Here is a 144,179-nt window from a genome sequence, read left to right as displayed (position 1 = left end):
TAACCACCAGTCGTTTGTAAATAGGTTTAATAACCTTATCTTAACTTGTGTTTTTTTATTTTCAGCAGACATTCCATTTCACCATCATCCGTATCTGAGGTTCATCTGATAACCAAAAATGAGCATCACAAAGTAAGTTTAGTTGTTCACTGCACACAATAATACATGTGATATCACAAAAAGCAAAACAAATATTTTTGTTCTTGTTGTTGTTAGGTTACAATATGATTTAAATATAATTTATTAGTTGTTTTTTTTACATTTAATATATTTTAATATTGTTTATAATTTAATGACCTGTTGTCATAACAATAATAGTCAATCATTCTTAATTTTATATCATTATATATATTTTTTTTAAATCAGCTTAAATTTAGACTATATTTTCTGACTCTTGGAAATTATTGCATGTATTCCAAATTGTCTAATTGTATTTTTTCTCTGTGTTTTACAGGCAGTATGTTTTAAGTAGCAACCCTTTCCCTGAGCATGTGATGCCAGTTGATCTGTCCATGAATGCACAGATCACCTCTTTCGCTTCCAGGTCCTCTACAGACCGGCACAGATTTTCACCATCTTCACCTACATCTTCACTGTCCTCATCCAGCTCTGGCGGCTCCCTGTCCTCCTACTCTTCGGGTACAAGCACACTACGCAAGAAAAAGCAAGTTGTATTTGCTGATTCAAAAGGTCTCAATCTTGTATCCATCCGCATCTTTATCGCTGACCCTTCAGAGATGGAAACAGAAGAGGCAGCACAGTCCGAGGAGCTTGTGAAGCCTAGAACGCCAGTGCAGAACCTGAGATTTAAAGTGAAGCTTGGTTTTTCACAGCCTGTCCCAGACATTGCAAGCTTGATGAAAAACTTTGTGCAGTTGGAGAGCTGTAGAGTGAAAGGAAGGTTATTGAGTGGAACTGTACGGGTCTTCAACCTCATGCTTGACAAGACTGTTTTTGTCCGCATTACTTATGACTCATGGCGGAGCCACAGAGACATCCCATGCATTAATGTAAGAGAGCCACATTTATCTTTTCAGACTGCTTTGTTTGAATTTATGGAATATCTACCATCTGATCTGGACCCAAAGGAGCTGCTAGAGTTTTTTGTGGTTTTCTGTCCTGGTAATGTCAAAAAGCAATATGTGGACGACAACGAAGGTAAACAATACCAGTTACATGTGGAAAATGTGGCTGCAGAATCACGTCTGGGGTCATCGGAATCTCGCCTGGCACCATTAGAACACCGTCTGGTGTCATCAGAATCTCGCCTGTCACCATCAAAACATCGTTTGGTGACAACAGAGCATCGTCGAGCACAATCAGAAGCTCATCGATTGGCAATAGAGTCTCGCACAGTTACGCTAAGGCGGCGTTCCTTCATTACACCAAGTCCCCAGTGCTATTCTGCATGGCCAGCAGAAAGAGTTCTTGACCAACAAAGGATGACAAACATGACATGCAGAGCCTCACCAGACCATCGGGTATCCAAGAATTTCAGATCGACAAGTGTTACTCAAGTAATATGTTAAGAACGCTCTAATCCAAGTTAGATTCAGTTGCAGATTCGGCCAAGTATGAATACAGTGACTTTCTGCACCTCATGAATTATTGAATGGACTTCTGTTGCACAGTACTTGCGGGTTTGCACATGCTGCTGAAGCAGTTTAATGTTAATGTTTACCATGCACATGTAAATATGTTTTAATTTGCACTTTACGTATTTACACTAGCTTATACAGGGTTAAAAGATAACTGGTTCACTTTCCCTATCACCCATTTTTTCAGTCTTGAAAAGGTGAAAGTGAAGTGTCCTATGTCACATTTAAAATCCTATGTGTGTGTGTGTGTGTGTGTGTATATATATATATATATATATATATATATATATATATATATATATATATATATATATACAGTTTGTACAGTATATATAATAATTATGTATTTATTTTTCAACTTTTTTATTAAAAAAAATTAAATGCTTTCAATGAACCTGTGCATAATTTCTCATTTCACCTTACACAGCAGGAAATGGAATTGTGCCATTCAGTCAATGGTTTTTGAGGCCAAAAACAAATGTTGAGCAGAAGCTGGTACATGCCGGGGGCGTTGTCATGCCTAAACTGGTCTCATGACTTAATCCTGTCAAGACACTCCTTATGTCTATTATTTGACTGAAACCGCACCTAGCAACCACAAAACAATTAGTTTTCAAGAATGTTCCAGCTGTTCTCATGGACATAGAACATTTCATACCTAAAGTTCCAAAGGTATTTCACAACACTGCATGGAGCTTTATTGTCACAACAATGTAAAATAATAAATGTAAACTAAATAAATAATATAAAATAATTAGATCTTAAAAACAACATATTTTTAATGAAGCCATCATAGAATTAATAAATGCATAGCATTTATTAGTGTTAAAAGATGTCAAACATGATCCCAACACAAAGCACAACCTGGTCAGTAGGTGTGTGATTATATACAGTATACATGAACATTATCATAGCACATTCACTACAGTTTAAAAAATGGTAATAAAATATGACAAAAAAAAAATCTTCACAATCTTCATAATGTCATGTTAGTCTGACAATATGCACGTAAATCAATATTTTGTTGTTTCACCATTAGCCTCAATGTCAGCCTGTAGTCTCTGCTGTCAACCAGCTTTATGCAAACCTGAACTTCAGTATTTTTGCAGACTCACTGCATCAGATTCTACTGCGCCTGTTGACTTTTAGTCCACTGTATGGAGAATTCCAGGATACAATTTGTCACTCATTCAAACAAGATGACCTCAGTTCAGTCAATTAGCTATGTAGGAAACATGAGAAGATATTGTTAGGTACACATCTTTGTTGTTTTTGGCACAACATGTTAATATATTCATTGCTGTAGGGTTGAGGTCAGAGATTTACACTCACTAAAAGAATGTCTTTAGGGTTAAGAAAAAATCATGTCAAACTTATAGTAAACAACTGGCAGCTGTAGTTGCCATAAAAGAAATCAAGATAACTTTTCTGTGGTGGGATGTTAGAGTTTTTACTGCATGTAGTTATAACCACATAACTAATACAAAAGCCTGGATGAGACCAGATTTAGGGAGACAGTGATCTGCCCAAAAGAGTGAATGAATTGCTGCAGTTTGATAAACATCTCGATGTTATTCAAATGTGTATATCTATATTAATCACTGCAAAAAAAGTCTTTCAAATTTTCTTAATTTTCTATTGTTTATGGTTTTTATTGCACGTGAATCAATGTGGCATCACATTTTTTTTTTGTAATAAAATTAATTAGATCTAAAAATAGCACAAGGCAGTGCCATTATCTCACTAATAGCAAACCTTATTCATAAAGGGAATAAATTGTGCAAGTTAATCCACTGGAAAAAAAAACAGCTTGCTTTGGTAATCTTCCATCAAAGTCTGACCAGTTGCTTTCATATGGTGACGGTCATACCTGGCAACATTCAGATCCTAAAAAAATCTGGGAGATTCTATCAGGGGTTGGATGCGCAAAATGAAGAGCGGGGGGTGGGTGGTGGTGGTGGGGGGGGTTGTTTTGTTGCGCGCGAACTGAAGAACTGGGGGGTTCCGGGAGTTATACGGCAGATGGCCGTACGGGAAAGTTCTGGGAAAAACTTGAGCGTTGGCTGGTATGGTGACGGTCCTTCTGTTGACGTCAACTTGATGGCTCTCATAGCAATTGTTTACTACAATTGCCGCGGACCAGTACCAGACAAAAAAAAAATCATTAATTATTCCCGTTTTATTTATTATTGGAGTCTGAACAATCTTTTATTTTGAAAAGTCTTTTATTTTGAAAAACGACCGTATTCTCTCGATCTTACATCTCGAGATTAAATCTGTCTTTTGAAAGTTTTTTACTTAGGGGAAACAGCCCAGTGATGGACCCGCGAACTGCCAAGGAATGAATCCGCAAACTATTTGTCAACAAAACAGGTAAATCCACCTGTCCAAATGCACCGTCTGTGCAAGAAGAGGAGTTACTGCTGGAGATCCCAAATGATGGTGGCCTTATAGGGGCCGTTCGTATATCGCATCTTTTCTAGAGTTCATACAAGTTTGTTGTTTCCAATGGAGGTGTGTGGCTTACACGCACAAGTGGCATGACGCACTCGTGCCTTCCAGACCAGACGCATTCAGTTAAATGAATCCCGCCAGAGCACTGCAAGACACATGACAAGAACTGACTGATCAGCTTCAGCTTATATGAAATATACATATTTTGGTAGACTAATTATCTCAGACAAACACAGAACACCTATTCACTGTAGTGCTTTGTAATTTGTTCCATAAATAAAACTTGTATTAGAGTGACAGCAATATTTGGTCAGTTTGTCTTCCGCTGAGACAAAGGTTGACGGTTGCCTAGCCTTGATCATATAGACCATTTCAATGTGATCATATCATTGGCTCATGAACATTTCCTACTTGTTATCAACTAGGAAATGTTCCTTTTCTGCATTGACAAACTTTTTTCTTTTCTGCATTGACAAATGTCCCTATTATACTGTGATAATACTGTGTATGTGTAAGAACATGTATTTCATCATTTAAACATTTTAAAAATGCTCATATTATATGATCTATGATGGGTTAATCTCACGACTCCATTTCAACAGAGATTAGAGCTGGATTTCAACGTTAATTCATCGACTTCTTCCTCAATGCATGAAAGCCAGTGGCTGCTTAACTGAGCGAATATTACAATAAACATTCTAGTGACCTAAACAGTGTGTATCTAAATTGAATAAAGCACATATTATGGGTAAAATGATTGTAATAGCTGTCTCTATAGATTATATATATATATATATATATATATATATATATATATATATATATATATATATATATATATATATATATATAGCTTATATTTATTAACCATAAATGTTGTGTGCTTGCTAGTACTTACATTTTGTGTATTTAAATGTCTGAAACCAAAAATTATTTAAATTTAACAGCTTTCATACTGAACATTCAAATCATTGGTGTGATCAGGTACCAGAAAATGCTGATCACATCAGTGTGGTTGTACACATCTAAGGTTTAAATTATATTTTTCCATAGAAGTTTTCAAACCCAGGAATCACTTTAAAGACTTTTTGGCCTGAATGGCCTTCCATATTGGGCTGCACAGAGTTGTCTTAAGCAATTTGTGTCCTGAGAATACCTCTGCCATGAGTCTGCCCTCAGTCACATTCTTTCCTATCCAGCATGTTCTGTTCTGAGGTAATACTAAGAGATAAAATACCACAAGCACAGGAATTAGAGGTTTCATGAACTGTGCTCAACACCTCTCTCTGTTCTCCACCTCGACCTCAGCCCCAGCCTTGATATCGTGATCTTGTGTGATTTATCCAGCTCAGAGGGAGTGAAACGAACGCACACACCGGAATGCTGGAGGTGTGATGAGAGTCATGCAAACCTGTCACTAGTTTATTGTATCTCTTTTATAAAAACCAGTTCACACACTTTAAATTATGTAAGAAGTAAACCAGTGCTATCTGCAATTATTATCCGCCACCTCATTTCACCTCTGAGCACATCAATGCATACTGTACAATAGCATTAGACTTCAAAATCTATCATACACTCAGCACAATAAGGCGCAAGATGTGTTTGGTGTATTTTGTTGCTGTTTTTAGACCTTTCATTCATTCATTTTCTTTTCAGCTTAGTCCCTTTATTAATGTGTTGTCGCCACAGCGGAATAAACCACCAACTTATCCAGCACGTTTTTACGCAGCGCATGCCCTTACTGCTGCAAACCATCATTGGGAAACACCCATACAATCTCATTCACACACATACACTACGGACAATTTTAGCTCACCCAATTCACCTGTACTGCATCCCTTTGGACTTGTGGGAACCACCTGGAGAAAGCAGGGTAGAACTTGCAAACTCCACACAGAAATGCCAACTGGCTCTTGCTGTGAGGTGACAGTGCTCATACTTTACTTGTCAAAAAGTATTATAACAAATTAAATGGATTCCTTGTTAAATGACAATCTATTCAACTGGTGTGGTAAAGAGATTTATTTTAGCTAGGAGTGACTGAGTTATCTTTATGCTACAGAGTACTAGTTTGCTCCTGAGTTGAGTCAGTCCCGACACTCTTGGAAATAAAGGTACATGAGCTGTCACTATTTTTACACAAGGTACAAATTTATACCTTAAAACAGCGGCTCCCAACAGAGGGATCCTGGCCCACAACGGGGCCTCAGCGAGCTTTGTGTGGGGTGGCGTCATATTTTAAATTTCTTAGCATTCTTATGTTGCCTAAGTTTATTTTATCCCCTAGCTCATTGGTCCTCAACCTTCAGTCGATGTATCAATTGGTACCAGGCTGAACAAGAAATCATTCATTATTTCGGTTTTATTATTATTTGAGTCTTAACGAAAATAATAAAATTTTATTTTAAAAAGTCTTTTTTTTTTTTTTTGAAAAATTACCGTATTCTCTCGCTTACATCTCGGTCCCTTTAGCACCCAAATTTAACCCAAAAGCAGCAAAATGAGTAAGAAACAGACATATTTGGAAAGTTTCTTTGCCAAGGAGAAAAGGCCAAGTGAAGGACTGCTATGAAATGGATCTGCAACCCATTTGTCAACAAATCAGGTGAATCCAGCATGTCTGTGCAGGAAGATCAAATGATGGAGATGACGGTTGCCTTTTAGGAGCCGTTCCCATATCGTGTATTTCTAGAGTTTGCACAAGTTTGTTGTTTCCAATGGAAGTGCGCGGTTTGTGCACACAAGCGGCGTGATACGCTCGCACCAATGAACCCCAGGCCGCGAATGCACCGCAAGTCACGTGACAAGAATAGACAGATCAGCTTCAGCTTGTATGGAGTATTTACATTTCGGTAAGATTAGTTTTCTCAGACAAACACAGAACACACCAACACTGCAGTGCTCTGTACTTTTCTCCATAAATAAAACTTGTATCAGAGGGACAGCAATGTTTTTTCAGCTTGTCATCCTCTGAGAAAACAGTTAAAGGTCGCCTAGCAACCAACGAAACCCCAAAACTTGTAATCCGTCCTCCACAAAAAAGATTCACTGATTCGCCTGACAGCAGTCCTCACATTATTTGATAGAGCATAACAAATAACATGCAAATAATAAATTGTAATAGCCTATATTGTTTTTTCCCTTATACACCAGTGTGAATACTGCTGTTTTTGTTATTGCATTTCAAATAGGGCCAATTTAAAGGCCAAAGGCTTATGTTTTTTAGTTACAAAAGGCCTACTGATGTGTTGCTGTATATTTTACATTAGGCTATTATTTGTGCATAAACATATCTAGATATAGTAATAAACACACTGTTTGTTTGAAAACAAAATTTTTTGTAATCATTACTTCAAACGTTTATGAGTGATAATTTCATGAAATGGCCTCGCAATATTTTCCGGGGGAAAAGAGGGTCTCAGACAAAAAAAGGTGGGTAACCACTGCCTTAAAGGACCATAGTAATACCTCAAGGGTAAATATTAGTACCTAAAATTTACTAAAGTCTTCCTCTTAAAATTTTTAGGTACTAATGTATACTTTAAAGGTACCAGTATGGACCCTTTACATACGTACAAATGTGTACCTTTTAAAAAGGTACCACCCAAGTGACAGCTCGGGTACCTTTGTTTCTAAGAATGCACTAATCAGATTTTGAGACATTTGACCTGTTTCATTCAAAACTCAGAAATCAGACATTGAAACACCAAATCTGTTTTGCACGTTCATTGACATCTAAAAATGCAGTCCTTACTAATCAGACATTGGGACTCTGAACCTGTTTTAAACATGCTTGATAAGTTTAGGCTGGTGCAGCCTGATCTCACGAGGACTTGTAAGTATTTTTCGTTTTGTCAGTTTAGTGGCTAATTTATACGAATTTGTACGAGTTCAGTCGAACGAAAATGTATGATTTTAAAAAGGAGGTGTGGCACCTAATCCCACCCCTAACCCCAACTGTCATTGGGCGATGAGCAAATCGTACTAAATTGTATAAAAATTAGATTGTACAAATTAATATGAATTAGCCACTATATTAAAAAGTTATGAATTACCGTGAAATTGCGTTGTCTGGTGAAATTCATCTACATCTTAAATATTGGTCACATATTTTTAGTTACTTCTAAACAATAAACGTGTAGCACATTATTTATTTTTTACCAATGCAAATATTTTAAGAACAATGCATTGTATTTTGAATGCCAGCTTGAATCCAATACACTTGTTTTTTAAAGTGTGCATAATATCGTTAACATTTTTTCTACAGATGCACAGAGTGAAGCAGGGAATCTCCATGCTATTTCTAACTAATAAGAGGTTGAGATAGCAAAACTGTTTTGCACACCCACTAACATTCAAATTGTCCATTCACGTCCAAATGCTGTCCACTGATATCCACTGACATCTGAAAGGGGTCCACTCACATCCATTGATCCAAAAGTGGTCCCTATTAATCAGACAACAAACCTGTTTTGCATATCCATTGATGCCAGAAATTGGTCCCTAATCAGATGGCAATACATTAAACCTGCTTTGAACATACAGTAACAGTACACTGTAAAAATATCTAATGTTTTTGTAATTTAAAGTCTGCTATTTTACAGTTCATTTGTTATTTAACGGTTGTTATTTTAAGTTTTCTTCCAGCACCCCAGCTAAATAACGGATATTTTTTACAGTGTATTTTTTTTTTAAAAATGGGCGAGATGTTACAATAGTATCTGGATGCAGCAGAGGCTGCATATCTCAGTGATGCAATGTCAGACACAATGCACTTAATGGAGCTAGGGGCATCACAGAAAAGGGTAGGGTTAGGGGTGGGGTTAGGTGAGGGCATTAAAAACAACTGGATTCTACTCAGATTGCACTTCACCAGGTCTGCATCCAGGTCTGACCTCTCCGATATTATACAGACATGATCTGAATGTCTCCCTGTCTAACATCACATTTGTCAGCCTGATCTCACGAGGAAACGTAAGTAATTCAGTTTAGTGGCTAATTTGTATAAATTCAGTCGTACGAAAATGTACGATTTTAAAAAGGAGGCGTGGAACCCAACCCCACCCCTAACCCCAACCGTCATTGGGTGATGAGCAAATTGTACTAAATAATTTGAATTAGATCATAAGAATTCATTCAAATTAGTGACTAAATCAAAAAGTTACAAATTGCTGTGAGAATACAATGCATTTGTTGGCTCGTTATCCAGATTTCATTTTATGGCACACTCAGTTGTGTTTGCACATAGTAAGTTAACATTTTTAAAACAACATACAAAATGTGATTCCAGTGTAATTATTATAAAGAGTCAACCATAATTATCATCCAGGCACCTTTTTTTTCACTATGATACACTATTGTTAATGCAAGACAGCATGACAAAATAAAGTGAACTGCGACATATTAAATACAGCAATTTAACATACAGTGAACTAAAAGTCAATGAGGCTGAAGAAGCTTCTGCAGTGAGTCTGAATATATTGCAAGTTCAGGGTTTTATATAGTTGGTTGACAGCAGAGACAACAGGCTGATGTTTATGCGAAGAGTGAAACACAAAAGTACTGCTATTGTCATACTTACATTTGTTTTAATTAATTTTGCTTGATTGTAATCCACTATACCTTTATCTGACACAATCAAGATGAATTCGTTCTGGCCATGTTATACAGTAATGTCCTTTACTTTTCACAATGAGTAGGTCACAGTAAATCTTTCTCTTAAGTGGGATGTGAGTCATTCCAAGCTAAATTATAATCTCTGCTCAGCCAGTCTTCATGAATGGCAGCAAAAGCAGCATTCCTGCCTGCAAACAGTCACCTAATAATGTGAAAGTGAGTTCTTAGAAAGAATATAAACATCCAGCTACACGTGACTTATTGGGAGAGTCTTTTAGAAATCGAGAAAATGAATCTTGGTCACCATAGTCACCCATTTATTATGATGTCGGACGTGTAAAAACTAAATAAAATACAAATATATTTAAACACATTTTTGAAAGCATGCATTTATTTATTTTCCTTTGACTTAGTCCATTATTTATCAGGGATCGCCACAGTGGAATGAACCACCAACTATATCAGCACATGTTTTACGCAGTTGACGCCCTTCCAGTCACAACCCAGTACTGGGAAACACCCATACACACACTCACATTCACTTACTCTACGTCCAATTTAATTCATCCAATTTACTTAACATGTGTTTGGACTGTGGGGGAACCTGGATCACCCAGACTAAACCCACGTCAACACAGGGAGAACATGCAAACTCCACACAGAAATGCCAACTGGTCCAGCCAGTACTCGAAGCAGTGACTTACTTGCTGTGAGGCGACAGTGCTAACCACTGAGCAATTGTGCCGCCCTACTCGAAAGCATAAAAAATATTAATAAAAACTAAATTAATGTTAACTAATATATATATATATATATATATATATATATATATATATATATATATATATATATATATATATATATATATATAGGATGGGCCATTTATATAGATACGCCATATTAAAATAGGAATGGTTGGTGGCATTAACGTCCTGTAAATGTGAGGGGGCCTGTAAACAACCTGTAGGGGGCCTGTAAACAACTCATGAAAGAATAAAGTTACTGTAAAACCAAGCACACCATTGTTTTTTCTTGTAATATATATATATATATATATATATATATATATATATATATATATATATATATATATATATATATATATATATATAAATTATTGTCAAATATTAATATGGTCACCAATGTCATAAATACCACTTTATTATTATTATTGTTGTTACTAATACAACGATGATGACGACAGTGACCTTAAGAGGTAGATTTATCTCTATCATAATACATGTTTGTCATTAAAAATATCAGAAAAATAGCCAAAAGCTGAGAGCTACTTCTCTTCAATTCACACATGTAAATAAATGGCTATCCATACTAATGATGTTGACCATGTAATAGCCTTTCGGCCTTGGTGAATAAAAAAAAAATTAACCCTAAAAAAATGTCTTTTACATGAGTCTCTCCGGTTTCCTCTCCTGCTATGCATGAGACTTGGCATGAGAGGGCTAACCCACTCGACTCAATAGCAATATTGCGTAAACAGATACTCCAGGCGTTTGGTGTCTGGTTCGTGTGAATGGAGCTCCAGCGGGTAAACGGCAGGGAAAGCCTCTATCTGTTGTCCAACACCCACAGATCAGCCTTGATTTCAAGCTGAGTTCTTGTGATTCATTCGGCCCGGCGGACTGAGGCCATCAGGCTGGAATGTGCTTGTCTCTGTGGGAGTTTGTCATTCATATGTCTCCCTTGTCATTGTGGTGATTGATGTATTTCAGAGGTGTCTTCCCTACAGCGGGTTGTGAGCAATGATGAACCAACTTGTTTGGCTAACGCAACACCCTTTATCCACAACTACATCCATCTGAACTGTCACACTCACATGCTTTGCTTGGGTGTCTACCGATATATGTAAACATATACGCCCTAAATATTCTGGGTTGTTTTAACCCAACATTATTATATTTGACCCAGAAATACACTGTAAACATGCTTGGTTCCACACAAAACTTTCATGTTGTCCCAACACAAATTGACTAAATTAAGTTGTTTTTACAAATGTAAGTAGATTAAATATAAAACAATTAAGTTTTGAGTGTAGGTTAAACCACACTCCTAACAGTTAGGTTTGTCAATGTATGACCCAACATTGAGTTGCAACATCCCAGCATTTTAAAAGTATAAGACCGTTTTCACCCAACGTTCACACACACAAAAAAAAAAAATGCTGGGCTGTTGGGTTAAAACTGATTTTATTTTGTTTTACTTTATTTTATTAGGGTGAAGAAATGTTCTTCAAAAAATCATTTAGATTTTTTTTTCCTTGTGAAATTTTTTTTTTATGATATTAAAATGATGTTACAATAAAAAATATGTACTTAACTGTTTACTTTATAGTATGATTGTACAATCTAAAAAATTGCTGGGTGTTTATAGCTCATTTTTGACACAAAATTCTAGAGTGAATATTGGGTAAAATCTGGACAAACCCAGTGATTCACTCCACACTCTTAAAAAAATCCTAGGCTGTTTTAACCCAATTTTTTGGTCAAATATGAACAAAACCAAAAAGAAAATTTAGTTAAAACAACCCAGCATTTTATTTAGAGTTTTAGTGTCAGTCATTCGTTCATTTTCTTTTTGGTTTAGTCCCTCTCTTTTTTCCACTACAGCAGAATGAACCACCAACTTATCCAGCATATCTTTTACACAGTGGATGCCCTTTCAGCTGCAATCAATTACTGGGAAACATCCATATGCACTCATTCATACTCACATACTATATCACATACTAATTAGCATAGTCAATTCACTTACATCGCATGTCTTCGGACTGTGGGGGAAAACGGAGAACACGGAGGAAACCCATGCGAACACAGGGAGAACATACAAACTCCAAACAGAAATGCCAACTGACCCAGCCGAGGCTTGAACCAGCGACCTGGTACCTACTGTGCCACCGTGCCGCCCAGTTTTAGTGTTAAGTATTGGCAAACTCAGTCACTTGACTTAAAACTATTAAAATATGGACAAACAAAAAAGTTAAAACAGCCCAGGCTTTTTAAGAGTATATATTTTAACAGAATGTGTCTAAATATTTTGATCCACAGACTTGTTTCATGTTTCGGAGACATTAATTAATGCTTTCAGATTGTATTACAGAAGTAATCTGAGCTTGTTCTCTGCTCTGATAACTTTTCTTGTTGTGTAACTTTTTTATAGTTTATAGTTATAGCTTTATCGTAGGCCTCCGTCGGTCAGTGTTGACCATGGATGACGTATCCTAGCTCTTATATTGAGGCATGACTGATTGTCTAAGACAGCGTCGTTGGTGGCTGAAGAGACCAATACGGGAGAGGCATTTTTTACCACAGCAGTCGCATTGATAGGTGGCTCCCTGGCTGACGCTCTGCACCTTTCGGTGAACTCGCTTGTCCTCTGACGCACGCATCATGTTCTTCTCACCTGACTTGAGCTGTTTGGTCAGGGTGCACCTCCATTTCAGGCGGTCTGCTGCGAGGTCTTCCCAGGACTTGGTGTTTATGTCAAGGGCCTTCATGTCCCTCTTCACAACATCTTTAAATCTCAGAAATGGGCGTCCTGTTGTTCTCTTCCCAGATGAGAGTTCTCCGTAAAGGATATCCTTTGGGATTCTCCCATCCTCCATACGGCACACATGGCCAAGCCAGCGCAGGCGACGTTGTCGGAGCATGGTATACATGCTGGGAAGGCCGGCTCGAGTAAAGACTTTGACGTTGGAGACTTTGTCCTGCCAGGTAATGCCCAGAATGCGACGCAGACCTCTTAGGTGGAAGGTGTTCAGTCTCCTCTCCTGTCTTGCATAGGTGGTCCATGTCTCACTCCCATACAGCAGAGTGCTGATGACGCAAGCATTGTACACTGCCATCTTTGTTGCAGTTGTCAGCCTATGGTTTGTCCACACTCGGGTTGTCAGGCGGGCTAGAGTAGAGGCTGCCTTCCCGATCCTCCTGTCAAGTTCAGCATCCAGGGAGAGGTTATCGGTGATGGTGGAGCCCAAGTACGTGAACTGGTGGACGACATCGAGCTGGTAATCATCTACTGTGATGGTTGGTGGAGTGGCAGTGTCCTGGCTCAAGACATTTGTTTTTTTCAAACTGATGGTCAGCCCAAAGTCTTTGCAGGCCATGGAAAAATGGGTCATCAGCGACTGTAGTTCTTCCTGGGTGTGTGTGGTGACTGCAGCGTCGTCAGCAAAAAGCATGTCTCTAATCAGTGTCTCGCGTACCTTTGTCTTGGCTTTCAGGCGAGAAAGATTAAATAGCTTGCCATCTGACCTGGTGCGGAGGTAGATTCCTTCCGTTGCTGAACCAAAGGCATGCCTTAGGAGCAGGGCAATGAAAATTCCGAACAGTGTGGGGGCAAGAACGCAGCCTTGCTTGATGCCACTGCTTATACTGAAAGGCTCAGAGCAACTGCCGTTGAACTGGATTGTTCCCTTCATATCTGTGTGGAAAGATTCAATCTAACTCTGCAGTTTTAGTGGGCAGCCAATCTTGGGGAGGATTTTAAAAAGTCCGTCTCTACTGACCAGGTCAAAGGCTTTGGTGAGGTCAATAAAGGAGATGTATAGGGGCATCTGCTGTTCTCTACACTTCTCCTGCAGTTGTCTGAGGGAGAAAATCATGTCTACCGTTGACCGTTCGGAGCGAAAACCACACTGTGACTCCGGGTAAACATGTTCAGCCAGCTTCTGCAGTCGGGCCAAGATGACCTTAGCAAATACTTTTCCAACGATGCTAAGAAGGGAGATGCCTCTGTAGTTGTTGCAATCACTTCTCTCACCCTTATTTTTGTAGAGGGTGATGATCTTAGCATCCCTCATATCCTGCGGTACGGCCCCTTCTTTCCAACACTGACAGAGGGCTTTGTGAAGAGGGTGCAGTAGGGAATCCTTGCACTGTTTCAGCAAGTCTGGAGGAATCCCGTCGCTGCCAGGGGCTTTGCCTGAGGCCAGTTTATCGATAGCCTTTCTGAGCTCTTCTGCTGTTGGCTCCTCGTCAAGTTCTTCCATGGTTGGCAGGCATTTAATGACGTCTAGTGCTGCGGAGGACACCGTGTTCTGTCTAGAGTAGAGGTCGGAGTAGTGTTCCACCCATCTCTCCATCTGTTGTTGCTTGTCGGAGATTATTTCCCCAGTAGATGACTTAAGGGGTGCCGTTTTGCACTGGGTGGGGCCTAGTGCTTTCTTAATGCCGTCGTACATGCCTCTTATGTTCCCCGCTATGGCTGCTTTCTGGATGTCGTTGCTGAGCTCTTGCCAATACTCGTTTGCGCAATATCTGGCAATGTGTTAAGCCTTGCTCCTAGTTGATCTGAGAATTTGAAGGTTCTTCTGAGTTGGTGACCGCTTGTATTCTGTCAGGGCCGCACGCTTGGCTTCTATGCATGGGATCATCGTAGAGGCCTTTGCTTCAAACCAGTCATGCGTCTTTGTGGTCCTCTTTCCAAAAGTTGCCAGGGCAGTGCGTTGCATTGTGTTTCGTAGTGATTCCCACATTTCCAGGGCAGAATCACCTGTCTGTGCGGTGTCAAGTTCTTTCACAAGGGTTTCTGCAAATTTCTGCGTCAGATCAGGCTGCGACATCCTGCTGACGTTGATGCGAGGATTCCCTTGTTTCCTTAAACGGTGAAACCTTTTTGGGTTTAACCTGATCTTGCAGCACACTAAGGAGTGGTCTGTGTCGCAATCAGCACTGTGATAAGAGCGTACGTGCAGGACGCAGTTGATAGCTGAGCGGCGAACTAAGATGAGGTCCAGCTGGTGCCAGTGTTTTGACCGCGGATGCCGCCAGGAGACTTTATGCTGGGGCTTGGTCTGGAAGTATGAGTTGGCGATGCACAGGTTGTGAAGAGCGCAAAGCTCGAGCAGGCGTTGGCCGTTCTTGTTCATTTTTCCAATGCCAAATTTGCCTAGGCACGAGGGCCATGATTCGTGGTTTGCACCCACTCTGGCATTGAAATCGCCCAGAAGTACGAGTTGTTCCTTATCAGGGATGTTGTTAATGACAGATGTTAGGTTCCCATAAAACTTATCTTTAGTTTCCAGTGTTGCGTTCAGAGTTGGAGCGTACACGCTGACAAGAGTGAGAGGGCCTGTGGTGGTGTTGAGGCGGAGGGTAAGAAGTCGTTCTGTACCATTTCTGCCTGGTTCTACCTGGTTCTACTCAGTAAGTTGTTCTTCACAGCAAAAGCCACGCCATGCTGTCTGGGCTCGTCTGGGGCCCTTCCCTGCCAGTAGAAGGTGTAGTCTTTTTCTTTTAGAGTTCCTGAGTCTGCTAGTCGTGTTTCCTGTAGAGCAGTGATGTCTACGTTTAGCCTCAGTAGTTCGTTGTTAATGACAGCTGTTTTTCGTGAGTCATCAATGCCCCGTAAGTCCTCGGAGAGGCCCGTAAGCATTGTACGGACATTCCAGCATCCCAGTTTTAGAGCTGGTCTCTTTCTCTGTGTTATTTTATTGTCTGGTGCGATGGTTGCAGTCTGCTGTTCGAAATGCTCCTATTCCCCATGCACCCAATGAGGAAAGCAGACTGTGGCGGGGCAGTACCTAATTGACTGGGGGCTGCCCAGCTTGAGGCGGGCGGTGACTGTCCAGTGGGACCCGAAGATCCCTCCCACCGTCGGGAGCAGTCCCTGGCGCCTTGCTCTACGCCAACCGAGCTGTGGCTTATAACCGGTAAACTACTGCTCCCCGTGTTGTATCCACGCCAGAGTGCTAGCGAGGCTGGAGTGTCCTCTCCAGGGTGTGCGAGATCGGATACTAGCCAGGGCAATGTATTATAGAGGACAGGCTGTTGCCCATGTAGCGGGTCCCCCCTCTCCACGTTGTCGACAAATCCAAAGGAACAGCAGGGCTGCTACAGTTTGGTATCGGCGCCGTCACAGGAGTTGCCAGAGTGAGGCTGCAAACAGCGTTAAACTGCCTTAGGGACTCCGACTCCGGATTTTTCCTCGAGGTTTACTCCTGAAGCCTTTTCCATGAATGGATATAGCCGCAAGGCAGCGGAGGTTTGAAAACAGGGTTGCCTTCCCCTAGATGATCTGCCTTCCCAGGCTAACGAATATCATCTCCCCGAAGCAACTGGTTGTAAGGCGCCAGTGACCCGCCTGCGCCCCTTCTCCTGTCAGTGAAAACAGTTCCGCCGGGTTTGGTAGCTAAACCACACTTGAAGGCCAGGAGCTGGACTTGGTTGTCAGAGGATATTTGAGACGCACGCCGTATAGGGGTACTTTATAGATAGTGGGAGCTTATCCCCATTACCGCCCCCGGCTATGACAACCTTGGAACCATATAACTATAAACCATAGCTTTATAGTTTACTGTTATCTATTGTTTGGTTTGGTACAAATAAAATGGGTAATAGGCTGCCAATATTTTTATAATTAATGATTTTTTTACTATGGCAAGGATGTATTAAATTGATCAAAAGTGACAGAAGCTAAACAAAGTCTATTTCAAATTTATTTATTTATTTATTTTTTTTTTTACAAAATATCTTGAAAAAGTGTATCATGGTTCACATCTTAAATAGAAGAACATTAATATTGTCATAAAATGTGTTGGCCTGTTGACGTTTAGTTCAATTTCATTGAATAACCTTTCATTGAAAACATAAAAAAGAAAATACAGCCTTCAAAATTCCCATATTTAGACTAATTTTGTCCAGAAGCACAAACCCAAGTCACTTTTGTCTCATTGTTTTCTCTTCTTGTCACATAGCATCAGAGAGTTTGATCTGATTCACATGCTAATCACCATGACATGACATGATCCAAGAACATTCCTGCACACGAACACCTCGTCTACTCTCGTCATTGTGTAATTTCATTTCTCGATGGAGATCAGCCAACATCAGGCCTCATGATGAAATATATTAGTTCGTCATTTCATTACTCAACTGCGACTACCATGTTGAAATGATATGTGTGAATGAACTAACGAATTAGAATGCAAACTATGTGGGTTCTGTTTTTTATGATCAGAAACTTTCATAATGCCCAAACAGATGGTAATTAAATCCACAATGTGTGAAATGTGTGGAGAAACAAGAAAAAAAACATCCTGGTGAATGATCACTGATATGTGTGAGGATTTAGTAGAGAAGCAAGAGTTGTCAATCTGAACAATCAGTCTAATCTAGAGTCTCTGCTGCTGTAAAACATAGAGATAAACATAGCATAGAGAGAGCTAAAACCTACTGGATGAACCACATGCAAATAGAAAAACAAAAAATAAAAAAACACTAACAAATTGAGAAAACACCATCAGATTGACAACATATGGACATGAAAATTGTTGCACTTGAAAACACATGCAAATATACTGTAGAAACGCACAGTAAATTACACAGAATGAAATGGGGACCCTAAAAAGTGACAAGCCGGGCTGCTTCCTGTTTAGTGCTGTTGTTAGAGATCTGAGATGTGAATATTTTGTCTGTTTTAATATCCTGCTCATACAATTTCTTGATGTTTGTACATTTTTAGAACTAAGGGGTTTAGACCTATGCTATCCTAACCATGCCTATGCGCGTTTCCCGGTCCGTTTAAGAAGTGTGAGTGCTCTGAATTGGGTTCAGGCACGGTTCAGTTGGCTGGCTCTGGGCTGGTTGGAAGAGGTGTGCCAGAGCACGGTTCAGTTTGGCTTTGGTGCGGTACACTTGTATTATGAGTGCAAAGTGAGCCTGAGCCAGAAACTGAAGACGAGACGTCACTTTTAAGGGCTTGTTTCATATCAATTTTTTAATTCTTCTTAGTTTTGGATTAACAAATTCATGTAGCACATTTCACAATTGGCATTAATTTCAGTTTTATTTATTTTTTCCAGATCTTTAAAAAAAATATTACTCAGATCAGGGGTAAATACAGTAATTATATGAATCATTAAATCACAACTTATATAAATTTATAAGAGCTATATCAATGTATGATTACAATTATAAAAGTTAACATTTAACATTGTTCCTATTACTTATTATAATTATTTTTATTGTTCCTTTTTCATTGAATGCCTTATTTTTTCATTCAACTATTATACTTTCAATAGCTTTGGAATCGTTCTTTTTAACTCTGGGAAAAGCTCTCATTCACCACATTTCTCTCTCACTGTCATTCCTCCACCACCTCATGCTCTGATTTCACCACAGGTTTAGCAATTTATTCAGTTCAGTGAATGAAGTAAGTGAACCGGAATTTGGTGAGTTTGTCATTCCTTTCCTCATCTGGATTGATTTATATCATTCAGATGTGTCTCCCTCCCAAACCAGTTCACTTTTTAATGTTCAGTCTCTGTGTGGACTGAATTAAACAACTCATCAAATATGATATGACTCATAATATGATGAGTCTGAGCAACAGCTGCACTGTGCAGATTCTCAGTCAGAAACATCTTGTCTAGTCTTTTTATGTGTAATGCGTCTCTTAGACTGAGTTTCATTCAATATTGCGTGATGTCTTCTGCACTCCAAAAAAAATTATTGGTATAACTGAACATAATTATAACACAGTTCTGCACATTCAGATGTCATTTCAACTTAATATAGGCAAGTGGAACTCAATAGCAAAAACAATTGAATCAGTGCGATCAAATCAGTTTTGTTTGAATTATCTGTGAATTTGACTTGAGCACAGTTTACTATTGAGACAAGTAAACTTATTTACTTGATTTGGACAACTTATTTAAGTTCATTTAATAAATATACTTTCATAAAGTTTATTGTTTTTATATATACCATCTGATTTATACAAGAATGGAGAGGACATTTCAAGCATTTTCCTTGAACTGGAATGATATGCAACGAATGCTTACAGTAAACCGCAAACATTATTAATGTAAAATGTGAAGGCAATCATGGACATAGCCTACAGTTGGATTTATACCCAAATGTTGGATAAATGTGCCTGCTAAAATGTAAAAACATTTTTTTAAATGCTTACATGTGATGGGGAACATTTGATTCCTAATTGTTGCTTAACATGTTGTTATTTATACTAACACAGTTGACATTTTCTACCATTTTGTGAGCCCAAAATGCAAACCTCAAACCAAGACCATGTGGCATGCTTAAAACTGAAATTAATGTATTTTTGTCATATTATTATAGCATTTTTAAATTAATTCACTGAAATATCTCAATAGTAGAGTTAACTATTATTATTATTGTATCCTAAAAGCTTTTGTACAAATGAATGAGAGAAGAATAATGCCTACCAGAGTCTCCTGCCAAAGGAAGTGACATCACTTGACAGTCACATGTTTTTTTATTTATTTTATTTTTTTAATCAGTGCTGTAAACATTGTTATGCCTTTTTGTAAAATATGTAATTGACCAGAATTGACCAGAATGTATTGACCTTATTTTTCAATGCGGAAGTTCGCTCATTTTTGCAATTGTTTCAGAACTTCCGATTCAGTCGCCTATGGGAGAAATGACTATAGGAATAATAAACGGCAGAAATGGTCAAACTACTTGCTCTACAATCAAGTGTGTGCACGACTATACAGAGGAAGTAGAATAATATAATAAAAAAAATATCAGTTTGTAACATTAAGCTACATAACGAGCTGTTTAATGTCTAAAAATGCATGGAGGTGAATGAGACCGGAAGTCTGAAACCAAAATGATTCTAATGGCTGTGCCCACTCATTTGCAAAGAATAAGGTGAATAGGGTCCGACACAAAATGATTTCTGAAATTACAAATAAAACAGAAAATGTACTGAAATGTATAAAACACTCCAAAAAAAATTTATTGGACTTAACAATTTTATGATAAGTAAAGTAGAATCAGGAGGCAGAGACAATCAAACAGTTATAGTCAGCGTTGGGGGTAATGCATTACAAGTAAAGCAAATTATGTAATAATATTACTTTTCTAAGTAACGAGTAAAGTAACGCATTACTTAAGAAATTAAGCAATAATAATTTCATAACCTTTTTAAAAAATATATGAAACATGAGTTACTTTTCAGCTTATTTAATTACCTTAAAAAAAATAAACTGAACATAGTTACGGTGAATCACACACTGTGAGTGGGAACAGACAGAAACCAAGATGGGAGAGGCTCACATTTCTGCAATTGTAGTAGTCTTATCATTTTGAACACATCAAAGGAAAGGGAAAAAGGATTGTCTCAATGCAGTGTAATTTTATTTAACTAATAAGTCGAAAAGTACAAATGTAGCAAAAACCTTGTTTTAAACTTTCATTAATCTGTACAGCATGAATAGCTCAGGGGCCAGGAAGTTCTCAGAGAATAACATTATCCAAAATATCATTTTTAAGTGATGTTTATTTATAAACTAATTTCAAAAGGATCACCTGCTTATGATTGCTAGCAGCTGGATCTGCATTATCCAGTTCCCAATGCAATCAGACGACTCCTAAGCTACGACAAATACCCTGGGTTACGTACCACCAATATCTTCCTTTTTTAAGAAACCCCCCTTCCACCCCTACTCCTTCTTCTCCTAAATTGGTGATACAGTGGCCCAGTGCTTAGCACTGTTGCCTCACAGCAAGAACAACTGTGGTTACAGGCTTTACCAAACCAGCAAACGATTCTGTGCGGAGTTTGCACTTTCTCCCCGTGCTCACCTGGGTTTCCCCCGATTTCCTCCCACCATCCAAACACATGTAACTTAAGTTAATTGACTAATCCAAATCGCTACCATAGACATGCTCCTAGTAAGTAGTTATCTCTTAAGAGCAATCACTATCTGTTAGAGCAATCACTATCTGCAATCAGTAGTTACTACAGCAGGGGAGTTCTTGAGATCTACCTGAGCTCAAACTCCCCTCTCACCTTGCAACGGGAGGGAGTCCCGGGCTCGAGGCTCTTATGAGCTCTGGGCTCTCTCCCGGGACAGCTAGCCAAAGTAGCTTCTAATTAATCATTAGCTAAGTGTAAACTCTTGAAATGTTTTTAAAATAGAAAATGGAGGTATAGTTAATACTGTGTGTTGTTAATTGCAGAGCTTCTTTATAAGTTAAAAAAAAAAAAAAGTTCTGAAAGAAATCAATCCTCAGCCAGGTAAGAAAAAGTAATGCAAAAGTAACTCAAGAGTAATGTAACTCTTGAGCAATGCAATTAGAGTGTAAGTCTAGAGTAATGCGTTACTGCAAAAAGTAACTTTGCCCAAAACTAGTTAATATTTTCATGAACAAATGGCCCAAATACACATGCAATCATTATTTTAAGAGATAACTTGACTTTCCAAAAGAAGCTTATGGACTGGGGAGGTAAGACATAACTGACTTTACCATAGGTAGTGCGACTGAACGCTGTTCTTCAACATATGGTTACTTTAAAACTTTTTCTGAAACTCTTCAAAATCTCCAAACTAACTAACTGACAAACTAAATGAAGATTAAGCTTAAATTAAATTAAAGATTAAGCTTAAACTAATTTTCATTCCCTCTTAATGCAATTCCACAGTAAGCATGCTGGAAGCTATCCATTTGTTACTCAGATAGTTACCGTATGTGAACAAAAGGATTCATGTAGTTCCAACACAAAATAGTGACTTTTTAAGTGAGCTGAGCGTTTAAGTGAGCTGATTGTTCAATTATTTTCCTTCGGCTTAGTCTCTATTTCAGAGGTCATACATCAGAATGAAGCAACAACTATTCCAGCATATGCAGAGGATGCCCCTTTAACCACAATTCAGTAATGGGAAAGTGAGCTGAACATAATACTGTACAAATAAATTGTAAAAACTTTTGTTACTTCAGTTCATTTTAAACAAGTAATCTGAAAAAAAGTATTTTCTTAATATTAATGTGTATATTAGTGTTTAGAAAGTGAAAAATCTACTCTATTTAATATTCCTCAATTTCTGATGTAATAGAGCTTCATTTTGACAAAATGATATATTATGTCTTCTGGAGAGGAGGAAATATTGCTGATGATTCTCGGGTGTTTTCAGAAGGTCACGCTGGGATTTTGATGTACTCTGGGTTTCATTCAATTCCCCCAAGACTTCTGGCCCAGAGCCGAAGCTTCTTTCTTCATCTTGGCAAACGTGATTCCCTGAATGAGGCGTCTCTGTGCTTTAGGAATTTCAGTGAAAAGAAGAGGCTCTCTTACATGTTCAGAATCAGTAACCTGATCACACGTGGGAATGCAGGGCTTTGTTTTCATAGATGCAAACAAGAAAAAGAGGGGCACGGAGGGGAAACTGTCTTTGTTGGTTTGTACACGTGCTCTGAGAGAGAAATGTACTAGATGACCCTGTTACTATAACACCGAATCACGTTGTAAGATTATTATTATTATTTTTTTTTTAATGAGTTTAATATTTTTTTACAAGAATTCACAGAGCGTTTTATTTCTATGCTTGTTAGCAATTTTAATTCTCCAAAAGTCCAGGCATATAAAAAGAATATGAAAAGAGTTTCTAAAGAATCTAACAGGTCAGTCTATCTGCAAAAATAATATGAATAGTTCCCAAATCTTGTTAAAAATGGACCATTTGTCATTTAGTGTGAATCTCAGTTCTTCTAAGTGTAACATATCTCCAAGTTCTCTAGTCCACATTTCAAAGGTGGGAATATTTGCATGTGTATTGCAAAAAAAAAGTCATTTTGAAACAACTCAAAACAACTCAAATCAATAGAATTGCTCGTGTTTGGTTTCTACTGCAAGAACCGTCCTTTGCCTCTAAGGGCCTACTCACCAATGACTGTAAAAAATATGGACGACGCGACAGCCCTTTTTCCCATTGAACGCCTTGAGGGCAAAACGCCTGCTTGACGGGCACAAACTGTCGCAAAAGACTGCTGAAATTGGAGCCAGACATGCGCAGAAGGATTGTCTGATGGAGCCAGAGGAGGAGCCGCGAAAATGAGCAGAGTCGAGCTTCCAATCAAACGCTTTATGTAAAATAAACTACGCCCCCCGAACTTCTCAGCATGCGTTTGCTGTCATATCAACACAAATGGATGTAATAACGTTAACAAATATGAGGGTTTTATATATTCAATCGCGCCAGCTCCAGGCCGCAGCGCATAACTTACTCGCGGCGTCGCGGGCTGATTCCGGCTCGCATGCGGCAGCGCCTGCTCGCTCGGCCGCCGCATCTGGCTCGATTGACTCGGACTGGAATCGGGCAGTGAGTCCAGGCATCCGGAGTAGGTCCAGCAGAGGTAACATCAGGGGCGTTGCTAGGGTCGAAAGGGATAAGGGGCTTAGCCCCAAAGAAATTGCCCCCCTCCCCCCACCCAAAATAAAAAAATTATATAAAAAAAGAAGTTTTAATTTACCAAACTAATATACCTTCTCTAATCTTATTAACAGGATTAAAAATGGTTAATAATAAATAAAAGGTTTTTAAGACTTGTAAAATCCAAATAGGAAAAAAAACATTGATAAATTAACCCACTTCTCATTTAATAGTCTGCTATGAGCCATATCAATCCTCTTGAGCCTCCTATCTCCTCCTGATTTGAACTTTCTGTTTGTTTTTTGAAAATGTAATTTTCTGCATGTCTTCAAATCTGAAAATATGATTTATTTTATAGTGTGAGTTGTTATCCAATGTGATACAAAGCTATAAACATGTTCATTTGGACAGAGTGATTAACTGAGGTGTAGTGTTGTCAAGATAATGGAATTTCTAAATTCAATACCTTGCAAAATATTGATATTCAATAGGCTACTATTTTTTTATATAATAACAATTCTATCAAAAGTAGTAGACTACAAAAAATAAAAATAAAGATCTATATGCTAGAAATATGTTTACTTTAAATTTCTTCAGGGAATTTTTTTTCAGTTTTCCTCAAAATAGGGTGATGTGGGTTTTGTAGCACTTTAAATGCATGTAATGCCTGTTTTAATCATACTTGAGCAGAAATTCCATATATGCCTCACAAAAGTAGAACATTCTAGGAAATCCCTAATATGGATGAAGGCAACCAGCTGTTGCTGTAGTAGAATGAAAATAAGATCTGACCAAAAATAAAAAGGCTTTAACTGATCATTTACACGACTGCAACAATAAATGTTTTATACAGTTGAATTATTAGCCCTCCTTTGAATTTTATTTTCTTTTTTAAATATTTCCCAAATTATGTTTAACAGAGCAAGGAAATTTTCACTGTAGCCTATGTCTGATAATATTTTCCTTTTGAAGAAAGTCTTATTTGATTTATTTCAGCTAGAATAAAAGCAGTTTTACATAAAAAAAAAACATTTTAGGGTCAAAATTATTAGCCCTTTTAAGCTATATTTTTTTCGATAGTCTACAGAACAAACCATCGTTATACAATAACTTGCCTAATTACCCTAACCTGCCTTTAAAGCCTTTAAATGTCACTTTAAGCTGTATAGAAGTGTTTTTAAAAATGTCTTGTCAAATATGACTGTCATCATGGCAAAGATAAAATAAATCAGTTATTAGAGTTGAGTTATTAAAACTATTATGATTAGAAATGTGCTGAAAACAAATTTCTCTCCGTTAAACAGAATTTTGGGAAAAAAATAAACGGGGGCTAATAATTCAGACTTCAACTGTATGTGCTCTTCCAACCATTTTATGTATTTTCATAAGAAAGTTGATTTATAATTTGATGCAAATTGACATAGCATGTTACACTAGAATATAGCTATATAACAATAAGCTAGATGAATAAACTCACTGTGATTTAACTATTACAGAAACAGATGTGACTTGCTATCTCATATATATATTATATCTAGAAAGCTAGAACAATTTACGGTTTTTTTTTTGTACTTACTCGCATGTATTTACATTGATATGATGCCCATTTTACTAATTATAGTTATTTTAAAATCACCAGAACTACACACATTTTATACTGGGGAAACAAGTTTCATCAGTAGTTAAAACTATTCAGTTTCGCGAAAGAGTTGTATTATTACCTCATTAGCTTCAGCTCCTCAAAATAATGAATGAATGAAGTGCAGTGGCGGGATTTTTTTAACACCATGTGACAACAGAGCCACTCCCACCTGCCGGTAGAAACAGGTACTGCTGAACAGCTGAAGATTTAATTACCTAACACAAACGCTGCGTTAAGTGGAATGTTCGTGATGTATGTGGTCATTTTCAGTACTTAGATAACAAAATAAATGTTACACAACATATTTTTATTTAAGTGCAATATATTCCAAGAGATCAGGGGCTTTTGACAATACATCAGGGGCTTAAGCCCCCAAAGCCCCCCCCTCGCAACGCCCCTGGGTAACATTAGTCAGTCTGAGCTCTAAGAGATAAGTCTCCGGCAGGCGAGAATCTAGCCGGAACTGTGTTTTGCTATCTGGGTGGCTAGGCGTGCATCAGCAAACTAATAAAGCCCGAAAAAAGCCCTGAACTTAGCGAATAAACAGTGTTCCACCAGGATCATGTATGTCAGAAACTATAGTTTACTGCTGAACTCATTTTGTCATGGTAAAATAACACAGAAATCGAATAATAACATTTCAGTCTACTTCAGTCTCCTGCCGAAGCTCAGACGCCGCGCTTTGAGAAACTGTCAATCACAGCTGTCAATCACGATGACACGCCCAGCATTAAATTACTGCTAAAAACAAACTGTTTACAAAAATGAAGATCTGCACCTATTTCAGCACAATAACCAGTGCCTTAATCGACCAGAACTATCTTTCGGGACATTTTATTGCAAGTGTAATATTTTTTTTTATTTGGGCTCAAGTCTCCTTCATTAACACGGAGGAGGCGGGCTTTATGACTTGTACTGCAGCCAGCCCCCAGGGGGCGATCTAACAGCCGAAACCTTCACTCAAACGTAGGCTTGCGGCACACTTGCTACTCACACTATGCTATCCGAACCATGCCCAGGCCCGTTTCCCGGATCGTTTGAGAAGTGTGAGTGCTCTGAATCGGGCTCAGGCATGGTTTACTTGGCCGGCCCTGGCTCGGTTGGAAGAGGTGTGCCGGAGCACGGTTCACTTGGGCTTTGGTGCGGTACGCTTGTGTGTGAATGCAAAATGTGCCTGAGCCCGAAACTAAAAGTGAGACGTGACTTTTAAGGGACTGTTGTTATGTGTTTATTAATCATTCTTAATGTTCAATGAACGCAAACTGTCGTAGTTTAATAAAGATGCAAACTGCGTTTTACTGCAGCCCAAACGATATAACTAAAGAAATCTCCACTGTGCTGAGCGAAACCGCTTACTGAATAGCACATCATCGATGACGTAAGCGTGCTCAGGTCCAAATGTAAAGTGTGTGCGGGTCGTCAGGGTAGACGGGAGGGGGGACAAGCGTGCTTTGGCTGGGTGAAGGCAAGTGTAAATAGTGTGAGTACGCCCTAAAAGTCCAATAGGGTCAGGTTCCAGATTCATTGAATACACTTCAGAAAGTTAATATATTTTACCAGAATGATTGTGTGAATGACCACAAAAAATGAAACAAAGTTCCTGTTGACACGTTGCACTTATTACAACTTGAAGAGATTTATTCATTCATTCATTTTCTTGTCGGCTTAGTCCCTTTATTAATCCGCGGTCGCCACAGCGGAATGAACCGCCAACTTATCCAGCAAGTTTTTACGAAGCGAATGCCTTTCCAGTCGCAACCCATCTCTGGGAAATATCCATACACACATTCACACACACACACTCTTACACTACGGACATTTTAGCCTACCCAATTCACATGTTGAACTGTAGGGGAAACTGGAGCACCCGGAGGAAACCCACGCGAACGCAGGGAGAACATGCAAACTCCACACAGAAACACCAACTGAGCCGAGGCTCTAACCAGCGACCCTCTTGCTATGAGGCGACAGCACTACCTACTGCGCAACTGCTTCGCCCACCATGAAGAAATTGTTGGCAATATTTTATGTAGTTTTGATTTAAAATAGTGGAGCCTATGAATTTTTTATTTATTTGTTGCCCAGAGATGGGTTGTGGCTGGAAGGGCATCCACTGCGTAAAAACATGCTGGATAAGTTAGTGGTTCATTCCGCTGTGGCAACCCCGAATTAATAAAGGGTCCAAGCCGACAAGAAAATGAATGAATTTATTTATTTGACATGGACATCACAGTTACTCTCGACATCCAAATGCATTTGTTTAAGTGTTTTAGCAGACTTGCTATTTCTCAACACCTGTCCACAGGAGGCTTGACAAAATAAAATAAAATAATTACATATACACAACATTAGGATTCTTTACATACAATGACTGACGGCAAAACAAAGGATCAAAACATGATCAAACAAAGTAATAGTAGACTATTTGTGCTATTTTGTGTTTTAAATCAATTTTTAAGAACAATACTAAAATATTTAAATTACTTTCTAATTTTAATAACAGGTAAACCATTCCACAATTTGGCTCCCTTAACAGAGAAAACAGACCAAATAAGGTCTTACACTTTGTCACCATTAGCAGTTGCTTGTGTGGCTCTGTGAGAGGTTTGATGCCTGCTGATTAGATCAGAGAACACCATTGGAACATGATTGTTTAAACATGTAAAAACCAATTTAAGTTAATTAAATTTAATAAAACTATCAAAACTAAAAAGGTTATGTTTACATAGAACCTCACAATGATGCCATCGCATACACTTATGTTGGATCAGATGATATCTTGCGTTCTCAGAAATTTAGACCTCTTTTAAACGACAAGGAACGTGGCATGATTATTTGCAGTTTTAGACAACACAATAGCTTTGCTGTATCTTCAAAAAACAAAATAAAGGTACTTGCATTTTTCTCAAATTACCCTGACTTTCAAACCATCTGATATTTTAAAGATTTTTTTCCCCACTTTTCTGTTTATATTCAGCTATTTCGAAAAGAAATTTCATAAAAGTGTTCATTTTAGAGAAAAAGGCTAATTTTAGATGAAAATTACATATCTGAACTCTTCAGACTCTCAGACACACTCAATCAACACACTCAAAAACCATTAACCCTATATTATATTATCTCGTTAATTTTCCTTAGATGATTTTGTTAGTTTTAGGTAAGAAATAAATGATAAGGATAAAGAAAGAAAAAAATATTCCAGACAATATGCTTTAAATTGGGGCTGCCTGATGGCACAGTGAGGAGCACATTTGCCTCACAGCAAGAAGGTTGCAAGTTCAAGCCTCAGCTGGGTCGGTTGGCGTTTCTGTATGAAGTTTTCATGTTTTCCCCATGTTTTCCCCACAAATCCAAAGACGTGGTATAGGTGAATTGGGTAGGCTAAATTGTCCGTAGTGTATGTGTGTGAATGAGTGTGTATGGATGCTTCCCTGTGATGGGTTGCAGCTGGAAGGGCATCTGCAGCATAAAACATATGCTGGATAAATTGGCGTTTCATTCCACTGAGGGGACCCTAGATTAATAAGTGACTAAGTCAAAAAGAAAGAGAATGAATGCTTTGAATATGTATTTAAGGCATGTATTTCTGTCACAATCGCCCCTGGCCAGAATGAAGCAGTCATGAATCAGACGCTGTTGCTAAGGAACATATTTGTCTGATTTATTTTCTACCTCACCTTCTCCTTTTGTTATGGGACAATAATAATTTTGCTTTGAGTCTGTTTCCGCCGGATGGCCTCTTCTCCACCTTTTATATTAGAAACTCAAAAATTCACCCTCAGGAATGTCACTGACGCAGTTAGAAAGGTTATTCATAAATTGAATTTAATTTTTTAAGGTCAGGACATTTCCATCTGAGCAACATGCAACGTGACTTGACCTGACTAAATACAATGTAATAGCTAATGCTGAAGTATGCAAACTTTAACAAATCAAACTAAGTTAATTGATTATTAATATAGTTTGGTTAATTTCGCCCTTAAACCATCCAAGATGAAGATTACTTTTTTTTAGTAGAACATTAAAGAGATTTTAGTCAAAATGAGGATAAATAAAGTTCAGTTACTGCTTGCAGACAGGTCTTTTTCGAGCAGCCACTTTTTTCATGTTGCCTCATACTTCAGTATCTCATCAAATCTTGACCAATCAAATGCTCTCTAATATCTGGCATGCTCCGCCCTGCCCTTTCAAGATGCTTGATATCAACCATTCTCACTGAGCTGTGATAAAAACAAACTGATATTGGCTGTTTTTTAAAAGGGCAGGAGCTACTCCATGTCCCACCCTCTCTTAATTTTTTATTTGATACTATATGTAGAACATTGAATACAAATTGCACATTTCAAAGCATTTTACTGGACTAACTCTGCCCCTAACCCTACCCATCAGTGACGTCACTAGCTTCATTGAGTGCATTGTGTCTGAGATTGCATGTCTGAACATGTGTCTCTGTGTCTCAGCTTGCATATGCAAATCTGCAGTCAGATTGGGCTCTGAAAATGCTGGTAGAACCAGTTAATGCAATATTAAGTAATATTAAGTTATATTAACTAATGAAACAGAAGTATAAAATCTAATATATATATATATATATATATATATATATATATATATATATATATATATATATATATATATATATATATATATATATATATATAATAATAATTATTATTATTATTATTATTATTAGGGGCCAAGCATCGGAGGTGCATAGGCACGTATTGTATCTGTTCCGGTTATTATTATTCTTCTTTAGGCTTCTTCTTCTGCTGCTACTGCTCTGGGTGTCTATGGCATCACTATAACCGTTCGCAGCATGTGTGCAAACTTTGGCTTTGGCACACTGTTGGAAGATCTTCAACCACAACATATTTGGACTCTCTAACTCAAACTCTCTAGCGCCACTACTTGTCCAAAGTTATGCTTGTGTTTATTGTTATAACTTTTGAACCCAATGGGCTACAATTACAATTTCTGATTCCTTGTCAATTAAAACACACTCTATGCTGTCTTTTCCGTCATGAAAATTTTTCCACCCTTTGTCCAAAAAAATCATAAAAAATGTCTCTTTAAATCCAGCGCAGCATGTCGAACGATATCTGATTTTCCCAGGTCAGCCATTTTGGTCGTCAGCCATTTTGAATTATGTCAAAAATTGCTGTATTTTACAGACACATTAACGAATTGTTATGACAGTCGGTATGGGTCTTCAAGACTGTGCTCTGAAGGTGCTCAAAAAGTTGTTGCAGTGCCACATTTTGGTTAAACGTTATAACAATATTTCTAAAAATGCTAATAACTTTTGACAAATTTTGCCTATTGTTATACTTTTCTTCATATATTTATTAGGTTGTTCTGAGAATATCGATACCAATTATGCCTTAATTAACTGAACTTCCTGTCCGCCATCTAGCCTTAGGTCAAAAACATACGTTTTCAAACTCCTCCTACATCGGTTTGTCTGATTTGCACCAGATTTGTCTCAGATCCTCTTCAGACTGTGCTGACAAAAAGTTGTGGAATTTGTGTCGATAGGTGTAACGGTTTTTGTTTACTGCACAGACAAATGTGATGGCATGATGACAAACTACATCTGATTCTGTATCTCTGCGATTGTAAAAGATAATGACACCAAATTGTAAATCTGTTATTGTTGCCTCACGCTGACCACACCTTAAAAAATGGGTGACAGCGCCATCTATGGGTCAAGAGTTATGAGACATCCATTAGCCATTATTAATGAAATGTACATTGTTGGTAATAACATTTGACTGCACATGCTTATTTCGGTAAAATTGGTCTCAAATTATTCCTTGGGTCATGCCGACAACACAGATACCAAATATGCCATAATCTGCCAAACATCCTGTCCGCCATTTTGATTTTGTCCAAACCATTAATTTTTTAACTCCTCTTAGACCGTTGGTGCAATCTTCACCAAATTTGACTCTGATCATCTTCAGACTATGTAGACCAAAAGTTATGGCATTCATGTTGATTGACAAAACTGTTGCCATTTAGCTAGTATATGCGTAAACTTGATGTAACGCTACCAGATGACATTATAGACTGAATCACTGCAATGGTTTGAAGTATTGAAACCAAACTTAATGTGTATGATCTATACCTGAAATTGATCAAATTGACAAACAAATGAATTTTATCAATAGAAATCATGCAAAAAATTTTAAATGACTTTTCAATAGTTTTGTCTATTGTCATGAGACTGGTCTTGCAGATTCCTTGTATCACTGATATGTGAACATTGATATAATTTATTCCCTAATTTAGACAACTTCCTTTCCACCATCCTGAATTAATTTGAAAATCTGTTTTGAACTCTCCATAGATTGTTTGTCCAATTTCCACTAAATTTGACTCAGAACATGCTGCCAAAAGGATACAGAATTTTGCAGTTGCTCTGTAGCTTGTTGCCGAGCTTGTTTAATGTGGCCGTTGGGCTGTTTACCCCTTTATAATTGCTGCTAGCAGCTATATTTATTATTATTATTATTATTATTATTATTATTAAAAGAAAAACTTCTATAATGTGTATGTGTTTTGCTTGCATTATCAACATATTTAAATCAATAAGTGGTTATAATTAGCACTTAAAAATATTTGAAAAACAAAAGCCACCACCGTTTAAGGCAAAAGTATTCCTGCTATTTCTTTCCAAGCCCATGTCTTTTGGGCAAATACCTTAAGACAAAGCTAAAAAGTGCATGACATTTAACCTGATGTGTGAACTCCTGCATTACTGTAGCTCTTTTCAACATCTCAAGAATGTTGGTGACTCGGTAACAGAAAGTGTTTTTTAAAAACAGTCCAACATTATCAAATGTCAGACTGGTTAACTAATTTTTTTCTTCACAACGATCACTTCTTGGAATTTCTTCTTCTTTTTTTTATTTTTGGTCAAAGTGTTAATAATAATGTCAGAATAATGTATGCATCGACTTATGCAGTGATTTATTTTATCATAATTTTATTTTGAGTAACTTACTGAATAGCTGTGTGAATACTGTAGGTCAGTGTTTCTCAACCACATTCCTGGAGGCCCACCAGACCTGGATGTTTTGGATGTCTCCTTTGTCTGTTACACCCATTACAGGTCTTTCAGTTTCTGATAATGAGATGATCTAAATCAAGTGTGTTCAGGAGACACAGAAATTTTGTGCAGGGCTGGTAGTCCTCTAAGAATGTGGTTAAGAAACACAGCTGTAGGTAAATATGTTATTTTATCCAATCTATTAGGCCATGAGTATCAAACTCAGTTCATTGAGGGCCCTAATTAAACACACCTGATAAAACTAGTTGAGTCCTTCAGGCTTGTTTGAAACTTACAGGTAAAGCTGTGGTCACACTGCACTTTTCTCCCCATAGACTTCCATTCATACGCACGCGAATGCGTCAGATCAGAAAAACAATCTTGTGTGATAAGTTTTTGCAGTTCGCTGCATTGGACAGTTTAAGCTTGATGAACTCTGAAATCGCATCACATGACTGCGTGAGACCAATCGAAGATCAAAACATGACCTCTCTGGACAGAAATTGTAAACATGCTCGCTTTTTTAATGTCTAATCATCTTATTTAATCGCACCCCTTTTCGCAGCGCTGTACAACAGAATTCCGCACGCACAAACTCTAGTGTGACCACAGCATAAGTGTGTTGAAGCAGGGTTGAAAATAAACTTTGCAGGGCTGCGGCCCTCCAGGAACTGAGATTGAGACCCCCTTTTTTCTTTTTTCTTTATGGGTTTCAAAAACAGTTAACAATAGATTGCAGAAACTTAGAACATTAGAAAAAATAGAGATGTTGTTACAATCTGCATAATACATTTTAAAGAAAAGAGAAAGAAGAAAAAATAAAACATAAATTAAATAAAGTGAAAATTAAATAAAGGGAAATTATATAAGGTTATCCATTGAAATACATTTTTGACTTTTAAAAGACTTTTAAAAGACTGTATTTTTTGCCTTTTAAAGACAAAATATATGACTTATAGTCAATTTTAAAAATAGCCAGAATTGTAATTTATTTTAAAAAATATACACTTGTAAATAAAATAAAAAAACTTACCTATTATAATAAAATATTAACAATGCAGTGAATGCAAAATTTAGAGTTGTAATAAAAAGAAATTTGTGTCAAAAGTATTTGAACAAATATCAGCCTTTGTCTTTGCTGAGAGATACATAAATAGTTCACAAAAAGATGGACGATGGTTTCTTCCAAGTCACAAAATGTACATTTGTTTTTAATATCTAGCATAGGTAACATTTTATTTTGATGGTCCATTTGAGTATTAGTAAACTGTCTGCTTAATACAGTCTGTTGTTACTCCTCCTTCAAAAGACATTTAACTGACTAAGAAACTTTGCAAGTACGTCAACTTACACAATCCCAACCCTGACACCAACCTAAAAATCTACTTATAATCTAATCAGAGTTAGTAGGCGTGTAGATGCAGTGTAACCTAAATTCAACAAACAGGCCATCAAAATAAAGTGGGATAGCATATATTTATTAAGTAAACTATTACAAGGATAGCATAATCAATATTTTATGTCATTTATTTTACTTTGTTAATTAGCAAATATTTATGTGGAAGAATCCAAGTAACGTCTCAATTTATGTTATGTGGTCAGCAAACTTTATAGTTAAAGTTTGACACCTCTGCATTATGCCTAAATATTGCTCGTCTGTGAACCCGCCTTTATAAGGATAAAGTTGATAGTGGCGTCTCCTAGTGGTGACATTTGAAACAAAAAAAAAACATCAGAGAATCTGAGAATAAACTTTTAAAAAATTGTCAACTGTGGGTGTACAATGATATATAATGAACTTCAAATCAAAATTGGATTAACCCTTTGATTGCCCCTCTACCAAACAGTTGACCATGTTTTTACTGTTTTAAATAATGACTGTTAAAGTAATTTTCCAAGAATGAGTGTTTTAAATAATGGTTAACACACACAGCATTGTTTGTTTACAAAAAGAAATCAAATACTCATAATCATGTTGCACTACTACACTAGATTTTGGGTTAATTATGAAAAACCAAGAAAACATGCTAAATGAGAATATTTTATGACATATCCCAAAAAAAATACAAATGATTTAGTATTCAATGTTATTATTTTTTTATTTATTTGTGTTTTTTTTTTACGTTTTAAAATAAATTGGTCTTACACTTCATATTTTCATATTTTTTATAGTATATGTATTAAGTACGGTACTTATATCATAAACCGACATATCAACCATTTGGTAAAGTATCATATTTTAGAAATTATGGGATGTGTTAAAAAAATGCATTGAGTGACATTAGGAAAGAAAGTTTAAAAAAGCAATGCATTTTTTTTCTTGGTGGGGTAGTGAAAGGGTTAAAAAAAAGAAAAATGTTAATATTTTAAGTTAAATATTTAACTTGAGAAAAATACTCTTGATATACTCTTAAATCTTCTTAAAATAGTTCTCCAAAATAAAATTAATTATGTCATCATTTACTCACCCTCCACTTCTTCCAAACATGTACGAGTTTCTTTGAACACAAAAGATGATTTAAAAAAAAAAAAAAAAAGTTATAGAAGAAGATGTATTTTATGTATTTTATTTTTTCTTCTATGGATGTAAATGGCTACCTGTTTAAAAAATGTAAAACTCGTCTCTGTTTAACATAAAAAAACAAAGGTTTAGAGACACTTGGTGGCGATTAAATAGTGAGCATATTTTTGAGTAAACAGTCTCTTTAAATACAGCCATGACTGTAATATATTACATGATCTATACAGTATCTAATATAAAATATTACATGTATCTATTAATGATGTTTAATTAAATCAATAATTAATATTAATGCATTTATTGATTGAATGTGTAAAGTAAACGTGCATAACATACAAAAGAACAAATGGTCTGATTAAGCACATTTATTAATAGGTCTACACTACACTGATGAAGAAAGTACCTTGATTAATATGGATGTAGGCAAATGTGGTATGACTGCTGCAGAAAACTAAACAACACTGTACTGTTTGCAGGACAACTTTAAAAGAACAGATTAAACACCTATAAAAAAAGTCTACACAAAAAATTAATTAAAATTAGCGCAGGACAGATTTTACAGTCAGATTTACAAATACAAGTGATAGACTCGTTTGCATGAAACTCATATCTGCTTGAAATCTCTTAAAAGAGGAAACAAAACAAGAACTAAAAGCAAATTGCAACTAATGTATTTTTCCTTTGCCAATGAATAGAATTTGACACACATATTCAGTTCCTCTATCAACCTATTAACCTGATTATAACATTAAAAATAAAAAGATTTCCCAAGTTAGATCCCAAACTTTTACTCTCACCATTTACAGCAAGCACATTGAGTCCTTGGCACAAACTTGGACTTCTGCAAAACTGACGCATGAGATGTTTAAACAATTAAAAAACAAAAGCTTTTAATGCTCAGGAATCCAAACGTACCTGCTGATCTTGACTTTGTAAGTTTCATTTCTATTATAAAACATTTTAAGACGTCAATCGCATGTCACTGAGCTTTATAAGGTGTTAATTAGGTAATTAGGCCTACAATCCTGCAGCGACAGCTTTCTCTGTGTCTTTACTTCACTGAAAACAGAGGACAAGTAAGTCTATAATCAGGTCAAGGTCTGTCCTGCAGAGTGTGTGTTGGTGACAGGAAGACTGTTCGCACGCTGGAACCCACAATATTGTGCCTGAATCCTGTAATGTGAGGAACACACTGACATTGTTTTTAAGTAAAGATTGAAAGTCCCTAAAAAACTCAATTTATCATTTAATAATGCATTTATTTTTCTTTTATGTGTACCATGGGAACAAAATATTGATCGCTTAACAGCAAGAAAGGTTTTAAGAAGAAGAATTTCTTACATTTTTATGGTGCTTTTCTGGATACTCAAAGTGCTTTACACATTTTTTTTTTTTTTGGGGGGGGGGGGGGTGGGGGGGGGGGGGTTGGGGGGGGAATCTCCTCATCCAGCATCAGTGTGCAGCATCCACTTGGATGATGCGACAGCAACCATGTTGCGCCTTACTGCACACCACACACCAGCTGATTGGTAGAGAGGAGACAGGGTGATGAAGCCAAATATGATATGGGGATGGTTAGGAGGCCATGATGGACAGATGCCAGTGGGCAAATTTGGCCAGCATGCTGTGGTTAAACCCCTACTCTTTTTCGAGAGACATCCAGAGATTTTTAATGACCACAGAGAGCAGGAACGGGCTTAGTGATTTGGGGGCCCTAAGCAACTTCATGTATGGGTCCCTATAGCATTGAAACTCAAAACACTCTCTTTCTCTATAGATATTTTTTTTTTCTGTAGATTTATTTTATTTGTTTGTTTGTTTGTTTGTTTTATTTTGTAAATGAACTGCATGTTAAAATGTATGTATTTCAAGTGGAACCTTTATCTTCTTAATGTAAAATTAAATTAAATTAATTTCCATCATCAAAGGACCCCCTCATCAAGACACTATAAAAATCCACCCCATTCTTCCACTCATCAGCTGGTATTGAAATCGGATGGTTGTCCTTGCTCCTTCGTCTTCTCTTCTTCTGAATGTTCTTGATGCTACTGATCAAGGACCCTTTACTGATCAAGGGAAGTGATTAAGATGTTTACTTGAAGATACTGCATGTACCTGATGAACTGTGTGTCTGTATACTCACCTGCCAATGTTCCCAAGAACGAACTGTATGTGAGATTGCTAACATCAGATGCACAAACTCACTTTTTACTGACTCAAATCTTTACATTTCGTTAAAGAATGTATTTAATGCTAATAGCGACTTTCCTCGACCTATTCATTACAATTTAGAATAACCAACCTTAAGGTTTTACATCCATAGAAAAAACTATATAGCCTAACGAAATCAGCAAAGAGCTTGTCGTATTAAGGATTCGTTAAAAATGCATGCACACTACTATAATTTAATCTGTAGACCTGCAGTGCCGTCATCCCCAATGTTTAAAAACGTCCAATCATGTCACAACATGATAAAAACTGATTAATATATTAATAATTTCTCCAGTAATGGCAGCAGTAATGTGATAGCTGGGCTAAGTTACCAGCTGTGCTAACTGAACGCCCAGATGTTACACTTGAATAACAACTTTGAACGCACAATTTCTAACACACGACTCCACGTAACGTGATGAAGAAACACAAAATTTATTAAAAATGCAGTTAACGCCGTGATCTCATCACAAAAAGAGGGGAAAAGCCCTTACTTACTTGATTCAAGGTCGACGCTCATCAGGTGAACTGGCATTGAACCGAGTCTCATTGATGACGTCATCGTCGTTACAGTTGGTGCGTGGTATATGGACGCATCTGTTCTCCAAAGAAATGAATGGGAAGGATTGGCGTATCATATGCACGCAAAAACGGATTTTGGCGTATGTATTGCACGCAAAGGGCAGGTGGAAAGTCGTGTTATTTGTACACAAAGTTATGAGATCGGGTCGGTTTACCTTATGAGCTGTTGCAGAAGATTGCTTTGAATCCACTCTCCTGCTTCCTCACTTTGATTCAGTGACTTGTTTTGAATAAAACCGATAAGAGAAACTTCCTTGTCTACCAGCATGACACATAGGGCCCCAGGTTTTTAAAAGAAGTAATAACATTAAATCTTAATGGTTATAGATGTATTCACAACATGTGATAGTAAATTTATTTAAAAAAAAAAAAAAGCTATATGGTTTAATAGGCTTTTTGGCTTTGGTCGTGGCCCTCTACTTCTCCGGGGCCCTAAGTGGCTGCTTACCTCGCTTATTGGTTAAGTCTGCCCCTGACAGAGAGTCAGGACCTCGGTTTAACGTCTTATCTGAATGATGACACTCACTAATATTATATAGTATGGAGTCCTCATCAATATACTGAGATATTAGGACTCACACAGACTGCAGGTTGAGCTTTCCCTGCTGGTCTCTCTAACCCACTTTCATTATCATTATTTTTCCTTTTTTAAATATTTCCCAAATGATGTTTAACAGAACAAGGATATTTTCACAGTACGTCTGATATTTTTTCTTCAGGAGAAAGTCTTATTTGATTTATTTTGGCAAGAATAAAATCAGTTTTTAATTTTTTTTTAATTATAGTCTACAAAACAAACCATAATTATACAATGACTTGCCTAATTACCCCTGCCTAGTTAACTTAATTAATCTAGTTAGTTATCCTTTAAATGTCACTTTAAGCTGTTTAGAAGTGTCTTTAAAAATTTCTAGTAAAATATTATGTACTGTCATCATGGCAAAGATAAAATAAATCAGTTATTAGAATGAGTTATTAAAACTATTATGTTTAGAAATGTATTGAGAAAATCTCTCCATTAAATAGAAATTGAGGAATAAAAGAAATGAGGGGCTGATAATCCAGGGGGGCTAATAATTCTGACTTCAACATGTATATAATCTAGAGTATATGCCTATATCATTCTTTTTTTTACAATTATTTACAAAAAACACCCACTAAAATGTAATAGTGTAACAATAGTTTATATACCAAAAACAAAAAATTCTTAACATAAGAAAAGCCATTAGATTCAATATGAATAAACTCCCAGTCCAATAAAATCACATACTCTTTAATTTAATAAGTATAAGACTGAATGGAGTATTATTATTGCTAAATGTTTGTATTATTTTGCTTCATATGTATACTTTATATATACATAATTTCTGCTTAATATGTATAATTTCATTAATTATTTTATTACATTTTGGGCCTCATCGTTTTACAATAGTTAATGTCTCAAATAACAATAATCAGTACATTAGTTACAGTTATAAAGCTGTGCTAATATTAATTTAAATTTTTTTTTACATTTTCAACTTTTAATTGAATAAGTTTGGTGTATTTAATTAATTTATTGATATTAAGATTAATAAATGCTATGAAAGTATTTTTCATTGTTAATTCACGTAATTCATCTAATGTAAGTAACTAATGTTAACATGAGGAACCTTATCATAAATTGTACATTTTGTATTATTCATTCATTCTTTTTTTTGGCGTCCTTCCAGTTGCAACCCAACACTGGGAAACACCCATACACTATTGCGCACACACTCACATACTATGGCCAATTCAGTTTATTCAATTCACCTGTACCGCATGTCTTTTGACAAGGGGAAACTAGAGCACCCTGAAGAAACCCGCAAACACAGGGAGAACATGCATTTTGTATTGGTTTTTATTTATTTTTGCCTTGCACAAGAGATGCTTGTCTCTTATGTTTATATTTACTGACAAAATGTTCACAAATCTTGTGTCTATCAAAGTCCTTTGCTAAATAAATCACAGATTAAACACAATTAATTCCAATTAACAATGCAACGTTCACATAGTTTAAAGTTTTGCTTCATGATTATTGATCCCAAATCTTCTTTTTAAAACTGTAATTGTTATTTCTGACCTACACCTACATTGCAGACAGACTTGTCTTCACTGCACAACTTGCGTCACGAGTGACCTAAAAATGAGCAGTTTATGTCCATCATCCATACTAATATCCTAGAACCCATTATCACTGTAATTTACTTAAGCCTTTATATGACTGATCAATTGAACAGGTAATCACTGAGTAATGACAGAGATGTTTCACGTTTTCTTTAAACTAATAATGTGATAAGTAGAGTAAGACACGTTGGTACTTGCTGCAGGTGACCTGAAGACACGTTCGTTGTGTGTGTGGTCCAATGTTTATGAAAAAAATAATAATAAAAATAATAAAATAAATTTGATGTGATTTGAGAAGGAAATTGTTGAAATGTGATCATTAACCAGCAGGATTAACAGTTTAATACTTTAATGTCTAGTTGAGCCTGAGAGATATGAGAATAATCCTCAACATTATTATGAAGAAAGGCCCAATTGGATAAGAAGGGATAGTTTACCCCCCAAAACATTAACGACTTCATTTTTTACTCTCCCTCATGTGGTTATAAATCTTTATGACTTACTTCTGCTTAAAACAAAAAAAGCTGATATCCTAAAAATACAACAAACAACTTTAAATAAATACTATGGAAGTCAACGGTGTCCATGTATTTTTCAAAATATCTTCTTTTGTTTTCAATAGAAGAAAGAGCTCAAATATGCTTTGAAAAAGTGAAGGGTGAAAAAATGATTTTCGATGATGTTTTCCTTTTGGATGAACTATATAAAAGAAACACCATTTCAAAATAGGCTCATTATACAACTCGCATGTCAAACAGTTGAGTTTTACACATTTTTAATCCGTTCAGACAATGTTCTGGCACAGGAAAATTATTTTCTAGGCCGATACGTCTATAGGAACTATACTCTCATTCCAGCTAATAATCTGCTGCAGCCATGGTACAGCAACAAAGGTCCTTGATTATTACTCCAGAAAGTGAGTATACAGTATTTCCTATCCATATCAGCCTAGAAAATGGTAACTTTTCATTTTCCACTGGTCTATACATGTAACTCACAGGAAAGCAAAGCATTAAATAGGAAAATTATCAAAACTCTTTGGTCATTTTTGTGAAATATGCTAATGGTCTAATCTGGCTCATGGTCTATGCTAAGCTACGCTAAAAGTTCCACCATCAAACATGAATATCAATGGATAAAAAAATGCTAAAACAACTATTTAACTCTAGAGGACTTGTAATATGAACAAAGACGTAGAGTCTCCAGTTAAGTATTATTAAGACAGTTAAGTCAGTTAATAGATTTCAGCACATATATAAATATGGCATCTGCAAACAAATTATGCTTTACAAAATCTATGCATTGATGAATTTCAAATATCTAGTCTCAAACTAGATATTTACTGAATTTACTTCAGTAAATTGCCAAATATTTTCAAGTAATTTGATTCTCTTACCCTGTGGTCATCCAAGTAAGTGTTTTTTTATTTTTCAGTGGAATATTAGAAATTTTTTTTAGCTGAAACTGTGGCCCTAGTACAGTCGCAAAAATGCAATCTGTCACTACTGGAACAATGAGTGTAAAACTAAAACATACTAAATTCTAAAGCAAACTAAATACTTATGGCTCCTGATGATATCCTGGTGATAAATTGAGGTCTTATATATTTTATTAAGTAAAACCGTTTAACTAAAAGATTTTACTACATCTCCATTTAGATTTATATACAGTATGGGCATCATCAAATCCACATGACCTCAGCTGACAAATAAGGCCTTATGTCCAAATACTTCTACCTGCATAATACAGTGCTCAGCTTTATTGAGTACAGCCCTTTTTGAAAATGAATATTTTTATCCATTTCTCAGTGAATATGGCAATGTATTTTAGAGCATTTAAACAAAACAGATTTATTAAACAGATATATTTATTAAAATAATATTTTAGTCACCAAACATATTTAGAAATTAATAGATAATACAATTTAATTTAAGCTAAATATTGCAACAATAAAAACAACCTACAAATTTTCAACTACGTTCTTTATTTTATCTTATTATTTTTGCTTCACTTGATTTTCCCTCTTTTTTTAAAATTTGTATTTAATATTTTTTTATAACATAAATTTGCGGGTACTAGTTTTTTGGACCGTTATGATAAGTTATTTTATTAGACAAGCTTCAAATTTTGCTTCAGTACTAACTATTCTAATGTATATGCACAAATAAAATATCATATAGCTTCCAATTAAAATGAATTTAAAAGAGAGATTTGTGAGGGGTGTACTTATTTATGCTGAGCACTGTATGTGTTTAAGTTTTAAAAACTAAATGTAATATAGTACCTACTATTTAGTATGTTATACTCTGTAACGTGCACACTAGGAAATTAAGCTTTCGTTTCTAATATTAAAGCTTGAAACCAAGCATGAAAGGCATTTATGGTTTAAAAAGCATGAGATCTTCATCTTAAAAAATAATACACATTTATAATTGGGTGAATAATTTATTCAAAGTGACATTTCATATCAGAGCGCGTGACAGATTAAAAGTCAACATGTTTGCAATATGTATTTGGTTCGTATTGAATAATAATGCAAAACACCCAAATATTAAATTTAAAAATTATACTATTTTTAAGTTACTGAAAAAAAAACAGAATTAGTTTCTCAAATGAACAAGCTTTCTTAAACTCTACATTTTTTACTATGTTTGGCCCCCAAATATATCTGCTGATAACAAAATTGTTTTCTGTTAAATAACAAGGACAAATGTAATGTAATACTTAATAAAATAATATATTAATATCTATCTACACAAGCTTAAAATTCAACACAAAATAAAACAAAAATAATTACTATGATCTATTTACTATTTTTTTACATTTAAAAACCACCTCCGCTGTTTCAGAATCACTAAATTTGTCCCAATCCCACTGAGCAATGTGTATCAAAAAATGTTCGAGAAACTAAAACTAAATAAAAACAGATATGTCCTGTTCTTCTACAGCAGGGGTCACCAAGGGTCGTCCGGTGCCCTCCAGGGTTTAGCTCCAACTTGCCTCAACACACCTGCCTGGTTGTTTCAAGTAAGACCTTGATTAGCTTGTTCAGGTGTGTTTGATTAGGGTTGAAGCTAAAATCTGCAGGACACCGGCCCTCCAGGAACAAGTTTGGTGATCCCTGCTCTACACTATTTCTATTATTCGGCTCTGATTTTTATTTCTCTAAAGTGCATCTCTGTACAACCCTATTTACATTCATACCTACTATATTAACAGAGTCAAACTAGACAGAAGTGCTGTGTTTCTCAGATTGGCTTGTAAAGCAGGGTTGTGACATATTTCTTCTTATAGCGATGGGTGGCGCTGAGAACCATGACGCCATCCTGTCAGAGAGCCAGAGATACAGGAAGTCATCAGAACAGGTTTTGGATCAACATGACTTCATCTGAGAGAGCTCTATAAGATGCTTCCTTACCTTAATGGACAGAGCGTACAGGTGATTGAGCATGACGTGATTAGGCTCTGGGAGCAAAGCTGGATCACACTGGTGGAAAACAAGAACGGCTGTGAATTAGCCTGAAATTAATTTGACTGACAAGTTTTTTTTTTTTACCTTAAATTAAAGTTATGGAAATGAACTGCTTAAGTTGTGTTCTTAATGTAGGAAGAAATTAAAGTTACTTAATCTACTACTCTTTTTTTTTTTTTTAAATATGAGTTATAATCTGGTTGTATGGGCTATTTTATTATAAAATGGGTCTAAAAAAATTTTGACATGGTCTGTGACTTTTTCACTTAATGTAAAGAAAGCAAAACACGAGCAAGAAAACCTATTTAAAAAGTGACTGAAACCAATGGCACTTGTCTGTGCTTTATGTACAAAATGTAATACAATTTTGACCCAGATAAACGTAGAATATATTTTAGAGCAATGTTCATAATATTTTGGATCCTTAAGGTTTAGATAGAGATACACTGAAATAAAAATTCTGGAATGAAACTGAACATTCTGAATGCACTTGGCTGAATCCAAAATCAAAAAATGCTTTGGAGTATTTACTGACTATTTTGTATATAAAGTAATTTTGTGAGACTCATTTTTACTCGAAAACTTTAATTATACTGGATTTGTAAAGAACATTCCAATAAAATAAACACATTTTGTTGACATTAAATATGGAGCTGCAGAACATACATTTCATAGCGCAGTGCTTTCCGCATCAGGTGTAAAAGCCAGCAGGAGGAAGAGTTTTTCTCTTTAAGATGGAAAATAGCATGATTTTCAGCCAATCTTTTTCAGCAGACAAAAATCCACTGCTTAGTTATAGACAGAGCTCTTGAATGCATCTGACTACAGTATTCATCAACATGATTATTAATTAGTTTACAAATAAAATAGTAATTTATTCCATTCACAAATACTTAAAATTAAACCAATGACATCCAACATTTTGCCGTAAATTTAATTTTAATGAATGAATCCTACAATTCCATCTGTATTTTCTATACTGAAGGTAACAGGTCAAATAAAATCAAAATATTAGAGAATTATAATAATAATGGTCACACTGACAACACTAATGCACAGCGTTTTTGTAGATACTCACAGAGATGCCTGTGTCCTTATTGAGGATGACCTGAAGGAGGTGAGGTGGCAGAATGGGTGGAGATTTGAACTTCTCCTCCTGTTTGGGTGTGTAAGCGTCCTGATGGTATGGGCCTGGAGGCGAGCTGGACAGATCTGAAATTATTTAAGACAACTCTTGATTGATCATGTTCAAAACCATTCCTGCATATCGATATGTTATAAAGCAAAATTGAGTTGATATTAGACTCATACCCGACATATCAGAGCATTTCTGGGAATCCACCATGAGTGCATCAAACACTTCAAAGTCTGTCTTCTTCACCTGGATGATGTTGTTGACCGTACCCAGCTGGTTGGTCACCACAGGCTGAGGAGAAGAAATGTTCAATGTTATGATGGTTTACTATGAGTATTGTTGGTAATGATGATGATTGAGGTCTCTGTCACCTCTGTTGGGTCGTGTGTCCACAGTCCATCCACGTAGAACTTATACTGGTGCTCACCCTCAGGTAAATCCACAATCGCCACAAAATTATTTTGACTATTAAAGAAAACAGAAGAAAATACGTGAGTCTAAGAAACTGGATTTGAGGTGTATCTTATGGCATGTATTGTACACACTGCACCTGTGCGTTGCTTAATTTTGTACAAACTAAAACTATAACAAAAAATATTGTCTTGTTTTCAGAAATAAGTAAAAAAAATAAGTGAGTTTTTTCCTAAAACAAGCAAAATAATCTCCCAATGGGGTAAGCAAAATTATCTAGTTCTTGCTTTGAAATTAGATTATTTTGCTTTGCCCATTGTTTTGAGGAAATTTTTTTTACAAAGTTTTGCTTGTCTAGAAAATGCTTCTTGATTTAAGAATAGAGATGTAACGATTCAGCATGAGCCGGTTACAAATCGATTCAAATATGTGACGATTCACATCCGTAGAAATTTTGAAGGAATCGCAATACATGTTTTGAATAGAGAGGGTGCTGTGTTTGGAGGCACAATCTCGGTTTACCTGCACATGAGTGGCGAGCAAAAGGTGGGGCGGCAGAGTAAAATGACGGTGGTGAAGTGCGCCTGACAAAATACAAACCTTGTGCAAATACTGCAAAAAGACATTTACTTACACTAACAGAACAAAGAATATGATGCACGGAAACCATCAGCACAGTGAAAAACTACTGTCACAGATATCTATATGCAAAAAACTATTAATAAGCCAAACCAAGCAGACTGTAGGATTTGCAGCTTACGCTTGCTCCGACGAGTGCTACAGAGATTACATAGTGCATCAGTGTTTTCATAGTATGAAAGTGTGAAGATGTTTTTCAGACTGAAAGAGTTGTTCTGTTACAGAAGCAGGTATTAGATTATTTTCCCCTTTCCTTTTCAAATTAGTTTATGCATAGTTTAATAATTTGCTTATTTGTATTAAATATTTAAAGATGTGCAAGATTATCTCTTAAGTGTATCACACTGATACTTATACTAATTTATTATGAGTTAGATTAGTTATTCACCTTTATAATCATGGTCAACTGCTGTCTCTATCCTATCATATAATTAGTCATTTTATAATCAGCTTTTTATGCCAGTGGCCTGTCTCCTGGATCAGAGGGGGATCTATTGACCATCTCTGTACACACTGCTCTCTGGTTTAGGAAAGGCTTTCCTCTCCACACCATCCATCTCAGTCCCAGATGAAAGAATCTTCTTATCAGCATTGTTAATGTGACCAGTATTGTAAAAAAAGACCTCACCTTGTGTCAAAAAACATAGATTCTTTTTAACATTCTTTTTAAAAATGTAAAACCCCAGCACAATTTTACTTTATTTATATTAATGAGTCTTTTTTATTTTGTATTATTCATTTTTGGAAAGGAGAATTTATTTATGTTAAAAATAGCAATTTAGTTATGGCAGCAAATGTATTATTTTGCAAAAAATATGCAGAATTTAAGAAAAGAATGAAAGGGCTCTTTACCTTAAATTCTTTTAAACAGTTTTGTTTAAAAATCGTGACTAAATCGTGAATCATGAGATTAGTATTGTGAATCACATCATATCGTGAGTCAGCTGAATTGTTACATCCCTATTTAAGAATCTTGAGATATCTGGACTAGAAACAAGACAAAGAATGAAAACCATTTTTGCAGTGTACTGGATAAAATGCGTTGATTGATGTTGCCAGATCTTATTAGAAAAAAATTAAACAGTAAAAATAACAAAGCTTTAAGTGCTTTTTCTTAGAAATAGGCCAACACAAACTATCACAACCATAAACATACCAATAAAATATGATTACAGTTATGCATTTACATAAAACACAAGTTTGTTTTGTTTGCAAACTACTCATGATTTTTCTTGTCAATTTAAAATAAAATGTCCGTAGAGGATAAAATGACAATTGGTCAAAATAACAAAACAAAAAAAATACACCAAAATACATTGCCTATTTGTTTCATTTCAGGTAGTAATATTAGTGTATTGACTTCCTTTAGGCAGCATTTTAAATTTTTTTATCATAATTTTTCATTCATTTATTTTCTTGTCGGCTTAGTCCCTTTATTAATCCGGGGTCGCCACAGCGTAACCCAACTTATCCAACAAGTTTTTACGAAGCGGATGCCCTTCCAGACGCAACCCATCTCTGGGAAACATCCACACACAGGTACGAACCAGCGACCCAGCGACCTTCTTGCTGTGAGGCGACAGCACTACCTACTTGCCACTGCCTCGCCCTATCATAATTTTATTTTACCTAAATATTTACATAATTAATATATACATTTTTACTTTATTTATAGTACATTGTGAAGTGTAGAGCGTTTCATACACATCTACAGTTGAAATCAGAATTATTAGCCCCCCTGAATTATTTGTTTTAATAACTCATTTCTAATACCTGATTTTTTTTTATCTGTGCCATTATGACAGTACATAATATTTGACTAGATATTTTTCAAGATGCTTCTATACAGCTTAAAGTGACATTTAAAGGCTTAACTAGGTTAATTAGTTTAACTAAGAAGGTTAGGGTAATTAGGCAAGTTATTGTATAATGATGAAAAAAAAATTAAAGATAAAAAAAAAATTAAATCAAAGGATTTTATCAAAATAATTCTGACTTCAACTGTACATCAAGTTGTGAGTGGACACAACTAAGATCTGTGGAAATTTATGACATAAACACTAAGGAATTAAACACTAACTATAAAATTGTCATAAATTTAAATAGACAATTATGAAAAAATCAGATTTTTCATTTAACATTAATATTTTCTTCATTTCAATTAGCAGAATTATAAACCATTAACATTCACGTACCTTCTAATCAGAGGAATCTTATTGGTCCAATTATTGAAAGACCCAGAAATATACACTTCCTTTCCAGCTCCTGTCCAGCGAAACACAGTGGGTCGATCTAAAGTGTCAGTCTTTTCGCTGCCTTCCAGGTCGGGTCTCCATTCAATGAATTCCTCCTTTTCCAACGGTGCCTAATAGAAACAAAACACATGATCACCACATCAAAACCACAATTAAATCTCTTTACAAGCAAACCAATAAATCACATCCATCAGACACCTTCAAGTCCTCCCCATGAAAAATATCAGCATCTTCGGGACTGTCCATTAGGATTTTTGGACGATCTCCTTCTTTAGTTCCTCGACTGTCCCTTCGGTTGGCCTTTTCCTGGCCCATGCCTGTCCTCTCACTGCTTGTGTTCCCCATAGTGATCTAAACAAGAGGTCACACAGGGCGAGCGGCCCACTGGATGGGCTTCAAATGATCTGTAACCAAAAATCAGACATCACAATAGTGTAAAAGACATGACTGTCTTCATTTATTCTTTCTTCACGGTTCTAGACTCTTCACGGTTGCCCGGTATAGATGGTTCTGATTGTTTAGTCACATTAATGTGTTATTCCAAGACAACATCTGCAAAAAGTAATGACAAAAGCTCATCTTGAACACACTGTAAAACCCAATAAGTTAAGGTAACTCAAACCATTTGAGGAAACCGTTTGCAACAAACCATTTAAGTTCAAAAACTAATCCTAATGAGTACTGTGAACTCAATCCATTTGAGTACATGCAGCAATTTTAGCACAGTAAAATCCAATAAATGAAGAGAACTCAAACCAACTGAGCACTTTAAAACTCAACTTTAAAAGTAAGTTAAGTAAGCTCAAACCGTTTGAGGAAACCAATTGCTACAACTATTTGAGTTCAAAAACGAATCTATATACTGTAAACTTACTCCATTTAAGTTGAAGTAGAGTTAGTCAAGTGATTAAGTAAGTGTTAATTGAGCATTAATGATGCCTGCTGCTAGCAAGTAGAATTACTGAAGAGAAACACAAAACTACAGTTGACTTCAGTCACAGCCTTTAAAGAAATAAAACACATTCAATCTCACAACATTTTAGCAGAAAATCATTAAAAAACTCCACAAACAGTGTTTTTTTTACGGTTTTACAGTGCATGAGTGAATAAGTTCACATCCATATGTATAGGCTTGTCTGTCACATCAATGTTTTGGCTGTTTGGCACCATCATTTGAATGAATAAAATATACTTTTTTTAAAACAGATTTGTTTGTAAGCTTTTCGTTCAAAAATTAATCAACTATTACATTGTAATAACACAACAATGTGTCTGAATTTGACCTTTTTGTGTCAAGTATAGTCTGGCCTTAATCTGTGATTAAAAGCATGCTATTGTATTTCCAACAGGTGTTGAGTCTCTGCAGTTGTGAAAGCTGATTATAGTTTTGAACTATGGATGCCAGTTATTAATTGACAATTAATTATTTGTTGGTAAGCCTTCTAATTGACACACCTTAAAGACGGAGTACAATAGTTTTTAACAAAGATTTAGAAAAGCTTTCTGATAACATTCAAGATATTTATGTCTTCAAAACTGAAATGGACAAAGCTACGCACTAGCTCTGGGGACTTCAAGCATAACTTAATGTCATAAAGTAATGGACACGCATCGCAGAGCTAGTGCAAGATTAGAATCTGCGTTTAAAAAATATGTCTGTTTTATTTTATTTTACAAATGACCACTTGTTTCACTAGACCTGACCCTTATTCATGCACTTGTTTGAAGCCCTTCTAAGCTGCACTGAAAATACAATTTGGACTTTCAACTCTTCATCTGTTTGCAAACATGGATGCACACACCGTCTATTAGTCATTGCATTTAATCATTAAAGAGTTCTATTAAATGATCAATTATGTATTGTTTTTCTTAATCCAACCAGCCTTACAATTAACAGGCAACAGTGCTTGAGTTTTGATCGACAATAACAATGTGAAGTAATCACATCTAGCATTACTAAGGTTAACGAATAATCAGTTAATGGACCTAAACGGCAATCGATCATAGTATTTTGTAGTAATGGGCATCCTATATTTTTAAACTCACACTGCTTTCAACACTACTTATTTTGCAGTTTATGCATTTTAAATGATTATATTAGCTAAAATTAACATTGTAACATTGTTTACTCATCTTTGTACTTTTTTTCATCTTTAGAACATGAAACAAGACTTCCAAACCTGAGATTTCTCTGCTCACGTAAAAAGTTTTGAGTTTCTAATTGGTGAAAAAACAATTTAAGAGTAATCGATGTGGTTTAATTCTGATTTTATCCTGTGAAGCATTGTGTATGTTTAAAGAAAGAAAAAAGAGAAAAGTAAAAAGTAAACTGGTATATATAAACAGAAAACATATATATATATATATATATATATATATATATATATATATATATATATATATATATATATATATATATATATATCCTGTAAAAATAAACATGTATATATCAATCAACCAAAATAAATGCAGAAAAATGTAAGAGAAGCAAAAGGCTAAAAACTATTGCATGCTACAAAGAGATTAATTCCACCCTTTTAAAGATTATAAAGGAGAGATTTTGCTCTGGATTAGAATAACTTCATGGACCAACATGTGTAGTCTGCTTAGGTCAGGGGTGCCCAAACTTTTTCATATGAAGGGCCAAAAACCAAATATCATTGAGAGCCATGGGCCGAGGGTAAATATACAAAACTATATTACATTAAAGTTGTCATAAGTAATTTCATAATTTATTGAATATTATTTCTAAATAAATAGAAAAAAATAATTTATATTGTATTAACTAATGCAGCATAACTTTTTAGAAGCCAACTTTGCAATAAAAACATAAACAATCACATTTATAACACAGTGGAGTTTAATGCTAAACACACACTAGTCAAGCAGAATCTGCCTTTGACTTAATTTCCTCACAAATGTTTCTGCATTGGCGGTTAACAGTGTGCACATTTAAACAAAATCTTATTTACACCATTTCATTGAAACATTTCATTTCAGTTCGCCTTTAAACAATAAAACAAACAAAGAGTTATCTTAAATTTTAATTGACAATCTAAAAAGGATTCCCATCATTCTCCCTCTCTTCTCAGATGGCATGGCTTACCATAAAATGGCATATCATTAAGGGTTACCATAGGCCAACTTTGTCCCACGGCCTAGTTTGGGCATTTCTAGTTTAGGTTTTAACCTCCCATTTCTCCAAACATTTTTATTACTACATATGTATATGTATTCTACTATTCAACCTGAATGGTAAATATAATAACTGGCCATCCCATAAGGAAAACAAATGGGTTTATTATAGTAATAGTTCATTGATCCTACTAGAAAACCCATGCTTAATTTCTGATTACTTGGGCTTTAAACATTTTTATAGTTGTAAAACTATTGATAACTGTGAGGTTCAGGGTTCTATACTATTTCAATATATTTTCTCATTCAATCATCTGACATTCATCTGTTATTTATGAAAATAATTGTCCATACTATCATTTCTCTTGCAAACACTGATATTTCTTCCAAAATATGTTAATCTACTTCATAAAGCATTTTGAAAGCGTTGACACTCCATTAATTTAACTGCGTATTTCATTGCTGAAGCTTAAGACCTAACCTCGAGGCACAGTTTCTATTGCTCTATATTTCAGTGTGCTTTTAGAAAACACTGCAAAGTCACAGGATCTCAAAGGAAGTCTGGCAAAAAAAGATAAAGAAAAGCCTTAGCTTCAAACGTCTGAGATCTGTCGTCCTGATATTACATGCAAACCATGTTTTTTTCTTCTTCTTTTTTTGTGGCAGTAAGCCTTCATGAATCATGTCAATGTTTATTGTGATGTTCAATATCCGCGACCATTTCGACGATGCAACTATGCAAACACTGTAAATGTGGTTCTGACTGAAACGAATACAGCCATTTGCTATTGAGCGCCAGGGTGCAACGACACACTGTAATAGAATAAGCCATCTCGAGCATTCTTACAGTTATCGACTACAAGATATTCACAAATATTTAATTCATTTTATAATGTCGTTTCAGTCGTGCAGTTTTGATGCGACAAGACTTACAGGCCCTTTTGCGCAGTACCGTACGAACTGGCGACCGCTAGTTGTCCTCGATCACAGTTATTTCGTCATTTTTTTTCTCATTCTCGTTGCTTATCGTCACAAACTCAACATCCTCGCATCCACTCCGCCCACCACTGACTACAGCTGCAATGCGCACGCGTATCATCAACTGCACCCACCAGAGGGAGACAAACCTATGGGTTTCTTTCCACGTGTTTGTTCTTTGTTTGTTTATATTTAACTACAGTAAATACACGCTAGAGGGAGGCACATAAAAAGGAATTTCCTTTGTTCGAGATGTTTTCTAGTCTTTCAGATGCCATGGACCCCATGAATCATCATCATGAAACGCACATTCTAAAATGAAAGTGTATTTATATAGTTTATTGTGTAGAGAACAAAATCTTTGTATTTAAACTTGCACTGTATAATTTTATATTTATTTATGTATTTATTTGTTTGTTTGTTGCCTATTGTTTACATGTTAATTTTTCATCAATATAATATTAGTATTGCTTATTATCATCATAATCATTATTTTCTCCCCAGAATAGATTGTTTTTATTGATTGATTCATGTTTATTAATTTTATAATAGGCCTACTTATAAGTTATGTACATGAGGATATGTATTTGAGAATTGTTTTATTGGATAATGAACATGTATATATTATAAATTATAAACATAACGTTTTAGTCTTGTTTTATCAATCAATTTAATTATTTATTCATTTTTAGAACATATATATGGAGGATGAAACCTGCAAAAACAATAAATAAAAAATACTCAAATAAATAAATCCACAAATCCTTAATTAATAAATAAATAAATACACAAATAATTAAATATATATACAAAAAATATGTGCATAAATAATTACATAAACAAATAATAGTGCGAGCAGATTAATAATTACCTAAACTACAAGGATGTTGGGGGAATAGTATTTATTTATGCTGCAATTAGTGTTTTATATATATTTGCATATTTATTTATTAATTGTTTTATTTATGCAAAAATTTGTAGATTTATCTAATTGTTTATTTATTTATGCATTTATTTATTAATTTTTAAGCAATAAATAAATAAATACACAAATATATTAATGAATAAGTAAATAAATTATATTAATAAATAAGTTTGCTCCAGGTGCTCCAGTTTCCCCCAAAGTCCAAAGACATACAGTACAGGTGCATTGGGAAAGGCTAAATTGTCCGTAGAGTATGTGTGTGAATGAGAGTGTAAGGATGTTTACCAGAGATGGATTGCAGCTGGAAGGGCATCCGCTGCGTAAAACATATGCTGGATTAGTTGGCGGTTCATTCCACTGTGGCGACCGCAGATTAATTAAGGGACTAAGCTGAAAAGAAAATGAATGAAAGAATGAATTCTCGTTGTAAACAAACCAAAGAAGACTTTTAGCTAAATAAACTACAAACTTGAAGTATACATGGGCAATGTGCATTTACCGCCAGGGGATGGAGATGTTTAGCTTTCATTGCACCATCACTGTTCCAAAAAAAAAATGATAATGATCTCTGAATAAAAAAAAATGTAAATAATTTTGCTGTCAATTGACTTGAGATCCCAAAAGATCTCATCGTTTTATGTATAACAATCTCGAAAGTAGAGCATGCGTGTAGTTTACATATAATAGTTTTCGCTTTTAGAGCTTTTCCTCAGTCACAGTGTGTCATCAAATTCATTGTGTGTGTCATGCGAAGTCGAATTACTCCCCCACTGGTTTTCCCTCTGTCACACACACTCACACACACTAATCTTTCTCTCGTTTCTCACCCTCCCACTTAAACATTCAGCGATAAAAATTCTGTTCCTAGTGCATTAAAAAATAACATGTAAAAAAAAACAAAGAATGTTGCCTACTGTATAGCTTAACATCTTTCACTTTTACACTTCAGAGGTTGCCTTATAATCTGACAAGATATTTTAGGTTTTCAATATTTAAAAATCTGAATTTTCAATAATGATCCTCTTCAAGTTCATCCTATTATACGCCACAAAGTTCATCCTATCTTCATAGATGCACTAGAGACACTAGAGAAAGATTACAGGAAAGAGTGCTGGATGTGTGTGATCAAACCATCACAGCTACATGTTTAACACTTCGAAAATTTGCATGTTTGAGCTCCACTGCATAATAATTCCATGCAGATAATTCCCAGAAGTACAGCCAATGTTATTTTAATACTTCACCTTTTACTAAAACGAAAATTGGCTGCTGTTTTACTCGCCCTCAGGCCACCGAAGGTGATTATTTTCATTAGAGGAACAAGAACCGTTTTAGCTCAAACTGTGGTCCTTGGTGATTCATCGAAAGTAAGGAAAAGGGATAGTTCAACCTTAAATTAAAAATTGCCCTTCTGAAAAAAAAAAAAAAAAAAACAGATTAAACCAGCCTAGACTGGTGGGCTGGTTTTAGTTGGTTGACCAGCCTGGTTTAAGAGGGGTTTTTGAACATTTCCAGGCTGGTTTCCAGTCATTTCCAGTCTAATCTAAGCTGTTTAGGCTGGGAGATGATCAAGCCAAGCCAGGGTGGTAGCCCAGCCAAAACCAGCTATGTCCAGCTAAACCAGGTTGGTCATTTTCCAGCCTGACCAGCTAAGACCAGGATGGAAATGGCTAAAACCCGCCTGGAAATGGCCAAAACCCCTCTGAAATCAGGCTGGTCGACAAGCTGAAACAAGCCAAGCAGCTTTAAGCTAGTTTAAGCTGTTTTTTCAGCAGGGTGTTATCTTCTTAAGAAAAGCAATTTATCAAATTCATTTTAAGACTGTTGGAAACCTGTAATAACTGACATCCAGGAAAAGCAAATACTAAGGAGGCCAATGGTTACTGATTTTTGAATTTCTTCTAAATTTCTTCATTTGTGTTTAACAAAAAAAAAAAAAAAAAAAACCAAGACTAGTATGAGTAAATGATGACAGATTTTTAATTTTTGGATGCACTATCGCTTTAATGGCTAATGGCACAGGTAAAATTTCAATATAGGCTCATTCTGAAAACTTAGCCCTATATACATTTCTGGAGATCGGAAATTATGTAGTCAGAAGTACGTATGGCAGCATTTCGGCTTTAAAATGAATGCTACTGGTGGTATGGCCCCTTCCTTTGTGCGCTTACCATCTAACCGCTTACCTCTGTATGGATGACTTTCCTGCTGGTCAGTTAGTCAGTCAGTCGACAGGGGCTTCTGGTGGATTTACGTGAGAACAGCAGATCTGAATGGCACTAGCAAGAGAAATTTGAGATCTCAAAAAGCAAAAGTGGCCTCTGGCGGATTCGTGAAAACAAAAACTAGAATGTATTTGGCACTCTCCAGAAATATATTGGAGTATGTAATCAGATAAGCCTGGGTTGGAAAGTTTTTACAAATGCACATAAAATCCTATTAATTAATCAAACGGCATTAGTTCATGTGGGATTTTGCAAGTGACTGTCATGTTTACCAAGGTTGCTCATTAAAGGTTATAATATGTTTTGTTGTGTTTTTTGGTTGTTTGTATGTTTGTTTGTTTCAGACCAATTGTTTCACATTATATCTCAATGTATCATAAACATGTAATATTTTGGCTGTATATTTCTTGACTTTTAAAACTCCTATAGATGTTGACTTACAGTTTATAATAACCACAGTTTTAGCTGAGAATCATTTAATTCTCTACTGAAAAACAGTCACCTACATCTCGGATTGCTCGAGGGTCAGCAAATGAAGAGCACATTTTCAATTTTGGTGAACTAATAGCCAAAAAAAAGACTGTGTTATTTTTATAGACATCCACTACAGGAGAGTAGACTGTTTGCATTATTGATGGTGATAATCTATCTTACAATTCTGTTTACACCATTGCATCTCTAATGGTAAAACTGTTATGAAAGAGGTGTCGGATGATTCTGCATAAGGAAGGAAATTATTGACAGAACCCTGCGGCACTGAATTCATGATCAGCATGTGAAGGTGGAGAGCTTTTTTTTCCGGTTACTGCATCATATACGCTAAAGGGGGTCAGGAGAGTGCATTACAGCTGAAAACGCTGAAAAAATTGGTTGAATATTTCATGAAATGTGCTTTTAAAAATAGAGACAAAGATGTGAGGCCAGACCACTAAGACTCCATCAGCAGTCTCTCTGCTCTGTCGGATTAGTGTATGTGAAACTAAATGTAGTCCTAAAAGATAAACTAGTCCTACAAACAACTTTATTTAAAGAGCATCTATGATGAAAATCATCTTTTGTAAGCTGTTTGGACTGGACTGTGTGAAGGTATAATGTGTCCACAGTCATATTGGAGTGATAGAAACACAAAAAGTCTTTATTTTAAAATTTACTGACGTTTAAATAGGATCCAAATCCCTTCCATTTTGAGGTCCATCGCCACATGATGTAGAAGTGTGGTTTTCCCCGCCCACTGAATTGATTGACATGTACCATGACTCCATAATAACATGTATATGTCCACAGAACTTTTCTTTTTTTTTTTTTTTGCAACATAAGCTGGGAATAAAACATGTTAAAAAACCTTTATGATCAGCTGCACCTCAATAATTTATTGTATAAGTTTAAAATGTGTGTACTGCAAACAGCATTTGTGTGTGACTCTTAGTTTCATAAAGGCTTGAAAAAACTTCACCACAAATACATCAAATAAACTTACTTGGTATTTTTGATTAGTGACCTTATTTCAGCTTCATCCGTGTCTGTCTCTATTACTGACGGCTGTTTACATGTCGGAGCGGTGGGTGGGGAGAAGCAGCTCATTTAGATTTAAAGACACAGGTTTCAAAAACAACTACACTGAACTCAGACATCAAAATGAGCAGTTTTTGGAGGCTATAATAAATTAACCGATGGTTATTTTGAGCTGAAACCTTAGATACACATTCCGGAGACACCAAAGACTTATCTTACATCTTGTAAAAAAAAAAAAAAAAGAAAAAGTCAAATATGTGCCCTTTAAAATTAATATGTTCAATTCAGAAGCAATTCAGAATTGAATGACAAATAAAAAGGTGAAAGTGCTGAACTAGTTTAATGTATTTAATATTTTGTATAAACTGCTTTCTTGATAATGACAGCAATTCAAGAATCCTCTTGTATAGAGAATTGAGACACATGTGTGATTTATAGAGTCTTAAAATCTTGATTATTCTGGTGATCTCATCTATCAACTTTTTTCTTTATTGCTTATTTTCTATTGGATTTAGGTCAAGTGATTTTTTGGGCCATTCTAGCAGCTTTATCTTCTATATTTTAAGAGTTTTCTTGGCTTTGTTTGGGATCATTATCTTGCTGAAATGTACACCCTGGTTTCATCTTCATCACTTCTGTAATTCAGGTTTTGGGAATGAAGCAGCATTGCATGTTAATTGTACCCTTAGTTTCAAGATCTTAGCTGACAGGAGTGGCTCTTCTGCTGCTGTAGCTCATCTGTTTCAAGGTTTAATGTATTATGCGTTCAGAGAGGCTTTTCTGACCTTGATTGTACAAAGAGCATTGACATTGTCTACTGGCGTTAACAAAGAATTGTCACCCACAGAACATCAAACTATTTTCACTTTTTGAGCCATTCTCTGTAGATATGGTCAACATAAGTTCATTCTGAAAATGTAGCACTATATGCATTTCTGGAAATTATGAATTAGGTAGCCAGAAGTAAATATGGCTGCATTTTGTTTTTAAAACAAATGCTACAGAGCAGTATAATGACATTCCTTTTCATGCATACCAGCTGACTGCTTACCTCCGTATCGTTTGTCCAGTAGTTTACCGTGTACATCAGTGGACTTGCGATGCAGAGAGGGGTTGACAACGATGACGGGTTTCAAAACCAGCAAAGAATGGTTCCAGAAAGCAGGTAAGACAAAAACAGAGATCAAAAAATAAAATAAACATGTAAATAACAGGGTGAGAATGTAGTAAAACTGAAAATGTGGAAAAAATCAGGCAAGGGCTTTCCTTTTCCTGGATTGCTTTTTAAGTGGGTGGGTTAATCTGTGCTTTTGAAAACACTATTGGTTGGATTTAAAAAATAAAATGGTTGTGCCCAACTGAGTCTGGTTCTCTCAAGGTTTTTTTTCTTCACTCCTATCAGGTGAAGTTTTTTTCCCTCTCCGCTGTCGCCACTGGCTTGCATGTTTCACAACTGGTAGAGCTACGCATCGATGAATTTGCTCTTCAGTGTTTAAACTCTCAGTAATGATTTTAAACCACACTGAACTGAGCTAAACTGAACTGAACTTAAACACTAAAAACTGAATTACACTATTCCAGTTACTATGACCATTTATGTGAAACTGCTTTGACACAATCTACATTGTAAAAGCGCTATACAAATAAAGCTGAACTGAACTGAATTGAAATGGATTTGGGGAAGGAGGTGCTTCAGGCGATTGGTCAGTCAGTTAGTCAGTCAGTCGACAGCAGCCTCTGATGGATTGAGAACCTCTCCTAGGTTTGGATATGGTTGTGTGTGAAAATCATGGTGAATCAGCAGATTTGAGAATACTTCAGAGCAGTCCATCTAGCATCAACAACCCTGCCATGTTTCAAATGACCTTTCTTCGCCTTTCTTATGCTAAACTTGAATTTTAGCAGATTGTCTGGACTACGTTTGCAGTATGTGCTAAAATGCATTGAGCTAGCTGTTGATTTTTTACACATTTTTGTTTTAAATGAACCCTGTTGGTTTGAACGCTGTTATGTTGAAACTTCAGCCACTGATGTGCCAAGATGGACTATAAGTGCATCAGATGAGGGGTGAAGAGAAACTGATGTCCAGCCTCACATAATGATGTGGGTCGGCAGTCTGCCAGACGCTCTTCCTCCTCACTGTCAGAACAGCTGATGAGTGATGGCATCTACAGTGATACGTCTTTACCTCAATGGATCACCGCTCATGACACGACCTCTTCTGGGAATCAAAGGAAGGGGCTGTCAGGAACTGCCAGAATCCAGACTGACATCACCAGGAGTACGAGTTTGCAATATTTAATGTGAAAAACTCTGGACACAACTGTGGTTTGGTCGACTTGACCTTGCATCCTGGCTAAATTGAAGGACTAATTTCTAGTCCAGAGCTGCTTACACCATGGCTTAGTATTGGGTGATGAAAATAAAGGACAACTTAATACACCCTAAGCTAAAATGTGTTTACTTGGAGTGCTTCAACATATTGTTCCAAATGGCAGTCTGATATTTTCTAGAGAATGTCAGATGTGGGACAGGCCCCATGGGACAGCAGAGGCAGTGGCACTGCATTCACAGATGTGTAAAAAGCTCCCTGCCAGGGGCCATGTCTGTCACACCTGCTACTGCAACTTCCCTTAGTGTTCTGAGGTAAACCTTTATTAGCTTTATTAGGGCCATCACCATCCCCAGCTGTTCAATTCTGGCAAATACTCTATAGATCATCAGCCACGACAATCACACATTACAATTTATAATGACATGTCACGTGATCAGAAATGTGAACATGTTTTCAATTCCCTGTAGGAAAGAGCTTGCAAAAAGCACCACTCATGCCAGCAGCTTTGCTTCATTCCCACAGGTCTCGTCCCTGAACTTTCCAACCTCTCCAGTCATGGAGCAGACGGCACCTAGGTTAAAGGACATCTGAGGTGAGAGAAAAGAGGATGAATTGATGTAGAGAGACATATTTGGGATGCCAAGCGGCCCTACTGGACATCCCTTGGTGGACAAGTCCAGACTCATCCACCCCCACGTTGGTCAGTAACGGCTTCTCTGTTTATGGGTGCCAAGAAGTGAATCACTCTATTCTCTTAGGGCCCTGCTATACTTCAAATACAGTTCTTTTTTCTTTGTTTAAGGTCAAAAAGAAGTTAGAAGTGGTTGGGTGACATAAACTGTTTATAAAATTTCCAACACCCCCACACTGCAGTAGGTGGAGTTGTAAATGTGCCACGCCACTCAAGTAGACTTCTAAACACAACAGTAATAGCAGATTTAAGACAATAGCAGTTTCACTTATGGCAAAAAAGCCTTATCCAGAGAGAAGTACCACCACGGCATGCCAAATTACTTCTGATTTGTTGTGGACAGACACTGAATGGAGCAATGTTTACAACGTTATCACCCATGGCAGATGTGCTTATCTTCCAGTGTGTGACTCAAGAGTCATTTAAATGTCTCAGTGAACGGTAGTACAGGTGTGAATACAACCCAGCAGACAATTTTGTGCTTAATAGACATCTAAATGTAGACAACTTGGCTAAAACAAGACTAAACTTCTAATAGACATCTGAATAGCCCAGAACTAGACTAGCTGTCAAATAGACAGACTTTATATGTGCAGTCATTCATTTCTGTTTATTTGATGACTAGTCTGGTTTTGGTCTATTCTTAAACATCTACTAGTTTTTCACTGAAAGCCCAAATTTAGCCTCGTTTTAGCCAAGATGACTATGTTTAGAGATCTATTAGACATCTTTTAAAAACAAAAAAATGCTTGCTGAAAACTGTACCAGCTCTGCTAATCGACCCTCAAGTTCATTCATGTTGTTTACTTGGTGTTGTTGTGCTGGATGCTTCTGTCCTGACTCTAAACTTTGTGGATATGAAGCACACTAAAAAAGACAGAGTTTGCAGGACACCCTCTGATTGCATCATCACCATGGACCAATAGCTCAAAGGTGTTTACAAACTTTAGGAGATGTTAAAACAAACTTAAACATAAAGTTTGCTCTGTTGAACTCTTTCGAACTTCATTTTGACTGGATTTTGTTTTAAATTATAAAATTTCAGTTTTTTCTATCATATTTAAAGGTATGCCCAGCAGGCACACAACATCATACAGTTCAGACTGCATGATTTTAGCCCCGATATTGACTCGCTGACAGATTTTGAGAAATCTCAGACAAATGAATGAAATCACTCGAGTAACGATCACACATTGTGAACTATCAAAGACGCGATCTGGGAGAATTGCCAATCAGTTGCCGATGCATGTGAGATATTTGGCATGCTGAATATCTGGAGCTGTCGGCGATTCAAATCATGCTGTGTGAAATGAGTTTTGACTAAAAATAATATAAGTGATCACACACAGCCAATGAGAGAGCAGCATTCACCAGACTAGTGTGTGTGTACCTGCAGGCCAGCGGGAGGTTGGGGAAGAAGTTAAAAGCGTTTCTTTTGAGTTTATTTGGACGCAAGAAATGAAGGAAAATCTAGAGGAAATTTGGCAAGAGCAGCCGTGTCTGTTTGACGTGTCACGTGTGCAATATCACAACCAGGTCAAAAAAAGAAAGTTGAGGAGAAATTGCTAATTCCCTTCAAACCTAGGTGAGGAAATTTGTACATTTTCTACCCCATTAAAGGCTTCTTTCTCATTATGTAGTTAATAACAAAAGATATTATTCACTATGTGTTTTTGGTTGTGAGATAGTTTGGATGAAGTTGTCGGCGACTCTTCCTACTGTAAAGTCATTCAATGTGAAAGCCCCTGTTGCCGATCCATCTTGCAGTGAAAACCAAGCAGCGACAAAACAATAGCCCAGATAGTCATGCAGTGTGAAAACATCTGTAACACGACTACTTTGAATATCATGCGGTCTGAACTTGACATAAGACGTTAATATTAGGTTAGATTTAGATCATGACGTTAGGTGACTAAAATTCAATGTCTAGCCAAGATTTAAGGACAACGTTATTTTGATGTCCAATAACGACGTCAAATTAAGTTGATGTTTGGTTGATTTCAGGTTGGACATTGAACACTGACATCGGCCTGATGTTGGATTCTGATGTCTACCCGATTTTCATTTCCAAACTAAATCCGGTTGGTGTACAACTTCAATATGATGTCATGTTTACGTCCTGTGCCTGCAGCGTATCTGGGCCTTTAATCTGCTCCTCCTGACAACAGCAAGCAACAGCAGGCCTTAGCATCAGCTGAATAGCAGAAACCTCTCCATTCATTTTTTAATAACAGCCTCCCCTTCATAACCTGGTGGCGACAATGAGTGAATCTCTCCTTCCTGGCATGTCGCTCCAGCATCTCCACTAGCATGTCCTCCCAACCCTCACTATTCCTCTCAGCAGTGATGGTTCTTTGACAGTATGTTCCTTCTTTCTCCTAGGTTTGGCACCAATGTAACACAGTTGAACACAGTTGAACACTGAGGAAAGAAGGCATGAACTATGAAAATAGGGATAAATGGACACTAAGATTGTCTTCATCAATTTCCACACAACTGATCTCGATCTAAGAAAAAAAATGTGCGGGAGTTTGTACGACAGCAGACATTCCATCATGTTCGACTAGCTTAAAGTGTTTCCATTTATAAGCAATAAGGTCACTGTTTCAAGTCCCGGCTGGGTCAGTTGGCATTTCTGTGTGAAGTTTGGATGTTCTCGCTGTGTTCGACTGGGTTTTTTTCTGGGTGCTTCGGTTTTCCCTACAATCCAAAGACATGTGGTAGGAGAACTGGGTAAACTAAATTGGCCATAGTGTATGAGTGTGTGTGTGAATGTGAGAGTGTATGGGTGTTTCCCAGTGTTGGGTTTCAACTAGAAGGGTATCAGCCACATAAAACATATCAGACACATTTTTTTTATAGATGAATGCATTTTATTAGACTTCTTTTGGACTGCTGAGAACAACCAATGCCCGTGTAGACCAAGAAAAAAAAAAACAGTCATTTTTTTTAAATAACTTGAATTTGAATCAACTGATAGAAGGTCATATATCTATATATATAGAATGCCTTGAGGAGGATTCAATCATGGTAGAATTTCCAAGTTCTGAGCATCTAACCCTTTAATGATCCAGGCCAGGTCCTTTTTAGTCCATCACTGTCATTGACCCTCCATGTATCCTGCAGAAGCTCCTCTGTGGGACCCAAGACAAGAGTAGTATACAGGTAACACTTGTGCCCCCAGCCTTGCTCCAACAGCTCTCAGTCCCACAAAACATATATACATACATACATACATACATACGTACAGACAGACATACATACATACATACAGACAGACAGACAGACAGACAGACAGACAGACTCAGCTGTGATTGTGTTCTTTATACTGTAAATGACTCACAAAACCTGGCTGTAGTTTTTGGAGTTAACATCATGCGTTTATTTCCAGCACTATCAGCAAAACTCAGAGTATTGCACAGTCCCTTGAAATAACTGCCTTGAGCAATCCAATACAAACTTTCTAAAAGCAAATACAGTGGATATGACCATATAAACCAGTGGATTTGTATATACCCCTCATACAGTTTGATATAATACGTGTAAAACCAGATGCCATATTACAGGAGTGTGCATTGATTTATGCTTAAGTATTTAAAAAAAGGTTTTAGATATTAGAAAGTCGTTTAATCCACACCAGATTTAGGAACAATTTCAACATAAATACACTAAAAAACTAGGGGGGAAGCAAGTGAGTTTGTTTAGGCAGTACAATTTAAACCTGTTTATAAACATTTTGAGGGCTCTTGCTTTCAAATCAGCATTTCAGTCTTTTGGAAGATTGCATGTTTACATCAGCTATTTTAGGTAAACACTGAGCAATGTCACCCCTACAAGTGTTACAATTTTCACAGACAAAGTGTAAAAACTCAGAAACTAGTCAGTTAAAGAAACATAAAATCAAAAACAAAATAACAAGTCATGACACAAGGTAATAAAGGAAGGATTATGGTCCTGCAAAGCCCCATCTGGTCGCATTAATGAGGAAAGAACAAAACATATTTCTCATCATATCTAATTAGAACTTTATGTTCCACTAAAGCCACTTAAAATCACATTTTACATCAACCTAGTGAGCTGCTTTGTTTTATATTTCCAACATAGCTGCTTTAAGACCTGAAACCCTTAAAAGTAAACAATTGGATTAGCTTTTTTCATAGCAACTGTGATGATGCTGTGATGCTAAATCACACAATATAGGTATAAGGTATTCTCGAATACATACACTCTCAGAAATAAAGGTAGAGGAGCTGTCACTGGGGTGGTACCTTTTCAAAAGATACATTTTTGTACCCAAAGAGTCCACAGTGGCACCTCAAAGGTGCATATTAGTGCACAAGTGTACCTAAAAAGTACCTAAGAGGTATCATTATGGACCCTTCAGGTACAAGTATGTACCTTTTGAAAAGGTACCACTGCAGTGAGAACTCCTGTACATTTCTGAGAATATATAATAATATATAACAAAAAGTACCTTTAATTGCAAATTCCTTTTCTGCAGTTTTAGATTAGATCAGATCAGATCAGATCAGATTAGATTAGATTAGATTAGATTAGATTAGATTAGATTAAATGTTACTGTCATTACACATGTACAAGTACAAGGCAACGAAATGCAGTACAGGTCTAGCAAGGAGTCTTACCAATGCAGTTCATACTTTTAGTACTGAAAAATATAACACTTAGCATAAAAATGTTTGGAAATAAATGTTGTTAAGCAAACAAAGAAAATTATAATAAAATAAAAACAATATTGGGTAAAATAGTACATTTTAATTGCAGAATTTATTGCATAATCTGGGGAAAACTCAACAGGCTATACAGTATGTCAACATAATTAGGCTAGCTTTTAGAATAAGCATGTTGCTAACGTTTGAAGCAATATTCCAATGACCACAAATATACACTAAAAAGAGTAATACAATTGGGTAAATACATTTAGATTTGAATCATAAGCATTTTAAGTCAAAACAAGATTTCTTAGAATGTATCTTTTCATAAGACCATTTATTTCAATTTGCTAGCATTTGGCTTTAGCATGTTGCTGAGCTAACAATGCAGTATACCAAAGCTGCAATAAACCATTTATTAATTTTCCTTTGACTTTCCATTTGTTTATCAGGGGTCGCCAGAGCAGAATAAACCGCCAACTTATCCAGCATATGTTTTATGCAGCAGTACCCTTCCAGCTGCAACCCAGTTCTGGGAATCATCCAAACACACTCATACACTATGGCCAATTTAGTTTTTTCAATTCACCCATAGCACATGTCTTTGGACTGCGGGGGAAACCAGAGCACCCACGCAAACACAGGGAGAACATGCAAACTCCTCACAGAAATGCCAATTGACCCAGCAAGGACTTTAACCTGCAATCTTCTTGCATTATACCCAATCAGAAATATTTTCAATTAATTGCAATATTTTTTAACCTTTTTGGCCTTTTAAAACACAGCTAAAGTTGGCAGCTCACTAGGTTTTCAAAATAAAGATTATATTCACAATTCATTCCTCATACAGTACATAAAAATAAAAAAAAATAAAAACATTCTGATGAAATAACCTGTTTCACTCAAAAATTCAACAACGAAGTAAAAAACTAAGAAATACAACCTCTATTATGTCTTTCTTGTCAGTGTAAGAAAAGTCAAATTATTGTATTATAGACTGTATCGTCATTTCAAATCCCATCTGTCAGTAAAGTGTTAGATTGAGGCAGTCTGGAAGCTCATGTACTGGTCCATAATCCATCCCTGAAGGTATGGGAATAAATACACAGACAATAATTTGTATAATATATAGGTATATAGACTGTATATAGTTTCTATATATATATATAGCATCTCACATCTGAAGCCTCATTAGGGTGTTTTTGTAATGACGATTCCCTTGTGGCACCTTCATTGCCCACTTTGTTTACTGTATATTCATATTTTGTGGTGACTGATTCAACCACCCCTTTCACTTTGATACCGAAACTAATTCAGCTAGAGCCGCAATCCCAAAAAATGGTACGACACATTAACATCAAAAACACTATGCAAATACGGGTGCTGTAATTTTGCTAATGTGTGACAGTGTTTAAATCGCAGCAGGTTCTCTGATCGGAACAGTTACTTGGTCACAAAATACAAGCTCGTCAAAGCTCAACTCTGAAGTGGTGATATATGTGCAATTGTTCAAGAGCATTGGATTTGTCAATGTGTTGCTAGACTGTGTTATTACAGGAAGGATCCGTCAATGGCTTGTACGGTCTTTGAGTGTGGTGGGGTACTCATTTGCTTTCGACTTTCGTGTGACTCTCGGTTAAGTCCTCAGCACCGCTTTCTCGTGAATCTGGACCCGGGAAGCCCCTCTGGAAGTCTTAGGCTGTGTGGCCGTGGTTAGAGTGGCAATCGGATGTGCATGGCTGAACTGTTGGGCCTTGCTGCTAGAATGTAGATAGCACTCTCCTTCAGGAAGTTGTCCCAGGTAACAGGTCTGGATAAGCATAACCGCATGAGAGGGTTAACAGAGACAGCTAAATCACTATTAAGCCAATCATAGAACCAAGAACCACACTGTAAAAAATTGCTGTTAAAAAACAGTCAGATTCTACGGTAAAATAATGTTTTTTCACTAAAACAGTAATATTCTGTTAAAAACAGTGCTTTCTGGGTAACATTTTTGTTTTCGAGAAAGTAACCAACTGCAGAAAACTGTGAGCTAACAGAGTTCAGATTCGATGTTTTGAAGTCTGTGTTTGAAATCACGCTTTGTGTCCTTGTTCACTATTTCATACACTAGTTAACTAATATAGTTCACCTGACTGTTTTAATGAACACTAATGAGTGAATTCAGACACTGATGAACACCTGCTGTTAATAATTACAATTACTGAAGAAAATAAACAAGAAACACAAACAGTGACTTGAGTTACAACATTAAATAAAATCAAATAAAATAAAACAGCTTCAGTCTCAGCAGAGGATCATTAAACAACTCCACAAACAACAGCAGACACACTTATTACTGACTGATTTGACTTCCATACTATTCACATTGAGATCCAACAGAAATTAAGGTGTTTTTTGTGTCACCGTAATGGAGTAAGGGGCTGGTTTAGTTGGGCTCTTCACCCTTGAACTGATTAATTCAGACTCTCCAATCACTATAATAAAGAGTTAACAAAATGCTTGTATTATAGCAGTCAAGTTGGAAAGTCAATAAATAGAGAAATATATTTGTCTGAAATAAGTTCTGATAAATGTTTTGGTATAAATCTGGAAGAAGGGCCTCATGCAATAGATTTTATGTTTAGTTACAGGTATTAATTAAATTAATGAGAAGTGAAAACAGAAAGATACCTCCGTAATTACTTAACAGTTAAGAAATAACATACAAAAACAGTCCAGTTATGACACATACACACTCAGACCTCATGAATCTGACCTTGTATCTCAACAATGGTAACATCTCAAATGTTTCATGCTGCAATGCATGCTGGGAGTGGCATGGTACAAATATCCCAGCATGCATTGCGGTATAAAAAAAATGTTGTATAACGGTCTAAGAGTTTTCTTTACTTGTGTTTGATTCTGCTGTTGTTTATGTTTAGACTTTCAGTTGCCTGTTTGTGAGTTAAACTGTTAATTTTGTTAGTCGTCACCATTATTGAGGTTCATCCGCTGATTATTGATGTCTCTTTGAGTGCGATATACACCATAGAGCAGTGTTATTGTCCAAGATATTCTTAAAAACTTCCAGAAATCGTTGCCATATATATACATAATGTAAAACAATAGATTTAACATTGAATGGGAGCAGTAAATTTTATTATACTAAATGAGAACAGACTCTGCCATTTAATAACAACTTGAACATCACCAGATCTTACTTTTTCAGATTTAGGTTTTTGGCTGGCTTGCCACAACAAAGGAGCTTTTTAAGCAAAGTTCTTAACAATTGCAGCAGCTAAGATATATAAATGTCAGGGCTAAGAGCCCAACTAAAGCAAACTCTGTTCTCCATGATGGTGACGTAAAACTTTAACTTTTTCTCAAGAAGAACTTTAGTAGATGTTATACAAAAATACATGTATTAAGTAATAAGTGTAGCTGGTGATGATGTTTGTAGAGTTGTTTAATCATCCGCTGATCATTTAAATGATTTAATCATTTGTTGTTCTTCAGGTTATTTCATTATAAAGCTTTGACTAAAGTTTAGCATGTTCTGTTCTTGTTTTTTCCCTTCAGTATTTCTTCATTTGTTCATTGTTAATCCTCAATTATCATTTAATTAGTGAGTTAATTAATGAATTTACTTCAGCTTTGCTCCATGTTTCTTGAACACTCAGTAGTGTGGACACTTCAATTAAAACTGAAGTATATGCTCTGGGGTTTAAAGGGTTAAAGGTGTGAGAGGTAAAAACACAGTGTAAAAATGTATTTTAACAGTAATATACTGTTAATTTACACAACGGAAGTGGACTGTTAAAAAACAGTATATTGCTGGCAACCACAGCTGCCAGTAGATTACCGTTAAATCAAGGAAAAAACAGTATTTTACTGTAAAACCTGAAGCTAATTTCTTCTGTGTGTCACCGTTGTGGAGGAGAGTAGAGCCAGTGTATGAGTTAAAGATGAACAATGAACTGCTGATGTTATTCTGCATGTTTCTCTATTTAAAGACAGCGGCTGTTTAGTTGCTGATGCAGTCAGAATCTCTCTGGTGATTCCAGATTTACATGTATGTGTGCTGTTGTGAAAAATAAGACATTAGAGTTAAACCAAACTTTTTTAATTAACTAAAATAAGTTATCATTATAAGTATGCTTCTAAGCATATATAGCACATTACTTCATAAACTCATTCAGCAGTTGACCAAGTTGAGGCAGTTGCTTTCAGTGAGCAAAATGAGTTCACTTGAGTATTGTGTAAATCAATGTAGTCCATGTATTTTTACAGCAACATACTGTAAAATAACAGTACATTGCTGGCAACTGCAGCTGCCAGTATTTTCCTGTTTTTTAACGGGACAATTTTTAACAGTGCAAGTAAAGTGTGTTGGGAGTAACATATTACAAGTAATGCAAGTTATTTAATAATTGTACATTTCTAAGTAACAAGTAATGCATTACTTTAAAAAAAATCAGTAATAATATTTGAGTAACTTTGTTAAAAATGTAATGCGAGTTACTATTTATTTAATTAATTCTCTTTTTAAAAAAATGTTAAATTGAAATAAAGTCACACTGAATCACTCACTAAATGAGAGAATGCATTGATTGTTTTTAAACACATGGAAGAAAAGGAAAAGGGGATTGCATCAATGGATAGTTATTTCACTACACTGATAAGACAAAAAAAGTAGAATATACTTACCATGAAAAGTAACTAGATAACGCAACTAGTCACTTTTTTGGGGGAGTAACTCGATAATATAATGCACTACTTCAAAAGTTACTTTCCCCTGCACTGCAATTAAGGCTAAAAGTTGTGTAAACAATAGCAAATAATGTTATAAAATAATGTTTTTGGAATGTTGCTTGAAAAATATCCATAGAACATTAATAGAATGTGGACAGAATGCTATATTACTGTCTATAATAACGTTCTTTAACGTTATTAGAGCATTAATATAACATTGAAAAAAATCAATCATTTTATAACTAAAACATTATTAGTAGTAGTAGTAGTAGTAAACTTTATTGTCCTTGACAGAAAATGTGTTATGGGCATCACCTCATTGCTGCAGACATTCCATAAAACAAACAATAAAACAATATTGTTTTTATTGTTTGTTTGCAGTGTATACATTGTCTAAACACCTTTTAGGGGGAATTTTAAACGTTTTGAGAACATAATAAAATGTCATTATATCCTTACATTTTTAGTACCTAAAATTGGTAGCTAAATTGATGTGAGAAAAATAAAGACCATACATAAATTTCAAACCTTTTTTGTCCAAAATGTTAGTAAACTGTGTCCATTTATTTAAACAAATTGTTTTCTGGATGGTTGTTAGAGTGTTTCTACATGGTGCCTAGGATGACCTATGTGGTTGCTAGGACAGTGCTAAGTGGTTACAAAAGGTAAGTTATAGTTAGCGTGTGGCTGGATTGCATGTGATCAGTTGGATCTTTGTTTATGGATGCCTGGTTTCCATGTGTATACATGGGCTTGACTGGCTTCTTTTCTAATTTTTTATTTTTTTTTATCTCCCAAGGTTTTTATCCTATTTAGTTTACCATTGTAATGAGTTTTCTTATGACTATTTTGCTAAGGGATTTGTAAAACACTAATGTTTCTAAAGCAGCTTTGAAACAAAATGTACAGTGAAGTGTTTCACAACTTAATTGAACTGCATTGTAAAATCTCATTCTCAAAAGGCCTTTTATAAAGGTTAAAAATAAAATAGGTTATTAAAAATAAAGGTACACAGGCTTCCACAGAGGCAATGCCTCCACACATTTATACTTTAAGGGTCCATACTGTTATCTTAAGACATGGTTCCATTCAGATTCCTGAGCTTCTCTTTACAATTCTGTATTTGCTGAATTTAAAGGAAAATCAAGCAAATAGCACAGCATTTAGAGGAATAAGTTTTTGTAATTGCTAAAGATTTCACGTAGATTTTGGCAGCTATGACACAGTTCACTGTTATTTATTTAATATTATTATATTGAAGTATAGAAAGTGTTCATCTATTGAGCTTCTTCAAGTTGTCATAGATAAGGGTTTTCTTTAGGTGTGTGAGCCACATGATATGCATCATGTGAGATTATTGCAATGCACAGCCACAGAAACCCCAAAACTACATACGAAATGCCAAAAATATTGCAACAAATTTTGAGAAGTGGCAACCCTGCTGAAAAATTCAGCTTAAACCAGCCTAGGCTGGTTGACCAGCCTGGTTTTAGAGGGGTTTTGGTCATTTCCAGGCTGGTTTCCAGCCATTTTTAGCCTGGTCTTAGCTGGTCAGGCTGAAATATGACCAGCTAAAACCAACTAAAACCAACTTAACCAGCCTGGTTGAAGCTGGACATAGCTGGTTTTGTTAGGCTCCCAGCCTGGCTAGGCTGGTCAACCTGGTTTCAGCTGTTCATCTTCCAGCCTGACCAACTAAGACCAGGCTGGAAATGGCTGGAAACCAGCCTGGAAATGGCCAAAACCCCTCTAAAACCAGCCTGGTCGAAAAGCTAAAACCAGCCAACCAGCCTAGGCTGGTTTAAGCAGTTTTTTTCAGTAGGGAATGCAAAATCAGCAATTTTAAGTCGCAAAAATAAGAGATTTTTTCCCCACAAAGTACAAAAGGGAACTGAGAACTGAGCAGAAACAGCCACAAGTGTATTTTAACAGTTCAGACTCATGACTTTCGATTGTGGGTTGACAAGGGAAATTAATTTGCCCAGTCTCGTTCTTATGGTGGAGTCTTGAACACTCACCTTAACCTAAACAATTGAGGCCTACAAGACTTTGGATGTTGTTATGGAGTCTTATGTGAAAAATAGCCTAAACATAACAATATGCAAATCATGTTAAACAATGTGAAAAAAAATCTGTACAAAAAAAAAAAAAAAACTAAATGGTAAGAAAATTTAAAATGACAAACTAAACCCCCTGATATTCTATGACTTGGACATTCCCTGAAAAATTCCCTGACTTTCGATATCTAGTGTAGAATCCCATGATATTTCAGAAATTCCATGACCTGTGGGAACCCTGTTAAGCATAGTTCTCAAACTCCTGGGGGGCAACAGGTCTGCACAGTTTTGCTCCAACCCTAATTAAACACAGCTGATTCAACTAATCAAGGTGTAATCAAGACTACTAGAGACTGTTAAGCTTGTGTGAGTTGAAGGTGGTTGGAGCTAAACTATGCAGAGCTGCAGCCCTCCAGGAATAGAGTTTGAGACCACTGCTGTTGAGAATATTGTTATTAGTGCATTAGGTGTACATAATAATACCTAAAAAGTTACTACTTCAATGATAGCTTCATACCTTTATTTTAGATATTGTATATGTGTACAGTACACAGCAAAAAATGCTTTTCTTACTTAAATTTTTTTCTTGTTTCTAGTCCAAATATCTAAAAACTCTTAAATCAAGAAGAATTTTCTAGACATGCAAAACATACTGTCTTGTTTTCAGATATAAAATGCCAAAATTAAGTGAGTTTTTCCTTAAAACAAGATTAATAACCTATCAATGGAGTAAGCAAAATAATCTTACGTCTAAAGAAAAAAGATTATTTTGCTTACCCAATTAGCAGATTATTTTGCTTGTTTTAAGAAAAAAACTCACTTAATATTGGCATATTATTTTTGAAAACAAGACCATATGTTTTGCTTGCCTAGAAAATTCCTAGAATTTTTAGATATTTGGACTAGAAACAAGACAAAAAGTAAGAAAAGCATTTTTTGCAGTGTATCCACATAACTTTGTCCATCATTGTCTCACAATTGGAATATTATTGGATAACACTTTATTTTAATGGTCCAGTTGAGTATTACTAGACTGTCTGCTTAACATCTGTTGATAGAGACATTCAACAGACATTTAACTGACTATAAGAAACTGTGTACTAACAAACAAGTACACGTCAACTTACACTAACCAAATATAGTTATTGTATACACTATATCAAATATAGTACACTTAAAAAGCTTTACATTTGACAGAGCACAGATGCTAACACATGTGTAAACAGATGCTAACATATGTGTAAACAAAAAGAACTAGAAGACTTTTGTACTTTACACCTCCTGAAATCTAAACGAACACACATATACCCACCTGTTGTCACTCTCCATGGCTTTATCCCTGCTTCTCTCGCTGCTGGAGCTGGCAGGACTGCTTTCAGATATTGGCCCAACATGGCTGATACTGCAGGTGAAGAAAGCAAGCTGAAAGTCACGCTGTTTCATTCAATCTCTCCCACACAGATACGCACATCACCGGACAGCTCACAGCAGGCGGCACTTCTACAGCCTCTGGGTTTTCAAACTCTAATTTGTTGTTCTCATGACACCTCAGAGCCCAGAGAGACAATACCCAGCCACCGGCAAGACACAACTAGTTCACTCATGTGCAGAAACATGCATTCAGGACTTGAATTGGAATCGCAATGCATTCTCAATTCAATTCTGAATGGCCAGCAATAATTGTGCGTATAGAAGTCTCACAAACTCCAGACTTTGCACGCCATTCAGAACACGAGAAATGATGTGACAAACTCCATTGACTGAAAAAAAATACATTTGAAACAAAAACATCCTGTAGTTAATTTCAATGACGAGCGTATGCAACCATGACCAGAGCAACCCAAACATCACCTGCAGAACTGGGACGGTTCAGAGTCGAGACTGTCGGCTTTGATCTCAAGCCCTCAGTTGATTTTAATGAGCGTAAATTAGGATGCAAGCTTAGTCATGCCATGAATGTGCCAAACATACACGCAAACACCCACAACCCCATGCACCAGCACACTCAACCGCTCATTTAACCTGCTGTGCCCCTTAATACTGATGAAAAATGTCCTTAAGGGTTTCTCTGAGGGGAACAAGAGCCTCTTTTTTGATCCCGATAATGGGAGAGCAAGGTCTCATCTAATAAAGCCATAGTGGCAGAGCGAATGAAATTGCCAGATACTATCCAGTTTAGCTTTGATATTTTTAGCCACTGATACCTCGGCCTGCATTACAGAATACTTATTGAGGTGATAATGATTATCATGAGTATAATGATGGTGATGACAGGGAACGGTGTATGCTGTTTCCAGGGGAGGCCCATGCAGATCGAGTGACTTACCCCATACTGAACAAAGGGGAACACAATCCCATGAGTCTGCAGGGCAAATGGACATTCAAGTGGTAAAAATGATGGGATGAATGGTTTGGGGAAAAAAAAAACAATAAGGCATGTAGGATGATGTCAAAACAGAGTGTCCCATATACTACATTCACAGAGTCAACTGAATTGTTCAAAATATTCATACTGCAGGGTAGGCATGGGATAATAATCGTTTTCAAGGTATACCGCGGTTTGGAAAAGTCAAGGTTTTAAAACCGCCAATTTTTTCTGTTACCATTCTACGGTATAAGTAAGATTTTGTTTTTTACGTTTGTTTTGTTTGTTTGTTTGTTTGTTTTAGGACAACAGTATCTCCAGCAGAATAGATACGTTTAAAATTTTAACGAAATTTGCTTTTGAATATAATGAAGACAGCAGAAGTCAATGATCCATTTGGATTATTTAGCCTGACATGTTTACTGCTCCAAAATATATGAAATGTTTCTCAAAAACAATATACTATGTTCAAAGGGGAAAAAAAGATTTAGTTTTTTACCCAGACATTTAAAAATAATATATTTTAGAGCAGTAATCACAATACTGTGAAGCCATGATATTTTTTATCCAAGTTTATCATATCGTCAGAATCACAAACCTACACATGCCTACTGCAGCGGTGTCCAAACTTGGTCCTGGAGGGCCGATTTCCAGAAGAGTTTAGCTCCAACACTTATCAAACACACCTGAACCAGCTAATTAAGCTCTTACTAAATATACTAGAAACCTCCTGAACGGTGTGTTGGAGCAAGTTGGAGCTACTGTAAACTCAGCAGGACATCTGCCCTCCTGAATTTGGACATCCCTGACAACTTGCATGTTGCCACTCCAAAGGTTTGGAATTAGTATGATTTTTTTATTTAACATGATTGTATTAAACAGATCAAAAGTGAGAATAAATACATTTATAATGTGTCTATTTCAAATAAACGCTGTTCTGTTGCGCTTGATGAATTGCTGATTTAGAAGGAGGAATAATCCAAGCACCTAGCTTCATTTTACCCCACAATTCACAGCAAATACTCATCATTCTGACTTCTGGGTTCAAAGCGAGGTTTGAATTATGATGCGACTGCCACAGTGTGCTCTGTCAAAGTCAGTCTGCATCCCTGATCTTAGCCTGTCACTGAGAAACTTTTTCCGCTTCCCCTATTCCACAGACGGCTTACTCTGACGGTTATATCATCTAATTTACGCTATAAACATTAATCCCAATGTCAGAACTGTCAGCATGTGCACTACTTAAATGATTCAAATTCTCTCGGCAGAGTTCCTGAATGCAAAGTTAGCCCGTAATTCCTGAGAAGAGATGAGGGGATACATTGCTAATAAAGTGAGAGCAGTTAGCATTGGCTAGCAGCTCGTGCAGGCACTGGCAGAATGACATAGCTATAAAAACTGCCAAGATTGATCTGATTTGTTACTCCCCTAGGCCAGGCAAATTGGACGAGTCACCGAAATGATTTTCAAGTGTTTGTCCGACGCTTGCTGTTGATTATGTAAGTGGTCGTGATGGAGAACCATTTAGGAATATCATGCTAACTGTGATTAACCTAAATGACTACATAATTGGCTTACCTGACATTGCAGGACTGTGATTCTTTGTTAGTCTTTTGAAACCATGAGGTTTGGGCTTTTCTGGCTTCTCCGGCAGTAATGATGGCATCTTTGTCCTGATCTATACTCTGGAATAGAGCCCGAGCCCGGTCCCTCTCCTTCGCTGTGAGGATTCGCACCAGTGAATTCTGGATTGCAAACAAAAAACAGAATAATGTACTGTGATTGTTTAATTTACCTATTACTAATACTACAAATAAAAAAATACTTATAAAACCAATTATGTGATTATTAAAGCCATGTTCAAAGCTGTTTTTGACTATACATTTTATATTTTATAAACATTTATATTGTCACATGTGGAATCTTCACATGAAGAAATATTTATTTACCAATGAAAATGTGTGTAAATATACCTTTATTCAGTTTTTTTTTCTATGAATTTCAGTAATAATATTAAATAACATGCACATTTAGATTATTTATGTACAATACAAGTTCTAAAGTAATATTGTCTGTCTTATAGTAGATATATTATATTGGAGAGCTGCTGTAGTTTTAATTCCTAAACAATTCTTATTGGATTTATAATTGTAAACCTAAGCAAAACTAAATAAAAGTTAACTTATATATTGCTTTTCAGCATCTACACTCTCAAAATCATTCTGCAAAAATAGCAGAAACAGCAAAAAAAAAAAAAAAAAAAAGTCTGTTAAGTGGTTTTAAACAATTTATTTGAGTTGAATTTAAACAAACAAATTAAGTTGAACATTACTAAATGTAATTTGTCTGTTTAAACACATATAACATAAATTGCTTGCAACAATTTTGCAGACATCTTTTTTTCAGTGCATAGTGAATAAATAAATAGTGAATAAGTGCAAAGTGTATAGTGACAATAATGCAAATGCAAAAGCCTCATCGTCTGAAATTTCCTTCTAAAATTATTATTTTCTTAGGCTTTAAGGTTTATTTTTTAGTAATTTCTCTTTAAATATGGAGTTTAAAACCTATTATTTGCCATAAATATGAAACTACTGAACCTACACACAGGAATCTGAGAAAAATCTTAATTTAAAAAGAAAATTTCAGATGGAATTTGAAGGCTTTTGCATCTGAACTCTTGAATTTTATTCTTTTAAAAATAGATTTCATACTTTTTTAAAAAACAATAACTTTCATGTCTCCTAGTAAGCAACAAAGACATCAGGTGCATGCATGTTTTTATGTTCAGTCTATACCAAAGTGATTGACTACAAGACTAGGTGTGTCCCATGTTAGATTAATTTTATTTATTTTGGATTGTGAAAGCAAAATTTTCCTCTGAGAGTGATTATAGCGCCTCTGGATAGTGAATGCGGTTACTCATGGCAGGCACTATTTGGTGGTTTGGTCATTTATTAATTTGCTAATTTGGCAACCGTCAAACATCATCAGGGAAACGGTTTGAATTTACCCTTAGTAAAATAACATTTGTGTTCCATTTGGGATGACACTACATACATATACTATGCTGTTAAGTGTGTAAGTGCCAAGTACATAGTGCATCCGTACATAGTGTGCCATTTGGGACGCAGATTGTATGTGCACAAACAGAATGCAAGTGTTTAGTTTCTTCAAAACTGACATCGCCAACTACTGGCCTGGCAAGGATAGTACAGCTATTTTAGTCATTTTCATGGATCCATCTGAAGGGTACTCCTACTGACAACACTGTCTTATAATGCAACACTTTCCAAAAATACAAACGACACACTTTTTTCTTTCGGTATGTCCCTGTTGTGTAAACATACACTCAGAAACAGTTTCAAGGGTGCCCTTTCCAATAACACACAGCTAAATTTGTTGTCCCACATTACCTCAGTCCGAAATTTCTGCAGCACTGAAAGTGTCTCATGGTAGAGAAAGTCAGACCACTCAATCTGACCCTTCTTTTCAGGATCCAGAGCTGCAAACTGGGCCAGAACCTCCTCTTCCTCCTCATCGGTCAAGTCTCTTTCAAAGAGTTGCTTGGTCACAAAGTGCCTGTACTGCAGGAGTTCATCTGACACCAGACACGACTCTGAGCAGAAAGTAGGTGAAAGGGAAGTTACCGCATCATCAATCAATGAAAACAGGTCAGGCCTAATTACATCAATGATGTGATAAATTAGAGAACCTTTAATTAGCTTCCTAAAGGCACATATTTAAACCACATCTCTGTTTAAAAAAAAGCACTGAGAGAAACACCTGGAATGATCTTGCACTGCTTGAAGGTTTCCATCAGACTGTACATCTCTTCTTCGGTGAGCAGCAGGTTCACATTATCCTGAGGGATGAAGAGGAAGAGTCTTTTAGTCTCTGGTAGAGCAGCCACTTCACTTTAAAGAGAATATTACATTACACTGCTTCCTTGCTTCCTGTTTCAACAGGAAATTCAATTTCAATAATAGAGCTAATACAGTGCAATGAAAACCATTATTTATTTATGAATCATGAAAGAGGCTGCAAATAGGATTCAGAAACTCTTAATATCAGTGACATTTGTGCATTATACTAAACATTATATACTCATTTATTTCATGTGTCACAATAAAAGAGTTGATTGCATAAACATCTTAAAGCTTAAAGCTAATGCTATAATTTGCTATAACTGCTAATGCAGTAAATACCATAAATTATCAATGAGCAATATTTAGTTGTATTTATTGATCCTTGTTTGTTAACAATGTACAATTCAAAGTTCATTGAGTATCTAAACTGATCCAAATTTTAAGAATTAATTTGATAAATGACATACAAGTTAACCAAAAGTGCTCTGTAAGCAGAGATGGGAAGTAACGAAGTACAAATGAAGAGTTCCGATGCAAAAGCCCCTAAACACCACTTCTGCCAAAAAGTGTTCAACAAATAGATTTGCTTCAAATCATCTGAATCGCAGCGCCAGCACATTCTGAAATAACAGTTTGTTGGCGAAAACTGCTATAAGCGCCACTTGCCTTTGACAGCAAAAGCAGCTATATCCCAAGAACTAATCAGAAGACACAAATCAAATCATGTGTTTTCAATGTACTGCAGCAGCGCGCTGCACTGTTAAAAATTGTCCCGTTAAAAAACAGGAAAATACTGGCAGCTGCAGTTGCCAGCAATGTACTGTTATTTTACAGTATGTTGCTGTAAAAATACATGGACTACATTGATTTACACAATACTCAAGTGAACTCATTTTGCTCACTGAAAGCAACTGCCTCAACTTGGTCAACTGCTGAATGAGTTTATGAAGTAATGTGCTATATATGCTTAGAAGCATACTTATAATGATAACTTATTTTAGTTAATTAAAAAAGTTTGGTTTAACTCTAATGTCTTATTTTTCACAACAGCACACATACATGTAAATCTGGAATCACCAGAGAGATTCTGACTGCATCAGCAACTAAACAGCCGCTGTCTTTAAATAGAGAAACATGCAGAATAACATCAGCAGTTCATTGTTCATCTTTAACTCATACACTGGCTCTACTCTCCTCCACAACGGTGACACACAGAAGAAATTAGCTTCAGGTTTTACAGTAAAATACTGTTTTTTCCTTGATTTAACGGTAATCTACTGGCAGCTGTGGTTGCCAGCAATATACTGTTTTTTAACAGTCCACTTCCGTTGTGTAAATTAACAGTATATTACTGTTAAAATACATTTTTACACTGTGTTTTTACCTCTCACACCTTTAACCCTTTAAACCCCAGAGCATATACTTCAGTTTTAATTGAAGTGTCCACACTACTGAGTGTTCAAGAAACATGGAGCAAAGCTGAAGTAAATTCATTAATTAACTCACTAATTAAATGATAATTGAGGATTAACAATGAACAAATGAAGAAATACTGAAGGGAAAAAACAAGAACAGAACATGCTAAACTTTAGTCAAAGCTTTATAATGAAATAACCTGAAGAACAACAAATGATTAAATCATTTAAATGATCAGCGGATGATTAAACAACTCTACAAACATCATCACCAGCTACACTTATTACTTAATACATGTATTTTTGTATAACATCTACTAAAGTTCTTCTTGAGAAAAAGTTAAAGTTTTACGTCACCATCATGGAGAACAGAGTTTGCTTTAGTTGGGCTCTTAGCCCTGACATTTATATATCTTAGCTGCTGCAATTGTTAAGAACTTTGCTTAAAAAGCTCCTTTGTTGTGGCAAGCCAGCCAAAAACCTAAATCTGAAAAAGTAAGATCTGGTGATGTTCAAGTTGTTATTAAATGGCAGAGTCTGTTCTCATTTAGTATAATAAAATTTACTGCTCCCATTCAATGTTAAATCTATTGTTTTACATTATGTATATATATGGCAACGATTTCTGGAAGTTTTTAAGAATATCTTGGACAATAACACTGCTCTATGGTGTATATCGCACTCAAAGAGACATCAATAATCAGCGGATGAACCTCAATAATGGTGACGACTAACAAAATTAACAGTTTAACTCACAAACAGGCAACTGAAAGTCTAAACATAAACAACAGCAGAATCAAACACAAGTAAAGAAAACTCTTAGACCGTTATACAACATTTTTTTTATACCGCAATGCATGCTGGGATATTTGTACCATGCCACTCCCAGCATGCATTGCAGCATGAAACATTTGAGATGTTACCATTGTTGAGATACAAGGTCAGATTCATGAGGTCTGAGTGTGTATGTGTCATAACTGGACTGTTTTTGTATGTTATTTCTTAACTGTTAAGTAATTACGGAGGTATCTTTCTGTTTTCACTTCTCATTAATTTAATTAATACCTGTAACTAAACATAAAATCTATTGCATGAGGCCCTTCTTCCAGATTTATACCAAAACATTTATCAGAACTTATTTCAGACAAATATATTTCTCTATTTATTGACTTTCCAACTTGACTGCTATAATACAAGCATTTTGTTAACTCTTTATTATAGTGATTGGAGAGTCTGAATTAATCAGTTCAAGGGTGAAGAGCCCAACTAAACCAGCCCCTTACTCCATTACGGTGACACAAAAAACACCTTAATTTCTGTTGGATCTCAATGTGAATAGTATGGAAGTCAAATCAGTCAGTAATAAGTGTGTCTGCTGTTGTTTGTGGAGTTGTTTAATGATCCTCTGCTGAGACTGAAGCTGTTTTATTTTATTTGATTTTATTTAATGTTGTAACTCAAGTCACTGTTTGTGTTTCTTGTTTATTTTCTTCAGTAATTGTAATTATTAACAGCAGGTGTTCATCAGTGTCTGAATTCACTCATTAGTGTTCATTAAAACAGTCAGGTGAACTATATTAGTTAACTAGTGTATGAAATAGTGAACAAGGACACAAAGCGTGATTTCAAACACAGACTTCAAAACATCGAATCTGAACTCTGTTAGCTCACAGTTTTCTGCAGTTGGTTACTTTCTCGAAAACAAAAATGTTACCCAGAAAGCACTGTTTTTAACAGAATATTACTGTTTTAGTGAAAAAACATTATTTTACCGTAGAATCTGACTGTTTTTTAACAGCAATTTTTTACAGTGTGATACGCTTTTAAAAGACGGAGTTTGATAAACTGGATGAACCTGTCTGACTGTCACTAATTGGCAAAAGAAATGTCCTGTGCCTCCAATTCTGTATATTATTATAAAAAGAAAACACAATGTACAGTCGGAAGTGTAGCATGCATTCATAATGTGTTTTTGCTACTTTGAATGAGTCCGATTACTATACATTGAATGGCAACTGCAGAAAGATGCCGTTCTTTTATCCCACATGGATGCTATGAGGATAAACGAGACGAAAAAAAGAGCAAGACCTTCAGTATGGTGAGAATGAATAAATGACAGCTTCTAAAACAGTCTGAGAGGCATCCCCTTTTTTCCCCAGAAAGCCTTCCTTGTGTTTTATGTGCTAATGTAAGCTGTTTTTTAAAAGATAGATATAATGTATAAAACTATACTAATTTATATTACTTCAAATTACCTATACGTTAGATAAGCTTTTTATATTAATGGACAATGCACAAATATTGATGTTTCACAATCTTTTACACTATTATCTGAATCTACCAAGCTTAGTTTACAGTGTTTCCAATGTTTACATTGTTCTACTCACATTAAATCTAAATATCCCAAATACCAGTTATGACAACACATTATTAAGATTTAATTAATGCTAAAGTTATTTATTAATGCATTTACGTAACAGATTTCGTTCATTATTTTTCCTTCTGCTTTTTCCCTGGTTTATCACGGCGAAATTACTTGACAGATTTACATATTTTTAATTTTAGGTGGTGTGTGTAATGTGTTTTATGCTTGGTAAAATACTTTCTAATCGCATCTTTAGTGATTTTCAATAGGTGGATTTAGAGGTTTTTGCAAAAAAAAGCACAAGTGGATTTAGCTGGTTTTGACGCCAAAGAAAATTTAACTTGTTAAAAAACAAAGAATTGTCTAAAGTGACATTTTTGGAAAAAAAAAAATGTATTTTAGTTACTAGCTAATAACCTTATCATTACAAATAAATTGAAACTTATGAACCTAATTATAGGAGCCTGATAGAAAATGCTCATTTACGAGAAAATAGGTCTGATGGCTTTAGAGGGTTTTGCATCTGAACTTTCAAATATTTCACTACTGTACTTAAGTAGATTTTTCTGGTATCAGTAGCCTACTTTAATCCACTATTTATTTTTTGACAACTGTTTACTTTTACTCCTTACATTTTTACACAAATATCTGTAATTGTACTCCTTACATTTTTAAACCATGGTCATTACTTTCATTTTCGTGAGTTTGGCGTTGATCTATGTTTTGTCATAGTGCAAATTGAACGCCTTTTTGATGCAATCAATCTATTTTTCATCACTTCTTTACTATTACTTGAGGACAAAAGAGTAATCAGTACTTACATTTTTACCAGAGTTCTTTTAAATGTATCTTTACTTCTTCTTGAGTAAAGGATGTGTGTACTATTGCCATCTTTGTCTGTAAGTATTGTTTACTAGTAGTCTCCTAGTTTTGTGCTTAACAGAAGAAAGAAACCCATAAAGGTTTGAAATAAGTAAAGGGCGAGTAAATGGATTTTTTTGGGGGGTGAACTATCCCTTTAACTAATGTCAAAGAAGCATACTGCAATGTGAAAATTGCAAATATAAAATTATATTCAAAATATGAATAACTCTGTAATAATGATCATTTTAAATATCCCTAACTTATTATTAGTAAATGGATTTTACAAAAAGTAGATTCTAAAAGTGCTCTAAATTAACACATCAAACTGACAACCCTGGTAAAAAATGTAAGACGAAATGCTTTAATGAGTAAAAACATATTACACAAAGCCTTTGGGTCCTAAAAACTGAGCCTTAAAACACTGCTGCTTTAATTATCTTCGGCTGCAGGTGTTTCAATTTTTCTCCTTTTTCTTTTATCCTCCTAAAAAGGCTAACAATCTCTGAACTCAGGGTAATGAATGACCAGACTAACTCTGCTCTTAGGAAACCTAATGAGTTTGAGGTGCAGAAAGAAGCTGCCTGAGATCAAATGATGGCATGTCCTTTCATATCATATTCAGAAGGAGATTTTCTTCCTGGCTCAAGTTCTGCCTTCAAACAAATGCTGTCAGAGCCCAGTAGCGCTGGGAGTAGCTGTATGTTCAGTCAGCTTTTGCCAGCCTGATGAGAACTCATCTGAACAATGGCACTAGAGCAGATGGGAAGGGTGAATCTCAGAGGTTCCTCCATTTCCCGTTAACAGAGACTGCGGGATATGATTTGTCCCCATCTGAGAATGATCACTGAAATGAGATTGGATTTTATGTCCGTTTTGTTATCTGTGACCCATTCTCAACAGACACCGGTCAGAGACCTCAAAATGAAGAACAGATGTTGCAAACAATGCTCAGCAAGAGGTGGGATTCATAGTGGTCTCTGAGGGCGGAAATATACTCTGTGTGGGTATACAGATGTGAATGTTTGGCAGTACTGTTAATCACATCTTAGTGGTGTCTGTGGTCCCCTGGACGTATCTCCTGTGATTTCTCATGGATAGCAAGTTTATGGATGCTTTTCGGTTACCAGTTAATCCAAAAGTGGATGGAAAATTACATATTTCAGCACTGAATCTCACCACTTTGTTCATATAATTTAAAGGGTTAGTTCACAATTCTATTATTTTCTCTTATAGTTCACAATTCTCTTAGTTAAAAATTCTCTTAGAATTTACTCTCCGTGATTTCGGTGCAAAATGTTTCAATCGTTCATCTTTGGGAGGCAAATTAAGATTTTTTTTATTTTTTATTTAATAATTTTCAATATTTTTTTCAGAACAACCCCTTCCCCAACAATTTAACCCCTTAACTGCCTAGTTAACCAAATAACCTAGTTAAGCCTTTACACGTCATTTTAAGCTGAATACTAGTGTCTTGAAAAAATATCTAGTAAAATATTATGTACTGTCATCATGGCAAAGATAACATAGATTAGTTATTAGAGATGAGTCATTAAAACTATGATGATTTTAGAAATTGGCTAACAAATCTTTTCTCTGTTAAACAAAAATTGGGGGGAAAAACAGGGGGGCTAATAATTCTGACTGCAGCTGTATATACATCAGAGAGCTCTGGCATTTAATCTAAAATATTTAAATACAGTTGAAGTCAGAATTATTAAACTCCCTGAATTATTACCCCACCCCCCCGTTGATTTTTTTCTATAATTTCTGTTTAATGGAGAGCAGATTTTTTTCAACACATTTCTAAACATAGTTTTAATAACTCATCTCTAATAACTGATTTATTTATCTTTGCCATGATGACAGTACATAATATTTGACTAGATATTTTTCAAGACACTAGTATTAAGCTTAAAATTACATTTAAAGGCTTAACTAGGTTAATTAGGTTAACTACAGGATAGGGTAATCTATAGGGTAAGTTATTGTATATCGATGGTTTGTTCTGTAGAAAATCAAAAAATATATATGTGGAGAGGTAAGCATGATCGAATTCCCAATAAAGGGGGAGAGCATGCTCAGAGCCCGGCGGCTAATCAGCAGGCCAATCCTAAATAATAAGCAACACCTGTTTATTCTAGTGATTGGGCCGGAGAGACACCCGTCTTAAGGAGAACGGGAAGAACAGTCGAGAGAGAGAGCTAATCGACGACCACACAGTGGGAGCTGTCCTTTGCAGTTAATAAGAAAAAATAAAAATCTGTTACTTACCTCAACGCCGACCCTGTCTTCTTCTTCCCACATAGAAACTTTGCTACAATATAGCGCTAAGGAGGCTAATCATTTTAACCTTAAAATGCTTTTTAAACAATTAATAACTGCTTTTATTTAAGCCAAAATAAAACCAAGAAGACTTTCCGCAGAAGAAAAAATATTATCAGACATACTGTGACATTTCCTTGCTCTGGTAAACATCATTTGGGAACTCTACGTGTTAAATATTTAAAGATGAATTAAGGTCTCAGGTTATTGGGAGCAACATGAGAGTAAGTAATTGATAACGGAATTTACATTTTAGTATATAATAACCCTTTAAAGCAGTGGTCTCAAACTCGATTCTTAGAGGGCCACAGATCTGCATAGATTAGCTCCAACCACCTTCAACTCACACCTGCTTAATAGTCTCTTGAACACATTGATTAGTTGGATCAGCTGTGTTTGATTAGGGTTGGAGCAAAACTGTGCAGAGCTGCAGCCCTCCAGCAATCGAGTTTGAAACCTATGCTTTAAAGCGTAGGGGAGTGCAGGACACAAAGTAACATGGGGTAATATGTAACACAGAGTTTTAAGGTTATTGCTCAGGGTGCACGGTGTCAGCAGACGTCTTCCTGACAATTATTGAAAAAGTTCGGTGAAATTTGGATGAGAAACACAGGAGAAACCATTTTTGCAGCATAAAAGAGTTTTTGATTATAGCTAATATTTTTTTATTTTAAAATAATCTGTGAAAGTATGTTAGTGAAATATTATATTGTGATTACTGTCTTCTAGGCTAAAAGATGGAACCATTTTCAAATATGTAAAAAACACACAGTGACTGCTAGCCAGTTTTGAGGAAAACATGACAGAGCAGGGTTAATTGTAACACGTGCGTGCGTGCTCTCCTCTCTCCTGACTGCTCCTTCTCCTGAAGGGTGTCTCTCCGGCCCAATAACTAAAATAAACAGGTGTTATTTATTATGTCTGATTGGCCTGATTGTTCAGATTGGGTGTTCGATCATGCTTACCTCTCCACAGACACCAACTAAGCAAAATAATTTTTGAATTTTGAGTGTAATGTTAAAAACTGTTTTAATTAAAACTGTTTTTAATACAAAACATTTTTTAATAGAAACATTATTGCTAATAATGCAAATAAACACATTGGCATTCTATAATTATGGACAATAATGTAAATAAATCCAGTGTTACTTTAAAGCGTACTTACTTATATAGCAAAAAAAGTATACTACATTTTTTTTCCACAAAAGTGATGTACATAGTCAAACAGCATTGGCTCTGCTTATCTCTGAATGTTATAAGCACTAAAAAAATCTCCTAGTTCATGCTAGTGTTCATAAACACAAATGTCTATTGTTTTAGCCATCTTCTGTATTTTGTTGTTGTACTTGTTTCAACTCAGCTGCTACATTTCACTGAATAGCCAAGTTCAACGTTGACACCCTGAGGACAAACTAATTAACAATTTGAATAACATATGCGAGCTGCATAAAAACAGTTGCCAGCTAGTAGGAGCTGTCTGAGTAAAATTTACTCCCCTTGCCTCAAGAGGCTCACCAGCAAATGACATTGAGGCTGCAGGCTATAGTGACCTAGTTGGTGTGCCCACTTCCCATAGCGAAGCCATGAGTTCAAATGTTTTTGTAGTACTGCAAGCAGAACTGGAGGCAATGGGATGAGTGTAGCAGAGGCCAGCTAGAAGCAGCAACCATGCTTTGTTGCTCTTATAGTTTTGTAAATTGCTTCCTTGTCCTAATTTGTAAGTCGCTTTGAATAAAAGCGTCTGCTAAATGACTAAATGTAAATGTAAATGTATGGATTTATTAATCATTCTTACTGTTCAATGAATGCAAACTGTCATAGGTTATTAAAGACGCAAACCCTTCACTAGGCACAAAAGCTGCGCACCTTCAGCAAACCTCCTAATTCCTGCAGCACAAGGACTTTATGATTGTTTATGAGCATTAAAAGCGGCTGATCTGTTTGGCGAAATATTTGACCGCTTGTCACTGCATGTCGAACAACATATCTAAAGAAATCTCCACTGTGCTGAGCGAAAGCGCTTCTGACCAGCGCATCATTGATGACGTAAACGTGCCCAGGCCCAAATGTAATGTAAGTGTGAGCCATTGGGGGAGACAAGAGGGAGAACAAGCGTGCTCTAGCCTGGTTCAAGGCAACTGTACAGTATGAGTAAGCCCTTAGGCTTATTTTGTCTATAATATACAGCATATTTGGATGGTGGGAGGAAACCGGGGAACCTGGTTTGACAAGCTAGCCTGGACACTTAATTAATTTTCCACCACGGTCTACTCACTAACACTTACTGTGCAATGCTAAATTTTCATGCTAGTTCAACAGTTTACCATAATGCAATCATTTTACATTAAGACCTAGTTTACACTGAAACACACACAGGAAACCGGGGAACCTGGGAAAAACCCACGTGGACATGAAGAGAACATTCAAACTCCACACAGAAATACCAGATGGCCCAGCAAGGACCCGGAGCCATTGCTATTCTGGCTGTGAGGCAACAGTCCTAGTCACTGAGCCACCGTGCCACCCATTCAGAATAAAGGTGAAAGAAGGGGAGGAGGGGTGTTCCTTCCAGACGAAGATAGTTGTAGAAAGGAAATGAGTATATGTATAGTAACTTGAGATCCTTTGATTGGAGGATCAAGATTAGGTTATGTGGGCCATCTGGGTCAATCAGGAGCATGTGCTCCTCTCGAAATTAGTATATATTAAACTTTATGTCTTTGGAATGTGGGGGAAACCACAGCAACTGGAAGAACACAGGGAGAACATGCAAACTCCAAACAGAAATGCCAACTGGCCAAACCGGGACTCGAACCAGCAACCTTCTTGTTATAAGGCTACAGTGCTAGCCACTGAGCCTCGATGGCACCCATAGTTTAATTTGTTTATTAATTTTCAATTGATATTTTGTCTATAGTTCCCCTTCGTGGCAAAGATGAAAATGCAACACACATTCTAATGCAAAATGTCAATATAGCGTAGCTAAAATCTGTCCTGTTCCTGGACTTTAACGTTTTGATAGCCAGTTTGCTTTACTTTTGTATTCCATGAAAGAAAGTATTACTGGATGAGTATGTTCATTTGTGGATGAACTGATCTTTATGCCTTTGTATTCACAGAGACTTTGCGAGTTTCAAGGTCCATGGTATGTCCAAATGATGAAACCAGCGTAAAGAACACAAGCACAGTTGGACGAGCCACAGAGAAAAACAGAAAACAACACAGCAGTTTCAGCAAAATGCACCACTGCTCGGTGACATTTTCAAACCACAAACCTTGAAAGACGGCAGAACAACACCGGGAAAGAATCACCTAATTATATGCAGCAAACGCTACAGCTAGCAAGCAGGACGATGCACAGCTTATTCCAGTGATTGCTCCAATTCTCTTTGTTAAAGTTCCCCACAATCTATTGCTTTCAAAGTTTTTAATAAGCATATCTCCACACCAGGTGTGTGTCATATTAGTTTGAGCTCTTTTATTGTTGTTTTTGAATGAGAAATTGCTGTAATTACCCAAACTGTCACACGGCTTATCACAGTGTTTAATCCATTCAATGGCGAAACCCACGTTTGACGCCAAGTGCCAAAATCAGTTTGACAACCTAGCTTGGACACTTAATTAATTTTCCACCACGGTCTTCTCACTAACACTTACTGCGCGATGCAAAAATTTTCATGCTAACAGTTCACCATAATGCTATCATTTTTCATTAAGACCTAGTTTACACTGAAACACACTTGAAATTACTGATGAAACCAAGCAGCTGTGTCCCTTGAAAGCTCTACAACAACGTAATCCCCAGTCTCAACATCAACGCTCACACACACATGTGGATTAGGTTGTAGCGAGGGCAGAGTGAGAAAATCAGACACATAAGCTGTGAATCAGTCCTCTAAGGAAATACGTGCCAGACATTTCAGCAACAACACAGCCCTTCACATATTGTTTTGAGGGATGTGTCCACAGCTGCTAATGTTTGCAGCGCAGCATGGGATACAGCCCATCTGAGGGTGTGAGTCTGGTTGGGAACCAGTGAGTCTGGAGCTTCAGAGTGCTGCAAAAATGTCTTACACTCTCAACAAATGATTTAAGCATCAGCAGCCTGCGCGACAGAGATAAGCGCTCTACTTCACTTTGAAGGACGCTCGCACGCTTTGACAGCCCACTCTGTAATTTTAGTGCCAGACGCTGGGAGAAAGAGCACTTTGAACAGAGCCCAGCCTCTCCAGCATAACACAATCATCTTGACATGCTCATCTCCATGCTGACCTTTGGGAGGAGAGTAACAGGGAAGAGATCAGTGGATCTATGCCTGGCAACTGGTGGTCTATATGTGTTTGATCACCTTATCAGCAGTTTTTAAAGGATATTGATATTCTAAAGAAGAGTAAAAATGGTCAAAAAAGGACTAATAAATGTATTTTCACATTTTAAAGGGTCCACAATAAACACCCTTTCTGTCCCTCCCATCTTTGCTCTTCTGTTGATTATATATGGGAGTTTATACAATATGTGTTCTAGTTAATCAGATCACCAGTAGATAAGGGAGACATATTCATGTTTACAGCTGGTGTTTTAATCTGTATTTTTTTGCATGCATAAAATCCATTTTTGTCATTTTGTCATTTTTGTTTGCGTAAAATTATGGGCTCAAATTCCTGCCTAAAGTGAAAACTGAACGCAGAAAAAAAAAACAAGGTCACTACCAAATGATAATGAGACAACGGGCACTATCACACACCAGGTGCAACACGGTGCAAAAGGTGTTTGGCTCAATTTGTTTCTATTTTCAGACCCATGCAACCTCAATTTTCCTGTTTTGTGCCTTGTTGTTCATTCATTCATTCATTCATTCATTCATTCATTTTCTGCTGCTTTTTTGGGGTCGGGTCGCTGGGGCAGCAGTCTTAGGAGAGAACCCCAGACTTTCCTCTCCCCAGACACTTCCTCCAGCTCCTCCAGGGGGATCTCAAACCGTTCCCAGGCCAGCTGAGAGACATAGACCCTCCAGAGTGTCCTGGGTCTTCCCCGAGGCCTCCTCCTGGTGGGAAATTCCTGGAACACCTCCCTAGGTAGGTCTCCAGGAGGCATCCGAAACAGATGCCCGAGCCACCTCAGCTGACTTCTCTTGATGTAGAGGAGCAGGGCGTTACATTAAATATGTAATTAATTTGCACCACTTTGTGGACTCATGGGTGTTCCGGTCAATAAAAGAGGTGTGTTAAGGTGCATTGTTGGCCCATTGCTATTTTGAGAAACTAAAACAGACTGCACAATTGACCAGCTGAAAGCAGGTCTAAAGTCCAGTGCAGAAAGGTACACAGTCAAATTTGAGTTTATAAAAAAAAAAAAGCCCCTCTTTTTTAGGTGTTTGTTAGAACACAGACAATATATTGAGTTGTTTTAAACACTTTCAATAATGTTTTATGAATATTCAAAGGGTTTTCTTTAAAATGATATTAATTGTTTGCATTTAAACCTCTGCATGTGGATTTGGGAAGCTTTTAAATTTAGATAGGTGGAAATCCCAAAATATCACTTAAAGGTGCAGTAGGTGTTCTGGCAAAATGCTAACCGCTTAGCATATTATCTTTGAATGGCGGGGAGGGACTGTGATTCAAAGCCACGCCTCCTGAAATCGCAAACACGCACACCGCGTCACAACAGCAGACAACCCACTAGTTCATGTCATTCGCCAGTTAGAGTTTGGATGGCGGCGTGCAGGAATTACACTTATTACTAAGCCATAACATGCTATTTCAGAGCGAATATTCAGAGTAGCATGGTAAACAGTATAGGAAGGCTGTCATTGTTCCAATGAACCAATGTGAATATAAATGCAACTTCAGCTCAGTAAAGCAGGTAAGGCGGAATATAGCGCTATTTACTGATGTTTTGTTGTTAAAAAAATAAAAATCTACATTATTGATGCCGTAAAAGGCCCTTATGAAACTGAAAATAGTCACATCAATCTTTCACCAGGAGATTTCAGTGGCTAAACAGTGCGGGTATGCGCGAATGGCGCATCTGCGTGAACAGATGCGCAGAAGTCCAAATCTACATTTGCTGACAGACAGTTTGAGCTACTTATCGGAATTATGGGAGATGTTAGCCCGACAATATTTAATTGGATGAACTTTTTATTTTTTATTTTATGCGTTACCCAGATTATAAAAATAAATATAAATACATTTAGATCATTTACTGTAATCATTACTATTGGAATGTGAAGAGACTTTCAACCAGCAAAACAAAAAAAAATGTTTCTGAAGACAATCACCTACTGCACCTTTAAGTTTAAGAGGTTAAAACACACAGGATGTACAGCAATACACAAATAACAAATGAAAAAGAAGTAAAAGATTCAAATGTTACAAAAGTAAATATTTTCAACATAAATATAAAACCACATCCCCCATGCCTTCTTCATCTTAATCTTCTTGGGGGGCTTTTTTAGTTTATTCATGACAATTTAGCTTAAATGAAGCAACTCCTCCAGGATTCTTATATAAACATGAGGCTCGTCAAACTGGTCGTGGTGGTCGTGGTGGTAGAGTTGCATCAATCTTTAGTGATTTCCTTAATATTAAACAGAGAAACGGACTTATGTTTAGCTCCTTTGAAGTATTATCGCTTAATGTTCAGCTTCCAGATACTATACAAAAACCTATGTTATCTCTCGCTTTAATCACCATATATAGACCCCCAGGACCCTATGTCAAATTTCTAAAAGAATTTTCTGATTTTATTTCTGACTTACTAGTCAAAACTGATAAAATGCTAATTGTAGGTGACTTTAACATCCACATAGATGACGCTAATGATACATTAGGACTCGCGTTTATGGATTTAATACACTCACTTGGGATAAAGCAAAACGTTGTGGGTCCAACCCATCGCTTAAAGCATACATTAGATCTAATTCTGTCTTATGGAATCGAGGTTATTGACGTAGACATTATACCACAAAGTGATGATATTACAGATCACTACCTCTTACTATATAAGCTATGTTTACCTGAAATCAGCAAACCCGCTCCAATACTCCGCCCTAGTAGAACTTTTGTTCCGTCAACTAAAGATGAATTTATAAATAACTTACCTGATCTCTCTCTATTTCGTAATGCACCCGCAAACTCAAATGATCTTGATGTAGTAACCAGCAGTATGGATGCCATCTTTACTAGCACACTAAATACTGTGGCACCCATCAAATTAAAAAAGGCTAGAGAGATTAAAACTATACCATGGTATAATAGTCATACTCGTGCGCTCAAAACAGCAACCCGCGCCCTGGAACGTAAATGGAAAAAAACTAATTTAGAGGTCTTTAGAATTGCGTACAAAGACAGTATGTCCAGCTATAGGAGGGCTCTAAAATCTGCCAGGACCGAGCACCTGCGCAAACTGATAGAAAATAATCATAACAATCCTAGATTTTTATTTAACACCATCTCTAAATTAGCAAATAATCGGTCATCCTTGGAACAAACTACTCCACCGCAAATTAGTAGTGATGATTTCATGAATTTTTTCAGTAATAAAATAGAAGGCTTTAGACAGAAAATAGGAGATGCCAAACTTTCTGCACCGGCTTATACTCCAAATCCTGTAAATATTTCATTAAATCATAATAATAACCTACACTGCTTCAAAATCATAGAACATGAAGAGTTAGTAAAAATTATAAATAGCTCTAAACCAGCTACGTGTATGCTGGACTCAATTCCAACAAAATTACTGAAAGAGCTGCTACCTGCTATAGGAGAACCTCTTCTTAACATTATCAACTCTTCTTTATCTATAGGCCATGTTCCAAACTCTTACAAGCTAGCTGTTATTAAGCCTATTATTAAGAAACCGCAACTAGACACCAACAACTTAGCTAACTATAGGCCTATTTCTAATCTTCCATTTATATCTAAAATACTAGAAAAAGTTGTTTCCACTCAATTATGCTCTTATCTGCAGACGAACAATATTTTTGAAGTGTTTCAGTCAGGTTTCAGGGCTCACCACAGTACAGAAACCGCCTTAGTGAAAATAACCAACGATTTACTCTTAGCTGCTGACCGAGGGTGCGTCTCACTATTAGTTTTACTCGATCTTAGTGCGGCATTTGATACCATTGACCACAATATCCTCATAAATCGCTTAAAGTCTACAGGTGTCCAGGGACAGGCTCTACAATGGTTTAAGTCATACTTAACTGACCGCTACCAGTTTGTGAATCTTAATGGACAGCCTTCACAAATCTGCCCAGTAAAGTATGGGGTGCCTCAAGGATCAGTTTTAGGCCCTTTACTGTTTACAATTTACATGCTACCACTGGGAGACATTATTAGAAGACATGGGATCAGCTTTCACTGCTATGCAGATGATACTCAATTATATATTTCCACTAAACCTGATGAGACGTCTGAACTTTCTAAACTAACTGAGTGTATCAAAGACATCAAAGACTGGATGACCAACAATTTTCTTCTCTTAAACTCAGACAAAACAGAATTATTACTTATTGGGCCTAAATCTTGCACACAGCAGATCTCGCAACTCAATTTACAATTAGAGGGATACAAAGTTAGCTTTAGCTCTACTATAAAAGATTTGGGTGTCATATTAGACAGCAATCTAACTTTTAAAAACCATACATCCCATGTCACAAAAACTGCCTTCTTTCATCTGAGAAATATCGCTAAATTACGAAATATGCTATCCATCTCAGATGCAGAAAAGCTAGTCCATGCTTTTATGACTTCGAGACTGGATTACTGTAATGCTCTATTTGCTGGCTGCCCAGCATCCTCTATTAACAAACTTCAATTAGTACAAAATGCAGCAGCCAGAGTTCTGACCAGGTCTAGAAAATATGATCATATAACCCCAATTTTATCCTCCTTACACTGGCTGCCTGTTAAATTTCGTATTGAATTTAAAATATTACTTCTCACCTATAAAGCTCTAAATAATCTAGCTCCTGTTTATCTAACCAACCTTCTGTCTCGCTACGAACCAACTCGTTCCTTAAGATCTCAAAATTCAGGGCTTCTGGTAGTACCTAGAATAGCAAAATCAAGTAAAGGAGGTCGAGCCTTCTCTTTCATGGCTCCTACACTCTGGAATAGCCTTCCTGGTAATGTCCGAGGCTCAGACACACTCTCCCAGTTCAAAACTAGATTAAAGACCTATCTGTTTAGTAAAGCATACACTCAATGCATCACCTAGCGGGTTCCACACAGGCTTCTGCATCTTGCTTATATACACTATGAACAGCAGCTACGCTAATTATTCTCTTTATTCTCTATTTTCACCTGGGGATACTCATCCCGAGGTCCTCAGATTAGGCGGAGTCACTGATTGGATCCAAGACCAGCGACGTGATGATCCCAAGGATTCCATATCCGGGACCAGGCCATATCCTGAGCTGCTGCTGCGCTGATGGTCGTGGGGAGTGGAGAACATGTGTCTGATTCCAGCGACGCTCCAGAGACAGACGAGTCTTCATTGAGGCCATCTTCCAGCATAAACCACGGCGAATGAAGTTCTGCACAAGACTTTTGGCCAGCGGAGAAATTAAAATGGTCGTGCCCAACTGAGTCTGGTTCTCTCAAGGTTTTTTTTCTTCACTCCCATCAGGTGAAGTTTTTTTTCCCTCTCCGCTGTCGCCACTGCCTCGCATGGTTCAGGATTGGTAGAGCTGCGCATCGATGAATTTGCTCTTCAGTGTTTGAACTCTCAGTAATGATTAAATCACACTGAACTGAGCTAAACTGAACTAAACTGAACTTAAACACTAAAACCTGAACCACACTGTTCCAGTTACTATGACCATTTATGTGAAGCTGCTTTGACACAATCTTAATTGTAAAAGCGCTATACAAATAAAGCTGAATTGAATTGAATTGAATTTGCATTTGTACAATGTTATTGTTATTAGCGGTTTTATTTATTATACTCATATTTATATTTGTTTTATTAAAAACAAACTTAGATTTGTCCACCTGTCGGGATTTTGGACCATATGAGGCATGGGATGTGTGTTTGGATCTTAAGCAAATCTTTGTGCTTAACAAATGAAATTAAATAAAGAGGCTAATGGATGTCTTCAGTGGAGTGCGTACAACACCATTTCCTTGTCCACAAAATTAAAAGTAAAGAGAAAGAGAAATAAGAGGCAGAATAGAGGCTCATTCCTTAGCCTTGCGCTGCAGATGGCCTGTTAAACTTCTTTCTCTCTAATGAAGCATTCAGTTTGTCCATTCAGTTTATCCACTAACAAAGTCTGCCATGTAAATAGCGAATGCATCACGGCATGACACAACTGACTCTTAAAGGGAATAGGAGATAAACTCTGATTGATTTAATGCATGTTTTGCTCAAAACACACCCATATCTCATTAAGAGAATAAGCACTACCCTGTTGGACCATGCACCATAATGCAAACCGTATTTTTCCATCCTTAAAATAGCAAAAGTGGATTCAGACATGCCCTTAAGGCTTTTCCGCAAGGCGCTTTAGACTTTGCGCCAAAATCTTTAAAATAGAGCCTCAAAAGTCCTATTTCTATATAGGTGGAGGGCAGCAGGTTTAATTTCTGCACTTATTGCTGCAAAGCTGCTCCAAAAGCTGTGGGTTTTTATTAGAATCTGGACTGGTAAGAGAATTGTTGTTTCATTTTAAACGTGTTTGCTTTTAACAATATAGTTTAAATCCCATCTTCAAAGTCCTGTGAACATAATCAAAAATTGATCAATAATATTTTTATTGCAGAAAATACCATGAGAGTGTAAAACCTTTTTGCTACATTTAGTTTTTTTTTATAAGATATATTTTCTGTTTGCACTGTTTGTTTGGATAGAAATCCAGCTACTGTCAAGTTTTACTAAGTCATCTAATCATAGTTGAGTAAGGGTGGGTCAGATGTCACCAAAGTCACTTTCTTCAATAAACGACACACATAATGAACGAAGCACATTATGATGGCTGCCAAGTATCCATATCTGTAGCAGATGGTATCTCTGGACCATAATACAATTATTGTGAGAAATAATGTTCAAATAAACATTTGATTCTCCACATGTCTCTAAAGGCTGCACCTCTGAAATACTCTCAAATGCTCAAATCTGGGCATTTTAAGAAGAGCGGCTGGCAAATTTAGCTGGCAGGAAAAGCTTTGGTGGGTGCACAGACTTACTGTTGCATTTGTGGTCAAAATAGGACATTTTAATTAACAGTTCATACTTCCAGGAATTATGTGCACAGATAACATGTTTAACTTGGTCACAGAAATTCATTATATCAGTTAACCTACACCTTATTGGTTTGAAGGTATCTTCTGTTATACTAGAGAGATGATACAATATTGACAGAAGACCTGCATTCATTTGCCCACAAATTTTGCAGAAAGTTTGCAGAAATTTGACAGCACTTTGTGGCTTTTTACACCTGAAAAAAATGTCATTAAAAGCCATTTCTATGTTTTCACTTTTACCATATTGCATGATATAATATACATTTTCATGTTTGCAGCACACATCTCCATACAGTATGTATTGCTTTTCCAACAATTGCTTGGTAACTCATCTGGTACAGATTTATGCATTTGAGTGTTCAGAAATCAGTCCTGTGAAATAGCATGGCAAAAAAAAGATCAAATCAGTGTAAAAGCATGGTAAATGGCTTGATTGCTTCAGTGAATGTATTTTGTATTACACTTTTTTAACACATACTGATTAGAGACACAATAACAAACTGACCTTATAGCACAAATCTGCCACACTGATAACCTTAACAATATTTCAACAAAGGCATGTTTATCCAACACTATCTCACAGCAACTTGCTGAAAAGGTTAACTTTTTGATTTAGTGATTAATTTATATGAAATTGTACAATCTCATTTGCACAATCCTCCTGTGGTGGTTGGGATTAGGGGTGCCACGACTCCTTTTAAAAATTGTACAGCCACCAAACTTACAAAACGTAAAAGAGTTACAATTCCTCATGAGGCCAGGCTGGTTTATCTGATTCTGAAAAAGCATAATATGCTTTTTTTTAGTGCCACTCAAGGGACATTTCACTTTGAAATTGGTGCAAGACATGCAAGTTAATATTTTTTGCTTAAATATCAACTCAGAAAGAAATCTAGGACAGCCACACAAATAAATGCACTGATACACTGCCTCCTATGAGTGAAAACAGAGGATCACAGTTTACTAGAAACCATTCTGTACAATACTTTTTAATTAATCATACATCTTTTCCATTTTACTTTTCCAGTGAAAATCATGCTTTTATTAGCAGCAGGGTGGATTACTGTAATGGACTCCTCACAGGCCTTCCCAAAAAGACAGTTGCAGCTCTTTCAGAATGCTGTGGCCAGGATTCTGACCAGAACCAGAAAATCTGAGCACATCACACCTGTCCTTAGGCTCCCAGTTACATTCAGAATGAATTTTAAACATTATTACTTGTCTGTAAACCACTAAATGGCCTAGGACATCAATACCTTACAGATATGCTCACTGAATACACATCTAACGGATCCCTCAGATCATTAGGATCAAGTAAATTAAAAATTCCGGGAGTTTAGTCAAAGCAGGGTGAATCTGCCTTCAGCTACTACACCCCCCACTGCTGGTATCAGCTTCCAGAAATAATTTAGATGTGCTCCATCATTAGGCACATTCAAATCAAGACTGAAAACACATCTGTTTAGCTGTGCTCTTACTGAATGAGCAATGTGCTGCATCCGACAGATGGCACTACTACTGTATGTCTTCTTTTCTTTTACATTATTTTATAACATATTTTAACACATTTTAATCAGTTTTAATCACTTTTATTATTTGTTTTTATTTTATTATACTTTTATTCCCGTTTAAGTAAAGCACATGTGCTATTTAAATAAACTTGCCTTGCCTTCTATGAGCCCTTCACTTCAAAATAAAATAAAAATTTCTTAATCCTTTCCTACTCTAGCTTTTATTTTACTAACAAAATCAGAAGGTTTCTAGTACTACCGTCTCATGAGAGTACTGTCTCTGCAATGTATTACTTTATTCCTTCCTCAATGGTAGTCACTTTGGATAAAAGCATCTTCTGAATGACTAAAGGTAAATCATGTTTCTTTTTCTTCATATGCACAATACCAGCTCCAGACAACTGTCTGGTTTTGGGTATATGAGTGGACTCACGCAGTAGTAGCAGCTCCAGCCGGTGGTGGTGTGGGCTGTTTCTCTCATCTCCTGCAGGGCTTCAGTGCTCAGGTAGCCCATCTCCCGCAGACAGCCGTCATGAAAGACCCGCGTACACGTCCGGCAGGGGAACAGATCGTCAGCCGTCCAAACTTCACACACCTCACACATCTCATCGTTCACAGGCTGATCGTAAAACAGCGGGACACAAAACAGATAAATCAGTCGCTACTTAGCAACGAGACTGTTATTAAGAGCATTTACATGCACAGCAATACATAAATAACATACTCGATTTATTTCCTAGTACTTACATCCAAACATACTAATATCTCCATGTATTTGATTTTTTATGTCAGATGTCATGTTCAATGAATAAAATGTAATTCATAGAAGAATATTTATCCATGTCAGCATTAAATAAAGAGCTCATATTTGACCCTCTCAAGATGCAACATTTTCACTTCTGCTTCTGTCTTCGGGTCAAGAAACAGTTAGGCTCTGTTTGAATGCACTTAAATACGTTTTGCATCCTATTTTAGTCAAATTATCAAAGTTTATTATTGACGTGCACAATTTCACACTATTATAATAATAACAATAATAATTCCTTACATTTATATAGCCCTTTGCTGGACAATCACAGCACTTTACACATTGGGGCTAATCTCCTCATCCACCACCAGTGTGCAGCATCCACCTGGATGATGCAATGGCAGCCATATTTCACCAGATCACACACCAGCTGATTGGTGGAGAGCCACACAGACCACAGGTTGAGCGCCACCTGCTGGCATCACTAACACCACTTCCAGCAGCAACCTAATTTTCCCATGTTGTCTCCCATCCAGGTACTGACCAGACACAGCCCTGCTTAGCTTCAGTGGGTGATCATGTGAGAGTTGTAAAGAGCTAGCTGCCAACTGTTATGATTGTGTATGAATTTTTGGCACATTTTAAAAAGTATGACTGTTTCCATATAGCCCTATGTCTTGATAAATAATTAACTGCAATTTAAGCTTTCGTAAATGTAAAAATTTACACCTAGATTTGTTTGAGGTTCCATAACCAGTGTATGAATTATAGTGTGTGGATAGGAGGGCAGTGTCAAATATTTTGGTAATATTATCATCCCATCAGACAAAATGTCATAAGACATTAATATTAGGTTAGATTTGGGTCACCAGTGTCTAGAGACAATGTTATTTAGACATCCAATAACAACGTGAAAAACCAAAATCCAATGTCAAGGTAATTTCTTAAACCAACGTCATATTGGCAACACATACTGACATTTATTTGTCAGGCATAGCAAACAAAATCCAATGTCTGATAGACGATATATTGCTAATGTCCACACAACGTCAAGCTGCGACATCATTAGACGTTGGTATTTTGTTGTTTTTAGTTTGCATTGGAAAGTAACCAAAATGCAACTGTTGGACATTGACTTTTGCCTGACGTTGGGTTCTGATATCAACGTACAATGTCAATCTGATATTATGTTGACCTCCTGTGCCTGCTGGGATGCTTATAAGACAAATTCTTATATTTAATTCAATAACATCTCATTTATTATTTAAACTTATTTAAGTTTTCAATGTTTTGAGAAACAATGAGTGTATTTTACAGCAACCTCTGGTCCGCTATTTCAGCAGATAATCCAAAAATATGTGGTCAAAGGCAGATGAATGGTCAGGACAGGCAGCAAAAACAATGGAAACAACAAAACAAGGCAAAGGGTCAAAAACACAGCTAGACAAGAAGACGTTGTGGTGTTCCAATATCAAGAAGTTAGTGTGAAAGTATGGTGTTTATATAGTTCAGGTAACCAATGAAGATAAGTTTCAGCTGTGTGTGTGTGTGTGTGTGTGTGTGTGTGTGTGTGTGTGTGTGTGTGTGTGTGTGTGTGTGTGTGTGTGTGTGTGTGTGTGTGTGTGTGTGTGTATGTGTGTCCGCACCAGTGTACAGATGACTGTCAGTTGTGGCAGGATTGATTGAAGCAATGACCTCTGGGATTTGTATGTCGATTCAGTGGCAGAATTGTAGTTGTTGGGCAATCTGCAATGGCGTATATGCACACGGATTTTTAAATTCAGTCGGTTAGCCCCAGAGCTTCCTCATAATTGTCATCCCATACAAAGTCATCGTGTTTAAGATCTGATTACAGTGATCTTGTGAGATGGCTGAGGTACAGTGAGATGGCTGAGATACAATATAAAGTGGGTATCAGACCAAACAAGAAGCACTGCATTAAATTATATTTTTCTGTGCCATAATGGAATATGGAAATATGGAAATAAATTTTACCCCAGTATTTTCAATGGAATTTCTGCGCTAGCCTGCTGCTAATGTCAGCACCTGCTTTTCGTCTGCTTTTGACTTTAACAACTAAATGAATGCTTAAGTCTGTTTAACTGGTTTTATTTGAATTTCATTACAACATCAATGCTGTAAAAGGAACCTTCTAAAATTGAAAATAGTCACATAAAGCTTTCACTTGAAATTCATCATTGGCTGAAAAACACTAACTGTGCATATAGCCCACTGCTAGATCGCTGGTGATCATAACACAAAGATTAAAAACTTTTATATAAAACAAACAGTGACAAGTTTGCATTCTTGCACCAATAAATAAATAAAAGACTGCACTTTTTTACTGTTTAACTTTCAGAACATGTGTGTCTATAAAATACAAATGTGTCTAATTTTACTTCACTTTTTGGCAATACAGAATGGAATAACAATCAGCTCTTTTGAACACTATGGTGTCTATTTCTTCTCTAGATGTGCTCTTTTGCAGAGTGAATATTTACATCTGGGGGATGCTGGGTGCAAGATGCTGGGTGCGATCATGCATTCAAAATGGTATCAACCGTTATAGGGGTGCTCAAATGTATATTTTTATTATCTTTTATTTTAATTATTAATATTAATATTTAAGATACAGAGCAGAGCAAAGTACTCTCGTTTTTTAAAGTGCTGACCCACACACATTTTGTTTCGACATCTTTCAAAAGGATTAAGTGTTATTTAGGGGGGTTCAAACCTCCCTGTATTTCGCACCCTGCCCATAAGGAAGACAAACTGTCGATATGTGAAATTTTGATGCCAGAGATGCCAGATGGTGTCGCGTGGGGACATAATGGTGCATGCCATTAATCCATCTATATCTGATAACATGTAAAAAGCAAAGTTTGAGAAAAGGTAAACACTTTAATAACAATATATTCTTATTAAGAAGGTAAATAATTTGATTACAGATGTCCATGTAAGTTTACCATTGTCAGCTTTTTAAGCATAATCATATTAAGATTGCACATGTAAACACACTAACTGAAAAGGTCATTGAAAGTGCATAATAACACATGACAGCAAGTATAGTGACTCATCAATAAAGAAACACTTTCATAATCAAACTACTATACCTCCTGCCATTAGTTTCTTTCCATTAAAGGTCAGCAGATATAGAAGTAATCTCACTTGACATTCCCTGCTCATTTAAAGTCTCCTGTGGTGCACAGGCTGCAGCAGCTGAAACTGCATGTGGTTTACTTTCATGTCATGATATGTGGACATCATGCTGGTTTGATGAATGCAGTGCAACGTTTTACTGATCCCGGGAGGGAAATTTGTTTAAAGTTTTTGAAATGCTAAACTGTGACAGAATGGAAATATTTTGCTTTTGTAAAATGTTTGCTGTTTTATATGTTGTGCAGCCTGTTGGGAAATTTCATCTTGCTATAAATATGAGATTCTATTCTTTTCTCTTTATGAATAATAGCTCTTCTACAAAAAGTCATTCTGTAAAATAGTAAAATATTTTTATATGTATGTGAAAAGTGTCCCCAATAGCGCAGAAACAACATTCACATCCACTAAGTGCTGCTTTTAGTTAGACTGCGAAACAAGTAAAAGCACAACTTAATTCCAATTGTTGCAACAAGTTTTCTATTTAAAGAGCCGATATTATGGGTTTCTGAAAATGACCTTCCACGTAGTGTGTAACACAGCTCTAAGTGAAATATCCAGATAAGGCTTAAATCTGTAAGTGTACAGTGTTTAAAACTGTTGATGAATCTATAAAAGAGTCGAATCATAGTGCTTTAAACGGGTCATCTTAATAACAGTGTTTTGTGATGACGCGGCTACAAAACACACGCACCACCCAGTAGTTGTGTGTGCAAACCTGGCAGATTTAAAACCTGTGGCCCCGCCCATTAACACAGAAAAATAGGCACACACACACGGACTCTACCCAAATAAGAAACTGTGTGAAGAGTGAGTGGTTGAGGTTTATTTTTGCAAAAGCCTTATAGCCCAGCCTTGCACAGTGCTCCTGGAAACTCCATGCTTAAAAAGAAGACTTCTTAGGCTGTTTGTTAAAGGAAGGATCAGAAAAGGCTACTGTCAGAACATGGATCAGTGCATCATGGATCAGTTTCTTCCTCCATTTCACAAGTGTAAGTATGGGCGATTAAAACTGTTGCCTCGTTTACTCTAGCTTGCAAATTATGTATTTAGTCGTGTTTTGTCACTTGTAACCGCGTGTACTGTATCAGGTTAACACTTTATATTCTCATATCGCGTTTAAAGGCACATTGAAAATGCAACACGTGCCGCTTTCTTTACAGATTTAATGCTAAATGTGTTTGTGAGCTGGCGTTCCACTGCCGTTTGTCGTTGCTAAGGCCATCGAAAGCTAGTAATATAATAACTGAGGACGCGGGTGGTAAGGGAGGTGTTGCAGACGTTGCCACCCTTTTCTTCCCACCTAGGTCGTCTATATGGACGCGCTGGCCCTGAGTGTGTATACACTGTGGCTACTTCTATATTGTTGATTAGCTCCTGGGCATTTCACTCTGTTTTGCGCTGAAGGCTGTCATTGTCGACCAATCTCAGCAGGCTGTTATCGGTCCAATCAGCGCAGATTAGCTTCACGGTAAGGAGGGGTTTGGGAACAAATGAATTGCTGAATGATTCATATGGGAATCGCTGGGATAATTAGGTAAAAATAAATGCAGATTATAAGACCATAAAAGTGTTTTCTGACCTTGCATGCATATTAGGCTGTTGTTGGAGACCTTTACAACCAAAATATGACCCTATTTCATGTATAATAGGGGCTTTTTAAACTCAAGTTTTATATATAATTCAGAAATTTAAGTGAGCAATTGCTTCAACTATCCTTAGCTGAACTTTTCTTTCTAACCAATAAACCAAACGAAGTGCTTTACACTGCCCGACAAAGAATGTTTACGAAAAAGGTGGTCAGTGGCTGATGAAGTCTACATCTAATCATCTGCATCTTATATTATGCTGATATATTTGTTTTCTTCCGTTTTAATTCTCTCTATTCAATGTTTCTTCCTTGCTGTAGCGTCATCCATGCACAGAGAGACAAGACATAATTATTGACAATCTGTCTCATTAATGGAACTCAGGGTCAGACATTTTAAAGCCTCGTAAACATGTGGAGACTCAACTGAAGTTCAAAGTTTATATCATTTTAATACAGAACTGAATGTCTACAGAAGCTTGGATGGTTTTAAAAGCTGCTTCCGCAATGAGTCACTGTTCAGTTACAGCACTGCTGATGCTAGTTCTGGAGGTGAGATGACGCAAACCCACAAACAGAGCTAAATATTGCAATGTGAAAAGAGACCTGCAGGGGAAAGAGTTGGAACTGATCTCTTGTGCATTCCAAGAAACAAAAAAACAAGCATGAAAATAATAAAATTAGCATTTCTTGAAGCACTTCTCCAGAACTAAAGATGCACTAATGATCATTTAAAGATTGCGATTTTAATTGTATTATCCTCACAATCTTGAAAAACTGTCCACAAAAGCCCAATCACAGCGAACATGCACATATGTGTCGATGTATCTGCTGATTATACTGTTTATACATTTATGAAAAAGGTTTTACCAACAAAATATTACAATATTACAAAATTTCATACTGGAGTAAAATATTGAAGTGTGTATAAACAGAAAAGTGTGTATGAAGTGTGTATGACAGAAAAGGTACTTGTTGCCTTAAATAATGATTGCTTTAATTACATTGTTATGCCAGTAGGTGGTGACTTGTGCCTGTTCGCAATGTATTTGTCATGCATTATGTACTTGTCACTGAATTGTTCATTCAAGTTCATTCAATTGTCTATTCATTGTTCATTCAAGTTCATTCAAGTGATTCGTTCGTTTTATGAGTGAATCATTCAATCATTCTTTCGATCATTAACAAGAACAAGAATAAAAACAAACTAATTTAATATTTCAATATCCAAATGTAACTAAAATGTTCATATGCTGCCACTTTTGACCACATGTAATATATATATATATATATATATATATATATATATATATATATATATATATATATATATATATATATATATATATATATATATATATATATCCATATACAGTGCTCAGCATATATAAGCACACCCCTCACAAATCTCTTATTTAAATTCACATTTTCTATAGGAAGCTTTACAATATTTTATTTGTGCATATACATTAAATTAGTCAGTAATTAAGCCAAATCTAGAGCTCTAACAAAATAGTTTACAATAACAGTGCAAAAGTTAGTAGCTTAAATTAACATGTTAGGGAAAATATTATTTTATAATTTTAAAGATGTTCAGTGACTTAAATTATATTTTAATAAATATATCTGTTTTTTGTTTTTTTTCAAATGTACCAAAATGCATTGCCTATATTTATGAGAAATTAATACAAATGTTCATTTTCAAAATAGGTATTCATTTATGCTGAGCACTGTATGTCCTCAGAAAGTTTCAGTTCAGTTTAATTTCACCTCCTTTTTGTGTAGCAATTTGGGTGGCATTATGAAAAATTTTCAAATAGAGAAGAAACTATGTTTGGGAGAATTTATTCAATGACTTGTTCTTGGCAGATCTAGATGAGTTTTTCTTTTAAAAATCCTTTTGTGAGCTTTGTACCTTTGAGCATAATACACAACCCGCTAACTTTCATTCATTTTCTTGTCGGCTTAGTCCCTTTATTAATCCGGGGTCGCCACAGCAGAATGAACCGCCAACTTATCCAGCAAGTTTTTACGCAGCGGATGCCCTTTCAGCCGCAACCCATCTCTGGGAAACATCCACACACACACTCTCATACACTACGGACCATTTAGCCAACCCAATTCACCTGTACCACATGTCTTTGGACTGTGGGGGAAACCAGAGCACCCGGAGGAAACCCACGCGAAGGCAGGGAGAACATGCAAACTCCACACAGAAACACCAACTGAGCCAAGGTTCGAACAAGCGACCTTCTTGCTTTGAGGCAAACGTGCTACCCACTGCGCCACTGCCTCGCCAACCCACTAACACAATGTAGAAAAAGTCCAAAATAATGACCCTACACATCATATAAACATTTTGTTTAGAGCCTCCAGCCAATTTCATGTTTGTTCAGTCTGTTTAGAATCATGGAATACGTTGCCAATAATCATTTAATAAAATAGGAGCTTTCCATTTATTTATTTTTTGTTATTGTGCCACTAGTACAGCAGGGATCGAATATTTCTCAGACATTCCAGATGCAAAATGTATCGTACTTTTGTGTAGGCACCTGACACCCTCTGTCTTTGTTCTTCAAATTGTGACATGTGTCCCTGAGGAAAGTGAGGACTGTGATATGAGTGCGGGGGAGAGAGTCTGAGGCGCTGGATTTAGAAACAGGGCGATCAGAAGAGCCAAAGGACGTCACCTTGCCAGTGAATCTGACTCAAGCTCTGCTTCACTATACTCTGAACTTCATTACATTTAATTGGCATTTAGCTACTGGAATAGTAAAACTCTACTGACCCCATGGAGGACAAAAATAGTGTTTATTAAATATTTCAAAAATAATACAAATTTTTACAGGCTAATAATTTTGACTTCAACTACATGTGCCGTTGACATCAGACTTTTAAGCCCCCATGAATTATTAGCCCTCCTGTTTATTTTTCCAATTACTGTTTAACGGAGGGAAGATTTCTTCAACACATTTATAAACATAATAGTTTCAATAACTAATTTCTAATAACTCATTTATTTTATCTTTGCGATGATGACAGTACATAATATTTTACTGGATATTTTTCAAGACACTTCTGCACAGCTTAAAGTGTCATATAAATTTAACTATGTTAATTAGGGTAACTAGGCAGGTTAGGGTAATTAGGCAAGTTATTGTATAACGATGGCTTGTTCTGTAGACTATCAAAAATATATAGCTTAAAGGGGCTAATAATTTTGACCTTAAAAGGGTTTTTAAAAAAATAAAAACTGCTTTCATTCAAGCCGAAATGAAACAAATAAGACTTTCCCCCGAATAAAAAATATTATCAGACATACTGTGAAAATTTCCTTGCGCTGTTAAACATCATTTGGGAAATATTGATAAAAGAAAAAATTCGAAGGGCTAATAATTCTGACTTTAACTGTAAATTCCCTTGCTTGTTAAACATTAGTTGGCAAAAGGGAAATATTGGAAAGTGAAGAGAAACATTTAAAGGAGCTAGTCATTTTAGAATTGCTAAATCTCAAATTGGGATTTACTGTGTTTACTCAGTAATATCTGAAGTAAAATGCTAATATTTTTTATTATCATAATATAATAACATTTATTTCAAATTTAAATTGAACTTAAATTTCAAATATTGCCCTTTAGAGTGTTATTACGTTGTGTGTGTGTGTGTGTGTGTGTGTGTGTGTGTGTGTGTGTGTGTGTGTGTGTGTGTGTGTGTGTGTGTGTGTGTGTGTGTGTGTGTGTGTGTGTGTGTGTGTGTGTGTGTGTGTGTGTGTGTCCGCGCCAGTGGTTGTGGCAGGATTGATTGAAGCAATGACCTCTGGGATTTGTACGTCGATTCAGTGGCAGAATTGTAGTTCTTGGGCAATCTGCAATGGCGTATATGCACACGGATTTTTAAATTCAGTCGGTTAGCCCCAGAGCTTCCTCATAATTGTCATCCCATACAAAGTCATCGTGTTTAAGATCTGATTACAGTGATCTTCACAGCTTGGCTGAGATACAATATAAAGGGGGTATCAGACTTTCTCTCTCTTTCTTTTCCTCTGAAGAGGCCCTGCCCTAGTTTGGCAGACGACGAGTCCTGGAATAGTCTGGAGTGAATTGGCGTCTTTTAAAAAAGGGAAATAGGTGTGGAGCAAGAGGCTGAGTTGGTTGGCGTGTGGTTTGGCGTTTGGTGTTGTAGGTAAAATACATAGTTGCTAGCGGTATTTTTGATTGTGTATTCCCATTTTGTTGTGTGTGTAAATTTTGACTTTTGTTTGTTGTTTATCCATCCGTATTCTAATAACTTTTTTGGTTTGTTAGTTATTATTGTACTGTACTTTGTTTATACACAGTTAGAAGCAGTACATCCTTGACCATTGTCCAGGGTTGTAACATAAATTGGGGGTTCATCCTTTGTTTTTGTACATCAAAAATGTCTTAAACCCTTTGTGTGGATGCGCAGTGGGTAAGTCATTTTAACTTATTCTTTGTTTGGCTGCTTTCTTTTCGTTGTTGGAGTAGCGAATGGTGTTAACATGAAGTTTGATATATTTTCTTTTTGTACAAACAAAACATGACAATTTTATTTAATAAATGTCTTCAAAATAATAAATGTCTTTATTTGTTGTGATTAAAAATCAGAGTTATTCCACAAAATATTGATTCCTTAACTATTCTTTAATCAAAACCTTGTTATTCTGTTGTGTAAAAATCTGAATATAAACATCTGAAAACAGATCCTTTTTATTTTATGCAATAAATAAATAAATTAAAGAAAAGCCATGAGTAGTTGCTGCCATACGATAGGCTGATTAGACAGTTGCATTAATGAGCACTCAATACCTAATAATACTTGTATTTTTCATTAAAAATTACAGCAAATTGCTGAAGTAAAATAAATTTTTCTTTCTGTCTCAAATTATATTCACCAGCTGTTCTACTTTTCATTCATGCCAATGCTCTCTGTTTGTTTATGCATTTTTTAGAACCACATTTCAACATCAGCAAATGCATCTAGACAAATCTCACTAAGATGAGCCAAATTGCATCTCATTTCGCCTGCTCTTATGTATTTTCTATCTGCTGAGAGACAGCAGGAAAACAAAAGCGCACTGTTGAGTGGAGTTGTGTGGAGGGGCTCTTCTCTGGCCCCATCGCCACAAGCTTCACTGACCCCAATTAATTTCGGACTGATCCCAGACGCCAGCGCAGCTCACCCAGCCTGGTTCTTCCAGCACAGCCTATACCCGCTGCCCACGCACTGTCAACAAACCTGAGCTGCCATTTAGGCTGAGCTGAGATCAGCTTTCCTAACTCACAAGCTTGCCATTTACACTCTTAAGAGCATCGCAGAGCTGTTTTAGCTCCCAATGGCAGGATAACCTCCGCCAACAGTTTGAATATATACATCAAGTGTGCATATATTTTACATCAGTTATTTAATCTCATTGTAATCGGGGCATTTTCATGGTGTAAGTAACCAGATATGGAGGTCAAGAGAGGCTGTGCTAAAGGTTGCTGCAGCAGTGTCTCATTTTAAAAGCATAGTCTTGATATGGATCATACAGTAGCTGAATTGTGATTCATGGACCACATTTCAGAACTTGGGATGTATGTGATTTGCAAGAAATAATAATTACAAAGTTTAACCACCAAATTGCAAGGAATTATTGTCTCATAGATCATATCTACCATTTTCTTATGTCCTATGATGCTTTGTGTGAATTATGGGAGTAACTTCAGTGTAGTGTTTTTAAAAAGTGCAGATACAATAATGCAGTTTCTGTATTCTCCACAAAGTCCATCTATCCGATCTGAAATGGCATTATATATGTATTAGCATCAATAAATTACTATAAGCATACCATAAATAATCTCATGGCAATATTACTAACATGTTAAAGATTGTCTTGACTATGTATCTGGGTTGTTTGTTGCACTTTTGTATGATTTGTTTTAGTTGTTCTGTATATAAATTCCCCAAACAGAGTTCTCCTTCACTTTTTCTCAGTCTTGAATGGACAAATACAAAGTCATGTCCTCATTTCCACATCAGAGGTGATTTTAGGAGTTTATTGGGGTGGCAAAGAAGACCAATGACCATTTAGTGCAAGCTCATGGAAAAAAGGTCGGATTTTTATATTTAATGGGGTAGTCCAGAATGTATTTTTAAGGCTTGGTTGTGTTTATAAGATGCAAAGCAATGTGTGTTCATGCTTCATTGGTAGAAAATCATGTTATTTTTCATATATCTTACTTTGATTATATACTGCTACAAGGGTGAAGCAGTGGCGCAGAAGGTAGTACGGTCGCCTCACAGCAAGAAGGTTCGAACCTCGGCTCAGTTGGCGTTTCTGTGTGGAGTTTGCATGTTCTCCCTGCGTTCGCGTGGGTTTCCTTTGCAGTCCAAAGACATGCTGCAAGTGAATTGGGTAGGCAAAATTGTCCGTAGTGTATGAGTGTATGAGGGTGACAGGCCCAGACGACAGGCCGGCCGGAAGGTGTAAAAAAAGTTATCATATGGACAAGTCTAAATGGAGGACTTATTCCAAAGAGCCGGCCCCGCAACCATACAGGACTAAGGCTAAAGAAGAAGAAGAAGATTATATACTGCTACAAAATGACTGTCATATTTCCTAGTTCCTCGAAAAGGCCCGCCCTCAAGAGACTCTGATTGGACAGCTTACATGATGTGCTGTGATTTGCACATCGGCTCCACATCACCAGAAAAGTGTTATGCCTCCACAAGTATGCGCTTTGCCTCTGCTGTGTAAATAGTGTCAGTCAGAGTCGCTGTTAGCAGTATCTGTTTGAGCCTTTATCAGACAGAAAATTAAAAGGATGAACCTCATGCCCGCTCTCTAATATAAAATCTGACAAGTGTCTGTAACGAGTGAAAATAGCGTGTGGTTCCTTTAAGAGAGAATTGGCATTTTATGTATATGTGTGTGAACAGTGTGTAGATGCATGAAACACAAGAACTGCATGTGTGAGAGACCGATGTTTATTTTTATTTTTCTCTGATGCTCAAATTAAGTTATTTCTCTGTAATATACAGTGATGCTGTTGACAGAACAATAAAGCGTACGATGTGGAACTACACGAGTTAGGCAAGCTACAGCATATTGTATTTTTTTACCTAACTCAATGAGTTACATGTCTTTCACATATATTCAGAATAAGCATGTGTAAGTAATATGAAACTATAAATAATATGTTTATATATCTTAATGCCAAACAGCATTTCCCGTTGTTTACATCCTTGCTTCAACATACTTTTAATGCTAGACACTGTGCATGACAAAGATCAATTTTAACTAATTAAAAACACTTACAGGTTGTGTCTCACAATCCACAGGTTCTGCTTGATAGAGCTATTCCTTTGAGGAGTTTTTAGCCGAATCCAGCACTGAACTGGGAGAGATTCTGGAAGCTGTCCTTTGTCAAATGCTAGCTATACATTTTTTATCATTCTCAGGAACATAATTAAAATTAAACTGTAAGCACTTTGTGTTGTGTCCTTTGCAAGCCCAAATACAGAAACAGAGCTCTGTGGAAAAGCAGCGTTTAGACAGCATTTTAGCTTTCTCTACTATAACATTAATGCGCTTCTGGCAACGCCCCTTCACAGCGCAGGGTGTGTGCGTGTGGTAAATGCATGTAACCAGAAACCCTTGTGATCTCACTAGCCTGGATGTATTTTTTTGTAGTCTCCAAAGTTTGCTTGCTGTAGGCTTTGTTAAGCTGACTCTTTAAATGCCAGTGTCTCCCTTTGCATCGAACTTTGAGCGTACTACATTCAGAGATGTTGTTTATGCTCATGCAGCTACATTACAAATTAACTAAAGTGTAAAATATGATATCATAGTGGACCAATCCTTTAATAGCCAAAGTCTCCTCTGATTAAAGAGAAACTCATTTAAATGTGAAGCTGTTCTTGGACATAAAAAAATAATAATAAAACTACCACACAAAAATGCAAACAGGTGTTAACTTTACTACATCTCTAATATCTGTTTTTCTACAATGCATAGATCATTAAACAATGGTTTAGAATCACACATTTTCTCAAAAATACATGTGGTCATGGTTGTCCTCCAACGTGAAAGTAAACATCTACAGTAAGTAACAATGTATGTATCGCAAATTATGCATGATGTGTATTAGTATATTGGGTCCATGCAACAGCTCTTAAAATGGTCACCGCAATAAAAGACAATCAACCACTCACTGTTATTGGTAAGGTAACTTTAATGAAAACTAATCTATATATAATGTGTACAGCAAAGACAGTATATGACTATATGAAAAACACTGTATTACTTTATATACTCTTATTTCATTTCTATTTTTTTTTTCTCTTATGAAATTGTATATAGCTGTTATTTTGTCTTTTTTTTCTTTGCACGGATTAATCCAGTCCATCACTTCAAGTACTGTAATATGATCTAAACCATAAAACGGTTTAATCCATACTATTAATAGTTTTAATGTACTGTGTTTTGATTATTAGATTTTGTGTGTGTGTGTGTGTGTAAATTCTAGATTTGGTCATTTTATATTTGTTTTTTTAACATTTTATGAGTCCATTAGCAAATGCTACATCAAAACTGACTATAAGATAAATATGTTTTGGAAATATTTTTCATTTGTATGTCATCTTTCATGTAGTTATTTAATATGAACAAATAAAACCTCATTGAAGAGTAGTTAAATATATTAATTTCCCATAAAAATATATATATTACTCATAATTTAAAATCCATTCAGACTTTTTACCTGCTCTCTCTGTCCGAGCATCACATCCACCGGCTGGTCATCATTGACGTCTCTCTTTGGCCGCACAAACGCTGGAGGAATGAGCTGATGTGCCTTCTTTAAGTCCTCAGGCTCCACCCCCTTTCCATCACGGAGACGGCCCCAAGCCTCCTGATTGGCCCTTTGCTCCTCTGTGGGAGGAGCCTGCTGATTTGGTCTGCTGTCCTTGTCTTTTAGTTCAGGGTGCTCTTTATCAGTGTGCTGGGCTCCTTCAGCGGATCCATCCCCGTTTTCAGTGATCACATCATCAGTCTGATCCGCAGCAGCTGGAGCCGCTCGATCCTTCAGACCGTCTTTAAATGCTGACACCACCACACTGCATTTCTGCACCTTCTCCACCTGCTGCTTCTTGGACATCAGCACACCCATGACTGTAATACAGCAAATCAACACAAGGCATCAGCCCCCTGTATATTTTTTCCCAAATTTTGTTTAATAGAAGAGAGAAAAAATTTAACACATTTCTAAACTTAATAGCTTTAATAACTAACATCTAATTAACTGATTTCAATTTGTCATGATTGCAGTACATACTATTTTCCTGGATATTTTAAGATACTAGTATTTAAATGTTATTTTAAAGCTTAACTGGAATAATTAGGCAGGTTAGGGTAATTAGGCAAAGGATTGTATAATGATGGTTTGTTCTGTAGATAAACAAAAAATTGCTTAGGAAGCTGATAATATTGACCTTAAAAAGTTTTTTTTTTTTTTTTTAAACTGATTTACTTCTAGCCGAAATAAAACAAACTACTTTCTTCCGCCATTCATTCACATCTGCAGCTGACGTCAGAACTGCAGAAACCGTTGCTACTTCACCAATGTCACTTTAGAGCTAGTGTTTGAATGATTCTCAAGCGTTATGTCTAAAGTGATGACAAAACAGGTGATTTTGCTGACATTTAAGATAATAAGATTAGTTCTTTGTTGCAATGGGGAGATCACAATAATTATATCCAAAAAAAGCCAAAGCAGCGCAAACACTACCAGATTACTGTTGGGTTTGCAATAAGGTAGACGGCAAAACACATGCAGGCATTTCTTCTTTCTTTCCTTCTTTTTACTTAACTAGTCTACAGTGATGAAAACAAGAGGCACATTAGAAACAAACAGATGGCCAACCAAAAAGTAACTCAGGGTTATACAGAGTGACTAACATCTCATACTCAATACACTACAATTGTATATAAATACAGCAATACAAATTACAAAAGAGAGAAATCAACTTGCCACTTGCCTGTTTAATAATGATTAAAAAATTTTCTTTTCTAAGGGCTTTTTTATGTGGTCTCTGTCGCCATCATGTGGATGACAACATACACCGTCTTTGCTCTGCTCAATGACAGGCTAATAGCCGCCGATGTGCTGGCTCTTCAAAATTATAAACATTTTAAATAGGCACTGTCCCTGTAAATAAACTGAATAGTTGCTATAATCCTCATTACCCAGCTAACATATTTATGTTGTGAGAATGTTCTCCTAACGTTATCTGTAACGTTCCAAAAATGTTGAAATGTCCAGTTTGCTTAATGTTGCTAGAACGTTTTTTAACGGTTAGCTTAACGTTCTTACAACGTTTTTAAAAACCAAATTACCACCAAAATATAATGTTTTGAGAACGTTTATTTGGAACGTTCCAAGAACGTTAAAATGTCCAGTTTGCTTAATGTAACAGGAACGTTTTACAACATTCATTGTACAAATAACGTCCTGAAGACGTTCTAATAACTTTGTTCTAACAACGTTTTTATATAACGTTACAAGAACGTTAAAAATATTATGAGAATGTTTTAAAAACGTTCTATTAATAACGTTTTGTGCTAACATTTTCGCAACTTTTAAAGAACGTTAGTGAATGTTCTGGGAACGTTCCCTGTTAGCTGGGTACAAGCCTCAAGTACATTTCGCTGTCTAACAGCAGTAATATCAAACTGTAGTGTCTTCTGCTTGTCGCTGTATGTGGACGGAGTAATACACAAGAAGAGTGAAGAGGCTGTAAGAGTGCTGTTATCTGCAGAATATTGAACAGCTATCAACCAATCAGATTCAACAACCAGACAGAGCTGTTGTAAAAATTTATTTAAAAATGCTGATTTTATCAAGGTTGGTATAATTAATTAACAACTGGGTATGTATGTTTCTAACTAAAAATGTTAAATGTCTCATTTGTAGAAGTGCGATATGGCAGCATATGATCACTAGTGGGACACTCCAATGCATGCCTCTCTCCAGTGCCGAAATACTGCCACATTGCACTGCTACTCATGTGATATTGCTCATATATATATATATATATATATATATATATATATATATATATATATATATATATATATATATATATATATATATATATATATATATATATATATATATACACATATATATATATATATATATATATATATATATATATATATATATATATATATATATATATATATATATATATATATATACACATATATATATATATATATATATATATATATATATATATATATATATATATATATATATATATATATATATATACAAATATGATAAAATCTAATATTTTTGCCTCCCCCAATATGAAAAGTTTAATTAATCCTTCTAAAAAAGCTAAATATTTATTTTAATTATTCATTTATTTTCCAAACTGTTTTTATACAGTATGTACAGTAGAATGAAAGGGAGAAAATAAAATAAAGCTATGAATTAATTTTCATTTGTCCAGATAAAGCATTTATTGTATCATATCAGGAAACGCAATCACCTGTGCTGGTCCTTTCAGCAGAGTAAGCTTCAAATCCTATTACTATAGTAAACAGAAACAGCGCTCTCATGCTTGCTGTGTCGGTGTTCGCACCCTGTTGCATAACAAATATTAAGGTTGAAAACAAGACATGTTCTATCGACTTTGTCTCTAAATCACTGCTGTGGCAAAATACGCCCACATGCTGGATCAAGCAGACTTTGTGCAGCACAGTGAATGTGCTGTTAAGCGCCTCGCTGGCGTTTTCTTCACACAAATCTCTCGCATGATTGATCACTGGAAGGCTGCTTGTATTGGTGCACTGCAATCACGGATCATCAATCTTAACTAATGGCAACCCGTGGCGATTTGTGATTACAGTGTGAGCAGGGAGCCAAAATGAAAAGATTTTGTGAATGGGGGTATGTTTACACAACAATGATGCTCTAAAACTGAAAGTGTAACAACAATAAGCTATATTGTGTCGTTCACACAGATTGGCGAAAATGCCGAAATACACACGCCAGGACAGTAGGTGGTGATGTAAAAAACAACAACAACAACATTATGACAATTGCAAACTCTGAACAGTGTTTTTCACAAATTTTATAATATATAATTTTATCATTCAAATCTACAATAACTGAAATATGAATTAATTTTGAATATCAGTTCAGCTTTCTTTAAAATCTAATTTATACAATGTAAATAACGTAAATGAAGTTAACTTGTAATTTAAGGTTTAGCGGCGGAAACATGCCTCACTTTGTCTCTACCAATCACCTACTCCCTTATACTTATTTAAGGAAGACCATCCCTCTAGCAATGTTCTTTTTGTTTTTGAACCCACCCTCCCTCCATTTCCTTGCTTCCCATTCACAATCCTATAACCCTCTTCACTCATACATGTAGGTTAAATCGGAGGGTCCAATCACTCTGCCAAACTATTACAGAGACAGTACCCCCACTCTGAGTCTCTGGGCAAAGTAGGACGCTCGATCAACTTACCCACCTGTTTACCAGTCATCCTCTTACTCCCCTTCCCTTTCATGCACTCTTCTTCTACCATCCCTTTCATCCCTACATCCCTACAGTAAAGTCTAGCTTAAAGTGTGGTGCTCTCTACGGGGTGGAGAAACAATTTCTTTAAAGAGACACTCTGTAATATGTTGTGCATATTGTTGTTTTAAATGCACACACATTTTAAATAGTCCATGATTAGTTTTGGTAAAAACATGCACTTGTTTTCCATATTGATTGAAATATATGTAAATGACACAAACAAGCAATGACTGCGTTCAAAATGGCATAAATGTTTTTAAAGTGCACTACGAAGGAAACGCAATTGTCAATATAAAGCTTGCTAAAACTGAACTGTAAAAATACTTTAAAAGCAAATTAGACACAGGAGAGATGACTTTTATGTTTTTAAGTTTAAATGTTAGAATGTTCTAAATGAATAGGGCATGGGGAGGATAACTGGGAATAGAACATAATCAGGAACTATGTTTAACTACAGCTCAAGAGGTGTAGTTGGAAATGTACAAGTTTGCGATGCAGTTTGCTATAATGTTCGTTGGATTGACAGATTTGGAAATGCCAAATCAACAAACTCTGTTTGTAATGACACAACTTGCGACCTTAGTTTGCTAATGATAGTTTTCGGAAAGGCACACCTGATTGGCTAACAGTGCTTTAATCCTTCAGTAATCCAATTGGCAATCCTGTTCCTTTGTGTCATTGTTATTTTGGTGTGTTTTGGTTATTCTTTTACATATGAAATGTTTTGTTGTTGTCTTTTTTAGGTGAGGGGGTGAGGGGGTGAGGGGTATCATTAAATTGCTTAAATTGTTTGCACCTTGTTGTGAACAGCCCTTAATGGTCTAAAAATGAATTTGAAGGGCTTTGCTTGGTCCATGTGTTTCTTGTGTTGGACAATGAGCTGTGATTTAGCTCGTCCAGAGCGGACATCAAATAAGCTTGAACGCTTGCTCTATCTTTTCAGCCTTTAATCAGGGTAATGGTGTGAAACTGCTTTAGTTGCTATTCTCCCTCTCTAAATGCTAAGCACAGCAAGCTGGTGAATTTAAATGGATGCTGCCTTCTTGGTAAAAGGATAGTTCATCCAAAAAAGATGAGATTTGTTCTAAAAATTGCTTTAAATAATTGCAAATGTCCTCGGAGGGGTTTGCAGAGGATCCAAGCAGTCAAAACTAACCAGATGATTTTGTAAGTTCACATTGCTAGTTTTGTGGTGAACAACTCATCTGAGCGTGTGATTAAGAAAAATTATTGTTCGTCCTTCTAATGTTTAATTGAAATCTGAAAATATATATCTTAGGAATTGGGCATATTTAAATATTTACATTACATATTTAATCACGCTGCTCCAACTGTCAGATTTGACAACAAACATAAATAGGGAGGATAAGTCTGTTAGGTTATAATAAGTCTCCCAAACCCTTTTCCCAATCTTTCTGAATAAAATGCCTACTTTACTACATCCATTAAGCTCGCAGTATAAAAAAACAAGCCACGTCCACTGTTTTCTCATTTAAATATTCTGTTTTTCTAGGAACTGCATCACAATAAGAATAAAATTTTGGTCGCAGCTTTCGGTTTATGGGGAGTTTAAAACAAGGCATTGCAGGCAAATAAGATAATAAATAAACCAGTTATCAGTAAACTACCCTGGTTTTTTGGGTAGTTAAATATAACTATTATATAGTTATAAGGAAAAAAAAGAATTCACTTTAATTATTTTATTTAATAAATAAGTTTTGTAAGTAGGTGTGTCTAAATATGTAAATGAGGCATTGTTTAATTAAGTATGCTCTAATTTGAAAGCATTTAGCACAGAAATTTAGCCAAAAATTAGGTAAAAAAAAATTTTCAGTTGAATTTAAATTCTTTTTTTAACCCAATGGTTGTGTTTATCCATATTTGACCCAACTTTGGGTTATGACAGCATTTTTAGAGTGAATTAATTTGGGTTCAAAATAAATATTTAAACATATCAGTCAAAGGTTTAATAGAGGAGATTTTGAATAGATGTATTATCACTGCATAATCCTGAAAATACAGCCAAGAGAAAGAAAAAAAAAACGAATGCATTCTTTTAAAAATGTAGAATAAATGGTTCTATATAATCCAACATATTATGTATAAAAATTTATTCTGTAAAAAGAAGTCAAAATATAGATTTTGTGTGAAGTTTAGAGAAAGTGATGCTAAATTAAAGATTTTGGCTCAGTTGAAGAGGGGAAAAACATTTTGAGAAAACAGAATTTAAAATATGTTTCGTAATTGATTTCTACAGACACAAATTGATAAAGTGCATTAAAAGAAACATTTCAAAGTGTGTTTTGGCTGTTTTCCTAATAACAGATGGAAAATTTAATGTTTTTGCTTGCAGTGGCTTGCATTGAAGGGCCATGAAACCCCCTTTTTGATTCAAGTCTACCTCTGAATTCCTTCAAAAAATTTTTCAAGATGGGGAGGAGTGGAGGAGTAGGCTTGGCTGGCAGAGCAGGGGAAAAAGAGGGGTGCAAAAAACTGCGGTCAGTTGGCTCACAAAGTGAGACACAAACCATGAGGAGACCCATGATTGTATAGTTTACCAAGTTAAAATGCCAAGAAATAAACAGTAATTAAGTAATTTAATGCCCTGCTACATTTGTAATTAGTAATTTCATGTACACATTACCACAATTTGTTATATCATTATAAAGATAATCGTGTTAATAAACACTAAAAATGAGGACTTCTCTCCTCCTGAATCCCCAGGTCTAAATGCAGACACAGTGAATATAAGCAGCAGGTCTCTTGCCCTATCTGTCCTAACCATTAGCCCTGTCGGTAATCTGGAGAATTTTAAAAATAAGCGATGTATCTGAATAGTAACAAACTCAACTGATAAAAGACAAAGTCGGCCATTCTCCAATTCTTGTACAGCTCTCCCGACAAAAATGCTTGCTACAAACCAACAGCTTTGCTGTATCAGCCCAGTATCATGGGGAAAAACATGCAACAAACCTCGTGGATCATGGAAACAAACACATACAAGCTTTCATAAACAGCTAAATACTGCGTGGCTTGCACAGATGCGGTCTCACCCAGTCATTAGGTCTTACAGTTTGGCAGATCTGCCTTTGGAAAGCACATGCTCTCATACATTTTTAAGAAGCAGGGTCTCCTCATGGGATAAGAAAACTCCACTATGAATAATAATGAGAAACCGACGCGTCATCACTTCACTAGCAGATGTGTGCTATGTCACAGATTTTGATTCAACCCCAAAAACAATATTAAACCCAGAAGATGAAATTAGCTGACAAAAGATCCAAATGATCCAGTTTTGCCCACAATTAAAGCTAACAGGTGATAATGTTGTCTTAACTGATGGTCAACACACAAATCTGTTTAAAAAAGATTTAAGTACTCAAGGATTTCTTGAACCTTAAAAGTAAATAATGTTGTAATTAATGTTAACTTTCAGCACGCAGATCAGTTCACGCCACCAAGTATCATCAGAAGCCATAGCTGTGGCTGTTTTTTTTTTTTTTTCAAAGTGCCGGAAGACTTTGATTTGTATTTTATGAATCACCAAGAACCACAGTTTGAGCTGAAATCTTTTTCAATGTTCAGCTGAAGAAAAGCAGACACCTACATATCGTATGGTCTGAGGTTGAGTAAATTAAAAGCACATTTTCCTTTTTAAATGTCTACCCAAGCATTGACCCACTGCATTTTAATATCGCTGTTGTCCCTATAGGCACCACTGTCAGAATGAACTTTAATTATAAGGCGTTCTTGGGAGTGACAGAGATGATTTTTGCTGTAATTACCCCTGACTGTATGATGTATATAACCCTGTTACAGCTCAGTGTGATCTGACGGATGCCACATCATTTGGCTGCACAAACGTGTGCTTTAACATCTCGTCAGCGAATTAATTAATGTGTATCTTTTAGGCACAGTCTCAAAGCTGGCAACTAACAGCATATATTACTGTCTGAGAACAACATTATTTCTCTATTAAGCCAGTAAAATGAAATTACAGTCCATTTAACCATGTTGTTGTGGAAGCTACTTTTAAAGTGTCGTTTAGAAAACAATCAGTATTTCCAGTTAGAACTGAACAGTGTTTAGACAGATTTATTTACAAGAAATGAAAACATTAATTTATACAGCTTGCTTGATGGACGCACGATGCAATGGTTTAATTTCAGGAACACATCATGTTCTTTAATAAAATGTGTTCATTGAATGCACTATAAATCACTTTCTTTTACTTTCTTTTTTTCACTACCCGCTTGTTATGTCCGATGTCATGCAAAGCAGCTTCTGGGTCCAGGCGCTCTTTATCAAATTGTACCGGGAGGCTCAACAAATGGTAATAATAAATGTTTATAAAGCTGAAATACTTTCAAAAATCATGATCTCATTATACATTCACTGGCCACTTTATTAGGTACACCTTACTAGTACCGGGTTGGACCACCTTTTGCCTTCAGAACTGCCTTAATTCTTTGTGGCATAGATTCGACAAGGTAATGGACATATACCTCTAAGATTTTGGTCCATATTTATATGATAGCATCACGCAGTTGCTGCAGATTTGTTGGCTGCACATTCATGATGCAAATCTCCCGTTCCACCACATCCTAAAGGTGCTCTATTGTATTGAGATCTGGTGACTGTGAAGCCATTTGAGTACAGTGAACTAATTGTCATGTTCAAGAACCCAGTCTGATATGATTTGCACTTTATAACATGGTGCGTTATCCTGTTGGAAGTAGCTAGCAAAAGATGGGTACAATGTGGTTATAAGGGGATGGACATGGTCAGCAACAATACTCAGGTAGACTGTGGTGTTGACACGATGCTCAGTTGCTTCTAATAGGACCAAAGTGTGCCAAAAAAATATCCCTACATCATTTTCACCACCACCACCAGCAGCATGAACCATTTATACAATGCCGAATGGATCTATACTTTCATGTTGTTAATGCCAAACTCTGACCCTACCATCCTACCATCAGAAATCGAGACTCATCAGAACAGGCAACGTTTTTTTCAATCTTCTGTTGACCAATTTTGATGAGTCTGTGCGAATCGTAGCCTCAGTTCTTAGCTGACAGGAGTGGCGCCTGGTGTGGTCTTCTACTGCTGTAGTTTATCTGCCTCTACATTCGACACATTGTTTGTTTATCAACAATTTCTGAAATACTAAGACCAGCCTGTCTGGCACCAACAACCATGCCACATTCAAAGTCACCTAAATCATCGTGATTGGCAGATAAGAAATTTGCATTAATGACCAGTTGGACAGGTGTACCCAATAAATAGGTATGACCTAAATATCTATTAAGGTTTTATTTTTATAAATTGGAATTACGAGGACACAAAGCATTGGCCTCATAAGTCAAAATTGTAAATTATAAAAAACATAATAGGGTCTTTTAACATTAACATTTGACCACATTTCTCTTGTTATGCATTTGGAGAGTCCTCGTAAACCCTATATACATGTGTGTGTGTGTGTGTGTATGTGTGTGCGTGCGTGCGTGCGTGCGTGTGTGTGATATAAAATTGTAGTTACATTTTTTTCATTAAATTATTTATGTTTGTTATATTGTAATGTATTTATTTTTATATTAAACGTTTGAAAATGCATATTTCATCTGTTTTATCAAGTTAAAATTCTTGCAAACTTATATTATTCTGGTGCATTCAAATAATGTTTCCCTAACACTGATGTCTGATTTTTTCAACAATGACAGATCATATTACACTGCATAACCTAATTTGACTAAATGAACTGCAGCTTAATTCTGATGCCGTTCATACAGCATGTGCATAATTCCAGAATCCTGCTTTCTTTCTAGGAAGTGCTTATTGCATCAGTGTGGAAAAACGAAAATGCAATTTAGTTTCCCAGCAGACCCGCACAGCCCAACGGGTGGAAATTGCACAGAAGCCAGACAATCAGTCCATGCAGCTGATGATTTGAGCTGGCAATATGCATGAGACTGAGACTGCGAGACGGATTCAGTGACTGTATGGTGATGGAGAATAAGAGTCTTGAGAGACGGCAGACAGAGGAAGAGAGAGGTCACTGCGGGTCATCTCTAGAAGAATAAAAGATGAGGATCTCTGGGGCTGCAGAGCTGCTGTAATAACGTGTGACTCAATCCCTTTGTGAAACCCTTATGAAAATGACTTCGGGCTTGAGATCCCACTACATCCAAACCCTCAGCACAGATTATAACATGTTCATTTCAGAGAAGACGGCTGGGCTTTCACACGCAGGGGAAGCAATTACTGCTCAACAGGCAAATTTTTCAACAAAAACAATTGACCAGACAAGTTTTTCTTTTAGTTCTTTAAAGTATTTAAACATGGCAACAGCCCATGAATATTTATTTATTTATTTATTTATTTATTTATTTATTTATTTATTTATTTATTTATTTATTTATTTATTTATTTATTTATTTATTTATTTTCTTTGTAAGCAGTGCAATTATTCTGAATCTGGCAAAATGCTAGCAATTAAAAACATCTATCTATCTATCTACTTATTTAAACAATTAAACTTATGTATTCCAAAAAATAAATATGCAATAACAATATACATTTTTTTCAGAGTTTATAAAAAGTTCTATATTATTAACAATCTTTTCTATCAACATGTAAAGATTTTTTTTCTCTCCATAGGTTTGACTCTTTTCTTGAAACAGAAATTACATTCTCAAAATTCTAAGATCATTTGGCAAAACAGTGTTACAGTTTAGCACAACACTACAGCTCACTTGCAAAAGCTCATATCTTTCCCAAAACAGTTCACTCAGGCACGTGCACACATAGGGCTCAACCTGTGCAGTGCACATGCCCTTTTTAGTCTTGGATAGAAAGTGCCCTTCCAAAATGATCAAAAGTGCCCCCGCGACGCGGCACACCTTCGGGCAACAACACAGCTGATCAGTACGCGCGCGCGACAACACCGCTCTTCAGTACACGCGCATCCACTCTGCATGTGCATCCACACCGCTCTGCGAAAAAATTTATCCAGCACATGCCCTTTGGACGGTCTCTGCACGGGCCTGAGTTCACTCATGTATCAAAATTAGTTTCTTTCTCATTTAAACAATCAGTGTCTTCAAAAAGCTTCGTCCCTTTAGCATTTGTAAGCGCTGCAAGTTTAGATGTTTTGTCATTATGGCACAGGACCACTAAAATATCCCTCATGTCCACCTTACAAGCTTAGCCCAGTTCGTCATTGACAATGGTTACTGTTCTGTTTTTGTCTACTAAACAGAATACAATTGTGTATAAAACAAAAAAAAAATAGAATTTTAGGGTAGGAGTAGCCTCCAAGGTTTGACATCACACAATGCACTCATACTGCCAAGGAATGGTAACTCCTTTTTTATTGTAATGATCAACCACACACAAAGTAACTTCCATATATCAGAGCAATCAGAATAAATAGCTGTAATAAATTGTAATCAAATGTTCCAAGGCCAAGGATTCACCTATGGTATTCATGGTATCATGGTTTTGACTAATTCTGACAATTGAACAGACTATTGTGCATATAATGACATATACAATGAAATGACGCTGACACATTTTGGAGAGAACAACCATTAGACTGAGAATTAACAATCAGTTTAGATCAACGAGATCTATTCACTTGGAAATTGTGCTAAATGTAGGTTATCTGTACTTAAGCATTTGCAAAGATTTACTTAGACATTTGCAGTTTGATGAAATGAATGAGAAATTCAATTCTGTTGTGAATAATTACCAAGTGGTATGGAGGTTTGTCCATGTTGTATTGAGAATGTAATTTCTGTTTCAAGAAATGAGGCAAACCAATGATGTGGGAATGTCCGGAGGTGCAAAAACTTCGGGATTCGGTGTTGTACATTTTATTTAAAGTTACAAAAATGTGTTTCCCCAAACATACTGTATTGTTACTATTGAATGATGACTCTCAATTTTTCTTAAATGCAAAGGTCCGTAAATTTTGGTTAGCTGCTTTAACTGCTACAAAGAAAATGTTGGTACAAAGGTGGAATACTCCTTATGATCTCACAGTCAAGCACTGGTTACATTCACTATTGGAAATACTGTATCTGGAACTGTCATCACCACAGATCAGCCATGCCAAAGTGGACATTCTTACAGTATGGAAAATCTATATATGCAACGTCAAAGAAATCTTGGACACTTAAGCCTCATCTGATGCTACAGATGTCAAACTTAATGTAAATTATCTTATAGCTTGGTCTAAACTACAGTTATTCTGAGATTCTTGATGTGCGTATAATGGGGTGGGGGATAGGGAATATATATGGGGTAATATCTGTTAAAAGTATTTTTCTATCTGATTGTATAAAAATTATATATTTTTATTTTCGGAACAAAAAAACTGAATTTCAAAAAAAAAAAAAAAAAATTAGCCAAACCAATAGAGAAAAACTGTAATAAAAGTTTTAATTTGAAAAACTGTTTTTTTTTTCTTGTCTTACCAAGACAAAATGATTCAACATGACGCAACAGACAACAAAACGGCCACTGACATCTTCACTATTACTGTGTATAATGGTAAAGCAAACAAGCAATGTGCTAAAAACATGTTAGCAGTGTTTTACTGTGCTAAAAACATGCTATAGCAGTCCGCCAGAACATGTTACCAGTGTGCAAAATCACACTATAAACATGTAAGCATAGAATTAAATCATACTAGAAATGTGCTAGAAGCCTGAGAGAACAGGATCATTGTTTAAATCAGTTGTTCCCAATTCCACTTCTCGGGACTCCCTGCCCTGCATATTTTGCATGTATCTCTTATTTCACACACAAGGATCAGTTCATGGGTTTCTCTGTTAACGAGCTGATGATCTGAATCAGGTGTGTTAACTAGGAAGACATTAAAAATGCGCAGAGTGAGAAGAGGGGGGTTTCGAGGACTGGAATTGGGAACCTCAGTTTTAAACAAGCTCATGTGTATGAAATGTGCTACAAAAACAAAAGTTCCCTTGCCTGGATGAATGATATGATTATGAACGTTAAATGCGTCATGACAGACATCAACAACAACGACAAAAAATGTCAATGACATCCTTAAAATTCGTGTGAACCAGAGTTTGCAGAGATTTTTATTTCAGTATGCAAAAGTACTTCCAACTAATTATATGCATGTAAGTGTTTTTATTGTTCTTTTAGCCACCAATAAACTTCCGACTGTGACTTTTTTATTTTGATAAGGCTCATTTTGCAGCATCAATAATGTAATTTAAACCAAAAATACTTAGTTCTTCAAGCATAAAATTGTATGAAAGGTTGTAATCATTACAAAGAGGAGCAGCGGGCGAGTGCAGAAAATGCATTAAAATACTCTGGTAAAATAAATGTATATATTTTAAAATACTTGGCATGAAATATTGGATTTTAATGCACTGCTTCTTGTTTGCTATTAGACACACAACTATCTGGCAGTAAAGATTACTGGTTTAAAACAAACTAGATCTTACACACCGCAAGTTTATAATGGCATGCCAGTTATTTAGGATTAGGGGCTGTACTTTAACAATCTAGGCTAGTCTAAAGCGTTTGATGCAAAAGCATTGAAAGCGTGTCCGAATCCACTTTTGCTATTTTAAGAAAGAAAAAAATATGGCTCAGGGTTGTGCTTATATTCCTAATAAGTTATGAGTGTGATTTGAGCATAATGTGCACTAAACCAATCAGTCTCATCTCCCATTCACTTTAGAAGTTACATTTGTTGCGCCATGGCGCATTTGCTATTTACATGGCGGACTTTGTAAGTGACAAAATGAATGCTTCACTAGCGAGAGACAGTTTAACAGACCATCTGCATGAGGATTAAGAACAATCCTTCTCCATTTCTCCTTTACTCCTTTACTTTTGTATATAAGGAAACAAAGCACTCCACTGAAGGCATTAATTAGCTTACTTATTTAATTTTGTTTGTTAAGAACAAAGATTTATTTTAAAACTTTCTAAATTCAGTTTTACAGCAAAAAAAATAAATGAACAACAACAACAAGAAAATGGAGTTATGTCTAAACATACTTCCTATAGCCCCAAATGGTTATGCGTACATCTCCCAAACCCGACAGGGGGACAAATCTAAACTTGTTTTTATTAACGCAATGATAGGGCTCTAAAAGTCACCATGCATAAGGTCCACTGAAACAGAATATGTAGCAGGGCTTTTTTTATGCATCATTTTCTCATAGCAAACTAACGGAAAGAGGGGTGTGATTAAGAATATTGTGACTGAAGTTGACATTCACAGAAAAAGACCACCAGTCCAAACACGATCAGATTTGATTGAAGATTATCATTGAAGTTTGAAGATTACTTGTATACCTAATGAATAGCAATGTCATACAGACTTTAATATATTTTACTAATATAGTGCATGTTTCATAACTGACTGGTAACTCAAAGAAAAAAATGGTCCCACGTTGTCACTTATACCTGTGAACTTACATAGTAACTAGGTGTGCATGTAGTCTGTAACTACAGTGTATGTACACATTGGTACATAGTATTTACTTGTGTAATATTGGTGTAATTACACACATATAACAACACAATAGTATGTGTAAGTTCAAATGTGTAACAGGACATTAACACTAAAAAAGTACACATCTTTAACATGAATCACATACTGTAAGTACATTGTGTAACACAGGATTTTCCAAACTTGGTCCTGGAGGTTCGGCGTCTTGCAAAGTTTAGTTCCAACCCCAATTTGACACTCCTGGGCTAGCTAATCAAGCTCTTACTAGGCTTTCTAAACATTCTAGCAGGTTAGCTGAGGCAAGTTGGAGCTAAAATCTGCACTCCAGGACCAAGTTTGGACACCCCTGGTGTACCAACAATATGTACTTGCAGGTGTTTTCCCACTTCCACAGCTGTTTGCATACAATGTACTTCTGAACACTGTATTAGAATAAGAATGGCAGAGCTAACGCTGCATTAGAAGGTTTCACCTTGTGATATCAGTGTAATTGCAGGGTAAATCCTCAGGAACTGTCCACTCAATATAAAATGATCACAAATTACTGTGTAATAAATAAAACCTAAGCCTTTGTGCAACTATTTAACAACAGCAAACTTCTGCTAAAAAAAAGATAAGTGTTTTTGTGTATAAGTTTTTGTGTATAAGTTATAAGTGTATAGAAATATACAAATGCCTTTTGTGTTGTTTTAAGGTGAATTGTATAATCACATCAATAATTCACATTAAAGGGTAGTTTACCAAAGATAATGATATTAATGTCCTGAACACATTTGATTTTATTGTGTGTTGTTACATGTGTGTAGTTAAACCATTAATACACAAGTAAATACTACATACCAATGTGTACATACACTGTAGTTACATATTACTTACACATCTAGTTACCATGTAGGTTAACATGTATAAGCCACAATATAAAGTGGGACCAAAAACATAAATGTCTTCAGACAAATTAAATCTATATCCTTTTTTATCTCTCTCCAACATAATTGGATGGGTAAAATTAAGTCTGACCATAATTTTTTTATGTTCTGTTTGGTTCGAAAGCACAGCAGTTTACATGGTTTTCAAAGCAAGATATCCAGAAAACAGTCAGATTCTCAAATCTCTGCATGGATGTTGCCTCTGGAAATGGACAGGAAAAGACAGCATTTGTATTCAGAGCCCCACTCTGAATTTTAAATGAAAGATTTGCTAATGTTCTTTTTTGTGGTGACTCGACACCAGAGATGTAAGCACTTATTCCGGATTGGAAAGGACAAAATGTAATAATTTGAGAATCAGCCATTTAAAAAAAACGCATATTGGCCGACTGCTCATTTGAATATGGAGATTACTTTTTTTTCCTTCAGTGTCAGAGATGATTGACACCTGAGAAAGTACTTCATCTGTAACAGATGGGCTTCGGTGCGTAATTCGGCAAATGAATTTCATTAAATAGACCTAAACGTTTCTTTATATTGAGTATAGCAATTTTAAACGCATCTGCTGAATATTAGGATGTTTTCCAATAGCAAAAAATGCATAGCTGAGGCAGGCAGGATCTAATTAAAACCACTTCATCACTAAAAGAGTGAAGTCTGATGTTTGAGAAAATATAAGGGGACACTAACTTTATTAAGTCTGTCACAGTTTTTTTTTTTTACTTAAATGTTCTTTAAATATGTCTGGTGTGACGTAGCAAAAAATAAGCAAAACAGTTCTTATATACAAATAATGTGAGAGTGATTTATTTTCATTGTTGTTATCGTCATTCATGCTTTTTATTTTACATGAGATTACAATTGTTGGACTTGTTGGACGTTTTAAATAAATGGGGTGTCACACCATGTTATAGTTGTTCCCAAAAAAAAATAAATATGTGTAAAAATTGGAGATAAAAACTTAACAGGTACACGTCTTTTCACATGACCTCGACTGGGGTCTTTCAACTAATTCATGTTTTCAGTAAAACTGCTGATTTAAAATAAGCATTAGTGTCACACCAGAGGACATGTTTTTCAGTAGGACTGCACAATATATCGTTATAGCAAAGATATCGCAATGTAGGACATAACAACAGCAATAATTATATGATTATAATTAATCAGGAACCAAAATGAAAATTGTGGAGGCATTTGCTAAGTTTTTATTCATTCGTTTATTTTCTTTTTGACTTATTCGCTTTATTAATCAGGGGTCGCCACAGAGGAGTGAACTGCCGACTTATCCAGCACATGTTTTATGCAGTGGACGCCATTACAGCCACAATTTAACACTGAGAAACACGCATACACTCTTGCATTCACACTCATACACTACGGACAATTTAGAGAATTCAATTCACCTGTACCGCATGTCTTTGAACTTTAGGGGAAACCGGAGCACCAAGAGGAAACTCACGCGAACACGGGAGAGAACATGCAAACTCCACACAGAAATGGCAACTGACCCAGCCAAGGCTTTTATTTGGAAGTGTTTTGAAGGCCTGTGACTAGTTTAAGTGAATTTGGGTACAAGAAATTAGAAAGTTAGCCGCTTTAGCAAAGATTAATTAATTTTCTGGTCACACTACAATAAGGTTCATTAGTAATGAACTAACTAACATGAACAAACAATAAACAATAAATTTTCTACTGTATTTGTTCATGTTAGTTAACGTTAGTTAATAAAAATACAGCAGTTCATTGTTAGTTTATGTTAACTCATGGTGCATTAACTTATGTTAACAAGCATGGACTTGGATGTTAATAATGCATAAGTAAATGTTCAATTATGATTAATAAATGCTGTACATGTGCTGTTCAAGATTAGTTCATGTTAGTAGATGCATTAACTAATGAACTTTATTGTAAAGTGTTACGAATTTTCTTAAGTTAAATTATTAATAAAATGAGAACAATACAGTGTTATTTGACATTTGTTTACTGCACTTCTGAACCTCAATACAGTTAGAATTCACAGAAAAACTGTAAAGCACTGTTTACTTTATTTTTCACCTTTGTTTTATTGTTTTAATCTGTGCTTTATTTTTGTTTTAGTTTGTAATTATTATTTTTTGTTTATATTATATGCTGATGAACTCCCTATGAAAAGTCATTCCAGTCAATTTAACATGTGAAATCTTTCCGAATTTTCATCTTGTGAAAGCGAATATTATTGTTGCAATATATATTGCAGAAAAACAAAATATTGCAATGTCATTTTTTTTTCAATATTTTGCAGCCCTAGTCTTTAGTGGCAAAATGTATTAAGAAAAATTTGGATGACATTAATTATTTTCATTTGCTAAAATAGCCAACTGAAAAATTAGACCTGAGGAATTTATTAATTTGGATTTTGTAATGGATTGATTTAAGGATTTTCTTTTTAATTTATGAAAGCAGTAATTTATTGAGCTTGAGGCAATCACAATACAGAACAGTTTTGAAATTTGCCTCAAAAAATGATAAAAAATAATAATAAAGCAGCAGTTTCTATAACACAAGTTCGTTGAAAGACAAATGTTTCATCACTACTGCATTTTAAATGATAGAAATACTAATTATATTCATTTTCTTATGTGTGATAGTGAAAACATAACGTCATATCAAAAAATAAGTAGAAACAGGTAATACTATATGACATCTCAAGGAAAATATTTTTATATATGCAGTCAAAAATGCTGGGTTGCATACAACTCCTACCTGTGTCTCAACACAAATCAGTTAAGTTAACATAATTGTTTTTACAAATTTAGGTGTATTGAACATAAAACAAGAAGTTATGCCCAAAAAAACTTAAAATGTATGTTAGTAAAATCCCTGCACAAGAAAATACAGTAATCATTGATGTGTAATTCATTTACAATCTAGAATATTGCTTATTGCTGAGTGGTTTCAGGGAATTTGGAATTGCATCTTTGAACTTAAAGATGCACCAAGTCAGCTCTTTCTCAGAAATAGAATCTGAATATTTTTCCCATAAGCTCAGAGAATGCAGTGTGGTTTTTGGCAACAGCTGTCTCACCAACGCAGCTCACTAACACACCAGCTAGACTTCCCTGAAAAATTTAGATGAATGCACTGAAAAAGATATGAAGTTGGGGGCGATGGGGACTTATGTGCCATATGTGCACAGCCTCTGTCTCTCCCGATAAGATTTTTGACACAGATTCATTTGGCCACGGCTCACATTATGGGCCTAAACTTAAGGACCAATGTGCTTCATTTAAAAACATAATGGTAGAGGGTTATATATTAATAATTTTTTATATATTAATAATTTGGAAAATAATTTGAGTTATATATGAGTTGTTAATAATTTGAGTTGTTCTATGGCGTGATATATATATATCACGTCATAGAACAAACGATTGTTTTGCTGTTGTTACACTAAATGTATAGAAAAGTATACAGAAAGATAGACAGGGATGGATGGATGAATGGATGGATCGATGGATGGATGGATGGATGGATGGATGGATGGATGGATGGATGGATGGATGGATGGATGGATGGATGGATGGATGGATGGATGGATGGATGGATGGATGGATGGATGGATGGATGGATGGATAGATAGATGGATGGATGGATGGATCAAATCAACGGAATGGACAGGCAAAACGACCAATGGATGAATGGAACAATGTATCAATCGACAGGATGGATGGATGGATGGATGGATGGATGGATGGATGGATGGATGGATGGACGGACAGACTGATGGATGGATGGATGGATGGATGGATGGATAGATAGATGGATGGATGGATGGATCAAATCAACGGAATGGACAGGCAAAACGACCAATGGATGAATGGAACAATGTATCAATCGACAGGATGGATGGATGGATGGATGGATGGATGGATGGATGGATGGATGGATGGATGGATGGATGGACGGACAGACTGATGGATGGATGGATGGATGGATGGATGGGTAGACAAGAGTGATGGATGCATGGAATGATAGATAAGAGTGATGGATAGATAAATTGATAGATAAGTATGATGGATGAATGGATGGATGGCTGGATGGATGGATTGTTTGTATGGATGGATGGATGGATGGATGGATGGATGGATGGATAGATGGAGGGATGAAATGTTGGATGAAAAGATGGATGATTGGAACAACAGATAGATAGCAGTAATGGGTGGACGGAAAGATGGAATGGTAGATAAAAAAATAGGAGCAACATATTGCCAAACAGACAGATGGCTCCTTTATGATAATCAAATCACATTCATGTCTAGAAGCATTGTTAGTATATTGCTTTCAATATCATGTTGACATGTGTGTACTGTGTGAAATCATATCTCATAAAGTGTAGCTGTGGATGGGAGTTTATAGGCAATTCATTTGAGGGCACCAGGGACATCTCCGTGTCTAATTATCATTCTGTGTGAGGTGTCTATCTGCACAGATGTTCAGCGCTGATTATTGTTTGGTACATTAAATTCATAAAGAGCCAAGCCTTGTTTCTTCTGCAGAGCATTTAATTAAATTACTTTTTTTTCCCAATACATATTCTTTCTTTCCCTGTTCAAATATGCTCGGCTTTACAAGAAAGTAAACTGTGGCAATAATCAAACATACTCACCTGACACTCGCTTTCTTATTAAACTTGATTCATTTTAGTGAGCTGGTTCATTCATTTAAAAGATACAAATTTGTAGAAGTGTACTTAGTTAGAAGTGTAATGTTTTCACAGAAATTTCCATGATATTGCAATTATTTTCCAAAAATCCAAGAGAGAGAATTATAGGTATAGCACAGTTAGCTTTTCATTAGCAATTGATTTCTTTTAAAATGTTATTGTTAATGTCAATTCATAAACAAGCAATTCTTAGCCGGCAATAGATAGACAATAGATGGATGGATGGATGGATGGATGGATGGATGGATGGATGGATGGATGGATGGATGGATGGATGGATGGATGGATGGATGGATGGATGGATAAGAGTGATGAAAGGAAGGAATAAGAAAAGGACAGAAGTAGTGAAGGAATGAAGTATCAGGATGGAGGGAAAGAGGGAGGGAGGAATAGATGGAGGGATTCATAGATGGATTCATGGATGACAGGGGGATGGAATGATATATAAGATTGATAGAAGAAATTAATAATAAAAAAGAGTGATGGGAGGAGGAAAGGTAGGAAGGGACGGACGGACGGACGGACGGACGAACGTACGGACGGTCGGACAGATGGATGTATGGAAAGATGAGAGTGATGTAAGGATGTAATGATGTGGAATGATCCATATGGATGGATGGATGGATGGATGGATGGATGGATGGATGGATGCATAAGAGTCACGGATGGATGGATGGATGGATGGATGGATGGATGGATGGATGGATAAAAGTCATGGATGGATGGATGGATGGATGGATGGATGGATGGATGGATAGATAGATACATAAGAGTGACAGGTGGATGGATGGATGGATGGATGGATGGATGGATGGATGGATGGATGGATGGATGGATGGATGGATGGATGGATGGATGGATGGATGGATGGATACATAAGAGTCACAGATGGATGGATGGATGGATGGATGGATGGATGGATGGATGGATGGATGGATGGATGGATTGATACATAAAAGTCATGGATGGATGGATGGATGGATGGATGGATGGATGGATGGATGGATGGATGGATGGATGGATTGATTGATGGAATGATACATATGAGTCACGGGTGGATGGATGGATAGATGGATGGATGGATGGATGGATGGATGGATGGATGAATGGATGGATGAATGGATGGATAGTTGGATAGATGGATACATAACAGTCACAGGTGGATGTTTGGATGGATGGATGGATGGATGATGGATGGATGGATGGATGGATGGATGGATGGATGGATGGATGGATGGATGGATGGATGGATTGATTGATTGATTGATGGAATGATACATACGAGTCACGGGGGGATAGATGGAGGGATGGATGGATGGTTGAAAAGATGGATACATAACAGTTACGGGTGGATGTTTGGATGGATGGATGGATGGATGGATGGATGGATGGATGTTTGGATGGATGGATGTTTGGATGGATAGATGGATGAATGGATGGATGGATGGATGGATGTGAAGAATCTTGAACATTCTGGAATATGTACATTCTTTTTAAAATGATACAAAGACTAAATGGAATTAGTTTTGTATGTTTGACAGAACTGTACCTAAATGTGTGGTGAACTGCATGGGAGAAAAAAATTGTCATTTCTGTACTCAAACAAAACATCCCAGTCTGTCTGAAATGTCACTGTTTGAGATTCATCGCACCTAAATATTCAGCAGCTTTTGTTTTTCCCCCTAATATTATTGTAATACCATGTTCCACAAATCGGCTTCGCACTGTCAACTCGTCTCTGACTTGAATCCCAACAAACCCTGCCTTTCATGCACTGCTCCGGTGGGGAACAGATCTGTGAATAGGACAGCGACAAAGCTTTCTCTTTTTTTCCATGGGAATGCTTCCCATTGATGTGAATATCCCATCCCCAAAGGCCTGGAACTAATCTCACTAACGAGTTCACTAAGGCCACCTTCTGCCAGTGATCAGAATCACAAACACCCACCGAAAAACAAAAAAAAACACAGCAGCCAAATGTAATTCCAACTCCGACACTCTCACCATAACAGCTAATGAGCAAGACACGTAATCACGTCTATCTGTGTAAATGTGGGCTCGTGAAAAATTGTCATCCCATAATGCCTGACCTTAGACACTCAGTGACCCGAAAGCAAAGTATGCTGGCCAAATTTTGAGTCCGGGGAGTTGAAATTCCACTCGCACGCTTCCCTATGGGCATGGAGGCGTCGCAATGTGGAGGAATTTGAATGTAAATGCCTCTAGAGAGAGGAGCCCCCATGTTGGCATTCAGTCGCTGTCGGGTACAGAGTATGTGCCAGTCCGTCTTCTGAGAGGAGCTGACAATGAGCACTGTGAGGGAGATGAGGGGACCTTGAGTGTCTACAGGGCTCCAGAACTGACACTCAAGGTGCATTGTGGGAAGACTTGAACAAACAGAGCCCTGGAGTTTTAGTGCTCAGTGTTGAAAAGAATCAATGCTAATACTGACTTAGACCTATGCGGATATTGAATTATACAATGTCTAATAATATTGAACATGCACAATATTGTAAATAACTATTTAGCATTTATGTTTAAAGTGCCATTTAAGATTGTTGCGTTTGGAGTGGTGCAAGACTTAATAGGCTATTTATTTTCAAACAATAACATTTTTGCATGATAATCTGCCTGGCCTACAACATGCACAAGATACAGTACATATTGAAAATGTTCTCATTGTTTAAAGGCCCTGTGCTTTTGTAACACTGTGCAATGAGGCTTCATTTAACATCAGTTCATTTAACCACACTAACAATGAAAAAAAAAACCATTTGACTTTAGTCTTAACTGATCTGTTAATTTGCAATAAATATTGTGATTAATTAGCATTTTTTATTATTGAGAACTAATAAATGTGTTTTTTCTCTGTGTTGATTTTAATTAATTAACTTTACATTCATGTTTACTATTAAGACCTTAATGTAAAGTGTTACCTATTGCACTTTACCATCGCTGGCCACTATATAAGGTACAGCTGTCTAACTGGTTCTTTATGCAATTTTCTAATCAGCCAATCACATGGCAGCAACTCAATGCATTTAGGCATGTAGACATGGTCAAGACAATCTGCTGCAGTTCAAACCGAGCATAAGAATGGGGGGAAAAGGCCCACACAGGCTTATTATTCTCTTTATTCTCTATTTCAACCAGGGCATGCTCATCCCAAGACCCTCAGACCACGCAGCGCCACTGATTCGATCCAAGACCAGCGACGAGATGATCCCAAGGTTTCCATATCTTGGACCAGGCCATATCCTGGCTACTGTGGTGGTCATTGAGGAGTGGAGAGCATAAGAAGCTCCTGTGAATTCCCTGAGGTCCAGCTTCCAGCCTCCAGCACTTGGACTGCAGCTCTGCACAAAACGTTTGGCCAGTCAAGAAATGGTCGTGCCCATCTAAGCCTGGTTCTCTCAAAGTTTTTTTTTTTTTCACTTTCGCCAATTGGTGAAGTTTTTTCCTCGCCGCTGCCGCCACTAGCTTGCATGGTTTGGGATCTGTGGAGCTGCGCATCGATAGATTGCTCTTCAGTGTTTGGACTCTCAGTAGTGATTATTAAACCACACTGAACTGAACTAAGCACTGGACTGAACTTAAACTTTGAAAAATGAACAACACTATTTTAATTTACTATGATCTTTTATGTGAAGCTGCTTTGACACAATCTACATTGTAAAAGTGCTATACAAATAAAGGTGAATTGAATTTAATTGAATATAAGTGACTTAGAACATGGCATCGTTCTTGGTGCCAGACGGGCTGGTCTGAGTATTTCAGAAACTGCTGATCTACTGGGATTTCACACACAACCATCTCTAGGGTTTACAGAGAATGGTCCAAAAAAGAAAAAAAAATATCCAGTGAGCTGCAGTTCTGTGGGCGCAAATTCCTTGTTGATGCCAGAGGTCAGAGAAAAATGGCCAGACTGTTTTGAGCTGATAGAAATGCAACAATAACTCAAATAACCACTCGTTACAGTCGAGGTATGCAGAAGAGCATCTCTAAATGAACAACACATCCAACCTTGAAGAACATGGACTACAGCAGGAGAATACCACACCGGGTGCCATTCCTGTCAGCTAAAAACAGGAAACTGAGGCTACAATTACCACAGTTTCACCAAAATTGGACAATAGAAGATTGGAAAAATGAGTCTCAATTTCCGTTGAAACATTTGAATGGTAGGGCCAGAATTTGGTGTCAACATGAAAGCATAGATCCATCCTGCCTTGTATCAACAGTTCAGGCTAGTGGTGGTGGTGTAATGATGTGGGGGATATTTTCTTGGCACATTTTAGGCCCATTAGTACCAACTGAGTATAATATCAATGCCACAGCCTACAAGTATTGTTGTTAACCATGTCCATCACTTTATGACCACAGTGTACCTGGCTACTTCCAGCAGAATAACACACCATGTTCTAAAGCATGAATCATCTCAGATTGGTTACTTGAACATGACAATGAGTTCACTGTACTCAAATGGCCTCCACAGTCACCACATTTAAATCCAATAGAGCACCTTTGGGATGTGGTGGAGTGCGAGATTCACATCATGGATGTGCAGCCGACAAATCTCCAGCAGCTGCGTGATGCTACACAACTAGAAAGACCAAGAAGAGAACAAAATGAAAAATAACAAACAAAAGAAAGTCAAAACAACAAAAACTGGCAATTTATGGGTTGTTAAGCATCTAATTGTATTTGGTTTAGGGTATAGATAGACTTTATTTTCATTGTGTTCTCTGTTATTAGTAGTATATCAGTAATTAGAATAAACAATGCATTATATGATGTACTGAAATGCAAAACTAATAATATTTTTATTCTGAATTACTGTAATGTTTAAAATTTGTAACTAATTCTTACAATAACAGTTATTGAGCAGCTATTGAGCTTATCCTCTTTTAATTACAGTTTTACATGAGAAAAAAATTACAATATTTTTCTTAATATAATTCTCTATATTATTCCCCAGTTTCTATTTATCGAAAGAAGATTATTTTAACACATTTCTAAACTTAATAGTTTTAAGAAATTATTTCGAATAAATGATTTATTTTATATTTGCCATGATGACAGTGCATACTATTGTCTAGATATTTTTCAAGACACTACTATTCAGCTTAAAGTGACATTTAAAGGCTTAATTAGGTAAATTGGGTTAATTTGGCAAGTTACAGTAATGAGTTAATTAGAATTAGTCATTGTATAACAATGGTTTGTTCCGTAGAAAATTGAAAAAATATATATTCTTTAAGGGGGCTGATAATATTGCAAAATTAAAGCTTCTTTTATTCTAGCTGAAATATAACAAATAAGACTTTTCCAGAATAAAAATATTATAGGAAATACTGTGGAAAAAACCTTACTCTGTTAGGTATAATTTGAGAAATATTTTTAAAAAAAAGAAAATTCACAGGATTTGAAAATATATAGAGTTTATGTAAAATATTTAAAATACTCTTACTTAACCATACTTACTGAAACCAGATACACCTAATGAATGAATAAACAAACAAAATTGGAAATCAGTTGACATTTTGCACGATCTATAAAAGTGTGTATCTGCCATAATTGTGAGCCCTTCGAAGATGCTTTCTGAATGCAGGCGCCTCACTTCATCTCCTCAATGACTACATAACAGGCGGCTCACTCCCGGACCGTGACGTCAGAGGTGATGCACAAGGGTCTTACAAAGAGACTGCAATTGATCCAGCAAACTTACCCCTGCAGTGCCGCTCAGAGGAGCATAAAAACACAAGTTATAGCACGAGCAGCGAAAACTCCATCTCTGTCCAGTAAATACATAACGTGCAACACCCAGGACGTCAGTGTACCAAAAGTTATTGCGTAAAGTCTGACAGTGAAAGCAGCTTCATCCTAATGATGCAATAAAATACATCCACACCCGTCTAACAGCGCTGACCTACATCGGATGCTATAAACAGGCTATTTATTTTACTAAACCCAATTCATTAATGATCTGCCTTGTGATAGGCTATCTATGATTTGAACATTTTACAATGCACATGAAGCACGTCCTGTAAGATTTAATAACACGCTTTAAATGACTGTGAAAAGCGTTGAACAAAAATGACTGAGACTAACCTGAAGGAAATGGGACGGCGCTCCGCTACTTGGGACTGGATTTCTTTCTTCTGCTCCTCTCAAACGCTGCCAGCAGTCATTTCAAGGCTTGCTTTCGTCAGTGAAGGTTGCGCGTGTGTAACCGCGTCGGTCAGTGTGAGTGTGAGTGTAAACCTATGGTGTAAACCGGTCAAACAAATATTCCGCAGCCGAGGAAACAGCGCTGTTTGTGGGGCGCGGAGGCTGGACAGCGCCAGTGCTGAATTCTGGAGTGTAACTTCGCTCCGGAAACCAAGTAGCCCGTGGAAATAAACACAGCCCGGGTAAAAGTTGTGTGTGCTGATTCGGCTGACGAGCCCACAGACTCGAGAGGGTCCAGTGTTTCTGCCAGGCTCTTCGGGGCACTTATTTTCAGCCCGCACACGGAGGCGTTTCATTGGTCTGTTCAAATGACGTTGGCACCGGGATATGAGATGATGAGCCAATATGGATGCAAAAGATGCTTGTAAAGAAATTAATACATACACTGCATTTTTGATTTCGTTTGTAATCATATTATTATTATTATTATTATTATTATTATTATTATTATTATTATTATTATTATTATTATTATTATTATTATTCAGAACTAATATCTAAATAATACTTAACAAGCACCATTTACATTTTTTGTTTTGGGGTTAATTTAACTAAAAATAAATATTAATTTGATGGATTACTTCATTTTAGTTCATTTAACACTCTTATGCCTAACTGCAGAGAAGTTGTGTTAAGGGACATTCTATCAGAAATGCACATTATCTCTCCCCAAAATAAAAAACATTAATATATTGAATAAAAAAAGTATTTCATCCTAAAAATTTCTAAAATGCACTGATGGTTGATTTCTGTGAGTTGTTCTATAAAGTAGCATGTCATTCATTTTTTTTTTCTTTATTAAAACACTTTACAATTAGCCCCAAAGTCATTGTCCTTGTCCTCGGCCCAATTGAACCTACAGCTTTAACATATTTGTTACGTTAAAAACTGTTATTTAGAAAAAATAAATAGCAAGTTTAAGTTGTTATTAGTCACATCAATTGATTAAAAACATCAATCAATCAACTTTTAGTTATAGCACTTTACTACAACCAAGGTGGACCAAAGTGCTTTACACAAGTAAAAGCAAATTATACAACACAACAGGTAAGTAGACGATGCAAAACAGTACAAAAATATCAATAAAATTCAACAAACCTCAAAAAATAACGAAGTGTCAGTGCTATGCATTAAAAAGCCAGTTTAAACAAGCTATGCACTCTCACATTCACACTCACTCAAACGCTAAGGTCTTTTGTTTGATTTTATTCTTGTAAATAGTATTATTAATGATACGTTTTTACATTAAAGTTAATTGTTATGAGTTGTTATGAACTACAAGTCCTGTCATGCAATACACTCGCACACACCTGCGCCAAGTCTCCATTAAATAGACTCACACAGCAAAAGCTGCTCATGGACTGATTACACTACTCATACGGCTCACTTTGAAACTCTTATTGCTGAGTCTTGTTATACTGTTAGTAATTATTGTGATGCGCTTTCCTTGCCTTGCTTTGCCATGTTTTTGACCCTCACATTTGTTTCTTTTTGTTTTCTGCTGCCTGCATGTACTGACCATTCGCCTGTTTATTGACCACAACTCTGGATTGCCCGTATGCATCTGTTTGCTCCTGTGTTGACTGTTGCTTGCCTGACCTAATAAAACCTGCATTTGGATCAGCACTCCTTATGTCCCGTTCACATTACAAATTTTTATTACATACGTGAAGTTTACAATTTAAGAGATGTAACTGATCACGATAAACATCTAATTACTATTTAAGCTAACATTATTTAATTTGCAAAGCAATTATGTCCAATGAAGTCATTCAATTACCCTGTACTGTAAAATAAATATTAAGCACATATTAATCTAACACATAATTATCATGAAGAAAATTAATATAAGACTTTTCTAAATGAAACTTAAATAATTCATGATCCAAAGACCCCAATGTGCCACATTCCATTCTTGTAAATCAGGCAGCAACAATCAGCACCATTAGTTTCTTTTTAAATCAATAAATGTTTCCAAACATCATCATCAAGACCTCAAATGCCTATAGACGTGTGGATGTGATCCTGCATATGCAGTTCTGTTCAACACTTCCCAGTATGTGGTCCCAGTGCATGCTGGGTCAAATGGAGACACATTCATAATTAATGCTGAGGTAAATGCACATTGAACAATGGTTCCCCGAGGGAGCTCTACACCTTACTGTCAAAACGGAAATGAAGGAGAAGATTGTGTTCTTATAAATTGGACCCTGTAGCGAGTCCAAACTCATGTTCAGATGAATATTGCTTTATTGATATAAAAGGTGATGTGGAAAGGCTAATGATGCTGATGAGGCTTTGTGTTGTGGTATTTAAGATGATAATTAAATGGGATTTGAAGTTGCTGTTGTGGCAAAAAAAAACAAAAAAAAAAACAATAATGATTTCTTAGTTGATGGAATATTCTGAGATCGATAAAAGTTCTGCTTAGACAACGGCATTCATGATGATTTTCTTAACCAAAAAAGGTGATAAAATGAAGCACATTTTATTTGAAAAGTTTATTTAAAGGAAGGATTTAATATGGTGTTCATAATGTTTATAAGCACTTAGGTGAATTATTATGGTAAAATATGGATTATTTAGGAGTTTTTTTTTACAAAATTGCTGCTAATTGTCCAATAGCAGACTTTTATATTGATGAAGCACATTTATGTGCTATGCAACACCCTTAATATAAATATTGTGTTAATTCAGTTTATGCATGTTTTGTTTATGTTGATATATTATAATTTTAAATTGTTTATTCCGGTGTATTAATAATAATAGTTTTAATTATGTTATGGATTTTCCTAAAATCTGTAATTTATTACATTATCATAAACATCATTTGCTTCAATTCTTTTGTTTTGCTGTGAAAATACACCTTAAAGTTTTATTTATTTCAAGAGCCGCTGGACTTACAAAATCCTGCAAGGACTGTATTACAAGGTCAGATCAAGATGTTCCAGTTTTTCCCTACAGTTATTTAGAAAGAAATAGAATAGAAACTCAAAAAAGGATTGATAGTGTTATAGGAGGTTAAACCATAGATAGATCTAACGAAAGGTCTAACCTATTAGAGCAGCTTTTTTTAATAAAGTTTTAGAGGGCTAGATAATTTTTACAAATATTTTTTTTATAATCAATGTTATGAATTGTTTTGAATTTTTACTCCTGTAATGCTGTTGTGTTATATTTTTTAAAAACTCAGTAGTAAGTTGACAGATTTTGTTCTGTCAAATAAGTGAATGGTTTTATATTGTTGATCCCTGTTGCCTTATAAATACTTCTTGAGTCATAGTACAGTTACTTACCCTTAAAAATTCATTCATAGTGAAAACTATGTAAAACACTATTTTTCCTAGCAACAATTTTCTTAATAATGTAAAACCATTCACTTATTTGGAAAAAAACTAAATGTGTTAACTTACTTTATACAATAACATAGCAAACTGCATCTTTATAAATTCAATCCTGACTGACTACTTCAACATGTGCTTTGAAAAATGAAAGACATCACTAGTACATATTAATAACTCTATTATAAATGTACCTATAACTGTCATTATTATATAATTGTTTTGTTTGTTGAGTCATCATTGATATATTCATTGGGATTGTTATGATTGATTATAAATAATTATAAAAAGTTACAATTCATTACAAGCAAGGGTTTCATAGAAAGTGTTACTGTACATTCTAGTTAAAAGTAAAAATAAATAAATAAATAAATAAAACAAACAAAATATGCAAAGGAATTTTTGCACCCTTATCTTGAATTTATAGTGCATTTCAACCACCAGCCCTTATTAAAATCCCACTCTGTGTGGCAGTGAGATCTTTTGACCCATCAGCTTCTTGTCATTTTTATGGCTGATTTTGGGGTTAAAGGGGTATGTGTGTTGTCATGGCAGCAGAATTAAAATAATTAAAGAGCCCCTATTTTGCATAATAAAAGGTCATATTTTGGTTTTGAGGGCCTCCAACAACAGGCTGATATGCATGAGGTCAAAAAGCACCTTCATTGTCTTATAATATACATTTATTTTTAACTAACTATTGTAAACACTGCCATATGATTTTTTTCCAAACCCCTCCTTTGCGTAAGTCTATAACTGCTGGGATTGGTCCGATGAACTAGTCTGTTGTGATTGATTGACTGGGTTCAGAGCGAAACTAAAATAAATGCCCACTATGGCTATGAAGTAGCACAGAGTATGTGAGAGCTCAATGCAGAAATACAATAAAGTAGTGCAGTTAAACACCAGCATAGAAAAATATTTAAATGGGTAAAGGAAGAAGCATGTGTTGCGTTTTCAACTTGGTTTTGGACGTACAGTAGTATGTGAACAGCCCCATAAAGATTTAACCAGAGAGATACAGTACAAGCACTGACCTATAATAGATAAGTGATTACAAGCCATGTGGAGCAATTATAGCTTACAACACACAAAAAAATATGTTGCATACAGTTTTAATTACTCTGACAAGTTATTATCCAGAGGAAGAAGAAACTGGTCCAAATTAACTTAAACAGTTACTGATAAAGTCCCTGTCAAAGTCTGACAAAGTCACATACATAATAGTCTCTACTGCTTCTTCCTTAAATAGCAAACGGCCGACGAGTCCCGCATTACAGAGTAGGTCATTTTATCAGGAAATTAACAGGAACAAACAGCACTAGGCTGGCTATACTGTGGTGTTGTTGTGAAAATAAACTTTACCCGATTATTTCCTGCAGCCGAATCTCCATCTGTCAGTTATCATCATCTTCATGTCATGATCAGTCCTGTGATCCCAGGGCTCTGTTAGTGTCTGAAGGGAAAGGCACGTTCACGTTTTGCCGGATTCGGCACTTCATATTTGGTAATGTACCACATTGACATCGACACGTTCAAGCAAAAGATCTGAACCAAATACGATTCATTTATTCGACTCTTAGTCGACTATTTTGTTAAAGAATCAATATTTTTTTAAAAATAGGGTGCACTTTCAGATTTTACCCTCAGCTGGATGTTTTCATTCACTTAGTGCTGTAACACACTGTATGGAAGGCCATTTTCAAAACCCATAATAGGGACTCTTTAATATATGCTATTTTTAGGGAGTGGTTACATTCATCAGTGCTCTGCAAAATGTCAAATACAAAGTCCATGTTGCGCCCACGTCATGTTGAAATTACTGTATTGGATTTTGTACACGAAAAGTTGTTGAAACTTCACCAAAAAAGTGTAAGTTATTTTTACTATAATCTTGCTAAGAGTGTTATACATCAAGTTTTAAAGGTGTAACCCAAATTATAACCAATATTCAACATCTACAGCAGAGATGCCCAAAGTAGAGCCTGCGAGCCAAAGTCGGCCCTTTGTAACCTTTGATTTGGCCCGCCATCCCATCTGAGAAGAGATTTAGGATGATGGGAAGGTTGTGGTGAATGCCTTTAACAGAGATCGTCATTTATAATTTAACGTAACCTTTTGTTTGTTTTTTTAATTGTTGAGCTACAAAAAAGCCAACTGAAATAAAATATTTCAGTTGAATGTTGTGCATAAATCAGATGTTTAAAAATGTAAACACTGTCACATTAAGATAGAGGTCAATAAAAGGTGATGCAGCTTGACTCATGTAAAAAAATGTGTTTGTTTATGTTTTTATTGTAAGAAGTTTATTATGAAACGTAAAAAGTATATAATTATTAATACAATTAAAGTATTTTTTCTATTAATTTTTAAACATTAAATACATCAGGATATCATGCAACCATTGCAGCTTTAATGGTATTGTAAATTTACTTTCGGCCCACCACCCTCAATCAGGTTTGGTTTTTTGGCCCCTCATAAGCAAAAGTTTCCAATAGGGATAAGACGATAACCGTTTTCAAGGTATACCTCGGTTTGGAAAAGTCAAGGTTTTAAAACTGCCAAAATTTTCTGTAATTCCGTTCCTAAAGTATGTCTACAATTTTTTTATTTACTTTTTTTTGTTTGTTTTTTTAGGACAACAGTATCTCCAGCATGCCGTTTTAAATAGTAAAGAGATCTGTGTTTTCGAAACAAATGAAGACAGCAGAAGTCAATGATTTGTTTAAATGATTTAGCCTGACGTGTTAACTGCTAGGCAACGCAGTGGCGCAGTAGGTAGTGCTGTCGCCTCACAGCTAAAAGGTTGCTGGTTCGAGCCTTCTGTGTGGAGTTTTTATGTTCTCCCTGCGTTTGCGTGGGTTTCCACCTTGTGCTCCGGTTTCCCCCAGAGTCCATAGATATGTGGTGCAGGTGAACTGGGTAAGCTAAATTGTCCATAGTGTATGTATGTGTGCAAATGAGTGTGAATGGGTTTCGTTTCCCAGTGATGGGTTGCGGCTGAAAGGGCATCCGCTGCGTAAAACATATGCTGGATAAGTTGGTGGTTCATTCCGCTGATGTGACCCCAGATTAATAAAGGGACTAAGCTGAAATTTAATGAATGAATGTTTAATGCTCCCAAATATTATAAATCTTTTAAAAAATAGAAATGTATTGTTTTCAAAGGGGAAAAAAGTTTTTGTTTTTGGTCCCACTTTATATTAAGTGTCCTTAACTACTATGTACTTACATCAAAAAATAAATACAATGTACT

The 144,179-nt window shown here is 36.1% G+C and overlaps 3 protein-coding genes across 7 annotated transcripts in view; 1 reads left to right on the top strand and 2 right to left on the bottom strand.

The window, feature by feature from the left end:
* ppp1r3c2a (protein phosphatase 1 regulatory subunit 3C2, duplicate a) overlaps positions 1–1,988 on the top strand; it is a 2,197-nt gene extending 209 nt beyond the window's left edge. The window contains exons 2-3 of one of the 2 annotated variants that reach the window (NM_001366731.1): positions 69–132; positions 455–1,988. In NM_001366731.1, coding sequence (NP_001353660.1) covers positions 119–132; positions 455–1,529 — 1,089 coding nt within the window. In that variant the 5' untranslated portion in view covers positions 69–118 and the 3' untranslated portion in view covers positions 1,530–1,988. Of the gene's footprint in view, positions 1–65; positions 133–454 lie in introns of both variants that reach the window. The other variant, NM_001366729.1, reaches the window with a different exon arrangement.
* Positions 1,989–42,409: 40,421 nt separating this feature from the next.
* On the bottom strand, positions 42,410–52,100 carry prkab1a (protein kinase, AMP-activated, beta 1 non-catalytic subunit, a). 2 transcript variants are annotated; one of them, XM_005155628.5, is made up of 8 exons: positions 51,965–52,100; positions 48,095–48,247; positions 47,837–48,006; positions 44,963–45,056; positions 44,768–44,882; positions 44,535–44,668; positions 43,403–43,471; positions 42,410–43,310 (listed from the first exon to the last, which is right to left on the bottom strand). In XM_005155628.5, the coding sequence occupies exons 2-8, from the start codon at positions 48,239–48,241 to the stop codon at positions 43,233–43,235; spliced, it is 807 nt and encodes a 268-aa protein (XP_005155685.1). In that variant the 5' UTR covers positions 48,242–48,247; positions 51,965–52,100; the 3' UTR covers positions 42,410–43,232. The 2 variants fall into 2 exon arrangements, with proteins under 2 accessions (XP_005155685.1, NP_001002632.1); NM_001002632.1 differs by having other exon boundaries at positions 48,095–48,300; positions 51,965–52,011.
* Positions 52,101–63,055: 10,955 nt separating this feature from the next.
* On the bottom strand, positions 63,056–137,827 carry phf24 (PHD finger protein 24). Of its 3 annotated transcripts, XM_021479310.3 has the most exons (9): positions 137,463–137,827; positions 111,382–111,791; positions 97,561–97,746; positions 77,313–77,391; positions 76,943–77,145; positions 75,105–75,271; positions 73,488–73,523; positions 72,474–72,563; positions 63,056–66,177 (listed from the first exon to the last, which is right to left on the bottom strand). In XM_021479310.3, the coding sequence occupies exons 2-9, from the start codon at positions 111,787–111,789 to the stop codon at positions 66,081–66,083; spliced, it is 1,266 nt and encodes a 421-aa protein (XP_021334985.1). In that variant the 5' UTR covers positions 111,790–111,791; positions 137,463–137,827; the 3' UTR covers positions 63,056–66,080. The 3 variants fall into 3 exon arrangements, 2 of the variants coding, with proteins under 2 accessions (XP_021334985.1, XP_687326.2); XM_682234.10 differs by lacking the exon at positions 73,488–73,523; XR_012386208.1 differs by lacking the exons at positions 63,056–66,177; positions 72,474–72,563; positions 73,488–73,523 and adding an exon at positions 69,899–70,569 and having other exon boundaries at positions 73,849–75,271.
* Positions 137,828–144,179: the final 6,352 nt, after the last annotated feature.

The sequence above is a fragment of the Danio rerio genome, chromosome 10, assembly GCF_049306965.1.
Source record: "Danio rerio strain Tuebingen ecotype United States chromosome 10, GRCz12tu, whole genome shotgun sequence".
NCBI classification, from domain to species: Eukaryota; Metazoa; Chordata; class Actinopteri; order Cypriniformes; family Danionidae; genus Danio; species Danio rerio.
This window is presented reverse-complemented; position numbering and strand designations above follow the sequence as displayed.

What these genes read in the sequence shown, in the direction of transcription:
- phf24 (XM_021479310.3), bottom strand. Translation starts at nt 111,789, where the DNA reads ATGGGTGTGCTGATGTCCAAGAAGCAGCAGGTGGAGAAGGTGCAGAAA. An exon ending in TGCTCGGACAGAGAGAGCAG is followed by an intron (nt 97,747 to 111,381) that starts GTAAAAAGTCTG and finishes TTTTACGATCAG; the next exon opens with CCTGTGAACGATGAGATGTG. An exon ending in GCAGTGCAAGATCATTCCAG is followed by an intron (nt 77,146 to 77,312) that starts GTGTTTCTCTCA and finishes CTTTCTGCTCAG; the next exon opens with AGTCGTGTCTGGTGTCAGAT.
- prkab1a (XM_005155628.5), bottom strand. Translation starts at nt 48,241, where the DNA reads ATGGGGAACACAAGCAGTGAGAGGACAGGCATGGGCCAGGAAAAGGCC. An exon ending in TTCATGGGGAGGACTTGAAG is followed by an intron (nt 48,007 to 48,094) that starts GTGTCTGATGGA and finishes TGTTTCTATTAG; the next exon opens with GCACCGTTGGAAAAGGAGGA. An exon ending in AAGATTCCTCTGATTAGAAG is followed by an intron (nt 45,057 to 47,836) that starts GTACGTGAATGT and finishes TTTCTTTAATAG; the next exon opens with TCAAAATAATTTTGTGGCGA.